This window comes from Mobula birostris, chromosome 8 (genome assembly GCF_030028105.1).
Source record: "Mobula birostris isolate sMobBir1 chromosome 8, sMobBir1.hap1, whole genome shotgun sequence".
NCBI classification, from domain to species: Eukaryota; Metazoa; Chordata; class Chondrichthyes; order Myliobatiformes; family Myliobatidae; genus Mobula; species Mobula birostris.
In genome coordinates, this window is record NC_092377.1 from 143,395,238 (window position 1) to 143,539,416 (window position 144,179).

The 144,179-nt window shown below is 42.2% G+C and overlaps 1 protein-coding gene across 1 annotated transcript; it reads left to right on the top strand.

Moving 5' to 3' along the window:
• Positions 1–7,646: 7,646 nt before the first annotated feature.
• LOC140202084 (scavenger receptor cysteine-rich type 1 protein M130-like) lies at positions 7,647–91,877 on the top strand. Its single transcript, XM_072266946.1, has 16 exons — positions 7,647–7,674; positions 48,262–48,294; positions 48,921–49,235; positions 60,398–60,703; positions 65,929–66,243; positions 67,614–67,928; positions 77,406–77,720; positions 79,352–79,669; positions 79,757–79,831; positions 79,920–80,231; positions 80,359–80,394; positions 83,303–83,395; positions 83,819–83,926; positions 90,158–90,265; positions 90,701–90,831; positions 91,406–91,877. Exons 1-15 carry the CDS (start codon positions 7,647–7,649, stop codon positions 90,793–90,795), a joined length of 2,772 nt encoding a protein of 923 aa, XP_072123047.1. The 3' UTR covers positions 90,796–90,831; positions 91,406–91,877.
• Positions 91,878–144,179: the final 52,302 nt, after the last annotated feature.

A 144,179-nucleotide genomic window follows, 5' to 3' on the forward strand; every position in this document is an offset into this window, starting at 1 on the left:
TCCGGCCCCAACTTCTACCTCCTGCGCAGGGAAGTTTGGTGGAGAATGCTCAAGTTGGCATTCGAAAGGGAGGTCCGTGCGCACAATGGCACAGAGCGATTCGGGTGACTTCTGCGCTTAGATCTTGAGTATAATTATCTATCTTCCCGAAAGAATGGCCGCGATCACCATGACTTTGAGCAAAATGGTGGTGAGCTACCTCCTTACTGAGGTCCGTCGAACTGAAGAGACAAGGCATTTGTTTATTGATTCTTCAACCCTGGACGGTAGGGCTGGAAAAATTGAAATGGTTCAAGAAAGTATAACACCTGAACTGTCCGGAATTTTAGCCTCCTGAATATAAGCTGGGTTCCTGTGCCCGGAACATACCATAGAAGGGGTCTTGGCCGTCTTAAACCAGTGATGCCATTCCTCCAAAGTGAACTTCACCGTAAGCAGCTCACTATTTTCGATGACGTAGTTCACCTTGACGGGTATAGTCGCCTGAAAGATAATACACAGGGGTGTAGTTTGTGTTCGAACGTGTCCGTTGAGACATCACTGCACACAGTCCGATGTCCGAGACATCCACGTCCACAAGGAAGGGAGGACTGGTTTAGGTGAAACAAAAATGGGAGCTGTAGTGAACCGCTCTTCGAGCTCTGCAATATCAGTCTCTGCTTCAATAATACAAACAAAATCGCCCGTGGATCTCTTCGTTAGTAATGCCAGTGGATCTGTCCATGAGTTAGAGTTCCCAATAAATTTCTTGGAAAAGTCGGCATATCCCAAGAATCGTCGGACTTGTTTCATGTTGGATGATCGTACCCAATCTCTTATTGTCGTTTTCTTAATAGGGTCCAGCGAGAGATTGTCATTAGAAAAGAAGATCAAAAAAATGAAATGTTGGTTGCGTAACAATTGGATTATTCAGGCATGACTTAAGTCCATCGTCTGCAAGCCTCTGAGATAACCCGAACTGAGCGCCGTGCTGCTCCGTGGACCGAGAAGTATATAGGATATCGTTTGGAAAACTGCTAGAGCATTCGCAAGGCTGACGAGCATGACCAGATCCTCTATGAACCCTGTCAGTGTGTTGAATACAGTTTTCCACACGTCACGCTCCTTTATGTGAACCACATTTTACGCAAGCCTAGCTCTAGGGATACTACTGCCCTTGAAGTAACTCGAAGGCGGTGTTAATGCTTGGAACGAATACTAGCCCTTATGCAAATTAGCCTTCTACAATCAATGCACGGCCGCAGGCTCCCACCCTTTATCTGTACGAGATTGCACAGGTTGTTAAGGCAGAGGACCGAATCAATCCCATGGTAAGAGCTTCCTTGATACACTCATCCACAGAACTTCTCTCTGGGCCCGGGCACACGTTATTTATCCCTACGGAGGAGAAGTCCCAGTATAGCACAGTCATAGTGTCGGTGTGGAGGAAGAATTGAGACATTTCCCTTATTAAAGCCATCTTCCAAATCTTCGTGGATGGAAACAATGTCGACTGGCTTGGGTGTTGCAACTACACCCGACCTTCCGCTGAGGATGACTCCTTGGGCTCCTCCCGTCGTTGGGGTGTTTCGGCACACCTCGGAGTCAGAACCCTATTGGTTCAGACGAGTCTTTAATTGAAACATAAGGCTAAATCGACTCTAAATCTCAGCCGTCACATCAAATATCGGATTCGGTTTGTCTTCCCTTGGAGCTGGCTTTCATTTTTCGAAGGCTTTGAGTTACACACGAACTAACAAGCTGTCTCCCCTTTGGCTGCTGGTCTCGGGAAAGTCTGGGGTTGGAGCATCAAGTTGCAAACATCGCCTCTTGCGAAGAGTTGAACTTGCAATGATCCTCCCTTCCTTCTAGTTCACAGAGAGGTAATGCTGGGTCAGCCAAGTGTGCCCTAGGATCAGAGGCATGTGAGGAGATTTGATGATTCTGAAACAAAGGTCCTCTGCAGATTCTCAATCTTAATTCACAAAACTGATTTCTGCTGCAGAATCTGCCCGACGAGGCAGAGTTGTTGCGGTCAAGGACTCAATTCTTCTGAGGTATGTTAAGTCGCCAGGCAGTTCCCATGTCCAGAAAATTCCCTACTGCCTCGAAGTACAGATGAGCATTCACCTCTCGTCAGTTCTAACTCGAGGAAATCTTCGCCTTCAGCGTGACACCAGAATTCACAGTGTTGGGAGTAGCGGCAGCTACGGCCACCGTCCTCTCGACTCTCGACTGCCTTTGTGGTTTCCCGACGACTGCAGCTTCGGATAATAGACATTTCCACACTATATACTGAAGTAAACTACTTATCATTGCCCGCACTCACATTCACCGCATCAAATGCAACTATCCCGTCTTCATCGAACGGCCCTACCCCTCTGCAGTTATGCTCTTGCTCTCATGGATAGAAAACCTTGGGATTCACCTTAAACCAACTTGTCAATGACTTTTCGAGGCCCTTAGGCAAGTTAAAATCCCAGATAATAACAACCCTATTATATTTACACATTTCCTGAAACTGGTTACCCACAGTGTCTATAAAAGTATTCACTCCCCCTCCCCCACCACCACCAACACCAAACCCTTGGAAGTCTTCATGTTTTTTTTTTTATTTTACAACATTGAATCGCAGTAGAATTAATTTGTCTTTTCTAACACTGGTCAACCAAAATAAAAATCCCTTTTGTATTAAAGTGAAACTAATCTCTACAAAGTGAATCCAAATTAAATACAAATATAATACACAACATAATTGATTTCAGAAGTATTCACCTCCCCCACCCCGCCCGCCCCAAACTTTAAATTGACACATCGATCAGTGAAACAGTCAATTGCTTTAAGAAGTCAAATAATTAGTTAAAGGGAGATCTGCTTTTGGAGATATGTGTGCAGTTAACGTGTTTTAATTGAGTGTCGTAAAAATGCACCTGTATCTGGAAAGCTAGATGCTGGTGAATCAGTATCCTGGCAAAAATTACACTATGGAAACAAAAAGATCATTCCAAGGAACTCAGTGAAAAGGTATTGAAAAGTGCAATCACGAGATGGATAGAAGTCCATTTCCAAGTCACTGAATCCCCCTTGGAGAACAATTAAGTCAATCCTCAAGTAATGGGAAGAATATGGCACAGCTGTAAACCAGCATAGAGCAGGCCATCCTGAAAACCTGAGTGACCGTGCAAGAAGCAGTCTAGTGAGGAAGGCCACCAAGAGACATACGACAACTCAGGATGAGTTACAAGTTTCAGTGGCTGCGCATTCAACAACTATTGCACGTGTTCTTAACTAGTGGGGAGATTTTATGGGGAGACCGTTAAAGAGAAAGCCAATGTTAGAAAAAATGGCTAGTGTCTGCCAGAAGTTTGAAGTTAGCGGGAAGAAAGTGCTATGGTCTGTGTCAAGAGAACTGTGACTCCGGAGAGGATTTGTTTTCCAGCAAGATAATGACCCGAAGCATAAAGCCAAAGCTACACAGCAATGGTTTAAAAACAACAAAGTTAATGTCGTACAGTGGCCAAGCCAAAGTCCAGACCTCAATCCAATTGAGAATTTGCCTCTGGACTTGAAATGGGCTATTCACTCACAGTCTCCATAAATTCTGACAACTTGAGCAGTTTTGGAAAGAATGAAAGCGAAAATGCAATATCCAGATATGCAAAGCTGATCGAGACCCATCCACACAGATTCAAGGCTATAATTGTTCTCAACAGTGTTTCTACTAAATACTGACTTGACAGGAGTGAATACTTCTTCAAGCAATTATGTTGTGTTTTCTATTTGTAACTATTATAGATCATTTTGTAGAGATATGTTTTCACATTGACACGAAAGAGACTTTTCTTATTGATCCACGTCAAAAAAGCCAAATTAAGTCCATTATGAATCAATGTTGTAAAACTACAAGACCTGAAAACTTTCGGGGGGGTGGGGGGAATGAATACTTTTTATTGATACTGTATACCCTACTTTGTAGGGACACCGCCCCTTCCCTTTTCAGTCCCGACGAAGAGTCTCAGCCCGAAACGTTGACTGTTCGTATCCGAGGATGCTGCCAGACCTGCTGAGTTCCTCTTGCGTGTTGTGCGTGTTTCAATTGTCCAAACTCCGAGTAGTACCACGTTGGAGGACATGAATCCAGGCTTCCCGATACGTTCAGGCCGCGCAGCCGGGAGACGTTCTGCATCTCACCAGATCGGCTCTGCGCTTGGAGCGATCCAACCACACACCCGGGTTCAGTGTCCGGGTATCGAAACTCTCCCGGATCGACTCCTTTCCAAATCACTCACTGCATCACCGCATATTTCAAAGTGTACACATAATCTCACCCCCTTATTGCTTTTCTGCTAATTATTTTAATCTCCATCCGACACTAAATGATCTCCTGCAGTGGGAATAACGTCCCAGTTTCATTCCACGAATGATCTTGGAAGGCTAATTATACCCTGGATTATGGTACTCTAAACAGAACAGTTCCCATTCTGACATATCCATCCAGGGGGTCCTCTACTGTTGCAATGAGGTCACACTCAGGTTGGAGGTGCAACAGCTTATCTTCTGTCTGGGTAACCTCCAAACTGATAACAACAATACTGGTTTCTCGAACTTCCGCTCGTGTCCCTCTTTCACAATTTCCCATATCCCTTTCCTCTCTCACCCGATCTCCTTGCCTGCCCATCGCCTCCTCTGGTGCTCCTCCCCCTATTCTGTCTTCCTTCTTTCCTCTCATATTAGAATCCCCCTTCTCCAGCCATTTGCTCTTTCACCAAACAAATTCCCAACTCATTACTTCACGATTATACCCCGCTCCCGAATTCACAAATCATCTTGTGTTTCTTCCTCCCCTCTACCCACCTTCTAACCCTGACTCCTCATCTTTTGTCTTTAGTCCTGCTGAACTGCCAGAGCCCAAAGTGTCGACTGTACACTTTTCATAGATGCTGCCTGGTCTGCTGAGTTCCTCCAGCATTTTGTGTATGTTGCTTGGTTTTTCAGCATCTGCGGGTTTTCTCGTTTGTGTCATTCTGCTGAATCTTCTCTGCAGTATTTTCCATGTCTTCATATTGGAGCAGAAGGGTTTCAATGACACTTTATCTCATGTTCTCAGTACTTTTCCATTGTTACTTTACTATTGCAATTTAATTTTGTTCTCAGCTCAAGCTTGTGAAACCTGAAGTATGCGCATCGCCAAACACACTCATTTCCCAGCTTCTGGAAATCTTCAGACTATTGTAGTGGTGATTATTATTGCAGTTTTCTAAAACAAGTTCATAGACATTGTTGTGTAGCTCAAATGTTCAATGCTTTGACTTGAAATGTGGCCAGCTGTACTGTCAGAAAAATGTACAGCCTGTTCATGTTCCAAAGCCTTTCAATTTCTTTTTTTTTTTAATTCAGCATATTGGTGGTGTTTCTCACTTATTGATTTTGTAAGCTATGTGCATTTTGAATGGCTAAATCCATTAAGTAAGTTGTTCTTGTTTGCTTATCCCATGTTATTATCTCCGGATGTTTGTTTTATTTTGTAATATTTGTTATATTGGATTTGAGGAAATATAATCTGCGGTATTCTGACTCTAAAACTGGATCAGACTTGTATTTCTAGGACCAGATGATTTATTTTATGAGTTTGTATTTTGAAGCTAGATTTAGATGAATGGTATTTGCCAGTTGATTGTGCCCATGTAAGTAACCAGATTGTGTTAAACTGCAATCGCAGTATGCAGTAACTGCAATCTGTTGGATTGTTTATCATGTCCCTTGACATTTTCTATATTTATCATCTTGAATTTGTTGGAATTTTATTATGATTTTTGTTATTTTTGTGTTAACCTCCTGGTCCTGTATTGCCACAGGGAACCCTTCCATCTTTGGGAAGAAGTCTCCAACTCCGACCCAGGTGAACGACACTTCCATGTCATTATCTAGTCTGCTCAGATTGTGGGGATATCTTTCATGGAGGGCATACTCGTTTCTTTTGGTTAACTTTATTTTCTTTCTCTCTCCGCTTAAGCTGATAAAACCTGAGATACATGCATAACCAAGCAGACACGTTTGTCTATTGCTAGGAATTTTCGGATTATTCCAGTCGTTTTTAGTATTGTGGCTTTATGTAGGATTTACAAAGATATTAGTTTATAGCCCAGATTATTTAATGCAATTGTGTAGTGCCTTTGGGATGACAACAGTTGTAGTTATCACTACATAGACAATATATACGTTGTTCATGTTACAAAGTGCATCATTTTCCTCTTTTAATTCAGCATATTCCTGCTGTATTCTCGTTTATTGATTTCGGTAAGTTGTGTGTGTTTGGAATGGTGATATCTATTAAATAAATTGTCCATGTTTGGTTATCCTTTGTATTTCGAGTAAGGTGTGGTTCCATTTATGAATTTGTATTTTAAAGCAAGATTTTGTTGACTGATGTTTGCCACTTGATGGTGTCTGTGTAAGTACAGGTAATCACATTGTGTTAAACTGCTACAGGTTCCTGCAATGAGTTGGATTGCTTCTGGTTTCTCTCTTGTTGTTTTTTCTCAGTTCAGGCTGGTAAAACCTGAGTGACGGGTATAGCCAAGCACGCTCATTTGTCAATTGTGGGAACTTTTGAGTTTTCAATTGGTGTTTAGTATTGTAGCTTTCAGAACATTGACACGGATATCACTGTGTTGCCGTAATTATTTAATGCTGTTGTGGGGAGCCTTTGCTGTGGCACCAGTCGCAGATATTCCTATCAGGCCAACGTATACCTTGTTCATGTTCCAAAGTATATCAATTTCCTCTTTTAATTCAGCACATTTTTCGTGCTTTTCATTGATTTATATCTCGGTTATGTGCGTTTGGAATGGTTATATCTATTAACTAAGATGGTCTCGCTTGTTTATCCGGTATCATTGTATTCGGTCGGTCATTAAGAATTGTCCTACCTGTAATAACTGAACAGTCATAATATAATGTGATATTCTGACTCTAAAACTGTATCTGGCTTATATTTGTAGTAAGCTGTGATTTCCTTCATAAATTTGTATTTTAAAGCAAGGTTTGATGAATAATATTTGACACTTCATTGCGCCCGTGTAAATATCCTGAAATGAGTTGGTTTGTTTCTGTGTTTTTTCGGCATTTTCTTCCTCGTCTTCTGACACAATGGCGGCGAAACTCGTCGCAGCAGCTTCTACGGGGTCAAAAGAAGTGCTGCCGTAGTCGTTAAAAAAATACATGTAACGCTCGCAAGATCCTGCTGTACATGAAGAACACGAAGGACTGCAGGTCTCCACCATCAGCGAGTTGTTCGCTGCCGGAGATAATGAAGGAGCTGCGCAACGTGCTGCCTCTTCAGTCGATGGAGGCTCACTGTCGAACAGCGAGTGGCTGACTCGTTCGCTTTTCTTCTGATCGCAAGAACCATTTGAACATTGGTCATCTGGTCCGCCGCAAGTTGGATTCGCTGATTCATTGGATGCGAGCCGGGGCGGATGGAGGGGCCTTGTCCTCGGTCGAGGTAGGGATTAGGCCTGAAACCACGGTGTCGCCTGTTTACAGCCACCGGGAGTGAGGGGTGAAGCCGTTGCGGTCCTCGGGTTTCGCTTGGCAGAAGGCAATCCCCGTTGTGGCCAACTGCAGATATTTTAGAGACATTCAATCGACACGGGCCTCACGCTGCGATGTCGCGTGCTTTCAGCTACACCGAAGGTGAGGCGTCAGGGAGGGGTGAGACGCGGTTGAAGCGACTGAAGGTTTAAAATGGACTGAAGGGACTAGACTGTTGTCTGGTTGTGTTTTTACTAAAATTCTATATGTGTTTGTGTGTGCGTGGACTGGGCGTCAAAGCCACACATTAACCTGGCTGGCGTCGGGGCGTGGACTGGGCCTAAAAGCCACCGTGTCGCCTGGAGATCGTAAACACAAAATACTCAGCCGATGCTGGGTTCCTCTGCAACACGCTGGAGGAACTCAGCAGGTCGGACAGCATCCGTGGGAACGATGAGTCGACGTTTCGGGCCGGAACCTTTCGTCAGAACTGTAGAGGGAAGGGGCAGAGGCTCTATAAAGAAGGTGGGGGGAGGATGGGAAGGAGAAGGCTGGTAGGTTCCAGGTGAAAAACCAGTAATGGGAAAGATAAAGGGGTGGGGGAGGGGATAGGCAGGAAAGGTGAAGAAGGAATAGGGGAAAACACAATGGGTAGTAGAAGGAGGTGGAACCATGAGGGAGGTGATAGGAAGCTGGGGTAGGGGGCAGTGTGAAATAGGGATGGAGGAAGGGCGGGGGGGGGAGGGGGGAGGGAATTACCAGAAGTTGGAGAATTCTATATTCATACCAACGGGCTGGAGACAACCCAGATGGTATATGAAGTGTTGCTCCTCCAACCTGAGTTTATCCTCATCATGGCAGTAGAGGAGGCCATGTATGGACATGTCTGAATGGGAAGCAGAGTTGAAGTGGATGGCTATTGGGAGATCCTGTCTGTTGTGGCGGACAGAGCGGAGGTGTTCAACGAAGCGGTCCCCAAATCTGCGTTGGGTTTCACCGATGTAGAGGAGGCCACAACGGGAGCACCGGATGCAGTCGATGATCCCAAGAGACTCACAAGTCAAGCGTTGCCTCACCTGGAGCAATTGTTTGGGGCCCTGAATGGTGGCAAGACAGCAGGTGCAGGGACAGGTGTAGCACTTACGCTTACAGGGATAAGTGTGGGGTGGGAGATCCGTGGGGAGGGACGTGTGGATCAGGGAGTCACGGAGGGACCAATCCCTGCGGAAAGCGGAGAGGGGTGGAGAGGGAAAGTGGTGGGGTCCTGTTGAAGGTGGTGGAATTTGCGGAGGATAACGTGCTGGATCCGGAGGCTGGTGAGGTGGTAGGTGAGGACAAGGGGAATTCTGTCCCTGTTGTGGTGGTGTGGGGATGGGGTGAGGGCCAAAGTGCGGGAAATGGAGGAGATGCGGGAGATGGCATCATTGATGACGGCAGAAGGGGAAACCACGATCCTTAAAGAAAGAGAACACTTGAGACGTCCTGGAACGGAAAACCTCATCCTGGGAGCAGATGCTGCGGAGACTTAGGAACTGGGAATAGGGAATGGCATTTTTGCATGTAGCGGGGTGGGAAGATGTATAGTGGAGGTAGTTATGAGAGTCAGCGGGCTTGCGGAAGATGTCAGTGAACAGTCTGTCTCCGGAGATGGAGACCGAGAGATCGAGAAAGGGGAGAGAAGAGTCCGAGATAGACCAAGTGAATTTGAGGGCTGGGTGGAAGTTTGAAGTAAAGTCGATGAAATTGACGAGCTCAGTATGGGTGCAGAAGGCAGCACCAATGTAGTCGTCAATGTACCAAAGGAAAAGTTGGTGAGCAGTACGAGAATAGGTTTGGAGCACAGATTGTACCACATAAACAATAAAGAGGCAGGCATAGCTGGGGCTCATGCGAGTTCCCATAGCTACACCCTTAGTCTGAAGAAAGTGGGAAGAGGCAAAAGAGAAGTTATTAAGTGTGAGAACCAGTTCCGCCAACTGGCTATCGTCGTCCTGGCTATCCCTCGAGGTCGAGGATGATGGTTTTTATTCTGAAGAAGTGGCCCACAGAGTGAAGACGCCTGTGTATGTATTTGTTTAACATGTACTTGATTTTGCACTACAAGAAGCACACGATACTTCACAAATCAACCAACTGATTCCAGTAGCATGGAAACCACGATGATTGGAGCTAATGGATTTGTTGCAGCCTTCATCTGCCGTCACAGCCATTGAGTTTGGAGTAACTTCGTCCGCCTCTTCCACAGTTAAGATCTTGTTTGGATTGTACTTTGTCAGGGACCTCATCCTGGACCTTACCGCCACGGGTGACCCTCCCAGGAGCATAGCTCCAGCCTGCATTGTTCTCGGGATCGTAGGACCACAAAAGCTTCTCCACCATGACAAGGTGACAATCCACAGAGATGATACATTAACATAATTACAGTGAAAGTGTTTATTGCCTTTGCTGTAATTTTATTGTAGAGCTCTGCTTGGCAGATTTTCTTACCTTGAAGTGAATTCTGTCAAAAGATTTTCCTTTATCACACTATGCTATGATCTATTTTCTTCTTGATATCCCAGATACTTACGTTTCATATTCATGCATCAGTTCCATTGTATCATGCTGTTCTGTTTTACTTTAATTCTATTAGCTTTATTGCATCTTTCTTTATGTTGAATGTTCTGTATTTATCCTGTACAAAGTTCATCCTTCTCTTTCGAAAGTAGTTCTAGCATTTGAATTAATTGCTTTAACTTAACTGATGGAGCATATGAATTCAAATCATCCAAACTGGATCAGCAAATTTGCTGATGATACAAAGATTGTAGGTGTAGTAGACAGTGAGGAATGTTTTCAAAGCTTGCAGAGGGATTTGGACCAGTTGGGAAAATAGGCTAAGAAATGGCAGATGGAATTCAATACAGACAAGTGTGAGGTATTGCACTTTGGAAGGACAAACCAATGTAGAACATAGAAGGTAAATGGTAGGGCACTGATGAGTGCAGTAGAACAGAGGGACTGGGAATACAGATACAAAATTCCCTAAAAGTGGCATCACAGGTAGATAGGGTTGTAAAGAGAGTTTTTGATACATTAGCCTTCAGAAATCGAAGTATTGAGTATAAGAGTTGGAATGATATGATGAGGTTGTATAAAACATTGGTGAGGCCGAATTTGGGGTATTGTGTGTGGTTTTAGTCAACAAATTAGAGGAAGGATATTAATAAGGTTTAAAGAGCGCAGAGAAAGTTCACAACGATGTTGCCAGGACTTGAGAAACTGGGTTACAGAGAAAGGTTGAATAGGTTAGGAGTTTATTCGCTGGAGCTTAGGAGAATGAGGGGAAATTTGATAGAAGTATATAAAACTATGATGGGTATAGATAGAGTGAATGCAAGCAGGCTTTTTCCACTGAGGCTGGGGGAGAAAAAAAACAGAGGACATGGATAAAGGGTGAAGGGGGGAAAGTTTAAGGGAATGTTCACACAGAGAGTGGTGGGAGTGTGGAATTAGCTGCCAGAAGAAGTGGTGAATGCGGGCTCACTTTTAACATTTAAGAAAAATTTAGACAGGTGCACCAATTGAATTTAAGGACAGGATTGAAGTTGGAGATAAAGTTGTTAAATTGACAAGCTCAGCATGGGTGCATGAGGCTGTGCGAATGCAGTCGTCAATGTAGTGGAGGGAAAAGGAAAATGATATAATGAGATAAACAGCCTTAAAGTGAGATCTTTGGTTGTAGGGACATCGCAGTAATGGGGCAAGTGAGTGTAGTATCCCCCTTTAGTTTAAGAGCCTGATGGTTGACGGGTAGAAACGGTTGTTGAAACTGAGGTAGGTACCCCTTCTACGTGATTGCAGCAGTGACAACAGACCATGATATGAGTTCTGGGGATCTCGGATGTTAGATGCTGCATTCTTCTGACAGCATTTCATGTACATGTGCAAATGGATGGATGATTTTTACCCATGATGTACTGGGCTGAATCCATTACATCTTGTGGTGTTTTACATTCAAAGGCAATTGTGTTTCCATACCAGGCAAAGGTACCATCAGACAATAATCTCCCCATTACACTACATACTTCAAAAAGGGTTCTAAGAGTAAACCTAGCAATTATCGGCCTGTGAGTTTGATGTCACTGGTGGGTAAATTGATGTAAAGTATTTTTTTAGGTGTGATATATGATTATCTGTATAGACAGGGTGTGATTAGGAACAGTCAACATGAATTTGTGCATGGAAGGTCATGTTTGACAAATGTTAATTGAATTTTTTGATGAGGTTACTGGGAAAGTTGACAAGGGTAAAGTGGTGGATGTTGTCTTTATGGACTTCAGTAAGGCCTTTGACAAGGTTCCACATGGAAGGTTAATTTGGAAGGTTCAATCATAAGGTATTAATATCGAAGTAGTAAAATGGATTCAGCAGTGGCTGGATAGGAGATGCCAGAGAGTAGTGGTGGATAACTGTGTGTCAGATTAGAGGACAGTGCCTAGTGGTGTGCCTCAGGGATCTGTACTGGGTCCAATGTTGTTGGTCATATATATTAATGATCTCAATGATGGATGGTAAATTGGATAGTAAGTATGCAGATGATACTAAGATAGGTGGAGTTGTGGATAATGACGTAGGTTTTCAAAGCTTGCAGAGAGATTTAGACCACTGAGCAGAGTGGGCTGAAAGATAGCAGAGGGAGATTAATGCTGATAAATGTGAGGTGCTACATTTTGGTCGGACTAATCAAAATAGGAAATACATGGTAAGTCGTAGGGCATTGTAGAATGCAGTAGAACAGAGGGAACTAGGAATAATGGTGCACAGTTCCCTGCAGGTAGAATCTCATGTGGATAGGGTGGTGAAGAAAGCTTTTGGTATGCTGGCCTTTATTCATCAGAGCAATCCAGAGTACGTGGATTTTCAGAAGGCCTCTGTACTGGGAACAAACTGCCGCTTGAAGAATAGATGGAGAAGTGAGTCAGTTTATGAAGATCAAGAGAGGCATTAGACAAGGGTGTGTTTCCTCCCCTGATTTATTTTGTGTGTACAGTGAAAAAATATTACAAAAAATAAGAGAAATCTTGGGAATCAAAGTTGGCGGTGAACACATACATAATTTCAGATATGCAAATGACATTGTGTTAATTGCAAGTATGCAGTAAGAACTACAAAACTTAATTGATATAATTGTTGAAGAAAATGTAAAAATTAGTTTATCTATCAATTGCAAAAAGTCAGAATGTATGATGATGTCCAAAAAAAAAGGAGAATCCTATCTACAGGCTGAGAATAAACGGGGAAGATACAAAACAAGTACAGAACTTTTGCTACTTAAGAAGTTGGATGACATCAGATGGCAGGTGCAACATGGACATCAAAAGAAGAACAGGGAAAGCAAGAGACATCTTTACGAAAATGAAGAGTTTTCTGACCAATACTAAACTAGGCATGATAACCTGCCTCAGAGTACTGAAATTTTATGTTTATCCAGTTATGTTATATGACTTAGATTGTTGGACAATAATAAGTAACACGGGGAAACAAATTGCAGCAGCAGAGATGTAGTTTTTGAGGATGAAGCAAAGAATATCATGGACAAAACAAATATCTAACGAGGATGTCATGAACAGAGCAAACACAGAAAGAGAAATAATGTATGCGATCAGGAAAATGCAAAGTAACTTCATTAGACATGTGATTTGGAAAGAGGAGTTAGAATGCACGGTAATTATGGGAAAGATTGAAGGGAAAAACAAGCAAGAGGAAGAAAGACAAATGATGATGGAGACAGCAGCCAGAGAACTGGATATGAATACTAATGAATTGATCCACTTGACGCAAACAGGAATGTGTGGGCCATGGCAGTCAAAGCTCAAACTGGGCATGGCACCTGATGATGATGATGATTTGACAAGGTGCCACACATGAGGCTGCTTAGCAAGATAAGAGCCCATGGAATTGCAGGGAAGTTACTTGCTTGGGTGGAGCATTGGCTGGTTGGCAGAAAACAGATAGTGGGAATAATGGGATCCTATTCTGCCTGATTGATGGTTACCAGTGTATTTTATATGGGTTGGAGTTGGGACTGCTGCTTTTCACGATGTATGTCAAAGATTTGGACTACGGTATTAACGGTTTTATGGCTAAAATTGCCGATGATATAAAGATAGGTGGAGGAGTGGGTAGTGTTGAGGAAACGCAGAGCCTGCAGAGAAAGTAAGATAGCTTAGGGGAATGAGCAAAGAATTGTCAAATGAAATACCATGTGGGAAAATGTGTGGTCATGCACTTAGGTGGAAGAAATAAACAGACAGACTATTATTTAGATGGGGAGGAAATTCGAAATGCAGAGATGCAAAGGCGCTTAGGAGTCCTTGTGCAAGACACCCGAAATGTTAACCTCCAGCTTGAGTTGGTTGTGAAGAAGGTGAATGCAATGTTGGCATTCATTTCTAGAGGTATAGAATATAAGAGCAGGGATGTGATTTTGAGGCTGTAAAGGCACTCGTGAGAACACCCTTGGAGTATTTTTTGCAATTTTAGGCTTCTTATGTAAGGAAGGATATACTGACACTGGAGAGGTTTCAGAGAAGTTTCGTGAGATTGAGCCCAGGAATGAAAAGCTTACCATATGAAGAACGTCTGGCAGCTCTTGGGCTGCATTCCCTGGATTTCAGGAGAATAGGGGTGGGGTGGGGATATCATAGAAACATTTGGAATGTTAAAGGCCTGAACAAATGTGATATGGCAAAGTTATTTACGATGTCAGGAGATCCTAAGACAAAAGACCAGGACTTCAGGCTTGAAGGACATCCTTTTCAAACTGGATGTGGAGAAATTACTTTAGTCAGAAGGTAGTACATCTGTGGAATTTATCGCTAAGAGCAGCTGTGGAGGCCAAGTCATTGGATGAATTTAAGGCAGAGTTAGATAGGTTCTTGATTAGCCGGGGCATCATAGGGTATGGAGTGAAAGCATGGGAGTGAGGATGACTGGAAGAACTGGATCAGCCCTTGATTGAATCGTGAAGCAGTCTTGATGGGCCGAATGGCCTACTTCTGCACTTATATCTTACTGTCTTATGGACTAATGCATGGCAGCCTTTCTCCTAGTAGGCTCAATTGCAAGCTGGTCTGAAAAGCCCTCTTGAAGGCATTCAATGAATTCCCTCTCTTGTGATCCAACACCAACCGGATTTTTCCAATACCCTTCGATATTGAAGTCGGAATTATAATTGTGACATTACCCTTATTAAATGCCTTTTCCAGATTCCTTTGCAATCTCAACTGCACACCTTGGCCAATATATGTTTCCACAATGTTTTTTTTTAACGCTTGCAATTTCGCAACTCCACCCACAATGATTCAACATTCTTTGACCCTTTGTCATCTCTTTATGGAAAATGTAATTGGGTTAGATTATGAAGACACGCAGTCCTCTTTTATTGTCATTTAGTAATGCATGCATTAAGAAATGATACAATATTTCCTCCGGTGTGATATCACAAAACACAGGACAGACCAAGACTGAAAAAATCTGTCAAAACCACATAATTATAACATATAGTTACAACAGTGCAACAATACCATAACTTGATGAAGAAGTCCATGAGCACAGTAAAAAGTTCAAAGTCTCTCAAATGTCCCACATCTCACGCAGACGGGAGAAGGAAGAAAAGCTCTCCCTGCTATGTCCGACCACAATCCATCTCTGAGTCATCCGAATACTTCGAGCCTCTGAATCAGCTTTCCGACACCGAGTACCGATCGCCATCTCTGTCCGAATGATTGGACCTCAATCTTGTTCGCTAACAGCAGGCAAAGCCGGGGATTTTGAGGCCTTCCCTCCGGAAGATTCCTGACCGCGTAGTAACGACAGCAGCGAATGAGTGTTTCAGAAATTTCTCCCGATGTTCCTCTGTGCTTTCACGTCCGTCTCCATCAAATCAGAATTGTCCACGGCCCCTATTTAACGGATACGATATCATTTTTCTCTGGAGGGCTGCGCACGCGCGGCGTGCTGCTCTCTCTCCTCCCGCCTTTCATCTCTTACTGACAGAGCCACGCCACCGCCAACGTCTTTCTGCCTTTCCTTTTCAAACAAAGTATATCCTTTGAAGTTAATGCTCCAAACTATGTCCTTCTTTCAGCCCACAACATCATACTGACCAATCCCTAATTGCACCACGCGTTTCTCCAACTTATTCTGAATGCTGTGTGCATTTAAATACAGCACCTTCAATCCTGCATTCTTCGTCCTTTTGAACATTGTCTCTGTGGTACAATTTACCTCTTTGCTCTGTCTACATTTGTACTGAATCACTGGCTTGTCATGAACTATTTTAGTGTCATCTGCAGATTTACGAAAGATGCCTTGCACATTCTCATCCAAATATTTGATATTGATGACAAATAGCAATAAACTCAGCAGCAAGCCCCAGTGAATAACGGTTTACATGGAGCTCCAGTCCAAAGTGCAAACTTCCACAAGCAACCTTGCTTCCTACCATCAAGTGAATTCTCTATCCGATTAGTTAGCTCTTCCTGATTCCATGCGGTCTAAATTTCAATAGCAGTCTACCATGTGGAATCCTATCTACTGTCCTGCCTTGTGCCATTTTGTTCACTGCTACTTCAAGAAAAAACTCAGTCAAAATCATGAGACATGATCCTCCACAAAAACAAAGCCTTGCTGCTTATCTGTAATCAACTTCTCTGTTGTGAAATGCTTGCATATCTTTTACCCAAGAGTCGTTCTAGTAACCTATCTGCCAAGCATAATAGGCATTTTCATGTATAGTGCTCAAGGTTTTCTTTTCTAAGTGTGTGGTAGAAATGGTTAAAACTAGTGTATGATGGGATAGTTAACCATACTGGAACAGCTGGGCTTATGATAGCTGATGTGTGTCAAAAATAACCTTGACTGATAAGGGGAGTACCAGGAACTCCAATAAATAAGACACTTGGCCACAGGAACCAGGAGGGTGGATGCGTCTGGTGTTAAATTATGAGTCCTGATAACAGGAAACAGGAAGAACTGTTAGACTCGTGCTGAGGGAGATTGTGCTGTTTTTTAAACAATTGATCGTCTCCTGACCATGGGATGCCAAACAAAGTTATGTGAAGTTGTATAAATATGAGCTCGGTATAACCTAAAAATCAAATTCTGGCGGCGGTGGAGACTGCTGCATTCTGTCCATGATATCATGTTAATAAACTCTTAAAACGAAACTCGAAGCCACTCTCGGTGTTCTTGGTTAGTGTTCCCATGAAAACATGTTTTAAATGAAGACACAGCATTAGCCAGAATGCAGACTTCCAGAATTTCAGCCATCATAATGATGAGTTATATCGATGAGCCTGAACTCCTTCAATTTTTCTCCAGCTTCCCAAAATGTTTTTGAATTCAGATGAGTTATCTACCTTTGTATACTTTAAGGCATTTAATACCTCCTGTCCCTTAATATGGACAATCTGCAAAACCACCCCGGTAACTTTCTCTGGATTGGATGTGTTCTTGTCTTTCTTTTTGGTAAAATCAAAGGAGGAAGATGCACTGAGGATGTTGCCCATCTCTGTGAGTCTGCACGAGTATATACACTTTGGTCTCTGAGTGGCAATACACTCTCCCTTATTGCTATTTTTAACATTGAAATAGTTCTAAAATCTCTCCTAATTATGCAAAATCTTCTCTGCCAAAGATACCTCATGCATTCTTTTTTGCCTATCCAATTTTCTTCCTGGGTACACTCCTGCAAGCCCATTATTCAGAGGTTGATAGATTCTTGATTAGAAGGAGAGTCAAAGGTTATGGGGAAAGGCAGGAGAATGGGGATGACAGGGATAATAAATTAACCATGAAGGAATGATGGAACAGAACTGAATTGCCAAATGGCCTAACTCTGTTCTGATGTCTTATGATCCGATATATTTCTTAGACACCTTTTGCCCGCTTCTCCTTGTTGTCCCTGAAAAGAGTCTCAATCCCTCTCATCATTCAATGTTTCGTACATTCACTATCGTTGATTTCACTCTAGCAGGACACCTTGATGCGGAACCCTTGATATATTATTCTTAAAATCTTCCAATTTGCCAGATGTCCTGTTGCCTGCAAACAGCATATCCCAACCAGGCTTTCTACTTTTCACTCTTGTGCTGTCTAAATTTGCTTTGCCGCAGCTTAGAATTTCCGAGTGTGGACCAGTTCTTTCAATATCCAGAACTAATTTAGAAGTAAGAGAACCCAAAGGGTTCCTCCATGGAAACGGTGGTCTCTTGTCCTCTTATAAGTAACGGCATAGTTGGCAATCTGGGTAAAATGGGAAGTTGTGTTTTAAATCATTGAGCATTCTGTTGTTGCGCTTTGAAGATGACATGATGGAGTTTGTATTACATTGTGAATGTTTCATTTTAGGATATACAACATGTGCAGAAATATCTGTGACATTTGTGATGTAGATGAATTCAAGGGATAAGCAACGTGTCCAAGGTAGTTTCATTAAATTAAAAAAAAAAGTTATCAATTTATGAAATACAACAGCTGTCATTTTATTTATTTGTTATTATGGGTAGGCCTTTGACAGAATGCAGAGCAGATTCAACAAAATACTACAGGAATAATGAGAGACAAGACATGTTGTTCTGGTAAGAGTGCAGGAAGCAAGGAGGAGATTACTACCTGTTATATTTCATGGGATAACTAAAAGCAATGATCTCCACTGCAACAGAGTGAGTAACCAGAAGACAACAACTAAAGATTAGTGTCTGCAGATCTAAAACAGATTGAAAAACATATCTCCCTTGAGATTTCATGTAACTGGGCATGTCTTTTAAGAACTATTAACCAATCAAATTATAAAGTCATTTCAGCTCCACAATTCAATACTACTGTAGTTCCTGAAAATGTTCTGATTCATCGTCAATGCAATCCACTTGAAGAAAATCAGGAGAAATGATTTACTCACATTCTACAACTCAGAAAAATTTCTTGGCGTGACAAATTGAGACATCTCAATGGTTGTAAACAGTGCTACTCATTTTACTTTTTTTCATTTGTACAGGCGTTAAGAAGTTCATTCAAATCACTATCCCAATTTGCTCATTTGGAAAATTGATAGTAATTTCTTGAAAACCAGACCTTTGGGAATCCAACTGCTATTCCAATGCTGACAACTGGAGGGCAGATGTGAGCTGTGAGTACAGTGCTGATAACATGGACTGAAGCAAAGAGTGATTCTTCCAGAAGCGGTTATATTAAACTAAAATATGTGCTGTGATGGCACAGCCTCCCCAGCCCCACATTGTACTAGTTCAATACATACGTTCCAGATGATACAACTGTTCCTCAGGACTTATCACATTGATCGTACGTTCCATGGTTGCAGACTCTTAGCAGAATTTGCAGAAGCTCCGGTTGCCATATTTAGAAGATCTCATCAATAAGACTCATATTAATGACAATTCCGTCATGTTCGCTCTGACACTGCTGTGCTGCAAGGAAGATAAGTACTGCCTGTATACCCTCTGTTACAACAGAAATACTCCAACCCATGTAACATCATGGCGAGGCTCATCTTCATCCCCTCCAGTGCATTTATATTCTTCCCACTGTGTGGTACCAGACTGTAAACAAACTTCCAGCTCTACTGCGAATTTCAAGACATTGTAAATTCAAAACAAGATCCCTTTGTTCCTCCATACTTCCCATTGCCTGACAATTAATGTGTTTCAATGTCATTGAACGTCACAAAATGTATCAGTTAGTCTGAACAATTCTTATGCCAGTATTACCAGGTAACTCATACCTTTCTGTTAACAAAGATTAGACTTTCAATTTCAACAACACCAAGAATTTCAGAATATTGTTGAAACATTAACAATGTATCTTTCCTCTTAGACAAGCTGCATGTACATGATTCACTGTAGGGTGAGAGGAAATGGAGACAAGTGGGACTAACTTTCTGCTATGTACCTATTAAATACTGCCATGGAATTTCTGACACGGCTTGAATGCTGTCACTTCCGACAAAGTGAAACCAAGCGACATACTGTAGGTGACAGCAAGGCTGCGCTCCTAGATGAACTTAATGCCTTCTATGCTTGCTTTGTCCGTCAGAAAATGGAGGCACTTTCATGAACTTACAGAGCCCTGAATGACTCAGTGGATTGAGTCTCTGGGGCTGACATTAGAGCATCCCTCAGGAGGATGAATCCACAGAAATCACCAGGCCTGGATGTTGTACTTGGCAGACTGCTGAAGACTTGCGCTGATAAACTGGCGGGTGTTTTCATCAATATCTTTAACCTCTTGCTTTGGCCTGCTTCAAGCAGGCTTCAATTATACGGGTGCCTAAGAAGAATGTAGTAATCTGCCTCAACGAATATCGTCCAGTCTGTCTATTATCCACTGTGTTGAAGTGGTTTGTGAGGCTGGAGATGAATCACACAGTATCACATCCTTCCTGAGAACTGACTTGGATCTACTTCGATTTGCCTGTCAACACATCAGATCAGCAGAAGATTCCATTTAACTGGCTCTTCACACAATCCTCGAACATCTGGGCAGCGAAGATACATACATCATGATGCTCTTCATTTTCTGCAGCTCAACATACTATGATCCTCTCAAACTAATCAATAAGGTTCAAGTCCTCGGCATCTATGTCTCCTTCAGCAAATGGACTCTTGATTTCTTGCAAAAGCGCCATCCCTTTCTCGGAATTTCTCCGTCTCCGCCGCATCTGCTCTCAGGATGAGGCTTTTCATTCTAGGACGAGGGAGATGTCCTCCTTTTTTAAAGAAAGGGGCTTCCCTTCCTCCACCATCAACTCTGCTCTCAAACGCATCACCCCCATTTCACGCACATCTGCTCTCACTCCATCCTCCTGCCACCCCACTAGGAATAGGGTTCTCTTGGTCCTCACCTACCACCCCACCAGCCTCCGGGTCCAACATGTTATCCTCCGTGACTTCCGCCACCTCCAACGGGATCCCACCGCTGGGCACATCTTTCTCTCCCCCCGTCTCTGCTTTCCGCAGGGATCGCTCCCTACGCGACTCCCTTGTCCATTCGCCCCCCCCATCCCTCCCCACTGATCTCCCTCCAGGCACTTATCCGTGTAAGCGGAACAAGTGCTACACATGCCCTTACACTTCCTCCCTTACCATCATTCAGGGCTCCAAACAGTCCTTCCAGGTGAGGCGACACTTCACCTGTGGGTCAGCTGGGGTGATGCACTGCGTCCGCTGCTCCCGATGTAGCCTCTTATATATTGGCGAGACCCGACGTAGACTGGGAGACCGCTTTGCTGGGCGCCTGCGCTCTGTCCGCCAGAGGGGGCGGGATCTCCCAGTGGCCACACATTTTGGTTCCGCATCCCATTCCCATTTTGACGTGTCTGTCCACGGCCTCCTCTACGGTGAAGATGAAGCCACACTCAGGTTGGAGGAACAACACCTTATATTCCGTCTGGGTAGCGTCCAACCTGATGGCATGAACATCGACTTCTCTAACTTCCGCTAATGCCCCACCTCCCCCTCGTACCCCATCTGTTACTTATTTTTATACACACATTTTTTCTCTCACTCTCCTTTTTCTCCCTCTGTCCCTCTTAAAATACCCCTTGCCCATCCTCTAGGTTCCACCCCCCCACCCGTCTTTCTCCCGGACCTCCTGTCCCATGATCCTCTCCTATCCCTTTTGCCAATCACCTGTCCAGCTCTTGGCTCCATCCCGCCCCCTCCTGTCTTCTCCTATCATTTTGGATCTCCCCCTCCCCCTCCCACTTTCGGATCTCTTGCTCGCTCTTCCTTGGTGGTCCTGGCGGGGGTCTCGGCCTGGTGCGTCGGCTGCGCCTCTTCCTGGGGGTGCTGCCTGGCCTGCTGCATTCACCAGCGAGCGCAGCGGGCCGGGCAGCGTCTCGGGGGGGGGGGGGGCGTGCGGTCGGCGTTTCGGGCGGGGGCCCTTCGTCGGGGCTGGCTGGGGGGGTGGGAGTTGGTGGGAGGTTGGAGGGTGGGAGGGGGAGGGGGAGATCCAAAATGATCTGCTCCGTCTAGCGGAATTAGTCCTTACTATTAATAATTTCTCTTTTGGCTCCTCCCACTTCCTCCAAACTAATGGTGTAGCTATGGGCACCTGTATGGGTTCTAGCTATGCCTGCCTTTTTGTTGGCTTTCTGGAACCATCCAACGTTCTGAACCTATTCTGGTATCTGTCCCCCACTTTCCCTTCGCTACATCGACGACTGCATTGGCGTTGCTTCCTGCACGCATGCTGAGCTCGTTGACTTTATTAACTTTGCCTCCAACTTTCACCCTGCCCTCAAGTTTACCTGGTCCATTTCTGACACCTCCCCCCCCCCTTTCTAGATCTTTTTGTCTCTCTCTCTGGAGACAGCTTATCCACTGATGTCTAATATAAGCCTACTGACTCTCACAGCTATCTGGACTATTCCTCTTCTCACCCTGTCTCTTGCAAAAATGCCATCCCCTTCTCGCAATTCCTCCATCTCCGCTGCATTTGCTCTCAGGATGAGGCTTTTAATTCCAGGACGAGAGAGATATCCTCCTTTTTTAAAGAAAGGGGCTTCCCTTCCTCCACCATCAACTCTGCTCCCAAACGCATCTCCCCCATTTCACGCACATCTGCCCTCATTCCATCCTCCTGCCATCCCACTAGGAATAGGGTTCCCCTGGTCCTCACCTACCACCCCACCAGCCTCCGGATCCAATATGTTATTCTCCCTGACTTCCGCCACCTCCAACGGGATCCCACCACTGGGCACATCTTTCTCTCCCCCTCTCACTCTGCTTTCCGCAGGGATTGCTCCCTACGCAACTCCCTTGTCCATTCGTCCCCCCCATCCCTCCCCACTGATCTCCCTCCTGGCACTTATCCTTGTAAGTGGAACAGGTGCTGCACATTCCCTTACACTTCCTCCCTTACCATCATTCAGGGCCCCAAACAGTCCTTCCAGGTGAGGCGACACTTCAACTGTGGGTCACCTGGGGTGATGTACTGCGTCCGCTGCTCCCGATGTGGCCTCTTATATATTGGCGAGACCCGACGCAGACTGAGAGACCGCTTTGCTGGGTGCCTGCGCTCTGTCCGCCAGAGGGGGCAGGATCTCCCAGTGGCCACACATTTTGGTTCCGCGTCCCATTCCTGTTCTGACGTGTCTATCCACGGCCTCCTCTATGAAGATGAAGCCACACTCAGGTTGGAGGAACAACACCTTATATTCCGTCTGGGTAGCCTCCAACCTGATGGCGTGAACATTGACTTCTCTAACTTCCGCTGATGCCCCACCTCCCCCTCGTACCCCATCTGTTACTTATTTTTATACACACATTTTTTCTCTCACTCTCCTTTTTCTCCCTCTGTCCCTCTGACAAAACCCCTTGCCCATCCTCTGGGTTCACCTTGCCCCCTTTTCCTTCTCCCTGGACCTCCTGTCCCATGATCCTCTCATATCCCCTTTGCCAATCACCTGTCCAGCTCTTGGCTCCATCCCTCCCCCTCCTGTCTTCTCCTATCATTTTGGATTTCCCCCTCCCCCTCCCACTTTTTAATCTCTTACTAACTCTTCCTTCAGTTAGTCCTGATGAAGGGTCTTGGCCTGAAACGTCGACTGCACCTCTTTCTAGAAATGCTGCCTTTGATGGGTGTTGCTTAAATTTACAGTATCTGCAGAATTCCTGTTGTTTACACACTTGATTTCTTCATTTGCAGGCACCAGGCAGTCAGAATGGCAACAATGTTTCCTCCACAATCTCCCTCAACACAGGTGAACCACGAGGCTGCGTGCTTAGATCCTGTCCTGGTTGCTGTATGCTTTTGACGATGAGGCTAACTACAGCTCCGATGTCGTAGTTAAGTTTGCCTATGACTCTACTCTTATTGGCCGAATCAAAAGTGGAGACGAATTGCTATATAGGAGGGAGATTGTAAATGTGACTGCGAGGCACCACGGCAACAACTTATTGTGAGCAAGATTGAGGTGGAGAGGGTCAATAACTTTAAATTCTTCAGTGTTATCATTTCAGAGATCTCTCGTGGGTCTAGCACATAAGTGCAATTGCCAAGGAAGCAAGGCAGTGCCTCTACTTTCTTCGTAGTTTATGAAAGTTTGGCATGTCAGCTAAAACTTTGATGAACTTCCACAGATGTGTGCTGGAGAGTATACTGACTGGTAACATCATGGTCTGGTATGGAAACATCAATGCACGTATTGAAAAACCTATGAAATTTAGTCGGTATGGCCCTTTCCATCAAGGGTAAAGCCCTCATCACCATTCAACATATCTGTATGTATCACCATCGCAGGAAAGCAGCATCCATCATCAAGGACTGCCACCATCTAGGCCCTGCAGCCTTCACACTGATGCCACCAGGAAGAAGGTACCAGAGCCTCAGAACCTGAAAGACCAGGTTCAGGAAAAGTTATTACCCCTCAACCATAAGGCTCTTGAACCTGAGGGGATAACTTCATTCAAGTTCACTCACCAAATCACTGAATAGTTTTCAAAACCTGTGGAGTTACATTTGGTGTCTCTTCATCTATTCATCTCATGTTCTCAATATGTATTGCTAAATTATTTATTTACATATTTATTTTTATTTATTTTTCATTTTGTTTACTTTCTGCTCAAGCTGGTAAAACCTAAGGTACGGGCAGAGTGAAAAGCACTAATTTCCCAATTGTGAGGAGCTTCTGGTCTATTGTAGTGGTGTTTAGTTTTGTGGCTTTCTACAGGTTTATGTAAATATTGCTTTATAGCCTTAATTGTTTACTGCTATTGTGCAGTGCCTTTGCGATGATGCCAGTTCTATATAATACTATCGGGACAATGTTTACCCTGTTCATGTTCCAAAGTCCTTCAATTTTATCTTATAATTCAGCTTATTTCTGGTGTTTTTCACCTGTTGGTTTTTATACATTGTAAATTTGGAATGGCTATATCTATTAAGTAAGTTGCTTTTACTTGTTTATCTTGTGACAGTTTATCTGGATGGTTATTATTTAATCTGTAATAATGGATTGTTCGTAATATAATTTGTAGGACTCTGTCTCTAAAACTGGGTCAGGTTTGTATTTATAGTAAGGTAGGTTGTCGTTTCCTGAGTTTGTATTTATTGTAAGGTAGGGTGCCTTTTCTGAGTTAGTATTTTAAAGCAAGATTCTGGTAAATGATTTTTACCTCTTGATTGTCCCCATGTAACTGTTGCAGGATCCTGTAATGTGTTGAATTGTTCCTGTTTTCTCTTGGTATTTTCTGCATTTATCATCTTGAATTTGTTGTTCTTTTAGTATGTATTTTTGATATTTTTTTGTGTTAACTACCTGGTCCTGTGTTGTCACACTGAACTACTCTTGTTTTGGGAGGAAGTATCCAACAGGTGTTCAGTGCTTCCCTGTTGATATCTGATATTATTTACAACTATTATTGTTATATATTTTTCTCAACTTAATCTGATAAAAACCTGAATTGCAGAGATAACCAATCACACTCATTTTTTTTTTTTTTAATTGCAGGTACATCTTGCAGTATTCTATTGGTGTTTAGGATTGTGGTTTCTGAAGATTACAGAGAATTCCCGTGTAACCCTATTTGCTTAATACTGTTGTGTAGTGGTTTTGGGAAGATAGCAGTTGTAGTATTACATTTTTGACAATGCATACCCTGCTCATGTTCCAAAGGCTTTTGAATTCATCTTTTACTTCAGCATATTTCTCGTGTTTTTCACTTACTGATTTTTATAAGTAATGTATGCTTGTAGTGACTATATCAATTAAGTAAGTTGTTTTTGCTAGTTTATCCTGATTTATTATTTCCAGACGTTTTTTTTATGATTTGTCCTATCTGTAATAATCAATCAGGCATAAGGCAATTTTCTACATTGATCGTCGTTAATTTGTTGGTCTTTATTCTGCATTTTTGAATTTTTTGTGCTAACTGGTCCTGTAGTACCACAAGGAACCTTCTGTCCCTGGGAAGAGGTCTCCAACTCTGAGCCAGGCATTCTATGCTTCCTTGTCAACATCTAGTCTGCTCAAATTGTGGGGATGTCTTCGTAGAGTGTCATGCTCTTCCATTGCTGAATGTTTCCTTCAGTAATGATAGTTTCTTAATTTTTTTGGGTAGCGTTCTCATTTAACTTTTGAACTGTACACTTATCAGAATTGCATTTGCTCACATGGAGTGCTGAATCCAATTTCTGTTGATTAAAATAGCCTTAGAAGTTTAATATGACTGTTGTGTAGATTTTTAATTTCTACTATTCCTCTTTCTCTCCAAGGTAGTGTTAATCTATGAGCATTCGAGTGTACATAATGTTTCCTGAAATTCATCATTTCAGTTCTTATTTTTCTTTGCAAATGTTCCAAATCAGTTTCAGACCAAGATATTATACGCAAAGAATATGTTAATATAGAGTAGGTATAGGGAAAGTATTTATTGTCTTTGTAATATCATTACTGTTGAGCTCTGCTTAGATTTAATTAAGTCTTGAAATAAATTCTGTCAAAGTCTTTTCCTTTATCTCACTCTGATTTATTTTCATCGCTTCTTGATATCGCAGATATCATATGTTTCAAATTCATCTCTCGGTTGTACTGTATTTTGCTGCTCTGCATTGTGTTCTATTCGCTCTATTGCTCCTAAATAACTGTTAATATTCGGCATTTATCCAGACCAAAGATCACGTTTAAGTCTTTTGAAAATTGTTCCACTATTTGAATTTATTACTTTAGCTTTACTGATGAAGTGGCTTCAATTGACTGTGGTGATCTGAAATATTTAAGCATTTATATCTCCCATGACAAAAACAATATCTTGAGATTTGCATCCATTCTTTGCTTGTTCAAGCTCTTCATAGAATATATCTATATCCTCATTTGTTCCACCTGTTGCTGGTGCATATATCTGTATAATTGCTAAATCAAATAGTTGTCCTCTGAATCTAACAAGGAGCACTCTTTCTGATATTGCCCAATGTCCTAAAACACTTTTTGCCATGTTTCCATCCATAAGAATTCCTGCTCCATTAGTATAGGATGTTCCACAAGAATAAATTAGTGTTTTGTTTCTATTCTGACATGTTCAAGCACCTATCCAATGAATTTTGCTAATTCCCATGATGTTAATCTTTAGTCTTTCCATTTCATTTATCACATTGTCCAATCTTCCTGCTTGATACAGGGTTCTTGCATTCCACGTGGCAATAATTTTCTTTTGTGTTACTTGAATTTTATGAGGAGTAGCTTGATGATGGTCAGGGATCCCCTGCTGGCCAGAATCAACCCTACTGAGCGAAGCATCATCAGAATTGTCTTGAAGCATTTGATAAAGTGAAGCACAATAAGTTATTTGAAATATTACAGAAAACTCTAGATCTAGATTCGAAGGACCTCTGCCTAATCAGAAATCTGTACTGGGAACAAACTGCCGCTGTAAGAATAGATGGAGAAGCGAGTCAGTTTATGAACATCAGGAGAGGTGTTAGACAAGGATGTGTTTTCTCCCCTGATTTATTTAATGTGTGCAGTGAAACAGTATTACAAAAAAAATAAGAGACATCTTGGGAATTAATGGTGGCGGTGAAAACATCAATAATTTCAGATATGTGGATGACACTGTGTTAATTGCAAGTACGGAGGAAGAACTACAAAACTTACTTGATATAGTTGTTGAAGAAAGTGCAAAAGTGGGTCTATCTATCAATTGCAAAAGGACAGAATGCATGGTGATATCCGAAAGGAAGGAGAATCCTATCTGCAGGCTGAGAATAAACAGGGAAGACATAAAGCAAGTACAGAAATTTTGCTACTTAGGAAGCTGGGTAACATCAGATGGCAGGTGCGACATGGACATCAAAAGAAGAATAGGGATGGCAAAACACACATTTATGAGAATGGAGAGTGTGCTGACCAATTCTAAACTAGGCATGACAACTCGCCTCAGAGTACTGAAACGTTACGTTTATCCTGTTATGTTATATGGCTCAGAATGTTGGACAATATCTGGTATCAGGAGGAAACAAATTGAGGCAGCAGAGATGAGGAGGATGCAAAGAATATCATGGATGAAACGAATATCTATTGAGGATGTCATGAACAGGGCAAACACAAAAAGAAATATGTATGAGATCATGAAAAGGCAACGTAACTTCATTGGACGTGTGATCAGGAAAGAGGAGTTAGAATGCACGGTAATTATGGGAAAGATTGAAGGGATGAAAGCAAGTGAAAGACATAGACCAATGATGATGGAGACAGCAGCCGGAAAACTGGAAATGAATACCAATGAATTGATCCAGTTGACCCAAAACAGGAGTGTGTGGGCAATGGCAGTCATAGCTCAAACTGGGCAAGGCGCCTGATGAAGATGATGATGATGATCGTAAATACACTCAACCTTTAGATTAAAAAAAAAACAACACATGGAAGGCACCAAGATTTTCCTGGCTGTTATCCGTACAGTTAAACTGTTCTAGTGTACCCAGAGAATGAATGCTGTGCTCTCTCATATATTTCAGTTACGGGGCTCCGAACAGGCCACAAATCTCTGCATCTGTGACGCAACGAGTAGTGTACATCAACATAAATGGAGCAAATATCATCTTGCACTCCACTGAAATGTCACCAGGTGCAGACATGGCCCAAGTGTGAGTGAAAGACTGAAGCGCATCGATATTTCACAGACTTGAATGCAAACAGTTTCAAAGGGAAAAGCAAACAATAAACTTTAGGCCAAACAGGACCGCTACCTAAAACTCTCAAATGGTGAGCGAAGCCTAAACTGTGCTGAAAGGAACAACTTAGAATAAAACGAATACCACTCGCCTTCAGAGTCAGTTGACCTGACTATCCAGTCTCTCAGGCAATGCAGAATGCAGGCATCAAAGTGTTGCTGTGTCCTCATCCAAGTCTCAACAGAATATGACAAAATGAACCGAGTTAACTGATATCAGAATTAAATAATTATTCGTTGACACGTGCATATTCACGAGCGCAATAGCCGTATCTGCTGTGCTGCCGAATCCGTTGTTATGACAACAACCCCCTCCCAGCCCCTGAGGGGCCACAGATCTGTGTCCTCTGGAAGTCCCGAATGAGACACTTATCCAAGATGGCCTTCAATGGTGCATTGCCAATATTGGAGCCAAAAACTTCCATATAGAGACAATAGCATAGACAGAGGTAGCTCGACCAAGTGACACCATGAGACAGATCATTCTGAAAATGAGGATCCTCTGATTGGAGCTAATCTGGCATCTCCTTCGATGAGAAAACTGACACAGAATCTGAATTAATCAAAGTAACCTTAAACTCACACAGAAAGCACCAGGAAACCACTTTACAAAGAGCGAGTCGCTCAAGAACAAGAAACTCGAAAACCATTAATATCTATTAATCAAAAATTAGCCATTTCAGGTGGTCTAAAAATCTCATCTCAGAGCCCAAAAGCTCTCTGATGCCCTGCACAGCCCTGAAGAAGTCACGCTGGAGCATCCCTCTCTGACACTAGACGGCCCTGGAAGACCTGAAATCTCGAGATCCAGGGAAGAATTGAGACACATACGGAACTTGAGAGTGAGGGAAGGGCAACTCCAGAGGAAGGGAGACTTGGGAACCAGAGAGGCTGAGACCTGTGAACCCCAGCACTGATATCAAGAAACCTCAGACAGGGCCAAGATGGAGGCTTGGGAGTTCGAGATGGGGAGGAATTGAAGAACCCTGAATAAATTGAATAAGCCTGGGAAACAATCAGTAAAATAAATACCCTGGGACATATAGAAGAGTCCTTGGGAAACATTGAAACTTGAAACCTAGAGAAGGAACCATTTCAAATCTTATTCAGTGTTTTATCTTTCAGAATTTTTCCAGAGACAGTGAGGATATACTCTGAATTCCACAGATCAAGACAGCGTAGCCAGTTTTCTTTCATCACTAAGCTGGGTGGTTCTCTGTAGATCTGTTTAATTTGCAACATGAAAGTTCTATTTTTCCATTCTGTACCTTGACTTTCATCAAGGGGTTAAAATACTCTTGATGTGTTACTTCACTTATGTATTTGGACACCGCAGCCAGGGACCAACTTTTGGAGTAGGGCTCTTCCAGAATTTACACTTGACTTGAATGTTTTCAATCAATTGAAAAGCTTATCTGAAGCGCTCGTTTGTTATGTAGGTCCAAGTTATGAGACCACATTGTTGGGAACCTGGGTAATTGTGTCCTGTAAAGGTTGGAATGGATACTGGAGAAACTCAATGTAGACGATGAAACTCGGTATGTAGACGCAGGTCTCCCGAAATGTAAACAACAGGAATTCTGCAGATGCTGGAAATTCAAGCAACATACATCAAAGTTGCTGGTGAACGCAGCAGGCCAAGCAGCATCTGTAGGAAGAGGTGCAGTCGACGTTTCAGGCCGAGACCCTTCGTCAGAAAATGTAAGTCAGGACATGCACTGAGAATAGAAGGCACACTCTCCTCAGGCCACCAGTGTCAAAACGTCATTGTTCAAACCTTGCTGAGTAGAGTCCATGGCAGGATCCTTCATGCTGGAGACAGAAAAAGAGTTCATACATAGAAATTCCAACGGAACATTGTAGCCTTGATGAATCGTTCTGGCCAATGAATCTCATGGCCAAGGTTAGCTACAATGTCTGCATGGTCGAGGTTTTCTGTCACTAGGTTCAGATATGACCCAAGGGCGGAGTGGGAGACTGAAATGGGTGGATATTTCACAGACTTTAATGTGAACAGTTTTAAAGGGAAAAGAAGACAAGAAACTCTAGACCAAACAGGACCGTTAGCTAAAACTTCTAAATGGTGAAGGAAGCTTACACTGCGGCTGAAAAGAACAGCTAAGAATAAAACGAATACCACTATTCTTCAGAGTCAGTTGACCTGACTTTCCAACTTCTCAGGCAAGGCGGGATGCAGGCTGCGAAGCATTGCTGTTCTGTGTCCAAGTCTCGACACGATACGACGGAATGAATATCACAGTGTTATCACAATGATAGAATAATTAGCTGACACGTGCATATTCATGAGCACAATTGCCGTATCTGCTGCGTTGCTGAATCCGTGGTTGTGACAGAACCAATTAATATATATTTGCATCTCAGTTTAGTTAATGCTGCCAGGCCTGCTGAGTTCATCCAGCATTTTGTGTGCATTGCCTAATGATTGATGTGGTTCTTTCCATTGCAGTTAAATTAATGTTAATTATGATCCTGTGTTGGGAAAAGTGTGATGATTAAACAATTTCCACTACTTTTCTGACGTGGCTGATCTACTAGGAATGATCAAATGCTGAGGTCGGCACTTATTGGACATTGTGAATGAATGTACTCCACATGGTTTTCCAATATGCATCATAACCTATTAGATGCAAACACAAAATTTTCTCCTTTTTCAAAGTAAGGTGTTTCACTTCCTCCACCAACAAACTGTCCTCAACCGAATCTCTTCCATTTCACACATGTTTGCTCCTACCCCATCCTTCCAACTTACCAGGGATAGGGATTTTCTTGGGCTCACTTACCACCCCACCAGCCTCCACACCCAGCAGATAATTCTCTGAAACTTCTACCACTGTCAATGGGATCCCACCATCAAGCATGTCTTTTCAGCGCCCCCATTTTCTGCTGTTTGCAGTGATCGCTCCCTACACGACACCGTTGTCCATCATCACTCCCACTGACCTACCTCCTGACACTTATCATTGCAAGTGGAAGAAGTGCTACACCTGCCCCTACACATCCTCCTTCACCACCATCCAGAGCCCTAAAGACTCCGTCCTGGTGAGGTGACCCTTCATCTGTGATTCTTTTGGGGTCACTTACTGTGTTCGGTGCTCCCGGTGTGGTCTCCTCTTCATTGGTGAGGCGTGATGTTGATTCGGAGCCGGCTTTGCCTAGCATCCCACAACAAGTGAGATCTCCCAGTGACCACCCATTTTAATCCCACTTCCCATTCCTGTTCTGGTATGTCCATTCATCTCCTCGTCCATTGTTGTGATGAGGTCACAGTTAGGTTGGAGGAACAATACAGTATATTTCGTTTGGGTGGCCTCCAACGTGATGTCATGAAAAATATTTCTCAAACTTCTGGTAATGCCCCCCACTACAACCCCACCCCAATACACCATCTCCTATCCCCTTTTCCCTCTCTCATCTCATTCCCTTGCCAGCCTTTTGTCTCCCTCTGGAGCTCCTTCTCCCTTTTTCTTTCTTCCATTGCCTTTTGTCTCTTTCACCAATCTGCTTTCCAGGTGTTTACTCCATCCTTCCTATCCAGGTTTCATCTATCACCCGGTGGTACTCCTACCCCTCTCCCGCCTCTTAAATCCACTCTTCAGCTATTCTTCTCCGGTCCTGACGAAGGGTTTTGGCCCCAAATGTTGACTGTACTTTTTTCACTGATACTGCCACGTTTGCTGAATTCCTCCAGTATATTGTGCGTGTTGCTTGGATTTCCAATATCTGCAGATTTTCTCTTTTTGGTGTTTCTAACTTGTTCGGAATTGTTTTCAATTTAAGTAGCTGTATTGGTGTTTGTTGTCAGATATGTAAAGTTGTAAAATTCACAGGGAAAACAATAGTTAGACCTCAAACAAAAGTAACTGTGCTGTCTTTCCTTCAAGTACATGAATGGCATTTTATGCTGACGAGTGGTAATATGTTTCAGAACATTCTATTCCTTCCTTCTATGAGGGAGTTAGCCATCAATTCACTGGCATTAAAAACAATTCAACTTTGCATTTCTTTCCAGCAGCAGTAGTTCCATTGATTGTAATAGTTATGCTCAATGGTTTATCTCTTGGACTTAAAAGTGGCAATACACGTGGATTTCTTGACAATATGTGAGTAAGTTGGTGATCAAGGAAAACGACATGCTTTCCTACAACAGACGGAACACTGAGTATAACAATTGGGAATTCATATTGTGGCTGTATATGTCAGTATGCCACATGTGGAGTACTCTGTGTGTTTATGCTTGATGGATTACAAGATGTATATGGAGGCACTGAACGGGGTGTCAGAAGAGGTACACCAGGTTATTGCCTGTACTGTGCAGAATATCTTCTGATGAAAAGTAGGGGAAAAATAAATTGTTTTCATTGCAGCCTGTGAGGACGAGGGGTGACCTGGTGGAACATCATGAGGGACTTGAACAGAGTAGATGCTCACAGGTTCAAACACTGGAAAGTTCAAAGTTCAAAGTAAAAATTATTATCAGTATGCATACATACCACCACATATAAACCTTCTTTTGCACAAGATGCTTGAAAACACCCAATATGATTGTATTATGTTGATCAAGTTTCAGCTTTAGTCTGGACAGCTGAGTAACTATTCTTTTCTAATATGACATCACATGGGGGTGGGGAGAAGGGGTTACATCATTATTAAAGAATGCAGAGCTGGGATGGGGAGATCTCTCAGTTCAGCCTTTGAAGCTTGTCACAATTTACATTCCACCATTCTTTTCACACCCAACTTAACATTCCAACATTGGCTTTTTGGATTTTGTGTCTGGCTTAGAAATTAGACCCATAAATTCCTTAGTCAGAACACAGCCAGCTGCGAAGTATAGAGTTAGCATATCAATACAGGAGAGGAAATGATAAAATGGATGATATTTTTCAGCATACGCCATGATAGCAGGTGTTTCCTGCCAGCTCAACAGATAAACAATTTTTGCAGAGACCTTCTTGTGTCAATGCAGAATGTGGCAAGAGATTTTCATATACAAGGAATGAAATAGTAAAAGCATTTAATGGTCACTGTCTCAAAATCTCCTTTCTAACTGTTTGTAAGTAAAACAAGACACAGCTCACATGTTGGGTGTGAGTTTATGTTCTCTGAATTTTGTGGCAAGTTGCCATGAATACTCAAAAAGAACACGTTTGGTTTGTTGCTCTGTAACAGTTCAAAGTATTGACAACTGGGCAAAATCAATTGCAATGGCAAATTGTATAATTCATACAATGTTGGCAAACGCCAGAGCACACTGCACTCAAAGGTTCAAAGGTCTCAAGGTGAAATTTATTGTTAGAGAAATGTAAACAATATACACCCTGAAATGCTTTTTCTCGCAAACACCCACGAAAACAGAGAAGTGCCCCAAAGAAAGAGCGACAGTTAAACATGAGGACCCAAAGTACCCCCTGCTCCACCTCCCATGCATAGTCGGGTATAAAATCGGACCATAAACAAAGAGCTCCCTCCAAATGAATAATTGCAGCTCAACTGTCTAAATTGTTATATTTCATTAACAGAAAAAAAACTTGTTTCATCTTGAATATCATTAATACCATGAAAGCTTGTAGCATTATTTGAATTTTGAGCAACACACACAAAATGCTCGAGGTAATAAATAGAAATTTGATGTTTGGTGCTGATATTCTTGTCGACTGTTGCTGTATGAAATATATCCAGGGGTTTAATTTATGTGCAAATTAACGAGTGTATCGTGTAGAAAAGAAAAGCTATGATATCTGGAAATTGTAAATATAATTAATACCAGGTGTTTCAGAAATGGAGTGGTGTGGTAATTTTCATTGTGAACAGTGGTGATGTGGAAAGTGTGTATAAGAGGCATGCTGAAATCTGGGACAGGAGATGGGGAAGTCTCCAAAAAAAAAAAAAGATCTCTTTTGTGAAATGGGTAGAAGTTATCCGGACCTTTGACAAATGCTGTGTGCCTATAATTCTCTATTGATTTTTATAATATGGTCCAATCAAGGACACTTGCATGTCAGTAGACTTAATTTGCATCGATATGATTCTGTTGATGAATGGAGAATTATGGCAGAATCATTTTGAAGAACCCTGGTGTAGAAAAATCTTAGGATGTTGCCATAAATTCGCCTTCCATTCTGGCCACATTACCCCCTCATTTTCTCGATTTACAGCATTTTACTTTTCCCAAAAGGATAATACTTCACTTCAGAACATACAATTTCCAAACACTTTTGCATCACATATCCAAGCTCCTTTCATTGAAAATATCTCTGGAAACTTCAGGATCAGCGCCTGATCTATTTGTTCGGCTCATTGTAGTTTAATATGTAAATCAGAATCAAATTTACAAATATCAGTTTGTAAATGCAGCTCAACTTTTCAGGTGAAAGATGGTTATTAATTCTATAGGTTCTGATCTGTCTTTCTTTACACATTCCTGAACTTATATTTACTCTTACCTTTTCATTTTCCATTTTCTTTGTGTTGGCACTTATTTAGAACCTTTTCACATTGATCACTTTTTTATGGTGTAAACAGAAAGTCATCGGACAAATGCAACATTAGTTCTGAGACAACAACTGCTATATGACCTATTGAGTGTTTCTTGTACTTGTCACGTGATGCGGTTTCCTTTTACATTGGAATGACTTTCAGTTAGGCTCCACACATCTCTCTTTTCAATTTTTGGACTTGACTATGCTGCTAGCAGTGTGACTCTATATTACGCAATTCTAATTTCCAGATAAATGGTAATGTCTATAATATTGTTTTTTACTCCATCCCTGAAGAGGAATTAACAAGATGAAGAGTCCTTCAAGTGAGATCATTGGTTGTGAGAACACCAGAAACAGAATGTTTTGTTCAAGAACATGGTGGAGCGAGTCCTGAGACACGTATACCTGCTACCTGATGGCAGCAGTGAGAAAAGACCCTGGCCTGGTTGGTAAGGATCTTTGATGATCCCAGTGCCTGAGAAGAATAATGTGGGCAACCTTAATGACTGTTGCCTGGTGGCACTCACATCGACAGTGATGAAATGCTTTGAGACGTTGGTCATGACGAGACTGAACCCCTGCCTCAGCAAGGACCTGGACCCATTGCAACTTGCCTATCGCCACAATAAGTCAATGTCAGATACAATCTCAATGACTCTCCACGTGGCTTTACACCACCTAGACAACGCAAACACTTACGTCAGGATGCTGTTCATCGATTATAGCTCAGCATTTAATACCATCATTCGCACAATCTTGATTGAGAAGTTGCAGAACCTGGCCCTCTGTACCTCCCTCTGCAATTGGATCCTCAACTTCCCAACAGGAAGTCGACAATCTGTGCAGTTTGGTGATAATATGTCCTCCTTGCTGACGATCAACACTGTCGCACCTCAGGGGTGTATGCTTAGCCCACTGCTCTACTCTCTTTATACACATGACTGTGTGGCTAGGCATAGCTCAAATACCATGTGTAAATTTGCTGACAATACAACCATTGTTGGGAGAATCTCAGGTGGTGACTCGAGGGCTTACAGGAGTGAGATATGCCAACTATTGAAGGGAAAGACGAAAGAACACATCCCAATCCTCACAGAGAGATCAGAAGTGAAAAGAGTGAGCAGTTTCAAGTTCCTTGGTGTCTAGATCTCTGAGGATCTAACCTGCTCCCAACATATCGATGTAGTTATAAAGAAGGCAAGACAGCGGTTCTACTTTATTAGGTGTTTGAAGGGATTTGTCATGTCAACAAATACACTCAAAAACTTCTACAGTTGTACCGTGGCGAGCATTCTGATCGGCTGCATCACTGTTTGGTATGGAGGGGCTACTGTACAGGACCGAAAGAAGCTGCAGAAGGTTGTAAATCTAGTCAGCTCCATTTTGGATACTTGCGTAAAAAGTACCCAGGACATCTTCAGGGAGCGGTGTCTCAGAAAGTCAGCGTCCATTATCAAGGATCTCCAGCACCCAAGGCATGACATTTTCTCACTTTTCTCATTTCCTCATCAGATAGGAGGTACAGAAGCTTGAAGGCACACACTCAGCGATTCAGGAACAGCTTCATCCCCTCTGCCATCCGATTCCTGAATGGATATTGACTCTGCGGACCCTGCCTCACTTTATTACATATACAGTATTTCTGTTTTTGCACGTTTTTTAAAAATCTATTCAATATACGTATACTGTAATTGATTTTCTTATTTTTTAATTTTTTTTTCTCTCTCTGCTAGTTTATGTATTGCATTGACCTGCTGCTGCTACGTTAACAAATTCCACGTCACATGCTGGTGATAATAAACCGATTCTGATTTTCATGTCAATGTGCTCAATGGTTGGAAGGTATTTGCCCGTGATGTACTTGCTGAATCTATTACCTTTTTGTAGGATTTTCAACGCAAATGCTTTGGTATTCTCATACAGGCCATATTGAAGCCAGTTAGTACACTTCCCACCACAATCTACATAAGTTTTCCAGAGATTTGATGACATGTCGAATCTCCGCAGGCTCCTGAGAAGGGAGTTACTGCCATGCTTTCTTTACAATTATATTTACATGATTTGTCCAGGAGAGGTCCTCTGAAGTAGTGGTCTTATTGACATTCAGCAAGAACTTGTTGCTATTAAACCACTCAGCCAAAGTTTCACTCTCCACCCTGTATGCCGATTCATCTCAATTTCTCTACGGCCCACTACAGTGGTGTCATCAGCAAACTTGTATAAAGTGTTAGAGCTGTAGTAGTCACAGAGTCATTGGTATAAAGTGAATAGAGCAGGGGCCTAAACACACGTCCCTGTGAAGCTTCTGTGCTGACGGAGATTGGGCAGTGGATGTTTTTGCCAATCTGAACTGACTGGGATCTGCAAGTGTGGAAGTCTAAGATCCAATTGCATCAGTGGGCATTGAGGCTGAGGTGTTGGAATTTACTGATTAATTTTCAGTGGATGATGGTATTACATGCTTGATGAAGATATGTGTGCACCTTTGCTGTCCAGATGTTTCTGGGTTGTGCAAACAGCCACATGGCAGCTGTGGTTGCTTCGGTCCGCAAATTGGAGCGGATCCAAGTCGCCACTCAGACAGGAACTGAGATGCTTCAACACCAGCATCTCAAACAACTTCATCGCTGTGGATGTGTGTATAGAATGTGTGACCAATGTGTCATACAGCATGTAGTGTTGCACCTCATTTAAAAAAAAATACCTCTACAAATAAAGGTAGATAATGCTTATCTTTATGGCTAAATGAGTAAATATATCACCCGAGAGGACTGAGATATTTTCACAGGAAGCGTCTCATCTTGGCTTGGCACCACCGAGACGGTTATGAGCCCACGTGTTCATAACACCACAAGACGATAAGATACAGGAGCAGAATTAGGCTATTGGGCCCATCGAGTGTGCTCCGCCATTTCCTGGCATAAGCACCGCTACTATCTCTGTCAGCGCATCCCAGGCACCTAACACTCTATGTGTCAACAACCTGCCCAGTAAATTGCCTTTATACATTCCCTCACTTCATCTTCAACTACAATTTCTAGTATTTGACATTTATAACATAGAATAAATATTCTGGGTGCTGACCTCATCTATGCCTCGTACACTTGTATATATTCTGATCAGGTCTCCCTGCAGCCTCTGACACACCAACCAGAATAATTCTCATGTATCTAACCTCCCTTTAGAGCTAATGCGATCTAACACAGACAGTAAACTGGTAAAACTATTCTGCCCCCTGCTTAAAACACCCACATCTTCATAATGGAACCTAGTGCTCCAGATACCAAGCAAATGTTTTGTACAACTGCATCATTAATTATGAATCATGAAAGGCACGGGTGCGAAGCGCTATCCTTTGATGTTCTTCTCCATTCTTCATGCTTCCTCAGTATCTGTGACATGAACAAACTAACAAGAAAACCCATTTGTTATGTCACATATAACTGAGCTCTCAGCACCAATCACTGTGGAACACCACAAAATACTCTCTTCAGGCGCGACTATTATCGTTCAATCACAACTCTCTGTCATTTAAGGGCAAGTCAATTCTGAATCCAATCCTGACCAACCCACCAGAGGGTTCCTGAAGTCCGTGTGGACAACATCCACTGTTCTACTGTCATCAACAGCTTTGGTCACATTCTGAAAAGCTATGTGTCGTTGGTGAAAGATAACTTGTCCTGCAGAAAACCATGTAGTCTGTTCCTCTTACCATATTATTTTGATTTTTAATTCCATCATAGTAATCCTATCCCTTCAAAAGTGAAAAAAAAAATCTCTACCACAACAGCCTCAAGTTTCTTGGATTAACCTATTTGCTTATTTGTGGGTAGACAGGATCTTCATCAAAGTCCCAACAATCTTCACCTTTGCCTCTCTCCCTAAACTGGGATAAATCACATCAATCTCTGGAGATGCATTCATATGGATGCTCTTGAAAAATACTCAACATTATCTACTTCTTGAACTAAAAATGTCCATGTGTATTGGAGTAGCTCATACTTATCCTATGTTCCTCTATGAATTCCTCATTTGTGACAAGAGATGCAAAATACCAGTTCTGTCCTCAGTCACACTCTGGATCTGATTTGATGATTCTGACCCAGATAAGGATCCTCCCTTACTGATTGCCTGTCAATATTGGTTCATTAAAGGCATCCACTATAGCAATATTGGATCATATAGATCTTCCCATCTTCTGCCATCATATCTGTTCAGAGGTCCCAGTGATTATTGGGAGGCCAATTATACAATCCTCTAGAGTGACTGCAGATTTTGTCATTCTTCAATCTACCCATATTACCTCAGTGGATAAGCCCTCCACTATGGCCCCCTGTGATGTCAGCTCTGGCATTCTCCCTCATTAGTAATGCAAGTCCTCCACCTTTTTTACTCCTTTTTCTATCACTTTTGCAATATTAAAATCCCCGAAAGTTGAGCTGTTAGTCCAGTCCCTCTCACAGCCATGTTTCTATCATGGAGACAACATCATAGATAATTAATTGATCCAGGCTCTAAATTCACCAGCTTTACATTTAATACGCCTTTTTTTGGAATGGACACACTTCAGTCTGTCTGTAACAGAATATTCCTTAACCCCTCTTTGTGTCTTTTCTTTCAGATATAAATTTTATAAACTTTACTTTCCCTTCAACCTCCACAACTTCTGATATCAGATTTGGATCCATACTACTGTCACTATGATCTCTAGAGATTCACCCTGCCTATCCTAATGTTACGTGACCAGCCAGAGCCTTTGTTGACCTTGACATCATGGAACCAGCTTATCATGCCAGATTTAATTTTGAGCCACAAAATTACCTCTCTGTATCTCTGATTTTAGGATCCCATATCATTTTCACTCAACTGAAATATATATATTCTCTCAGCAGTTGTTGCAGTGTTCCGGCAAGCTCTGCCATTTATCCCCTGGAGAGGAACCCACATCTCAAACACGCAAAGTTGTATTTTTGACAGGTGCATAGGCACTGGAGTTTGGTGCGACCTGAAAGTACTATTTAAAGCCATCTCAGCCTTCTGTCTGCACGTCAGCGGTGCAACTGCTGGTTCAACTGAATCATGATGTCTGAGATGAGGTGAAACAGGAACAACCTCACCAAACATAGTCTGCAGGGACTCCTGACCCCTGATCTCCTACATCTGATGGCAGGTGCATATCACTCCATTACAGCCATTACTACCCGTCCAATGAAACAAATGGAGTAGAGTTAAGGAAAAGCAAACTTAGCTTGTGCTTACATTGCTGTTGGTAGTTTTTACTGAAGCCTTGCAGTCAAAAAGGAACCAGCAGTACACGGGAACTTTCACCATAATATCAATACCTTTTGTTCTCTCCAAACAGGTACTTACCTGCAAACTTTCAAATGTGTCCGGCTCCTCGTCTCAGCTGCAGATTGTTCTGTCACTTATCGTTCTACATTGCTTTGGAGAATCTGACTCCTTACAGCTGGATTTCTATCCATGAACATTAATATATTTTGTAAAGAAAACTTTATTGTTGTAGAATTTTGTCACGCACGTAAAAGCAATAAGAAGGAAGGTCTTTGTGAAATGGGGCATATCAGAATCTTTAACGCAGGGTATGCGAGAGTGTGAGGGAGAAATGGTAGGGTGAAAGAAATACATTACGCAGTATAGGAGATGATGATCCCAGCAAAATATATGGAGGGATGCTGAAAGCTCGAAATAATAGACTTAAAGTACATTTTAAGGCACATTAAAATGATCATGGGTGCGGGAGAATATTATTCCCTTCTAGGGAATTGAGACATTTCTGCAAAGTGACTTTTATGCCCGGGAAAATGACATCATTTTTTTTCTTTAGTCATTTCGTGTGGAAACAACATAGAATATTTGTGTGACATCGAGAGACGGAGGTGAATAAAGATGATGATAAGATATAATATATTTGTTCTTTGGTTTCATGAATATTGGTCACACAGGAAAAGTAATTAAAGGGCATTCAGCACGGAGAGGCGTTTTGAAGCACTTGCTGATAGTGTGCGTCGGGACGGGATCTCGGAATCATTTGTTAAAGTGGTAAACTGTGCCGTGGGTAGGTGACAAATGAGAAACATGATCACAGACAGCGACCACTTACACTAAAACACAGTCTTTGCAATGGGCTCAAAAATCCTCTCGGGCGGTAAATGTATATGACCAAATGCATTTAGAGTGGAAATATCGGGTCAATGGCTTTACTCAGTTCATTGTTTCTTAGGAGGAGGTGAAAATGAACCCGAGAAGTCCATGAAAGGACATGTCCTTTCTCATTGGCGCATTTCAGTAAACTGTCGTTCATGCCTACATGTTGTGAAAATCTATTGCTAGATTTTTTTTTTTACCATAAAAAGTGGCTGTCAAAGAGTTAGCTTTCAGATCAGTCGCAATGTTAGAACGTTTTAGAAGAGTTAAACTCAAGAGCCACCGCTATCACTGACTACTACGAGAATGCTGTGGTCGTTGTCGGCACTGCTTATGTTGCAGATCTGGAAATGTGAGTTTATTGAGATTTTTCTGTTACTGGCGTGTTGTTTGTTATTAATGTCTACAGTACTTTCGTGTAATATTATCGCTCTGTAACCAATAGATGTGGCGTGTGGAATACAAAAAACAAATGTGATTCTCTCTCAAGTTTGACATTGTGATAAAAAAAATGTGGATATGTTTAAACAGTGGAAAATGTCTTTCTCCTGTCAATTGCTGAACTATCCAAATCAAATCTTAATGTGATTTAATTATAAGAGACAAATGGCAAAAGAGACCGGTCTGATTTATTTCTGATTTGAGATGATAGAAATGGAGCACTGAAATTTTGTATTAACGTTGGAGTTAAATTGAATACGTATTTTGGAAGTTTTCCCCCTCTCTTTCTCTTTTGTTAGTATGTTTTTTGGCCCATTATAAGTGTTTCCATTAAATCATAGACTTCAGATTTTGAAGTTATCATTGAGATTTCTGTCAAACAGTAAACAGTGAAATTGTACCTAAACAATGTCGTTGTGTATCTTAATGTTACAAACACTTACTAAAGCCCATCAGACCTTCTGAGGCATAGGCCGCCGACATGCTCGAGTAGCTCGCTGGACCCCTGAGCCAGAAATAAGGTTTTTAGAACTTCTGTTGTTGTTTCTGTTGCACTGGAATCCTTTGGCATTGGGTTGCTAGCCCCGTGGCCAACTTCTCCTCTTTTCGCTGCTGGCTTGGGACCGTCCATGGGGATGTTTCTCATAAACACCACATCCGCAGCATCTGTGAATTATCATGCTAAATTGGTTACTAATTTGAGTTTATCAGACATGGTGAGCAAGAACTGTTGGGACACACTGCACCAGAAATTGGTGTATATAACTGACTGAGCTTGAACAGACGCTGAAACTGTAGCCGTTAGAGCCTCAACGCTCGCACACATTCTTATCACTGGAAATTATGAATTACACCACCATCTCTTAACATGTGAACCCGTGAAGTGAGCATTTTTTGAAATGCAGTTATTTCAGATTTTGAAAAGGCTTTTCACATTTATCCTGGTATACAGCGAACACTGTTAAACTTAACACTGCTGGTATTATTCTTAAATACAACATTTGAAAGCTGGTAGCTGTGGAACTTCCAAAGAGTGCTGCAGATTAATTATTCTTCAAATTTCGTATCTTTAAATATACGATATTACTTAATTCTGCATTTTAATTCAGCACTTTTGTACGCCCCCGGAGAAAACAAACACATGCTTTTCTTAGTGTATTTTCCCGAGTTCTAATCTATAGATGTGAATAATCGCAGATGTTATGAGTTTGAACTTTCTTCCACTTTCGTGGTCCCTCTGTCCGAGTTAAAGTTACCGTGCAGAATTTTGTGAAAATGGCGACTGTATTCTTTATCTCCTTTCAGTACAGTGTTTGTTCATCTCATAAAATCCCCATCCACAAACTAACGAGTAATCTGAATCGATGTTACAACCGGAATACTCATCGGAGTTTTTCAGAACTGAAGAGTAGTCACTGTTGCGAAACAGCACAGCGGAGTGTAGTGTGTATAACTCAGTGAACGTGAGCAGCAGCCAACGCTGGAGTTGTTCATGGCTGAACGCTCGCACCCGTTCCTATCACTGGTAATTATCAGTTACCGCTCTTTCTACCACCGCGCGGAACAGTGAAGCAAACGAGCTTGAACAATGTATTTTAGATCAGGTTTTAGACACGTTTTTCATTAATAAAATCATTCTGTTATGTTGAGAACACTTAATATTGAGAACAAGAGAAAACCTGCAATTGCTGGAAATTAAAGCAATATACACAAAAATGTCCTGATGAGGGGACTCGGCCCGAAACGTCGACTGTTTACTTTTTACAACAGATGCTGCCAGTTCTGCATGTTCCTGCAGCATTTTGTGAGGACGCAGAATATTATTTTTGTTATTTTTCTTAAATTATTCCAAGGATGCTAACACTGAAACTTTCATACAGATGATAATGTGTTGGAATTCAATGAGTTATCAAATATCTTGATTTATGTGTGATTATATATCAAACTGATTTTAAAAGATAAATGTTGTACGTTTATGCGTCCTGAGAAAAGCAACCAATCTTTTTGACAATGCACTTTCCCATGTTCCATTATATGCACGCGTAGAAAATCGCATTTCCTGAGCTGTTGAACTTTATTCCATATTCCGTTTTCCTCTGTCCAAGTTAAACGATGGGCAGATTTTAGTAAAATAAACACGCGACTATATTCTTTATTTCCTTCCGAATATTTTATTCAAAATGTTTATTGCTTGACTGTCAAATAGTGGGAACCTTGTAGAAGACAGCACCATCAAATAAATGAGAAATTGAGTTAACATCAAGTTGTCTGCTTAACATTTATGGAAAGAAAAAGGAATAAAATATTTCCCTCTTATTCGGCTGATACAAACTAATTTGTCGAGTGTTACTATGTATATTGTTTACTTTTAGCTTGTTTGTTGCATTTTTCTGTGGTTGGCTACTCCTGTTAAAATAGAATATGACATCTGTAAACTTTTAATCGCAGATGTATTTCGGAAATGTTTCACTCCAAGGAATAGGTGTGCACAAATTATAAAGTTTTTGACTATGAATGCTTCTTCCTCGGGATTGTGATATCCGAGGGAATACTAGTTCTCTGTATTTAAGGATAGCTTAAGCTGGTCAGAATACAAAAACATGGCTATTTCATCCATAAGACATCCGTAGGAATTGGACCCTGACAGGCACTATTTCACGCTGCAATTATTGTTGAGAACTTCTCATTAAGGGAACATCTAAGAAACTTCAAAGTTAATTTGTAATATACGTCAGCATACGTACACCTGCAGAACTTTAAATAGCAGAATTTTGTTTCGTTATATTTGCCGTTGCAAGTAAAGGTAACTTAAATTCACCGTCCGAAAACAGTTATATCGTCATGCAAACAAGCAGCATGCAAAGATCCGCGTCCACTCACCGAGTCTGCGCTGATCAGCAACAATCCCTTTATAAGTTATGCCTTTTTCAATTTCCTTCTTTCTCAATCTGCTGGCGTGATTGTACCATCCACGCACATAAAAGAGATAATTTACAGTGGTGATTCAACGTATCATGAAGCCCGTCCGTGCGTATATTTAAGGCGGAAGGTGATCGTTTATTTATTGGTCAGGGTATCAAAAGATATGGCAAGAAGACAGGTGCATGGAGTTCAGTGTGAAACAGGAGAAAATCTGCAGATGGTGTAAATCCAAGCAAAATGCAGAGAATGCTGGAGGAAGACAGCAGGCAAGGCAGCATCTATCGACAAGTGTACTGCAGACGTCCTGCAGAATGGTCGCTGCCCGAAACCTCGAGTGTTCCCTTTCCATAGATGCTGACCAGCCTGCTGAGTTCCTCCAGCATTTCGTGTGTGTTTATGGGGTTGAGTAGGATCCGTGAACAGTAACGATGCAAAGGCGGAGCAGACTTCTTGGGCTGAATGGCCTTATCCTGCCCCTATGTCTTATGATCCAGAACTGCACACAATTTTCCAATTTGAGCCTCACTAATGTTTTATAGAATTTCAAGATAACAGCCCAGCTCCTGTACTCAATATATTGTTTTTTGAAGTTTTTCTTTACGACCCTATCGACCTGTGACGCCACTTGAAACCAGCTTAAACACGGAACGATGGATCTTTATTACTAGAGTCCTCCTGTCTGCAGCACTACTTTGTGCGCTATCGCTCACCTAACCAATCGCTGTGGCATGCCACAAGTCACAGGTCTCCAGTATGAGAGGAAATCATATACAACCTCACTCTGGATCCTTCTGAAAAACCAATGTCTAATCCAATTTACTACTACTTCTTGAATGCCAAGCGACTGAACCAAGTTTTCATGCGGGACTTTGTCAAAGATCTTGCAACCTCAATGTGGACAGCATCCACTGCTTTGCCTTCATCGCCTTTCCACGGAACATAATTGAAAAGTTCTGTAATATTGGTTAGATACGACGTTCCACGGGCAAGCTCATGTTGACTATCCCTAATCGATCGCTGTCTAGCCAAATACCTTTGTACACGGTGTCCTAGTATATTTTGCAATAGCCTTCCACTTCTGATGTCAGCCTCACCAGCCTACGATTTTCTGGCGTGTCCCTACAGCTTCTCTTGAACAACAGAACAACAACACCTATCCTCATATCTTGTGGTATCTCATGCGTGGATAAAAGTCTTTTAAACATCTCTACCAGGTCCCTGGAGTCTCTGCATTAGCCTCGTTCAGGTTTCGAGAGAATACCTTGTCAGGACCCGGGGATTTATCCAATCTAATTTGCCCCAAGAGAACAAACGCTGCCTGCTCTGTACATTGTATGGGTTCCAAGAACTCGCTGCTGCATTGGTTCAAATCTATAAAATCTTTAACTGCCCCGAGGAAATACAGATGCAAAAAAAAAATCGTTTAAGATCACTGCCGATCTCTAATTGCTCCTCGCATAGATTAGTACAATGATTTACCGAGGACAAATTTTGTCCATTGCTATCCATTTGCTCTTAACGTATCTTTAGAAGCTCTTAAGATTCTCCCTCACCTTCTCTGCAACAAAATAAAACTCAAGCCTTGCTTTAGCATTCCTGATTTCCTTGTCTTGCATTCCTCGTACTGGTCAAGTACCTCATTTGTTCCAGTCTGCCTGTACCTGCTGTATAGGCAGACTGGAACAAATGCTCCTTGTTTTCCTTAACCAGGGGCTCAATACCTCTCAAAAACTAAAGTATATTAAACCTGTTAATCTTGCCTTTTACTCAGGCAGAAACATACAACCTGTATTTTCAAATTTTCACTTTTGTGGTCGTCATGGACACAGGAGGTCTCTCCGCATTTCCACATCCGGCAAGGGGAATATTTCAGTGTCAAATCTGGTACCGCACTGCTCCAGATATGCAATAAGAGAAATAATACATTAAAACACAGTATTTCCTCGTGGAATCCTCAATGAGCCAAGCCTCAACTCTTCACTCCAACACTAGCACAGTCACAAAAGGGCGACTTAAACTAAACTTATTTTTGTTGGTCCTTGCTAAGTGCAATCATTGTCTTCTCTGGAACTGTCCAGAGCAAAATGTGCCGACTTTTACTTCTACTTCTTTTAAACTCTTCCACCGCCCATCATCTTAACCCAATCCGATAGATCCTCAGGACCGTCCACAGTCCCCAGTAAGAGGAACTGTTTACCATTGGATGAAACTCAATATTGTTGATAGTCTTCCTAGAACTGTTACCCTGCAAAGGTCACACCAAGAGCACAACGTGTAATGCTGAAGGAGGTGAAAAAGAACCTAAAGGTAACAGCAAAATAGCTGCAATAATCTCTGTGCATATATCCACCATGGAGGAAACCGCTGCTTTCCAAAAAAAAACTTTTCTGCAATTCTCAACTTTGCAAAAGACCACCTCGATGTTCTCCAACACTCCTGGGACAGCGTTCTGTGCACAGATGAGAAAAAAGTTAAATTTTTTGGCAGAAATGCACATTGCTATGTTTGGTGAAAAAGGGACACTGCTGACCAACACCAAAACCTCATCCAAACTGTGAAGCATGATGGAGGGAACGTCATGGTTTGGGGCTGATCTGCTGCCTCAGGGCCTGGATAGTTTGCTGTCATGGAGGGAATATGAATTAGAAATTGTATCAAGACATTTTACAGGAGAATGTCAGGGTGACAGTCCGAAACCTGAAGCTTGAGAGAAGTTGAATAATGCAACAAGGCAACAAGCCGAAAGACAAGAGTAAATCAACACCAAAGTGGTTCAAAAAGATGTTATTTCGAGTTTGGAATGGTCGAGTCAAAATCCCGCACTTAATCCTATAGAAATATTGTGGAAGCACATGAAGCAAGCAGTTCATTCGGGAAAGCTCACCAACATCCCAGTTATTGCTGTACAACGTGGTCATACCAGTTACGGAAAACAAAGGTTCACATACTTTTTTCCAAGAAATACATGTAATATTGGATTTTTTCTTAATAAAGAAATGGACAACTATTCTGTTTTTGTGTTACTTATTTAATTGGGTTCTCTTTATCTAGCTTTAGCACATGCAAAGGTCTGATCACATTTTCTTCAGGGTTCACAAACTTTATTGCACCACTGCTAAGGATGTTGCCAGGACTGGCAGATTTGAGTTACAGAAGAGGGTTGAACAGATTTGCAGTTTATTCCCTGGATCGTATTTGAATACATGCAGGACCTTTCCCTCAACTTTGGTGATGGGCTTGGGTAAAAGATGAAATATTTACTGGGAATCAGAAGGGGACTTCTACACTCAGAAGTTGGCGCGAGCGTAAAGAATCCTGAATTCTGTTGGTGGATGCGGTGTCAGTTGCAACACTTAAAGACGTTTGAATAGTTACATAGGTCGGAGGGCTTCGGAGGGCTACGAAGGGCTATGCCTTGGGTGCTGGTAGATGGAACTGGGAAAAATACTAGGTACTCACAGAATAATGGGCTGAATGGTCTGTTTCTGTGCAGTAGTGCTCTATGACTGTTTTATTTCGCTAAAGCCAGTTAATTTGGGCAAATTTGAGATGTCACGAGTGGGGTAGGGTAATTACCAGGGTCCTAAAAAAACTACTTTTCTGTGTCTCACTTGCCTTACACTCGTAGAGGCGGACAAATTCTCGGCCATCCACAGGAGTTGTAGAGGAGAACTAAACAGATGTGATCTCTAACCTCACAATGTGAGGATGTGTCCGGATGTCAGCACACCGAAAGTAATTTTCAATGCAAAAACACGATGTGAAATAACAGCTGTCGACTTGTGATAATGGTGTCATTAAAACAAATATATGAGAAAGTGAAACCACTCTTCTATAACAGTTCGGTAGACACCGCCTCACATCATTAAGACATTTCTCGCTGATGGATTTATAAATTTGATAACCTGCCTCCCATGAAACCTCCGCTTCTACGTCCCAACGCGACAGCTCCACAACTAAATCTAATCATGTTTTTTTTCTTGTTTTAGGGCGTCCGGGGGATTGTCAGCCTGACCGATCAGGTAATCTTTCTTAATTATCATTACGCGTAGGACTGGGTCTGATTTTCACTGAAAATCAAGCTGAGAGGTGACAGCTGAAATCCCATTTAGTGATTCGGCAGAGAAATGACTCTGCTGACATTGTCCAAAAGCTTAAAGGTGTTCACAGTTTATTTTTGAGTGTTGAGGCTGAAATCACGTTAAGGCTCATTTTAAACCTTTCTCCTTTGGGCCCCAGTTAGAGGAATGTCTCCTCCCGTCCAAACAAGCTTGGGTTCTATCACTGAATTGATGAGGGCTGAGTGCAGCGGGACACTGAACCGAGCAGTCTAACAGCTGTTCCCCGAAAAGAGAAAACGATCCCTCAGCTCAGCCTTTTTTTTCATCTGCGAAACGCTTTGTTCTCCGGAACAACCGGATGACTCCCGGTTCACCGGATGATCACGAGCTTATTCTCTGTTTTTGTCACGTTTATCAGTTCGTGCGTTGTCTGCCGCAGCCTGATAGTTCGTTTGATCATAACATAGCACCTGCGGAGTTTAAATGCTTGGGGTGGGTGGGCAGAGGGAGCGGTTTACAGAGCATCGAGTAGCCGCAATCTTAAACTAACGTTAAAGATTGATCTTTCATTAATTGATATTTTTCAGAAAGCGTGAAGTTGAGGTTGATGAACGGAGGCAGTCGATGTGCCGGGAGACTGGAGGTTCACTACTGGGGAATCTGGGGGACTGTGCACAGTTATACTTGGGACCAACAAGACGCGACTGTGGTGTGCCGGGAGCTGGGTTGCGGCAAAGCGGTGGGTGCCCCGGGGTGGGGTCACTTTGGAGCAGGTTCCGGACCCGTTGTGACCCAAAAAGTTCAGTGCAACGGAAACGAAGCAACCCTGCGGGAGTGTAAATCTGACACTTGGAGTCATTATGGGTGGTCTCACTCCAATGATGCTGGTGTCATCTGTTCAGGTAAAAATCAGAATTTTGTCCCTTCCATCCCGCTGGATTGATGACTCCACGATGTCCCAGCTGTAAAATAGCGCGGGCTGATAGCCCGACCCCACTGAAGTGAAACCCTATTGAATTATGTCGAAATTATTCCCGTCATGTTGTGATTGCAATTTGTGTTACTGAGCCAATTTTTGTCTGCCTTTGCGGGGAAGCTTTGTGTATTCCCCTCTTGATTTACACATCTCAATAAAGAGTGAAGTCCTCGTTTCTCCACAATTATAGTGCAGCCAGACAGATAGCATCTGTGAATATAGAATAACAACTTCCCAAAGGTCCAGGTGCTGGAAATGTGAAATAACCTCAAAAGATGTTGCAATCAGTGCAATCCCGTGTAACAACTGTGGTGCCGAAATTAGAGTTAACACACTTTGTATCTCCGTCTTTGCAAAATATTTTCCTTCCGTGTGTCCATGCAGTTCCTGCTAAAAAATAAGGTCTCGGATAAAAAGAAACAACATAGTAACTCCTACTCCCTTCCTACAAATGCTGCCCGACCTGATATATAAGACAAAACAAAGGAGCAGAAGTCGGCCATTAGGCCCATCGAGTCTGCTCCGCCATTTTATCATGAGCTGATCCATTCTCCCATTTAGTCCCACTTCCCCGCCTTCTCACCATAACCTTTGATGCCCAGTCTACTCAGACACCTATGAATCTCTGCCTTAAATACACCCAATGACTTGGCCTCCACTGCTGCCCGTGGCAACAAATTCCATATATTCACCACCCTCTGACTAAAAAAAAAAATCTTTGCATTTCTGTTCTGAATGGACGCCCATCAATCCTTAAGTCATGCCCTCTCGTACTAGACTCCCCCACCATGGGAAACAACTTTGCCACATGCACTCTGTCCATGCCTTTCAACATTCGAAATGTTTCTATGAGGTCTCCCCTCATTCTTGTAAACTCCAAGGAATACAGTCCAAGAGCGGACAAACGTTCCTCATATGTTAACCCTCTCGTTCCCGGAATCATTTAGTGAATCTTCTCTGTACCCTCTCCAACGTCAGCACATCCTTTCTTAACTGAGGAGACCAAAACTGTCCACAGTACTCCAAGTGAGGTCTCACCAGTGCCTTATGTTGCCTCAACATCACTTCCTTGCTCCTATACTCTATTCCTCTAGAAGTGAATGCCAACATTGTATTCGCCTTCTTCACTACCGACTCATCCTGGAGGTTAACCTTAAGAGTATCCTGTACGAGGACTCCCAAATCCCGTTGCATCTCGGAACTTTGAATTCTTTCCCCATTTAAATAATTGTCTGCCCATTTATTTCTTCTTACAAAGTGCATAACCATACACTTTCCAACATTATATTTGATTTGCCACTTCTTTGCCCATTCTTCCAATCTATCCAAGTTTCTCTGCCAACTGTCCGTTTCTTCAACACTACCGGCCCCTCCACCTATCTTGGTATCGTCAGCAACCTTAAACACAGTGCCATCTATTGCATAATCCAAATCGTTGATGTACAATGCAAAAAGAAGCGGCCCCAACACGGACCCCTGTGGACCACCACTGGTAACTGGCAGCCAACCAGAACAGGATCCCTTTATTCCCACTCTCTGCGTTCTGCCAATCAGCCAACACTTTATCCACATTTGTAACTTTCCCGTAATTCCATGGGCTCTTATCTTGTTAAGTAGCCTCATGCGTGGCACCTTGTCAAAGGCCTTCTGAAAATCCAAATATACAACATCCACTGCATCTTCCTTGTCTAGCCTACTGGTAATTTCCTCAAAAAATTGTAATAGGTTTGTCAGGCAGTATTTTCCTTTGAGGAATCCATGCTGAGTTCTGCCTATCTTGTCATATGCCTCCAGGTACTCTGTAACCTCATCCTTGACAATCGAATCAAACAACTTCCCAACCACCGATGTCAAGTTAACAGATCTATAATTTCCTTTTTGCTTTTGGGGGCCTATGAAGAACTGCCATCACGGTCCTTTTACCCCTGCGATTTCTTAGCTCAACCCATAAAGATTCTGCACCTTCCGATCCTATATCACCTCTTTCTAATGATTTAATATCATTTCTTACCAATAAAGCCACGCCTACCTTCTGCCTACCTTCCTATCCTTCCGATACACCGTGTATCCTTGGACGTTCAGCTCCCAGAGACATGCATCCTTTAGCCACGTCTCAGTGATGTCCACAATATCATACCTGCAAATCTTTAGCTGTACGACAAGATCACCCACCTTATTCCAGAGTTTTTGGTTTAAGATCAGATTTATTGCATTTGTGTTTATTTTATGTCGACACGACACTGGTCACGACATTGAATACTAACATGACACTGCGTGAGTGGCAGGGTAGTGTGAGACTCAATGGCAGATCTGCGCGTCCCGTGAGCCAGTTCCCTCGTGGTACTTTCATTTGTGATGTTACCTTCAGTAACATGGAAATTAAGTGCAATGCACTTGGTCGAGACTGAATACTGTTGTGTGTCGGTAATGGAGAAAATGAGTGCCCATCGTGGTAGAAAGGATGGTTAAGACGTTGGAAATGGACTCAGATGAGTTACTTTGTTCTGAATGATCTCAAATATCTTGAGCATTATGGGAGTCGATCCATGTTAGTATTGCCTGACATTCCTGAATTTTGACTCATCAATAATAACATGATATTGGGGAAAATCAAAAGAGACATTTGCAGCCTGATATTTAAAGGTTCCATAAGTGTTGTCGCCGTTGCCTTAGTGCGTCCCACCTGGTTCAGGTTCTGTTAATGTTTGACTGATAAGTTACAGATGATGTGATGTACAATCTCAGAATGTCGAGGAGAGATGATGTGAGCTTCACTTGTATTCCTGACACTTGGCCATTATGAACGCAGTACATCACGTATAAGCTCATACTTGATTAATATTTAGGCTTTGCACTACCTGATTTGGAAATGAGGGCAAATGTTAAAAAGCATCAGAGAAATGCATCTGCTTTCAAGATATAGAGAAAATGCTACGTAGGCTGGTGCCCACAATGAAGCTAACTCAGTCCAAAAGTTTTTGCATCTTCTTTAAATCCTGTGCGGTAGCCCTCCCACCCGGATCCCCACACACCCCATACCAGAATGCGATGCTGCCAGTTATAATGCTCTGCACGGTACAACTGTAAAAAATTGCGAGTGTTTTTGGTGTCATACCAAATCTCTTCAAGCTCGAATAAAATGCATTCGCCATCTTGCCTTATTTGTAACTTCATCGATAAATTGGACCCAAGATATAGTCTAGGAAATGTTGTCACCCAGGAATTTGAAAGTGCTAACTCATTCCACTTCTGATTCCCCTATGTGGACAGGTATCTGTACCTTCTTCTTCACCTTTCTGAAGTTCACAATCAATTATTTGGTTCAGTGAAGGTTGTTGCTGCAATACCACACAATTGCTTTATATATCCCGTTCTGTACGACTGTCATTACTATCTAAAATTCTGCCAACAATTATTGTGTCACCAGCGAATTTGCAGATGGGATTTGAACTGTGCCTAAACACACAGTCATAGGTGGAGAGAGCGTGAAGCAGTAGGCGAAGCACACATCCTTGAGGTGTTCCAGTGTTGATAATCAGCGAGGTGGAGATGCTTTTTCCGATCATCGTAGACATTGCTTTTCTGCTTAGGAAATCAAGGATCCAGTTGCACAGGATGGTACAAAAGACCCAGGTCTCGAACATTCGGTCAGAATGGTTGGAATGTTTGTTTTAAGCACTGAACTCTGGTCAATAAACAGCATCAATAAATTATGGTAGTTTCCAAATCCTCCAAGGTAGCATGAAGAGCCAATAAGTGGGATAGCCATCCGTAAATCCAACCTGGTATTTTTGTCTTTTAAATGCCACTAATCTAGCTATCAGTTGTCTACGAACCTTCTGGCTTTTGATTCGGGTATGTACAGTATGTTCTCGTTGGCCCATAGTCGTCCACAAGAAGTAGAAGATATGAAACATCGGGTAGGCAGAACAATATTATTTTAAGCTGCGGCCGTATAGAAATCAAATTGAACAATGCTTGGAATATCGGCACATTTATCTCGATAAATATGAGGGAATGCGGCTTAGTTAGCAATCGAGGACTTGAGATACAGTAAGGAGGAACAGAAGACGGAATGTTGAAGAAGTTTAATAAATAGAAAGATCTTGCTGTTCATAGCTTCATAGATCGATTTAAAGTGGCAACAAAGGACGGAAGGCTTCAGAGATCTTATAACATCTTTTTCTCTCAGAGGTCAAAATAAAGCATAAAAGAGTTAGGTCATCGTAACAAAACTTTATAAAACACTATTTAAGTTGCACTTGGAAAACTAACTGCAGCTCAGCAGCCATTTTATAAGAAACTTTGGGAATGATTTTACTTGATGAGTCGCAGAAGAGATGAACAAGGATTTTTCTTGAAAGAGGATTTTATTTATGGAGAAAAGACTGGAAAGACTGAATTCATTTTCTACAAAAGAACAAGGCCGACATGCGACCTGATAGATTTGTGTAGAAATGTGAGGAAAAGATGGTTAGATTTTCAGAAATCAATCAAGAACATAAAAGCAAGCAAGTGAGTTAAAGTGGATATAGGTTTAAAGTTGTAATTGTGACCTATAAGACGCGACTGTGTTGTGCCTGGAGCTGGGTTGCAGCAAAGCGGTGGATGCCCCGGGGTGGGCTCACATTGGAGCAGGTTCCGGACCTGTTGAGGTCCAAAATATTCAGTGCAACGGAAACGAAACAACTCTGCGGCAATGTACATCTTACTCTTGGGGTCATTATGCGCCGTCTCACTCCAGTGATGCTGGGGTTATCTGCTCATGTAAAAATCAGAATTTATTCCCTTCCATCCCGCCGGATTGATGACTCTATGATGTCCCGTCTGTAAAATAATGCGGGCTAACAACCCGCCGCCAGTGATGTGAAACTAAATCTGGGCTGTGTCGAAATTATTCCCGTCATGTTGTGATCGCTATTTGTGTTACTGAAAATTTAACCGATATTAATTAAACACGTACATTTAGTACACAGTACTGGACACGATACAGCATTTGAAAGGGCTCAGCAGTCAAGTAGCATCTATGGAGCAAGATAAAATACTGTCAGTGCTGATACTGATCCGGAAATGAACTACTGAGAAATTTTATACCAGAGATAATGCACATTGCGCTGAGTTCCTCTATAGTATGTTTTTAGTTGTTCCATTTTCCAGCATTTGCATCGACCGAGTCATGGAGTTGTCTGCCCTCGGGGGAAAGCTTTGTGTATTCCCCTCATAATTTACGCACATCAATAAAGATTTAAATCCTCGTTTCTCCACGATTATAGTGCACCCAGACAGATAGCATCTGTGAATATAAGAATAACAATTTCCCAAAAGCCACGTGCTGGAAATGTGAAATAACGTAAATGTAAAAATGTTGAAATTACTGCAATCTCGTATAACAACTGTGGAGCAGAAAGCAGAGTTAACACCTTCTTTGTATCACCATCTTTGCAAAGTATTTTCCTTCCGTATGTCCATGTAGATCCTGCTGCAAAATAAAGTTATAAAGAAACAACATAATAACTCCTGCGCCCTCCATACAAATGCTGCCTGACCTGAGATATAATTCGAGAGTTTTTGGTTTAAGATCAGATTTATTGCATTTGCGTTTATTTTATGTTGACACGACACTGAATACTAACATGACGCTGCGTGAGTTTCAGGGTACTATGAGAATCAATGGCAGATCTGTGCGTCCCATGAACCAAATCCCTCGTGGTACCTTCATTTGGAATGGTACCTTCAATAACATGGAAATTAAGTGCAATGCACTTGGTCGAGACGGAATACTGTTGTGTGCCAGTAATGGAGAAAATGAGTGCCCATCGTGGTAGAAAGGATGGTTAAGGTGTTGGAAATGGACTCAGATGAGTTACTTTGTTCTGAATGAGCGTTGTGGGAGCTGATCCATGTTAGCATTCCCTGACATTCTTGAATTTTGACTCATCAACAATAATATCAGATTGGGGAAAATCAGAAGAGACACTTGCTCCCTGACAATTAAAGATTGCATATGTGTTGTCGCTGTAGCATTTGTGCATTCCGTCTGGTTCAAGTTCTGTTCACGTTTGACTGCTAAGTTACAGGTGATGTGATGTACAATCTCAGAATGTCAAGGAGAGATGATGTGAACCTCAATTGTATTCCTGACACTTGGTCAGTATGAACGCATTACATCACGTATGAGCTCATACTTGATTAGTATTTAGGCTTTGCACGTCCTGCTCTGCAAATGAGGGAAAATGTTAAAAAAGCATCAGAGAAATTCATCTGCTTGCAAGATATAGAGAAAATGGTATGTAGGCTGGTGCTCAAGATGAAGCAGACTCAGTCCACAACTTTCTGTAGCTTCTTCAAAATCCTGCGCGGTAGCCCTCCCACTGCCATCCCCACACACCCCATACCAGAATGCGATGCTGCCGGTTATAATGCTCTCCACAGTACAAATGTAAAACATTGCGATTGCCTTTGGTGTCGTATCAAATCTTTTCAAACTCGAATAAAATACATTCGCCGTCGTGCATTATTTGTAACTTCATCGATATATTGGACGCAAGATATAGTCTAGGAAATGTTGTCACCCAGGAATTTGAAATTGCTAACTCATTCCACTTCTGATCCCCGTATGTGGACTGGTGCATGTGCTCTCTTCTGAACCTTTCTCCAGTTCACAATCGGTTCTTTGGTTCAGAGAAAGTTGTTGCTGCGATACCACACAAATGCTTTATATATGTACATGTATATGGATTTCAGCAAGGCATTTGATAAAAGTCATAGTCATACTTTATTGATCCCGGGAGAGTACGACTAATTAATATTAATCAATATTAATCAAGTATGAGCTCATAGGTGATGTAATGCGTTCATACAGACCAAGTGTCAAGAGTACAAGTGAAGTTCACATTATCTCTCCTCGACATAAAGTACCCAATGCGAGGCTTATGGAGAAAGTAGGGAGGCATGGGATCCAGGGGACATTGCCTTGTGGATCCAGAACTGGCTTGCCCACAGAAGGCAAAGAGTGGTTGTAGACAAGTCATATTCTGCATAGAGTTTGGTCACCAGTGGAGTGCATCAGGGATCTGTTCTGGGACCCTTACTCTTCGTCATGTTCATAAATGACCTGAATGAGGAGTGGAGGGATGGGTTAGTAAGTTTGCTGATGACACAAAGGTTGGAGCTGTTGTGGATAATGCGGAGCGCTGTCAGAGGTTACAGCGGGATATTAATAGGATAGAAAACTGGGCTGAGAAGCGGCAGATGGAGTTCAACCCAGATAAGTGTGAAGTGGTTCATTTTGGTAGGTCAAATATGATGGCAGTATTAATGGTAAGACTCTTGGCAGTGTGGAGGATCAGAGGGATCTTGGGGTGCAAGTTAAGAAGGCGTACGGTGCATTGGCCTTCATCAGTCGTGGTACTGAATTTAGGAGCCGTGAGGTAATATTGCAGCTATAAAGGCCTCTGGTTAGACCCTACTTGGAGTACTGTGCTCAGGTCTGGTCGCCTCACTACAGGAATGATGTGGAAGCCATAGAACGTGTGCAGAAGAGATTTACATGGATGTTGCCTGGATTGGGGAGCATGCCTTATGAGAATAGGTTGAGTGAACTCGGCCTTTACTCCTCGTAGTGACAGAGGATGAGAGGTTACCTGATAGAGGTGTATGAGATGATGAGAAGTATTGATCGTGTGGATAGACAGAGGCTTTTTCCCAGGGCTGAAATGGTTGCCACAAGAGGACACAGATTTAAGGTGCTGGGAGTAGGTACAGAGGAGATGTCAGGGGTAAGTTTATTTTTACTCAGAGAGTGCTGAGTGCGTGGAATGAGCTACCAGCAACGGTGGTGCAGGCGGATACGATATGGTCTTTTAAGAGACTTTTGGATAGAAAAAAAGTTGCTTACAAAAAAATAGAGGGCTATAGGTAAGCCTAGCAATTTCTAAGGTAGGGACATGTTCGGCACAACTTTGTGGGCTGAAGGACCTGTCTTGTGCTGTAGGTCTTGTATGTTTCCTTGCCTCTATGCTTCTATATCTCGTGCTGTGCGCCTTTTCATTCCCATCTAAAATTTTGCCAACAATAATTATGTCGTCAGCGAATTTACAGATGGGGTTTGAACTGTGCCTAAACACACAATCATGGGTTTAGAAAGGGTAAAACAGTGGGCGAAGCACACATCCTTGAGGTGAACCAGTGTTGATAATCAGCGCGGTGGAGATGCCTTTTTCCGATCAGCGCAGGCTGTGATTTTCCGGTGAGGAAATCAAGGATCCAGTTGCAGAGGATGGTACAAAAAGCCCAGGTATGGAACGTTCGATCAGAACAGTTGGAACGTTTGTTTTAAGCACTGAACCATGGTCAATTAACAGCATTCTGATATAACTGTTGGTATTTTCCAAGTGCACCGAGGTAACATCAAGAGCCAATAAGTGAGATAGCCCTCTCTAAATCAAACCTGGTCTTTCTTGTCTTTTAAATGCCAGTAATCTAGCTATCAGTTGCCTACAAACCTCCTGGCTTTTGATTCGGGTATGTACAGTATGTTCTCGATGGCACATGGTTGTCCACACAGGTTTTGAAGAAGTAGAAGGTACGAAACATAGGGATAGGCACATGGATATTATCTTAAGCTGCGGCCATACATAGATCATATTGAATAATGTGTGGAATATTGGCAAATTTATCTCGATAAGTATGAGGGAATGCAGCTTACTGTAGCAAGCGAGGACATGGGATACAGTAAGGAGGAAGGGAAGAAAGAATGTTGAAAAGTTTTGATAAATAGAAAGATCTTGCGGTTCATAGCTTCATAGATCAAAAAAAAAAGTGGCGACAGAGGATATCGGAGATCATATACTTTATAAGCATCCATTAGTCTCGTGATGCCATGGATTTGTGCCTTGGAAGGTTTCCAGGGCGCAGGCCTGGGCAAGGTTTTATGGAAGACCAGCAGTTTCCCATCCTGCAAGTCTCCCTTCTCCATGTCTCCGATGTTGTCCAAGGGAAGAACAGTAGGACCCAAACAACTTAGTATCGGTGTTGTCGCAGAGCAATGTGTGGTTAAGTGCCTTGCTCAAGGACACAGCAGGCTGCGTCAGCCAAGGCCCGAACTAGCGACCTTCAGATCACTAGAGGAACGCCTTATCCACTTGGCCAAGCGGTATTAGTATTGATGATTCTGTCTCCAGTGAAATGTACGTTTCTAAGAAAGTATTCTGAGACGATAACGCTCTGCATTTGGAATAACCAGACTGACTTTGTCTAGGGGGAAACTGTGTACCATGAATTTGCTCAAGCTTTTTTTCCTTCTTGAAAAGCTAATCAAGCCGATTGATGAGTGGAAGGCAGAAAATATTTTCCCCATAGATATAACTTAAGTCTTTGACGAGGACCCGCATGGCAGGTTGGACCAAGAGGTTAAAGAGTGAAGCAGTTATTTGTATATAAACTCTTATTTCTGATAGGACAGAGAGGGTGGTGATGGAGGGTTGTTCATTCAGTTTTGAGAACGGAGAACAGTATTTTATTATTACAGTATATTAAATACTTGTATAACAATCCAGGTGGAATGACACAGAAGTTTGTGGATGGCATCAAAATTGCTGGCACGGTGCAGTGTTAAGAAATTTGTCCTTCGGTACATCACGATCTGGATCAGATGGAAAGGTGTGCGCAGGACTGGTAGTTCAGTTTTAACTCAGATATGCACGAAATGATATATTTTTTTAGAATTTAAACCTTCGTAAGACATGCATTGTGAATTAGTAGATCTTGAGAGGTGTTAATGAATAGAGAAAACAAGCAATTGATTCTGTGAAAGTGACAACTCAAATGGGGTTGTGGGGCAGCCATCTGGCATACTTTCCATTATCGGCCGGGGATGTGAGCACTTTGCGGGCCGTCAGATTACTGATGTGTGCGATGTCGGTCCGAATGCACGTTTATTGCTGTGTACAGTTCTGATCTCTACGCTACTGGAAAGACGGTCTTATGCTGGAGAGGGTGCAGAGAAGAATCAGAGGGATTTTTGATAGGACTAGACAGTTCGAGTTATAAGAAATATGGACAAGATGGGACTTTTTTAGCGAAGATTATGGAGATGTTATGTTATGATGGTTAAAAAATAATAGCTGCAGAAATAGGATATTAACAAGTTCAGCAAGACAGGAAACATTTTCTTCATATTACAGAAAAGGGTTAATCGTGGGAAACGGCTTCATTGAACGTTAATGAAGTACATTCATATTCATTCTTGCAGGGACTCCAGTCGTGGGATAGCAGAGGATCTGATGTAAAGCAAGGGAACTGGTTTATTTAAGGATCATTATCTGTCCGCAATTAATTTGGAAAAAAGAAAATTGAGGCTGCTGATGGTATGCTGTTATCCTGATGTAAAAGTCGGTAAAGTTGACAAGTGGGCAAACCGGCTGAATGCACTTATGACAGAAAGATTGTTCAACTCGGAAACTAGAATAATTCCTCTCATGACTGCAGCGATTGATTTGCTGAGACACAGCATCAGCTTGTGAAATATGAGTAAAATCTGATCGGTATGGTGCCGAAATTAATCTACCAGTACCAAATAATTGCGGCGCAGAAGGGAGGAAGGAAAGCATGTCATCTGTATGAGATGAAACTTGAATTCCTATGAATTCAGAATCTGAAATAATCTGAACTCAATTGGATTTGACTGCACGGTGATATAATTGTCATTATTATGACTGTCCTATGATGCTTTCTGAGAAGTACTGATATCCTGATCTGAAAATCAGTGAAGTGTTGACAGGACAAACCGACGGCATGCTCTTGTGATACAGAGATCGTTTAAATCGTAGTGCAGAATATTCTCAATCCGGACTGCAGAGAGTGCGTTGAGCACATGCAGCATTAACTTGCAATATGTGAGGGAAAACTGTTCGGTCTGGTGCCAAAATGATTCCACCAGCATTCAGTAGGTAGGGTGCACGAGGGAGGAGGGAAAACGTGCTAACTGTCTGTGACGAAATTTGAATCCCGACGATTTCGGAATGTAAAATTATCTGAAATCAAATAGTCATTATGATAACTGCGCTTTACATCTTATTTTTTTTCTAGATCACAGAGCTCCAAGATTGTTGTCCGGATCTGACGAATGTTCGGGAAGACTGGAGGTGCTGTTTGGTAAAACCTGGGAGAGGGCGTGTGTCCCGCACTGGGATATGGAAGATGCCAATGTTGTGTGCAGTCAGCTTCAATGCGGAGTTGCTGTTTCTGTGTTGAGTGGAGCCCGTATTGAAGAGGGAAATGAACATTCACGGAGCGTTGAATGTCAGGGCAATGAATTGACCCTTTCGGACTGTCCAGTTTCTTCAACTAGGCATAAATGCAACCACATGAATGATGTCATTCTGATCTGTTCCGGTGAGTACTAGGATTCAGAGTAAATCAATGGTAAACTTTGAAGGCACTTGGAAATCAATAGTCAGTTCTCAACAGTTCTTCCTGTTAAGGGCTTAATAGTGCAGCAGTATTAACCCACATTTTGGGGGTGAGGAGCCTTAAGAATTTCGTATTGGTCAGCATCAATGATTGATTTTAATGTGGGGGACTGAAGGAGGATTTGAAAAATGCCTCTATTTGGAAACTTCGATGGGCTAAAACAAGAATCATTCATCTAAACCTGATGAATATGCTCTTAAATTCGACAGACAGTAAATATATAGATAGATACTTTACTGATCCCAAAGGAAATTACTGTATCACTGTCGCATAACAAGTGCACAGATGTACAAGTATTATAAGGGAAGTAAGAAAGAAAGAACATTAAGCTCCTCAAACAGTCGAACAGGAGGATCAATAAGAGTTGGTACATTAACATATGTGTTCGGCCTCGAAAGACAGAGTTTCCTGAACCATATAACCACATAACCATATCACAATTACAACACGGAAACAGGCCATCTCGACCCTTCTAGTCCATGCCGAACTCTTACTCTCACCTAATCACACCGACCTGCACTCAGCCCATAACCCGCCATTTTTTCCTGTCCATGTATCTATCGAATTTAAATTTAAATGACAACATCGAACTTGCCTCAACCACTTCTGCTGAAAGCTTGTTCCACACAGCTACCACTCTGAGTAAAGAAGTTCCCCCTCATGTTACCCCCAAACTTTTGCCCTTTAACTCTCAACTCATGTCCTCTTGTTTGGTTCTCCCCCACTGACAATGGAAAAAGCCTATTCACGTCAACTCTATCTATCCCACTCATAATTTTAAACTCCGCTATCAAGTTCCCCCTCACATTCTACGCTCCAAAGAATAAAGGCCCAACTTGTTCAACCTTTCTCTGCAACTTAGGAGATGAAACCCAGGCAACATTCTAGTAAATCTCCTCTGTACTCTCTCAGTTTTATTGACACCTATCCTATAATTCGATGACCAGAACTGTACACAATACTCCAAATTTGGCCTTACCAATGCCTTGTACAACGTCAACATTACATCCCAACTCCTGTACTCAATGCTATGATTTATAAAGGCCAGCATACCAAAATCTTTGTTCACCGCCCTATCCACATGCGATTCCCCCTTCAGGGAACTATGCACCATTATTCCTAGATCCCTCTGTTCTACAGCATTCTTCAATGCCCTACCATTTACCATGAATCACAGGAGATTGGGCTGCTAAAAAAAAGAAGCATGGTTGGACGACTGAAGTGATAAGGCCAACCAATTCAAATCAGCTACTATTATCTTCAGGCTAGATGGTGTACGATATTACTGTACGGAAATGTATAGAAATGGATACAAGTAAAATACATGATGTTAAATACGCAAAAGTCTGCTGTGATTCGATTGATTTGTGGGAAAAGAATGTTAATCCTGCAGCACTAATATAAATGACAGAAAAAAACCACAACTGGAACACAAAATCAGAAAATTAGAAATATGTTGAAACATTGCTTTGCTTTGGAAATTGTAGCAGGAAACAGAAACCAAATATCTTCAAAGAACATTATTGAAATGAACTCAAGTAATAATGACAAAATAAAATAACTAAATAATAGTTGGAAGAAAACTGCTGACCCAAAAGTCTGATAAATCGCCATCAACAGACAGAAACCAGAAGACTTTGTGACACTTTTGAGTGAAAGCGATTTAATAGGAAAATCCGTTGCCTTTTATCAGTGCTGCGGCAGGGAATGCAATTAAATTTATTTCAGATTCTAATTCGTTCTAAGATTGATAATCATTGTCATGCGGAGTACTGCAGTAGTCAATTCCTGAGAACCACCTTCACTGTCACCGACCACAATCATGGTTGCAGAGACGGAAGTTAAGAGGACTATTAAAGGCTTGGAGATTACATGAACCTGAACGTTCAAAGTTCAAAGCTCTCATTCATTTTATTACCAAAACACATATTTGACACCATTACGACCCAGTGATACGGACAGTACGATATGACACATTCCAATTAACACTACTCAGGATAGAAGGAGGAAGACGAACATTAGACATAAAAATACACAACAGTCAGATAAAGTTTCTAAAGATATATTTTCATCAATGTAAACAAGATTCAGTACTCTATGCGAGCATATGCAATTGCGATAAGAAGCACACACAACTAAACTGAAATGCAAGTACATCCCAGAAAAATGAAAGAAAATTATCACTGCAGAAGCTACAGTTATCGAATAGAAGAACATACCCTCCATGGGATACACTCCCGGGATACTGTCAGCATGGTAGCGTAAAGGGTAGCATAATTATTTACAGTACAGGTGACTATTGTTCAATTCCCGCCGCAACCGGAAAGGAGTATGTAAGTGCTCTCCCTGACCGCATGGGTTTCCTCCGGGTGCTCTCGTTTCCTCCCACAGCCTAAACATACATCTGTTTGTCGGTTCATTGATCATCGTGAATTGGTCAATGATTAGGCCAGGAACAGATTGCGAATAAGAGAAAATCTGCAGATGCTGGAAATCCAGGGTAACAAACACATTGGTTGGTGCACATCGAGGGGCCGAAAAGGCCCAGTCCGCGCAGTATCACAATATCTCTGAGGAGGCTAACATCGACAAAGAAGTGTTGAACCTGATCTGAGTTGAGAAGAGCTCTCCGAGTTGGAGATCTCTTCCTAGAAATAGATGGTTTCACTGTGGCAACAGAGGACCAGGTAGTTAGAAGAGAAAGTGGAAAGACTATGGAACATGACCAAGGTATACATTGTCCCAGTAATAATATCTACGACTGTTACTATCCCAAAGTCATTACACAATAACATTAAACAATTCGACCTACACAACAATATCTAAGCAAACCGTCAGATGGTTAAATTATGAAACAACAACAGAATAATCCAAAAGATCCCAGCTATGCCCACAACTCAAGTTTTACCATGTTAGCTGAGAAAAAATGAAAGTGATAATATGCATATTTCTACATGGACGATTTGAAATTATATGCTAAATAGGCTATACGCTCTTTCATGAGTAAAGCTAAAACAATTCATTCAAAAGTAGGTCTATTTTCTGAAGAGATTAACATGAACTTTGGGTGATATAGGCACAGAACATTGAACGCAAAGAAAGGTGCGATAGAGCTAGTAAAACAGATCACAGTTTCATAAAAGTGAGAACGATCGATATAATTTAGTTCAAAGCTTAAGAAAATCTTCAAAACAGAGCTCAGCAGTAAATATATATCAAAGGCAATAAACACTTTTGCTACACCTATATATATGTGTTCTTTTAGCATAGTATCTTGGTACAAAACTGTTCTGGAAAATTTACAATGAAAAATAAGGACGAAGATGTCGAATATTGGAAAAACAAACCTATGCAGACTCAAGCGCATGGAGATTAACACAACCTGGAATAAAATGTAGAAGAGGAATAACAGACATTAAAAAATACACAGCATTCAGATAAAACTTCTGCGGATAAATTTTCATCGACGAAAACAGGATTCAAGCGTCCACTCGAGCACATGAAATTCGGAGACTCTGTATACAGCACTAAACTTAAATAAAAACACAACCAGAAATATGAATAAATTATCACTATTGAAGAGAAAGTTAACCAGTGGAAGCATATAACCCTCCATTGGATATATCCACGCGATTTGAGTAGACTATATGTTTGCAAGGAACTGTCGAATTCCTCACTAGGAGTTGGAGATCTCTTTCCGAAAAAAGGACGGTTCCTTGTGGAGATACAAGACAGAAAACACAACAACAAATGAAAATACATAATAAAAGAACAATAAATTCAAGATGATAAATGCAGAACATTTCCAGAGAAACCAGAAATAATCCAGATATTGCAGGATGCAGCAGCAGTTTAAGTCAGCCCGATTACTTACACAGGCACAATGAAATAGCAAATATCATTTACAAAAAATCTTGCTATAAACTGCATACTTTATCATAAATAAAGGTTTTATCCAGTTTTAGAGGCAGGGATTGAAAATATTATATTGCGAACTATACTTTATTGCAGATATTACATTCCATAATCGTCAGAATATAACATTACAAGGTAAACATGCAAGAACAAATTAATGAATAGATACAGCCATTCCAAACACATCAGATCCAGAAGCCATTAAGCGGAAAACAGCAGAAATATGCTTAATTAAAAGAGGAAATCGAAATACGATGGAACATGGACAGAATATACATTGTCTCAACAGTAATATCAAAAATTGTTATCATCCCAAGTTCACCACACAATAGCATTAAGCAAATAGACCTATATAGCAATATTTATGTACATTTCCAGAAAGAGACAACATTAAGCACGACTCGAATAGTCCTAAAATTCCTAGCAATTGTAAAATGAGTGTGCTTGTCTCAGGTTTCAACAGCATTAGCTGAGAAAAATAATAATAAGTAAGCAAAACATATCGAGAACATGAGAGGAAGAGTCATTGAAAGTGAATCCATATGTTGTGGGAACAGTTCGGTATTTGGGTGAGTGAAGTAAAGTGACGTGATCCCCTTTGTTTCAAAAGCCCTATGATTCAGAAGTAAAAACTGTACCTGAACCTGTAGGTCTTGATTCTGTGTCTCCTCTGCATCTCCTTGCTGATGGCTGCTGCTTTCCTGCGGCAGTGTCCATGTAGGTGTGCTCAGTGGCGGGGAGTGCTTTAACCATGTTGGACTGGGATGTATCCACTACCTTTTGTAGTGTGGCAATGTGAACGGAATGGGTATGCAAAGATCATGAAATTAGGGACCAATACTTAGTTGAAGAGTACGTATAAAAATGTAAATTAAGAGCTGTTCTTCTCACCTGCATGGCCTAAAGTTTATCACGTGTGTGGCCTCATGCTTGAAGCAGTGGTCGTCTTCAAAAGCTTCAAGTGGGCCAGAGTCCAGATGGGTTTAAAGTACACTTTAGGAACAATAAGAATCATGAATTGGAAACAGATGATCGCGATTGAAACAGTTAAAGAGCAAGGCTGCAGTGTACTATAGACTGTATTACTTTTCGTGAACTCATGCTTCACAGACACAATTGGAAAGCTGTTCAATCGCGTAAAAGGTGAAAATTAAAGCCATTTCGCCGTTTTATTAGCTTCTCCTGTTTTGTTATTGAGTATAATTATGTGTTATTGATTATAACTAATGCAGGGAAACATGGACCACGACTAGTTGATGGGGAGAACAGGTGCTCTGGTCGTGTGGAAGTCCTGCACGGAGACAAGTGGGGGACGATTTGTGATGAATACTTCAGCCTGGAAGATGCAGCCGTGGTCTGCGAGCAGCTACAGTGCGGTGCAGTCAATGCATCTAGCAAAACTTCTTACTTTGGCGAAGGAAACGGGCCGATGTGGAAGGATAATTACGATTGTCTGGGGAACGAGTCTAAAATAGCTGATTGTCCAGTCTCAGCCTGGGGTCAGGTTAGCTGTTCACGTGGGAATGAAGCCGGTCTCATCTGCACTGGTGAGTCACAAAAAATGTAGGGTTGAAACAAGCTGCTCTTTGGTCGTAGTATAATAATAACTGTGACGTTTTAAACAATTGATCGAATCAGCAGTTTAGTGGCGCCCATGCACTACTGCGATTTCGAAGAAGATAGTGTCGTTCCTCCCTTTCCCAGCGATAGGGCATGATACAATTTCCGTGACGTTAATGATAGATCGAACTTGAGCATGGAGTAAATAAATCGGAATTTTGGAGTATAATGCTATGCAAGGACAGAGGATGATGTCAATTGATGTTGCTGGATAGTAGCTTTTGGCACGATGTAAAGGTCCGCAAACATGCAGATATAATATTTACGCAGAGAGTACTGGCATTATAGGGTTTATTGACAGGTTGCTGAGAATCAATATGAAATGAATTCCATTAAGTGCAATTCAGTATTGTTACACAGAATTTAAACATTTGAAGACATCACGCTCCCTTCGGTCCACGATGTTTAGATCATATGAGCCTAAGACATCGGAGCAGAATTAGGCTTTTCAGACCATTGAGTCTGCTCCGCCATTCCGTCATGGCTGATGCCGGATCCCATTAAACCCCATACGCCTGCCTTCTCGATAAAACCAACGACCAATCTTTGTGCCGACATTCTAACCTATTCTGAGATGAATCTAATTTTTTTACCTACTACTTAATCCTACATCTTTTTCTATCATCCATGTGCCTTTTTAAAAGTTTCTTAAATGGCCCTATTGTATCGGCCTCTATCAGATCTAGCAGCAGGTCGTCCCACGCTCACTTCACTCTCTGTGTAAAGACCGTAAATTTGATACGCGCACCCCCCACACTTTCCTTCTAACAGCTGAATATTATGCCTGTTCTTTTAGACCCTTGGGAAAAGTCTTTATCTATCCAATGTATATAACAGTCTTATCACCTTATATACCTCTATCAAATCACAACTTATTCTGCTTCTCTCCAAACAGAAATCCCGAGAATTTTTTTTTCCTTTCTGTGTGTGTATTTTTTCCATCCTCACGTACGTGGGGAGGAGTTGCAAAGCGTTTTTCCGATGGTTATTAAGGTACAAAATAAAGACATTTCCAGAAGACCCGTTACTCAGGTATCAAAATACGCCATACCTTCTGTAGTTAGCAGTACATTCAACGGGTAACCTCTCTGACTTACGTTTCCAGTCCAATTTTCTGAGATGAAGTACACAAACAGTTTTTATTGCTCTTAAGTGGACCGATGAAGTTTACTGATATTTTTCCCTTCCTGTGTAACACGTGGAAAATTAGCGTGTAAAGAAAACCTTGCATTTATTAGCTGAAAATACATGGAACACTTTGACTTGGTATGTGTTTTACCCTTTTTTGATGTTGTAGATGAACTGTGGTCTTTGAGACTGAACGATGGGGGAAACCGCTGCGATGGCCGAGTGGAGGTGTATGACGATGGTGTCTGGCGCAGAGTGCAGGTTAAATATTGGAGCATCAATGAAGCTAACGTTGTCTGTAGACAACTGCGTTGCGGGTCTGCGACATCCGCCTACAAATCTTCACGGTACCCAGAGAATGAACGGCCCGTGTGGGTGACCGAAGTTCAATGTAAAGGAAGTGAGTCGCATCTCGGCAGTTGCAGAACAACCATGTTGAATCGGTCTTCCTCTGACATTACGGGCGTCGGTGTCCTTTGTTCAGGTGAATATTATGACATTTCTGGCAATGGGAGTTTATAAACAGCTGTGACCATTAATAATACATTGAGAAATTCAGAGCAATTGACACATGCAGAGAAGTATCTGGGCACCTGACAATGTCGGCGCAGACAGTCAACTCCCCTGTTGAAAGAAGTCCATATTATACTGCACCCCTTCCCCCAAGAGACACACAAAACTCTGTCCGCGGCCCTGCCCGATAGCGTCTACAACTTCTCTGGAGAATACAGGGAATTTACAAAGGGCAATTAACCTACCAGCCTGCACAACAAGGGCAGTTGAATGAAAATCGTAATACAGAGGAAAGCCACGTCTTTCCGGCCAGATAATGCAAAGTTTAAGCAGTTTGTATGTATTTAACCTGCTTCACTGGAGACGTCAGATTTAGACGCTGCGTCTACGATTTTACGCATTCGTTCACATTGGGTTGTGTGCCAAACGAGGGTGACTGCAGTGCGACGAAATGTGGGATTTTTTTTTTTATGCGTTCCCTGGACCCTAATCAGGCTTTGCAATAGAATTTATACTAATTTCACACGACTAAAATCACTGCATATATACTTCTGAGAAGTTTTGCCTGTCGCATAGCTTTCATGCAGCGTCTTCTTATATGAAGCCAAGAATGATAGGAAGGGCACATTAAAATTGAAGGAGGAAGTCGACATTTGAGCAAGCGAGACATTCTGTGAGGGGGAGATTGCAAGGAGTTGATTGGAGGAATAAAATATTGTCAACTTTGGAGTACTACTGATGATTTATCTTCAGCTGCAAATTAACACTGCTGAGCTATCCGAGTCAGGACAATCCACGTTGAAGTTCATTGGAACATGTCAACATGTGGCTAACATTTTAAATACTGAAACACGGCAAATCTCTGATAGCTTTGCTGTCCTAGGAAGTGTTCCCTATTCCAGACTGAAGAAAGGGGGATGTTTAATGAGAAATTTGCATAATATGAGGGAAGAATTTTTAGATACTGAAATCAGGCTAAATAAAAGAAGGGCGTTTCTAATCCGATGACCCGAACAAAGAGCAAACATATGCGGTGGTACTGTGAGGCAGAAGTTAGTTGTGGTTTGAAGTATTGGGAATTAGATGATCAAATAAAGAGTCAAACGCGACGCCAAACATGACCACTGTTTATTGAATAGTTGTCAATGGATCAGCCTGCTTATTGCTCAGGTGAGGTTTGATCATTTGTGTCTGTGTGCACAAAAGAAAATGGCATGCACTATTTCATTTTTGCGTCCGTATGTATCAGTGGTAGTGTTGTGGTGCAGTCATATTAATCCTGAAACAAATTGATTTAAGCGATTAATTTTGAAGGTGTTTATGAAAGTCCAGTTTCGATGTAGTCCACGGATTGTGATTGGAGGCTCCATTATAGATGAATGCAGCGTTATTATTTCAATGAAAATGAAGTTAACTTGGATACCATAAGACATTAAGACCATAAGATATAGGAGCAGATTTAGGCCACTTGGCCTTTCGAGTCTGCTCCGCAATTTCATCATGGCTGATCCAATTTTCCTCTCAGCCCCTATCTCCTGCCTTCTCCCCGTATCCTTTCATGGCTTGACCCATCAAGAATCTATCAACTTGCACCGGAAATATACATAAATATATATACCTAATCTCCATGCACTGCTGGCTGTGGCAATCAAATCCATAGGTTCACCACTCTGTAGTCAAATCAACCCCTCCTCACCTCCGTTCTAAAACGACACCAATCTATCCTGAGGCTGTACCCTCGGGTCTCAGCCTTTCCGACCATAGGAAACATCCTCTCTCATCAAACTCTCTAAAGGTCTTTCACCATTCGATGTTTCAATGAGGTATCCATTCAGTGTTCTGAATTCTGGTGAATAGAGGCCCAGAGCTATCAAACTTGTTTCTTATGACAAGCCATTCGATCCTGGAATAATTTTAATCTAAGTCCTTGTACCTCTGCAGTTTCCTCACTTCCTTTCTAAGACAAGGGCCCAATTCTGCTCACAATGCTCCAAGTGCGGTCTCACCAGTGTTTTCGAAATATTATAAATTACTTCTTTGCTTTGATATTCTTGTTCTCTTCAAATGAATGCTAACACTGCATTTCCTTTTCTCATCACGAACTCAACCTGTAGATTAACCTTCAGAGAATCGTTCATGTACTCCCAAGTCCCTTTACACCTCAGTTCTTTGTATATTCTCTCCACTTAGAAAATCGTCAACCCTATCATTTCTTCTACCAAAAAGCATGACCATACACTTCCCGACGTAAATGTGCTGAATCAAAAAAATGTATTTACAGATATGCGATCTATGAACGAATGTTAATTTGGCAGGAAAAATCAGCTGCCAAATCCAGTCCTTTTTCTTGAACACCTACCAAAAGTTATACAGCGCATCCTCGCAAGAGCAGTTTTATTTCCGTGCAGTAGACTGGACGTGGGAGGTGACGAAGGAACAACCCGAAATATATATTAAAAAAAAACATTAACAGCGTTATAATTCGTTAGTTGGCGTTTAACTGGTTTTTTATGTTAATGCAGACTTATTGCTGAATGCAACTTTGTTATTGATACTTGTCTTGCCTAGAGATACAGTATTTTACCAATTAATGACGTAGAAAGGAAACTAATTTTTAGATTATTAGAACACTCAGTGCTCTTTTATTGTCATTTAGAAATGATACAATGTTTCTCCGGGGTAATATCACAGAAAACAGATCAAACCAAAGATTAACACTGACAGAACCACATAATTATAACATATAGTTACAGCAGTGCAAAGCAATACGAGAATTTGATGCGGAACAAACCATGGGCACGGTAAATAAAGTCTCAAAAGTCCCCGAGCCGATCGACTTCCGAGTCCCCGATAGCGGCGGCAAAAGTGAGAAACTCCATGCCATAAACCTCCAGGCACCGTCAATTTGCCGATGCTTTGGAAGCAGCCGACCACTGCCGAAACTGAGTCCATCCGTCCGAAAACTTCGAGCTTCCGACCAGCCTCTCCGATACAGCCTCCCTAGCGACATCCTCTGCCGAGCGCCTTCGACCTCACCCCGGCCGCTGAAACACGCAAAGCCGAGGATTTCGAGGCCTTCTGCTCCGGAGATTCCGGTTACCACACAGTAGCAGCGGCAGCGAAGCAGGCATTTCAGAAATTTTCCAGATGTTCCTCCGTACTCTCACGTCTGACTCCATCAAATCAGGATTGTGCACGATCCCCTACTTGGCAGATAACAGACATCACCAGCGAAGTGGCCGTGAACGCCAAATGAACAATAGCATTGAAAATGCTAACTATACGCAACTGGACTGAAGGCATGACGTTAGTCAATAATATCCAGTGTTGATCCGTTGTTTAAGGGAGGCTATGATAAGGAATCGGCAAATTATACGCTGTTGAGGCTGATTTAAGTCGTGTGTACATTACTAGAATGCCTTACAAGGAACCCAATATATAAATATTTGAATAAGCAGGGTCAGATGAGAGAGAGGCAACATCGCTTCGTGCAAATCACATTGGTCTTTCCTCATCTCCTGTCTGACAGGTTCCGTCGCTGCCCATGTGTCAGGATGCATATCGAGATCGTGCCCGGCCTCACCGACCTGCTGCTGGTTTACGACATGGGAGTGACGGGTCATATGCCCGCTGACCTTATACAGTTGGCCATTCAGTAATTCACCCACCTGAAGGAGAAGGAGAAGTAGGACAAGGATGTATGCCCGTCGATGCCGATGCAATTCCATGCAGAGCAAGTCCAAGAGCAATAACGACAACACCGAAACCGGGGCTGAGTTGGATTTTGAAGAAACAGTTGTTAAGATATTAAGGAAAAGAGTTTCAGCTTGTGTGGCAGCATAAAGTATTTACACGTGGTTAGCAGGAATGTTGATGAAGGAAAGACAGAGAACCTTGTCTACATGGACTTTAGCAAGGCTTTTGGCAAAATCGTCGTGAGAGTTCGTCAAGACAGTTGATGGCTTCACATTTACAATGAGGTCGCAAACTGGATTTGACGGTGGTTTCTCGAGAGAAGCTGAAGTGTGACAGTAGCTGTTGCCTCTCCATCTGAAGGCCTGTGATTAGTGCAGTGCCGCAGGGATCAGTGCTGGATCCGATGTTGTTTGTCTTCTATATCAAAGACCTGGATGATAATCTAGCAGCTCAGTCTGCAAAATTACTCATTGTAAATTAGTGGAAGCGAGAGAAGCTATCAGAACTTGCTGCGGAATCTCGAGTAACTGGAAAAAAATGGGCTGAAATGGCAGTTGGAATTTATTTCAGACTCCTGTGAGGTGTTGCAATTTTGGAGGACAAACCATGATAGGACTTACACAGTGAACGGCAGGGCAAGGAGGAGTGCAGGAAAGCAGAGTGATTTGGGAAAACGGATCTGTAATTTCGTGAAAGTTGTGTTGGAGGTAACTAGGGTCTTCAAGAGAGATTTGGATCCATCGGGTTTCCTAAATCGAAGTAGTGAGCACAGGAGTTGTGATGTAATTTTGAAGTTCGATAAATATTTCTGAAGATTGAAAGTGCACTTATTGTCAAATTGTGCATAGAGAAAACAAATCAGAGATTCGTCTTCCCGCAGGAATCACGGTATCTGAAAACAGGCTAATATAATTGCAGACCTTGTAATATAGATCGTTCATCACTGAGTTTAGATAAACCATCCTGGGATTCATATCATTCTCATACTCGACGTCGTTATTAAATGCTTCTGTACAAACTCGAATGCTTCTGCTTAGTATCTGAAAAAGTAATTATTCAAAGTCCGACTGAGTCTGAGGTCCAGTTTCGCCATTATTGCCGTTGGACTTGATCTTCAGTGAATCTCATTGACAACGGCGTGCCGCCGATCCTCGGCCGGCTCCTCCTTCTCCTTCAGTCGGAGGAAGTAATGGACGGTGAACTGGAACATACCTGCGGGCCTCTATAAATAGATACTTTTTTTCATTAATTGAATACACCAAACAAATGCTTTCTAAATGGTTGCCTATGACATTATCATTGATAGGTCAAATTAATGCTATTAAAATGATAGTTTTACCGAAACCATAGAAACCATAGAAACGACAGCACAGAAACAGGCTTTTTGGTCCTTCTTGGCTGTGCCGAACCATTTTCTGCCTAGTCCCACTGACCTGCACACAGACCATATCCCTCCATACACCTCCCATTCACGTATCTGTTCAATTTATTCTTAAATGTTAAAAAAGAACTCGCATTTACCACCTCGTCTGGCAGGTCATTCAATACTCCCACCACTCTCTGTGTGAAGAAGCCCCTCCTAATGTTCCCTTTAAACTTTTCCCCCGTCACCCTTAACCCATGTCCTCTGTTTTTTTTTTCTCCCCTTGCCTCAGTGGAAAAAGCCTGCTTGCATTCACTCTATCTATACCCATCATAATTTTATATACCTCTATCAAATCTCCCCTCATTCTCCTCAGCTCCAGGGAATAAAGTCCTAACCTATTCAACCTTTCTCTGTAACTGAGTTTCTCAAGTCCCGGCAACATCCTTGTAAACCTTCTCTGCACTCTTTCAACCTTATTTATATCCTTCCTGTAATTTGGTGACCAAAACTGAACACAATACTCCAGATTCGGCCTCACCAATGGCTTATACAGACTCATCATAACATTCCAGCTCTTATATATATTTCAGGCGGTTCCTTCCTTTGTTCCTAAAACGTTTTTTTGACAGAATAGATTCTATATAGGCATCTTTTAGTCTCATGAGACCATGGATTTGCGCTTTGGAAGGTTTCCAGGGCGCAGGCCTGGGCAAGGTTTTATGGAAGACCGGCAGTTGCCCATGCTGCAAGTCTCCCCTCTCCACACCACCGATGTTGTCCAAGAGCAGGGCACTAGGGCCGATACAGCTTGGCCCCAGTGTCGTCGCAGAGCAATGTGTGGTTAAGTGCCTTGCTCAAGGACACAACACACTGTCTCCGCCAAAGCTCAAACTTGCGACCTTCAGATCACTAGACGAACGCCTTAACCACTTGGCCATGCGCCAACACCCTAATCATATTATACCTATTATATTAGCAGACATTTTTCCCAATATTAATCCTATTTATGACAGATGTAATATTGAGGTGGCCACTTTAACGCATATGTTTTGGTCTTGTATAAAGCTAGACGACTTTTGCAGAGATGTTTTTAAAATACTATCAAAAGTCTTGGATCTGGTTTTACAACCTAATTTACTTACGACAATTTTTGGGATTATCCCATTGGAAGCAAGAAAAATTCCTGTTTCCGCTCAACGTATGATAACCTTTTCGACTTCATTGGCTAGGAGAGCTACTTTATTGAAGTGGAAGATTCTAATCCACCTACTGTCTTTTTTTTGGCTTTCCTCCATTATGTCCTGTTTAAGTTTAGAGAAAATAGGATGTCGGACATTTGATACATCCTTTAAATTTGAGCAGATATGGCGACCTTTTATTCTGTATTTTCATTTGATCTGATTTATAACTCTTCCAATGATTTTTTTTCAAAGTTTTAGATTTGATCAGAAAGTCTTTCCCTTCTTGGCTGTATCCTCCGAATGGACTGCCCTGTCCCCCCCCCCCTCTTTCTTTTCTTTTTTCCTAGTGCTGTGTTTTTTCCCTTTTCATTTTAAATTCAGTTTTTCCCTCTCTTTATGTATTGATAAGAGAATTAGTTGTCCTTTTTTATTATATATTGCATATTTGCTTAGTACTATGTATAATTATGATAATATTTATTTCATCTTTTGTTTATATTGTTGCTGATATATATATTTGAGATAATTCTCCCCTTGTCTGTATATATGTTTTCTCTAAATCAATAAAAAGATTAGTAAAGAAAGAAAGGAACATATCTGCGGGAACCTGCCTCAGCACCTCCACGGCGTAATCCAGCAACAGGACGGTGAAGCCTGGCCGGATTTCAATACTCATCAGGGCTCGTGGGCATCGACGGGCTCTGGCAGACAGGCGATGAGATAAGACATTGATGATACCTGATTTGCAGTATTATGCCCAGATGTGGTCACCTACTTACAGGAAATACATTAACAAGGCTTGAAAAGTGCACGGAAAATTTAAAGTAACTTTGCCTTGACTTGAGGTGTTTTCGGATAAAGTTGAAAGGATTAGGATGTCAGTCTCTGGCGCATACGAGAATCAGGAGAGATGTTACAGAGGAAAACGATTATAAGGGGGAAAGATAGAGTAAATACAAGCACTTCCATCCCTCCTATCCCGCCCCCCCCCCAATGAAGTCATAGGTTGAAGTTAAAAGACCAAGTATTTAATCGGACTCTGAGGGGTATTATCTTCATTCAAAAGGTGCTGGGCGTGTTGAAAAAATAATGTAGTGAAATTTGGATACATACCTGGATGGGAGGAGTATGGCGGGCTATGATCCGAATGCAGATAGATGTCACTGTGGAGAATAATACTTAGGCAAGAAAAGCCTCTATCTGTGCTGTGTAATGACTCTTCGACTGTATTATTGATTGGGCAGAGTATGCAAATCATGTCAGATTACTGAGGGCGCCGACATGTTCGTTTCTCGAGGAGCAACAACAACAGCGATAAATAAAGCTACCCTTTTGTGTAATGTTGATTCTGTAAAGTTTGACTATTTGAACCAGTGACTGAAATTGCAATTGTGTAAAACTTACACTTCAACTTGCTCCTCGTAACAGTGGACTAATTCTGCACAGTATCCCTTCTCGCGATTAGTTCAATAAGAATCTGTACTTACTGTCCGGAAAGTCTGAAACTTTCCTAGAGCAGTTCGATCAGACTTCATATATCTTCTGAGCGAATATTATTGCTATCCAGGGATGAGTGCTTTGGAGCTTCTCTTGTTGTATCTGTAACAATGATTTTTTTTTTTTTGTGGGATGGGGTTGTCAACCATCCTACATTCGGTTCAGGGGTTGGGTCTTCCCATGGCAGGGTAACATGTGCTCGACTAGAGCGAAAGTATGCTACCCACCGAGAGCCCAGTCGGCAAGCTGCAAATTAAATACTGAAATTGAAACCGTTACTAATGTTCATCGGAAACGAACCAACGGGCAGGCAATGCACACGGTGACATAATCCGTACGAACACAGACGTTATTGTTATTTGGTTACGTCATAACAAAAATAACAAAAGCAACAACAAGATCATTAAATGTTTTGTTAACTTTTGACATTTCCCAGTCGAAATATGAACTGAACTGACGACAAAACAGATGGAGAGTAAGCTTTACGCTTAAAACAGATATTCACAACACTTTCCACAAAGATTAATTCTGCACAGTGTTTCCAACACCAGCTTGGTGAAGTTTCAATGTAACAGCCTGGAACGTTTGAGATTTTCATAGAAGGTGAACACAATTGTGTGCACGAGTAGTTGGGAAAGAAAATTATAGTTAAACGTAGTTCCCATTGCAAATAAATAATGAATCAGAGGAAGTGACAGACGAAGTAGTTGTATTTTATCTATTCATCAAGGAGCGGCATTCACTTCCCAGTCCTTTTCTCCAGAAGTGTATGCCACAAGTTGGCTTATGACAATCGTACATGCATCTTGGAACATCCAGTATCCACATGTAGCTGTTGATCTGCTGTTTGATGTGAATTCCGTTTATTGACAATGTCACCAAATTGTTTTCGTATATTAGTAGATTTTAAACCAAAATATTATCTGTACGATCAACGAAAGGCTCAATTATCTTCGCCGGTATAAACATACAGAAGAGAATGGCACATCAGGATCTACAAAAGAATATCGTTCCATTTTCAAACTGCTTTAGACGAAACTTGTTATGACTGTGAATTTGAAATATATAGTGAGGTGCAAGTGCATGTAGATCAGTTTCTTAGTAATTGCTGGCAAAAAAGCCAAGTGGATCACAAGTTGGCCTGCAAGTTATTGTAATGCGACAGCTGGAGGCTTTCATCTTGAGAGACAGTGGGTAGATACTCACTTCTCTACGATCTGGTCCACTTAACTTACCACTGCCGTAGGAGGTGATCACATCCTGCAGACTGCAGGGATCACTTCGAGGAGACATCTAGGCTACAAACAGTGGACATCTCCTGGTAAAGTTGTGCAATTCCCGCAGACCAGCGCGGTCAATGCTTGACACCGTGATTGATGTATGGTCTTGAATACAATGTCTTGGCCAAAGAAAACCGTACCTAGCAAATCCCATGCCCGTCTGTTTCTGGAATGTGGTGTGCGAGAACCCGTGTCCAGCATAAACAAATGACGGAGCTTCCACCTTTGCATAAAACTCAAAAACACGCTGTATGAGATACCGAAGTTTTCGGGCTTATTATGTGTTCTTCTTAGATTTCATTCTTTCGGTGATATCATTGCACAATTATTTTCAAAATTGTATTTCAGAAGAACTTGCAGAAATGCGAACGAGTTGACTTGTTCAATTTTTAATGGAATGAATAATCTCATATATTTCTGTTCAACAGGGCACTTGCAACTAAGGCTGTCCGGAAGTGAAGATGCATGTGCTGGAAGACTGGAATTTTATTACAACGGATCCTGGGGAACAGTCTGTGATGACTCCTGGGATCTAGTTGATGCTAATGTTGTCTGTAGGCAACTGGGCTGTGGATATGCTTTGGAAGAAAAATATCTTGATTACTGTGGACAAAGCACTGGTGAGGTTTGGTTGGATGAAGTGAGATGTTCAGGTAATGAATCACATCTCTGGAAATGTCCTTCAGCTCCGTGGGGCCAGCATGACTGCAGCCATAAAGAAGATGTGACAGTAAGGTGTTCCGGTAAGGGTACTTCTATTGTGCTGATCCTCCGTATTACGGTATATAAATCTTCCGTTCTGAGATGTCGGAATCGTTTTATGGTACCCAGTAGAATTACTGGCAATGGATTGTTTGTGTAATATTTTCACTCTGCATTTTGGATCTAAAATAATGAGCATTTTGGATGTGAGTACCTTCGTCACGACTGCAAAAGATGAAAGACAATCAAAAATCAAATGCAACAGAAGCTTGAGAAACAATTCTTTAATCTTCTTCTAAATCTCATTTATTTTTCAAGTTTTGAGAGATAAGAAGATAGAGGGGTGAATGTGTAGAACAATGAAAACCTTACTGACAGCATGAAAACATATTAATCAATGTGATAGTTAGAGCGGCCAGATCGACTTATGACATGTTCTATTACCTGATGTATTCCTTATAGTAAGAATTTGGGCTAATTACTTTCAGCCAGTGTATTTTATGATGTAGAGTGCTGTATTATACTTTTGAGGCCCAACAAAGTAAGTGACCACTTAGCCTCCAAAGTACGTCCTGGAATGTGGAAAGAGACTGGCGCAGCCTGTGGAAACCAAGTGTTCACGAGGAGAAATTAAGAACTCCTTACTGGTAGCGACAGTATTGACCCCGGATGTCTGTCCATAAAATAGCGTCACCGTAACGGCTGCGCTACTGAAAGAAAAACGAAGAAAAAATGACAAACAGAAAAATCTTTTTCTTTTGCAGATAAATAGCTAAGACATCATACGATATCGATTCTTGAAGTATAAATGAGATTTAGAAGAAGACAAAGCATTATTTCTCAAGCTTCTGTTGCATTTGACTTTTTCAATGAGAGGACGGGACGGGAAGGAAGAAACGAATAGGAACTGATCAGGAATATTACTTAATAAGGAACCAAAAGCTCATCTGAGTAACAGTTTTGCGAATTGAACGCAGATGCTGATTAGAGCAATCAAGCCGCTAATGGGACTAAATTATAAACACGGACAATAATATTTGCAAGATAGATAGAATCGAAGAAGTGCAGGAGAATTTTGCTAAGACTTTGAAGACCGAGTTCTGTACACAGGGAAGAATATAGACCCATCTAAAGCAGTTGCATCAAGAAGCGACTTGGAATTTGACTGGTGGGCTCTGAATAATGGACAGTTGATACACGGAGGGACATATTCCTTCGAAAAGCTGAAAGATTGGTCGTTACTTATAAAATTTTGAAGAGACTTTTATCCCTTATTTCCGTCAATTTACTTCCTTCAGCTCTCCACACTGTCCTCATCATACTCAGACAAAAATAAAACAAAATGTTGTTTTTCATCTTCCACCAAAACAATGCCCAGATTCAGTGCATGATCCTTCGCAATTCCCGTGAAATCCAATACAATTCAGCCAAAAGGACGACATTTCCCGTGCACTACATTCCGCAAATCGGTAGAATACCTCTTTATTTTATTTCTAATTTGATTATCCTTCCACACGTTACCCTCCCTGATGTATTTCGAGTGATTTATATTTTTATGTATTGCAGATATCTATCACTTGCGTTTTTTTTTTTCTGTTTTACAAAAACAACTTAAGTCTGTTGCTGTATGAAAACATTGTGACGACCTTTGCATTAACTGCTTTGTTTTCAGAACACAAAGAAATGTGCCTGATGAGCGGAGGTGGGCGATGTGAAGGCTGGGTGGAAGTGCGGTACAATGGGACGCGGGGAACAGTTTGTTCCAGGACACTGGATGAAAAGGCTGGGAACGTGATTTGTAAACAAATGAAATGCGGACCCATGATATCTGTTAAATATAACTACCAGACAGAAAGAAAGGGATTAGGTCCAATATTGCTGGATGAGATAAAATGTTCTTCGTACGAGTCGACCCTTTGGCAGTGTCATGCTGACCCGTGGGGGAAACACAGCTGTGACGATTGGGAGTATGCAGGGATTGAATGTAAAGGTAACAGAAGATATCCATTACGTGACGATTTGTATTTTAAGCATAGATGTTAAAAATAAATAGGCATTATTTTTCTCTTCTGACCAGAAGCCAAATTACCGGAGGGTTCCTGCGGAATGGTCTGTGATTCACGGAATATACCTGATTCTCCCCGGTTAGCAGGTGAACTGTGCTACAAATTACAATATCAGTTTAAATGAGTTCTGAAGTTGTGATTAACACAATGTAAATGTTTTCCGATTCCTTTCAGAATTACGTTTGCGACTTTTTGGCGGCAACAACAATTGCTCAGGAAGGTTGGAGATTCGGTTCAATAATACCTGGGGCACTGTATGTGATGATTCCTGGAACATGGCAGATGCCGATGTCGTCTGCAGGCAATTGGGCTGTGGCTCTGCTCTTTGGACTACGGTGGTGGAAGAAAATAATCAGGGCGTCGGTGATATCTGGATGGATGAAGTTAAATGCAAAGGAACTGAATCTTTTCTGTCCAGTTGTTCTTCCTCTCCACCAGGTCAACATGACTGCGATCACAAGGAAGATGTCTTTGTCTTTTGTTCCGGTAGGTGTCTTTGTGCAAATGTTTATGTTATGTTCGACTGATTTGTTGAATTAGGAGCTAGGAACAACTGGAAAAAAATCCAACAAACACGAAGTTGCTAAAACTTGTCCAATAAATGTCTTTACAGAAATGTCCAGTGGTCCAGCTGGTTCCACCCATTCAGGTAATTGATATTAAAGCATTATTGATTATTCGAGTTCTAAACAAGGTTTGTAACACTGATATCCCTTTGTTACTGGTTATTAATTACAATGGTCGCCCCTGAGTGTTTAAAATAATTACTGTAATCCTTATTGCTTAATCAAGAATTTGAACCCGAATGTGGCAAAATTCTTATAAATAATATATCCAACTCCAGTCAAATGTTTTGATGAGATGACAGGATTTCGTCACTGGGGTCATCTTCTCATTATTAACCATCCACAAAGGGCCTTGCAAAGGTGTTCTTATTGAAACCTTGGAGAATTTTCATACACTTTTGATGAAGGAATGCTGATCCTTGGCTGAGTATTAATAAGTTATTCTTAACATGCGCTGCAACCAATATTATCTCTGACTTGGAGAAAAAAGTGCAAGTTTTTAGTTCATTGATATGTCAATGCGGAAGCAATTGCTGTTTTAGTAGTATTGAAGTCATATGGATCTGTTACATATCATGTATTTTGTTCATCATTATGGTAAGTCCAAGCAAGCCCACTACCATATTTCAGACCCTATGGGACAATCCCTCCCTCTGCTACTAGATCCGTGACTTCCCAATCAACAGACTGTAATCTAACCACCGATGTTCCACAACGTTATGCCCTCTGACACCATCCTCCTCCCTGAACATTCAAGGTCTGCCTGACTAGATTCTGCTCTAAATCCATCCACACGTCTGTAGATGATATCATCTTAGCAGGCCATACCAGAGTAACGAGAAGTTAGACTACAGGATGGATAAAGCAAGCTACGTAACATGGTGTATTTTAAAATATCCTTTCCATCAGTGAGCATCTTCCTCTTCACATTAACATTATTGAGAATGTGGAGTGAGAGCTTCAGGTTCCTAGGAGTGAGCATCGCCAGTCGTGTATCTTGGTCCTACTATGTGGACGCCATGGCCAAGAAAGATCAGCAAGGCCTCTATTTCCTCAGGAACCTAATTATATTTGCATGCCCGTCGAGCCTTACCAATTTTCACCGAAGTACTACAGGAAGTACCCCATCTCGATGCATGTTCTTGGTCTGACAGGTGCTCTACCATGGACTGCAAGAAACTGTAGACGTGTGGTCACAGCTCATCAAATAAGCAAAACCAGCCTCACCTATGTGGATTCAGTCATACCTTCTCACTACTATATATAGTAGGCAGTATAATCAAAGACCTTTCCAACCCAGGCATTCTCTCATCTGTCCGCTCCATCAGACTGAAGATACCAAAGACTGAAAACACGGACAACCAGGCTGTATCTACCTTGCATAAGACAATTAATAAAATCCCCGGTACAACGCTGTGGACGTTTGACGCTACATTGTACTTCGTTATGATCTTGTTCTCTACAGTTTATTGTACTGCATTTTATCTGTAGCTGTTACATTTTATTCTGCATTCCATTATTGTATTATTGTGTTCTCCCACACCGTCCAATGATTTGCACTGTATGGAAAATATGTAAGGCACACATTTCAATGTACAGTTTCTTGGTAAATGTGGCAATAATGAACCAATTCCAATATGAATTCCAAAATTTTCATTCTTTGCCAGTGTGTGCTGGCGCTGGAAGAATTGAACATTTGACAGATGCCCTTCCACTTCCTATGAGTTACTCTAATTTCATGTTCATGGCAAGTATGGTATGTGTCTGTCCGTGGTGTACTCATATTACCCACATGCGCAGTTTTGTGCTGCTTCTGGTCAGGTGTCATTTGTGGTGAATCTAGAGCTTACAGGTGTCTTCTGTTTTCACCCGATTCCACACAGCACGGTGAAAAATGTCGTCTTCTTCACAAAGTACCTTATCCTACATAACTGCAGTGCAGCAGTTATGAGTTATCGGGACACAGAGAAAAAGCACGAGTTAGAAATTAAACATGAGTGCTATTCCGGGTATCTTTTTCCTCCTGATAACATCAGCCCTCTTATATATTTGTGCTTCAAACCTAGCGTCGCTTTCACGAGCGGGTTGCTGGTGATCATTAAAGTCACCAAGTCTGTTTGCAAAGCTTGCTGGCCTCGGGATGTTTTGAAGTACTTGTGAAGAAAGAAGAGTTATAAATCCAGGGTTGTGCAAGAAAGTTTTTTTGAGTTTTCTTGAAGCATGTTTTTCCTGATAGACCATGGTTTCATTTGGCCTGGAGAGAATGCAAACACCTTTGAAAGATAAATATGAAATTGGATGACCGATTTTACTCTTTACTGTAATTGGGAGACAAAAAATATGCGGCGTGTTAACGCAGGTAGGGAAAGCTAGTACCACCTTAAATCAACGTTCAACACAGTTTAGCAGCTCAACCTGCCATAACCTCATGATTGCAAACAGCATATTATCAATCCCATGAGCTGAAAAACACGATTAAGTGAGCAAAAAGTGGAAACTCTTCTGGTTCCAATGGCATGCTTTACATTGTAGTTTAATATTGCAATTCCATTACTTTGATGTCTACATTTTGAGTATATCTCTAGCTGCCACACCGTGTGTGGAGGCGGATTGGAATAGGTATGCATAGTAGAAAATCACAAGCAAACTTGGATCAGTGGTCATTTGTTTTCAGGATAAATACCTCTTTTGCAAAAATAATGTGTGTTCCCTCAAGATATTCCCAGGACGTTTTGTGTGCGTATTATTTCTTATTACAGTCAATATTTGCAGCCACTTGTGTTTTTCTCCAATGTCATAATAACCCATATTATTTACCTCTGCTTCTTTCAACTAAGTAGTCGTTATCTTTCTGCAAATCTTATTTTGCGAGTAATTAGGGATTATGCAGATTTACCTCAGTACTTACATTTAAATACTATTCTTTGTAAATGTCTGAAACTTAAAATTGTAGTGCCTGTTTTAAATTTATCTAACAAATCTGCGTTTAAGTATTCGTTGTTGTCTGTGTTACTCTTGGAATCGTCCTCGTGGCCGAGCTATTCACTTTGCAGACGCTAATAAGAAGGCAGGCAGCAAGAATAGGTAAGATTCAAAAATTGCACTTTATTATTTTTCAGAATAATATTTTATTTATTGGTAAGAGCAACAAATCTTTTTCCCAGAAGTCCGTGTTCTTTTTATCGGTTACCATAGAGATGGTGTCCACATCTATGCAGTCATAAGAACCTCGTTGTTATTTGCAACGTAATGTATCAATGCAGTACATCAAAAATGAACAATTATTTTTATATAATCTGGATATGTTTTATATTGAATCTTTCCGATTAAACTGTAATTTGCCCATATTTCGAGATCAAAATAGTGCTGAAGGAATCTTACAAGTTCATTTTTTACCAACAGTAGTATATATATTTATCTCCTGTTGTTAATTTTAGTAGAGAAGAGTTAATTCTTCTATTAGGAACTTGTAAGTAAACATGATATTCCCAACTCTGACTTCAACAGGCGCCTTGTTACGAGGGGGATACTCACCTGATATATTTTACCAAGCAATTTATGAAGAGATTGAGGATACTCCCCGCATCAAGAAGTTGGATTATACAGGAGATTCAGGTGAGTTTTGTAAATTGTCGTTTACTTTTCAGGCGATAAACACTTCTTCCATTCATAAGGTATCAGAGATCAACAAATACCAGAAAAAGATAACAAAACATACTTCAAGGTTGAAATTAAAATCCTGAGATCGCTAGTTATTGGAAGTCCTATGATAACATGTGTGAGTGGGCCAACGTTATAGGAAGAAATTCAACTTTACCTCATACACTTTTCAGCGAAGAGAGACGGAGTGTGTACGCAGATCTTTTTCGATTAAAATTTCTTTCTGTCTTTCTTATTGCACAGTTAGAGCAGTGGGGAGGCCAGGTAAAGATAGTGCAAGGCTCATTTTGCAGGGTGTAGCAAGGTGGAGAGACAACCAGTATCCCCGATGACTCCACCTGCAAGAGGTACAGTTTCCTTCAGACAGTGTTTGCAGTCCGAGCTGGAAATGGGTGATTATTCGGAAGGCTAACTGGTTGATCGACAGTACTTATAAAGAGGTTTTTACACCCAAGGTGCAGGAAACAATTGTCAGTCTGACTGTCAGGAGTGGACAGTGCAGAGTACCACTATCGCTATTCTCATTAACGACACCTGTACCACTTCGGAGACGGCTTGGGGGTATATCCATGCAGAGGACAGGCACAATGGTAAGGCCTGTTTCACTGACTTCGGCTCTGTGACCCGGAAAGGCCAGGAAGAGAAGTTGAGAGCTGTAATGATAGGAGCTGTAATCATAGTGTGTCGATGAGAACGGAATTCCCCAATAGCACATTGGATCCCGGGTACCAAGAGTCCAAAGCATTTTTAAGTGGGAGGCTGAGCAGCCAGGCGTCATGGTTCTCGTCAGTACCAATGATATTGGCAGGAAGGGTGATGAGGTCCAGCGAAGTGAGTTTCAGGTGTTACATGCTAAGTTGAAGAATATGGCCCCATTGATCGTGATCGCAGGGCTGCTGCCCGTGGCATGTTCTATTGAGATCAGAAACAAGAAGATTATACAGGTTGACACGTGGTTCAGGAGACAGTGCAGGAGAGAGGACTTCAGATTTTTGGATCATTGGACTCTCGTCCAGATAAGTTGGGACTTCCACAGAGGAGAAGGATTGCAAATGAACTAATATGTGAATAATACCTTTGTTGGAAGGTTGACTGGTGATGCACGCTGTGGAGGGGCAGCCGGTGGTGTCTGTGATTTTAAACTAATGTCGCAGGGAAATGGGAACAAGGGTTAAAAGCAGATCGTGGAGCGTTTGTGGCATCAGTGTTGTTATGCCAACATAAAAAGTCAGGAATGGAAAGTCGGAGCAGGGTGTGACTATTATTCTGAGTTGTATATACTTAATTGCAAGAATCATTGTAGGAAAGGCGTATGAGCTTCGGTCATCGATGAGCACGTGGGATGATTACATTATATCCATCAGTGAGACGTGGTTACAACAGTCAGTGATAGAAAAATACAGCATAGAATATGTCCATTCGGCCCATTGATGTCATGCCGAACTATTTAAACTGTCTAGTCCTATCGACCTGCACCGGATTATAGCTCTCCATACCCATACATTCCATGTTCAAAAGCAAACTTCTATTAAACATTGAACTCGAACGCACATGCACCACTTGCCCTGACAGCTCATTCCATGCTCTCACGATCCTCTGATTGAAGACGTTTCCCCTCATATTCCCCTTACATATTTCACATTTCACCCTTAAGCCATGACCACTAGTTGTCGTCCCACCCAACCAACGTGGAAAACTGCCTACATTTACCCTCTCTATGCCCCTCATAATATTCTATTGGTCTGTCTAATGTCCCCTCAATATTTAACGTCCTAATCTATTCAATCTTTCCTGATAACTCAGGCTTCCGGCCTCGGCAATACCCTTCTAAATATTCTTTGCATCCTTTCAATCTTGATTCCTTCTTTCCTATTGATAGGTGACCACAACTGCACACAATACTCCAATTTATGCCTCAGCAAAGTCTTATGCAACTTCAACATATCAATCCACTTACTGTACTCAATACTTGGGTTTATGACGGTCAATGTGCCAAATGATATCTTTACGAACGTGCCTACCCGTGACGCCACTTTCAGTGAATTATGACCTTGTATTCTCTGATCTCTTTATTCTAACAAAGTTCAACACCTCGCACGTCTGCAGTAAATTCCACCTGCCATTCTTCAGTCCATTTGTCAATTTGGTCCAGATCTCGCTGCAATTTGTGATAGGATTTCTTGCCGTTCAGTACACCTGTAAATTTGGTGTTAGCTGCAATTTTGCTGATCCATTTTCATCGGGGTCATTGATATAGATGACAATCAAGACTAGGCCCACCACCGATCTCATCCGCCCATAAGACCATAAGACCTGGGAGCAGAAATAGGTCATTTAGCCCTTCCAGTCTGCTCCGTCATTTAATCATGGCTGATATATTTTTCTGTCCTGCTCAACTCCACTGCCTGACCTTCTTCCTGTAATCTTTGATGCTGTGGCCAGTCAATAACCTATCAGTCTCCGCCTTTAATACGCTCAACAATCTGGCCTCCACAGCTGACTGTGGTAACAAAATTCACAAATTTATTGTTCTCTGGCTAAAGAAATTTATCTGTATCTCTGATTTAATTGGGTGCCCCTCTATCCTGAGCCTGTACCCTCTTGTCCTATAATGTCACATCATTGGAAACGTCCGTTCTACATCAATTCTGTCCGGGCCTTTCAACATCCCAAAGGATTCAATGCGAACAATCCTCATCCTTCTGAATTCAAGCGACTACAGGCCCAGAGCCATCAAACGTTCCTCATGCGATAACGCTGACATTGCCGGAATCGTCACCGTGAATCTCCTCTGAACCCTCTACTTGTCACAGACGTTCAGTTAGACAGACAACCATCTACATCCACTCTGTTTTTTCCTGGAACCAAATGTTTAATCCAATTTTATACCTTATCTTGAATACCTTGCGACTGAACAAACCTTAACCTCCAATGCAGGACCTTGCCAAAGGCCTTTCCAAAGTCCATGCAGACGAGATACACTGCCTTGCATTCATTGATTTTACTGGTAACTTCTTCGAAAATCTCTATCGGTAGATTAGACTTGTCTTACCACGCACGAAGCCATGCTGACTATCCCTTATCTGTCTGTACAAGTATTGATATATCCTGTTGCTTAGAATACCTTCCAATTTTTCCCCACGACTGATGTCATGCTCACTGGCCTTCAGTTTCCCAGTTTTCTCCCCCAGAGCCTTTCTTCAACAGCGGAACAACATTAGCTATCCTCCAATCCGGTACATCACCTGTCGACTTATATATTAGTGCTAGTGTTCCTGCCATATCTGTACTTGCCCCCACCCTAATTTGGCTCAAGGCAGCAAACAAACCCTCCCCTCTAATGTGTATATAGTTCCTGAAGTCGATGAAGCTTTTCCTCACATCTATAGACTCTGTGTCAGTCTCCCATGCAAACCCAGATTGAAAAAAGAAGCTTAATGTACAATCACCCACATCACTTTTGGCTCTACGCATGGATTACCAATCTTATATTCCAAAGGATAATTTTGTCCGTTGCAATACTTTTGTTCTCAACAAAACTGTTCAAACTCTTAGGATGCTGTTTCACTTTGTCGGTTTGGGCAAACTCATGCCTTCTTTTAGCCATTCTGCTTTCTTTCTGAAGTGCTTTCTTGCATTTTATATACGCCATAGGTACTTAGTTTGTTCGTATCTGCGTACACCTGCGATACACCATTTTTTTTTTCCTTAACCTGGGCCTCAATATCTCTGGAAAACGTAGTTTCCCTCATTCTTTTATTCTGATATGCACACACACGCTTTCTAATCTCAAAATTTCACTTTTGAAAGTCTTCCACTTCCAAAATACACGTTTGCCAGATAACAGCGTTTCACAATCCATACTTGCTAGGTCCTTTTTGATACACGAGCCTGTTTCAACTGCCCTGTTTGTTCCTCTATTAACATATCGAGGGTCGCACATTCTATCGCTGGGATTGAAAAAATAAACTTTTCTGAACACAATTGGCAAATTCTATCTCCTCTTGTTCTTTTACAGTATGGGAATCCTAGTCAATCAGTGGAGAGTTAAAATTACCTACTCTAGCTAAACTTAGATTTCTTGCAGCACTCTGCGATGTCTCTACCAACTTGTTCCTCTTCGTCCTGTAGACTTTCGAGTAGTCTGGAATATAATCACATTAACGTGGTCATGACTTTATTATTTCCCAGTTCCACCAATAATGCCTCACTAGACCAGTTGTCCAATCTGTCATGACTCAGTACTACCGTGGCATTTTCCCTGACAAGTAGCTCCACCCCACACCCCCGTTCTGACACGTCTGAAATAATGGAACCACAGCCCTGCTCCATGCAACCAAGTCTCACCATTGGCTACAATAGCATAATACCATGTGTTGATCCATGCCGTGAGCTCATCTGCCTCTCATACGATACTTTTTGCATTGAAGTACATGCAACTGAGGGCATTAGCCACCCCATGCTCAACCTTCTTTCCTGTCTTTGTCGACTATCATAACAATATCTGTCTCCAGAAGCTCTGTGTTTTGGTACTCTGGTTCCCATCCACGTGCAACACTGGCTTAACTCCCATTCCCATCCCCCCACCCCAACGTGCATCAAAAGCAAACCTTCCCACTAGGTTACTAGTCCCTCTCCAGTTAAGCGGCAAGCAGACTTGTCCGGACATTCACACCGTTCCTAGACAACAGTCCAATAATCCAAAATTCTGACCACCTCACTCCTACGTCAACTCCTTAGCCACGTGTTAATCTGTGTGATACTCCTATTTCTACTAGCATGTGGCACGAGTAGCAATCCAATGATTACAAACCTGGATGTCCCGGCCTTTAAAGTAACACCTACTACCCTGAGCTCACCTTGGCGAACCTCGACCCTCTACCAATCTACGTCTTTGTTACTTACACAGATCACGACCTCTGTCTGTTCACCCTCTCACTTAAAAATACCGAGGACTCACTCTGAAATCCGAGAGGCAAGATTACATCTGGCAATCTCGTTCTCATCCTCAGACTCTCCTGCTCTTATCACAACAGCTCGCCTTTTCTCCATCATTCCCTTCTGAGTGACAGAGCAAGACTCAATGCCAGAGACCTGGCCACTGTCAGTTTCCTCTTCTAGACCATCTCCCGTAACAGCAACCCACATGGCAAACCTGCTGTTGAGGGGGATGTCCACAGAGGTGGTCTGCACTGGCTGTTTAACCACTTTCCACTTCCGGACTGACACCATTTCCTGTGCCCTGCACCTTGGGTGTAACTATCCCTCTATATATCCCATTTATCAGATCATCATTGTACCGAATAATACAAAGTTCATACAGATCCAGCTCGAAAGACTGAACGCGGTGCGTTAGAAGATGCAGCTGGATGCATTTCTCACTGGTGTAGTTGTGAGGGATACTGGACTATCCATCGTTTTCTAACTGAGCAAAAATAAAGTTGGAAAAAGAATACACAGGCTGTAGGGACAAGAAAATCTACTTACAGCTTGTCTCTTTCTCTCACTCAATCCTCTCCTTGCTGATGCCTTAAAAAACTGAAGCATCAAAATCCACACTGTATCACTGCTCTCTACAACGATGGCCGCTCCGCTTACCCCTGGTGTACTGGACAGTGAGGTTCTTTGTCAAAGCTTGTAGCAGTTCCTGAGCAGATGAAAAAATTGGCGGTAAATGGAGTACGGAATTTTTTTACAGACATGTGTGAGGCGTTGCACATGGTAGGACTTACACCATGAGCAGTGGATTACCGAACAGTGCTGTAGAGCAAAGGAATCTCGGAAACCAGATACATTATTCCCTGATAGATGCGTCAATAGTAGATAGGATCATAAAGAAACCTTCTGGCACGTTGGGATTCATAAGTCAATGCACTAAGTACAGGAGTTGGAATGTTGTGTTGAAGCTGTGGAAGACGTTGTTGAGGACTAACTTGAGTATTATGTGCAACTTTCGTCACTTACCATCGAGAAAGATACCCAAAAGGTTGAGGGAGTGCAGAAAGCTTATCCGGATTTTGCAGAACTTGGGGTACAGGGAAAGGCTGCACCTCCACAGCACTCTATGACATGATATCAGCGTAGCATATGTGACAATGCTGTCACTGAGATGATGAAGGGTTTATGAATTTTGTTCCAAAGGTAAAATTAAACTTTCTATCAACTATCCTTTTCATTGACTTCCAGACTCTGGTTCCATTAATTCCATGAATCAAATCGACTATTACACCAGTGACCCGTTTACCGGCACCGTTCATGGGCCAGAATGTACTGAAGGAAACCCCTGTGTCTGTGGTTGGTGCATGTTTTGTGTTGTGATTCTGTTTTTATTTTCGACTTATAACTCATGCTGGCCGCGAATATACACTAAATAAGGAAGGTGTACACGCATGTACGACGTACACTGATCGGAGATTTCAGACTTATGTGACTGATTTGCGTTAATTCATTCATGCGATAATATATTGTATACAAGTGAGGTGCGTAATTGAACGAAATGCCATTTCTTTTTTCATTGCGTTTTGCTCATTTCGTCGTGGGGGCTTTGAAAGATAATTAGTGCGCGGTGTTCGTGCAGAATAAGCTGTTCATAATCAGGGCACAGATAAACATCGGTCTTCCATTGAAATGCCTATCACACAAAGAACAAGTAGTATATCTCTCATTCAGCAGAGTGCACTGTACAACGTATGCTTACAGGATAACGATTTGATTTATACTTTCTCCTAGATGTGGCTTCAAGCGAATATGGCGGTGCTGGAAGTGAGCTCATTGATTCACTTAATGCTCCAGTCCTGATAACCGGCAGTGTCGACAATCTGTGATGTTCACAGTTGCTCACGATGACCACAAAAGTGAAGGTGAATGCAGACTCCCTCATATCCGTAGTAACCGACACTGGGGCTAGCAATTCATTAAGCGGGTTATGATTTCGTAGAACACAATCTTTAATTTGTATTTCTTAAAGATAGGTGTCCTGGGAAAGTAGTTTACAAGGAGTTCTTTTATCAGAGAGACAAAGTTGTCATCCCGGAATCCTGTCCGAATCACGTGACTCTAAGATATTGCATATTCCACGTCTGTTTCTCTTTATATATTGCATTTCGATCAATTAAAATTATTTCCAACCATCTCTCCCCAGCAACCCAACCTTCGATACAGATGAGATGCATGAAATCCGCACTGCTGATTAAATTATTGCCGTTGATATTCAATAGTTAATCCTCGCCATACGGTTCTCTCACTCGCGTATTGAATTTGGTATTTTTCGTTTCAAATGCCACATAATCGTGCTGGGTTGAGGAGACTAATACTTTCAGTGAGAATAAACAATGGCTTATAATTTCGTCAATGAAATAAAAAGGCAGTGTAATATTTCAAATGTTACTTAATTTCAGTCCACACTTAACCGACATAATGTGTCTTACTTTGTAGATTATCAGAAAGTCCATGGTCCCATCTTCCAATGCGAGCCTTGAAGAGAATGGAAGAAATGTTCTGACTCACATGGAGGAGCTCTTCATTCATTGGTCAAGAAGGATGAGCATACATTTCTTCAAATTGTGTCTTCTCGCGAAAATACCAATAGTAGAAACATTGACTTATTTTGAGCATATGTTCTTTGACTCTTGTACGATAATTTTCAAGAAAACATTTTTATCCAGTTGAATGTAAACAATTCTAGTAAATGAGGAAATATCAGAATATCACTGAAGAATCACGGCCATTTCTAATGCTAAATTATTGCTTATAGGAATTTGGTTTTATTGGACTTTCCAGAATTCCGTACAGTTGTTAACAATATCCTTGGGGGTTCTGATGAAGGACTTACGGCTTTATCGCGTTTTGTTTTTGTTATGATCGCTGGCAGTCGCTGATTCATTGTAACGTTCTTCGAGCAACTTAAATAAACATATAATTTCATTAATTAGTTCATATTTTGTCCGAAGCACGGACACTGTCACTTGGGGGGGGCGCTGGGAACGGACCCAAATACGAGACGCAGACAATGAAGTACAAGGAACAGGACTTGAGTAGAGTAGGGATATGACAGGATACAGACAAGGAGCAGGGAAAAGAACGCAGACTTGGGCTTGGACCCCGAGCCCGAGACTGGACAAGGACCCAGAACCTGGGTCTTGCCTCGGACTCGGACCCCAGAACCAGGCATGGATATGACATAACTGCAGGACTGGAGGCAAGGGTCTAGAGGCTTGAAGGCAGGCTTGGAGGCAGGCTTGGGGTCTTCGGTCCTGGGTCTCGAGGCTGCAGGCTGGGGTCTTGGGTCTCGAGGCTGCAGGCTGGGGTCTTGGGTCTCGAGGCTGCAGGCTGGGGTCTTGGGTCTCGAGGCTGCAGGCTGGGGTCTTGGGTCTCGAGGCTGCAGGCTGGGGTCTTGGGTCTCGAGGCTGCAGGCTGGGGTCTTGGGTCTCGAGGCTGCAGGCTGGGGTCTTGGGTCTCGAGGCTGCAGGCTGGGGTCTTGGGTCTCGAGGCTGCAGGCTGGGGTCTTGGGTCTCGAGGCTGCAGGCTGGGGTCTTGGGTCTCGAGGCTGCAGGCTGGGGTCTTGGGTCTCGAGGCTGCAGGCTGGGGTCTTGGGTCTCGAGGCTGCAGGCTGGGGTCTTGGGTCTCGAGGCTGCAGGCTGGGGTCTTGGGTCTCGAGGCTGCAGGCTGGGGTCTTGGGTCTCGAGGCTGCAGGCTGGGGTCTTGGGTCTCGAGGCTGCAGGCTGGGGTCTTGGGTCTCGAGGCTGCAGGCTGGGGTCTTGGGTCTCGAGGCTGCAGGCTGGGGTCTTGGGTCTCGAGGCTGCAGGCTGGGGTCTTGGGTCTCGAGGCTGCAGGCTGGGGTCTTGGGTCTCGAGGCTGCAGGCTGGGGTCTTGGGTCTCGAGGCTGCAGGCTGGGGTCTTGGGTCTCGAGGCTGCGGAGGCTAATAACTCAGAGGATGGAGCTGAGAGATAAATTGGGAGCTGTACATCAACATCGAGCCGGGACTTATCCTTCGAAAAGCCGGCACTCATTTTTAACACAACACCAACATGAGACAGGGCAGTACATAGACAAAGAGCTGGGACTCATCCATAGACAAGCCGGCACACAACTTTATCTCCATACCAAGGTGGGACAGATCCACCTGTTGGGTAACGGCTGAAATGCCTTACTTACCCAACACAGGCAAAGACAAGACAAGACAAGACAAGACAGGAGCCCCCGAAGGGCAACGGCAAACGGCCTGACTTACCTCACGGAGGTCAGGACAAGAAGAGACAAACACCAAAGATCGACAGACCGTTCCACCTCTGCTTCAGGGTTGCTTCGAGTCGCAGTTACAGCCAGCAACCTCAGCTGGCTACAGAAACAGCCGGATCCCTATCTAGCTCGGAGTGCCTGACAGCTACTCAGCTGGCCCAGGAAACAGCTTAAACCATACCGCAACGACAGCTCTGACTACTGACAGCAAGGCTCCATGAAGTGATGGTTCTCCAACACGGCCTAAAGATGGCAAGTGGCCACACTAGCCTTCAATCAGCAGGCTGCTCACAGGGGATCTTGACAAGACAAACCAGCCACCCACACTCAATCCCAAGGCTACTTATATTCCAAGCCACAAAATGGGAATCAGGTGCCTATGATTAACTCAATCAAAACAAGGGACAGCTGGAAGACTCGGAGTCCTGAGTCCATAGACCGGACCGTGAACCGGAATGCAGACTTCACAGACTGGATCATGACAGACACTGAAGGAGGGACAGAAGGTGGAGGAGGATGGAGAGAGAAAGGGAGAGGTGGAATGAAATGAAAATAAATGATTGAATTGAGAAATTGGTAATAAATGTATGTCTTGCCAATGATGCCGAGACCTGTTGAAGTCATGAATGAAAGAAGAAAGGAAGAAAATAAAGCAACACACATAAAAGTTGCTGGTGAACGTAACAGGCCAGGCAGCATCTCTAGGAAGAGGTGCAGTCGACCTTTCAGGCCGAGACCCTTCGTCAGGACTAACTGAAGGAAGAGTGAGTAAGGGATCCTTCAGTTAGTCCTGACGAAAGGTCTCGGCCTGAAACGTCGACTGCACCTCTTCCTAGAGATACTGCCTGGCCTGCTGCGTTCACCAGCAACTTTTATGTGTGTTGCTTGAATTTCCAGCATCTGCAGAATTCCTGTTGTTTGAGGAAGAAAATAAATGTAAGTTTCACTCGCATTAATCCTCATCTACATTCTAAATGGACGTCCCTATTTTTTGAGGTTGCGTTATCCGTTCCTCGACTCCCCAAGGAAATGAAACATCTTCGAAAGATAGACTCTGTCGAGGGTTTTCAACATTCAATGTATTTTCAATGAGATTCCACCCCTCCCCCGCCATTCTTCTGAATCCCAGTGAGCACAGGCCCAAAGCCATCAGACGAGTCTCGTACGATAAGCCTTGCAATCCTGAAATCAAGCGTGTTAACCTTCTATGAAACGTCTCCAATGTCAACACATCCTTTCTGTGATAGGGTGCCCAAAATTGCTCAACGGTATTCTAAGTGAGAACGTGCCAACGCGTTCTGAAGCGTTAACATTGTAGCCTTGTTATTATATCCTAGTCCTCTGTAAATGTATGCTAACATTGCATTTGCCTTTATCATTATAGACACCTTGCATATTAACCTTTCGGGAATCCTGCACGAGGACTCCGAAGTCCATTTGCACCGCAGAACTTCGACTTTTCTTTACATTTAGAAACTCTTCTAAACTTTTATTCTCCAGCCTCTCGACATCCGCAACTCTACCTTCACTTCTACCCATTGTCGTCTCGTCCGAAATGTTGGCAAAAAAACAATTAGTTCCATTATGCAAATGTCCCTTTAGTCCAACACTTTACCTCCTGCCATTCAGCCAATGCTCTGTCAATGCTAGCATCCTTCCTGAATAACCATGAGCACTTAACATTGAGAGGATACCTCACGTGTGACACATTGTTTAAGGTGTTCTTAAAGTCTCAGTACATAACGTTCATATATTCTCCATTGTCTATCTTGCTTGTTGTTTCTTCAAGAATTCCAAGAGATTTATGAGGCATGGTTTCCCCTTAAGGAAACCAAGCTAACTTTGGCCTATTTTACCTCTAAGTACCCGAAACGACATTGTTAACAATGGATTGCAACATCTTCCCAAACTCTGAGGTCTGACTAACTGGCCTAGATTTTCGTTTCTTCGGCCTCTCTTCCTTCCTGAGGAGTGGAGTGACATTTGCAACTTTCCAGCCCTCAGTAGCCATAGCAAAATCCATTGATTCTTGAAAGATCATTGCTAATGCGTCCGCTACCTCTTGAGCCACCATTTTTAACACCCTGGTGTTTAGACCATCTGGTATAGGTGACCTAAAGCTTCAGACCTTTCAGCTTCGCGATCACCTTCTCCCGCTTAAATGCAACTTCACGCACATCTGCTCCCTCAAACTTTCGAACTTCTGGCTTACTGCTAAAGCCCTCCACAGTAAGGACTAATGAAAAACACGTACTCAGTTCGTCAGCAATATTCCTATTGCCCATTCCTACCTCTCCAACATTATTTTTCAACTGTCATGTATCTAATCTTGCCTCTCTGCTGCACTTTATATATGTGAACAAACACTTGCTATCGTCTTTAACATTATGGGCTGGTCTACCTTCGTATTGCGCCGTTTCCCGCCATGAATTGTTAATTGCATTCTGTTGGTTTATCAAAGCTGTCCACCATACAACTTACAACTAATTTTGTTCCATTATATGATCTCTCTTTAGACCCGTTTTTTGGGTTTCACTCTCTTTTCAGCCCTCTTTTCAGTAACCTGCCTTTAGAATATCTCTCCTTCTTTGGGATGTATCTGTACTTCAACTTCCGAATGCTCCCAGAAGGTCCAGCAATTGCTGCTCCGCCGTCATTTATGCTATTGCCTCCTTGCAATAAATACTGGCCAGCTCCTAACTCCTGATACGGATTCAACTGAATTTAACATCTCGTTCTCCAACTTTAGTGTGAAATCTGCCACATATGATTACACCCTCCTTATGGTTCTTTTACCTTAAGCTCTGTAATCTTCTCCATTTCGTTGCAGAGCACCTTAACCATAAAAGTGACCCCTCGTGGGCTCATACACGGGCGGCTTCACATTTCCGCCCTCGGGATCCAGTACCAACCTGGTTTTCTCATACTATCTGTATATTTTAATCCCCCTTGACTGTTGGGGCATTGCCTTTTCGATGCACTTTCTATCTTACCTCATCATTTCTATACCACAGATTTGCTAAGGTGGATAACACGCATCATTTTCTTTTTAAACTTGCAGTTTCTTGGATCGACCCACAATGGCTCTACACCTTATGCCAACTGTTTCTAATGATTATTATTTTTTTTTTTTTAGCTACTGAGCCACCTGACCTCATCTATCTACTTACCTTTCCTACGATACCTCATATTCGTGGAAGTTTAGCTCTCAGCGATATTCTTCTTTCTGCCACAATTCAATGAATCAACTTCGTACATGCCAACCTATAACTGTGCGACAAGTTTATTTACTTTATTCTGTTACTTGCCTGCATTCAAATATTGCTACTTCTGTTCTGTATTCTTCGTCCTTTTCGATTTTTTCTGTACCTTTGGCATTACAACTCCTCCAGCTGACTGCCGTTTACTATCCACTACACACGGCGTCGGTTTGGAAAACAGCAACACCATTCTTAGCCCTATCACTTTGGCCCAAATTTCCCTGAAAGTTTATTTCAAATCCTTCCGAAAAGCTCCAGTAACCCTGCCCACAAGGTTACTGGAACACTCCGGTTCAAATGTTACGTGTTCTTTTGCACAGGCCATACCAGGAGATATCAGAATTATCCAGAAATCTGAACTTCTGCCCCCTTCGTCCCCTCGCCAGTACTAGTTCCTCAGTCACGGATTCATCTGCCAAGTAATAATATTCTCATCCTGACTGGCGCGTATGCATCACTCCTGTTTGTTCGGCCCCCTCCCTCAAAGGTATCCAAATTGAAATACTGATTATAGAGGAGAACGGGCAGAGCGATACTCTACTTAATGCGCTTTTCCGTTCCTTCTCCTGCAGTCACCCAGTTACCTACCTCCTGTAACCTAAAGGTGACTACCTTCCCTGTAGCTTTGTTCTGGCAGTTCCTCACGACCTGTATGAACCAAACGTCATCGAGCTGTAGTTCCTTTTACTCAACACGTTCTTTTAGGAGCTTCCGATCAGTGCGTTTAGCGTACCTGTATTTCCCAGAAGACTAGAGCTCTCCCAGAATTTCCAAAACTCCCACACAAAACAAAACACTGTCCCTGAAGTGATACTTATTGGACTAGTGGTGCCTCAACAAATGAGGAATGCCGAATAAAGAAAAGGAAAATACTTACCAGATACTTACCTCGCCAATTCGAGAACTCAGCAGAACCAGATGAGCCAAACTGATTCCGACACTGCCCAAATCACACAATGACCGCTCCAACAATTGCTGCTTCGCTTACCCATACATTGCTTTTGTTCGTATCTTCTAATGTATCCCATTAATTGATTGGCTGAAGCCTAACTCCGAAAAGCTACTGCAAAGTTCTGCCATATTAAATCTACAACCGTGATCCAAAGTGAAATCGTTGACGTTTTCTATTCTCACGCTCATTAACTTGGCGCAGGCCATATCCTTATATACGTGTCCTCTGCTTACTGCCGTCCTACTGGAGACAGATCCTCCTTATCCATGCAAATATTCCTGATATTTTCAACATTTTCTCGCAGAGGGTTCGCATTCAGTAAGCCCTCCAATAAGATAAGTTTTCAGTTCAGTGTTTCGGATGTTTTGAACGCTGATATCAATAGCCAGCAAAACCGTGGGGATTCCGCCAATTCAGAAAAGCATACCTGAACATACAGCGATTCGCTGCATGTCTGCAGCTTTCTCTATGACGGATGCCGTATCTCCATAACAGATTGGACTATTTCAATTACTTCCTAGGGAGTGGGTATTTGAACAAAGTGGATGGTTTACAACTGAACTGGAGTGGGACCAATAACTTTACTGTAAGATTGGCTAGCGATGCCCTGGAGGTTTCAAACTACAGCTGCAGTGTGCTGAGAGAGACAGCTTCAGAACAGCCGGTGCAGTTCTTGTAGAGAAAGTAGATGTTAGGACTGGACACAAAAACAGCAAATGTTGGACGTGATCTACGTTGATTTTACTTCTATGAAAGGGGTATTTTATATAAGGCAGCTGCCCTTAGAGTAGACACCAGAAGGCGAAATTATGATATTGTAGCCGTAGCTGAAACTGGGATGCATGAAAGACAGGCCTGGCAGCTCAATAGTCTGTGGTTCTGTGGTGTTAGGTATGACAGAAGGAGAGGTATTAAAGTGGGAGGTTTAGCTTCATTCGTCCGGAAAAATATCATGGTAGCGCCCAGATAGCAGTGCTGAGAGAGTCGTCAACTGAGCCGATACTTGAGGAACTGAGAAATAAAACAGAGGTGACTACATTAGTTCTATTATTGTTTAGACTGTCCAGTAGTCAGAGGGATTTAGACGGTCTAATTTATAGAGAGGTAGAGGCCAGCTGCGAGAAGAACAGTTGAATGGTAGATTATTTTAGCTTCCTCACGTCAACTGAGAATCGCATACTGAAAAATGCCAGGCTGGGATAAAACAGTCAACTGTTAAGAGAAACTTCCGAACAACGTATGAAAGCTTCAATGAGAGAATGTGCCCGAGATCTCCGGTTAGGGAACGAGTCACGACGAGTGTCGTAAGTACTTTTGTATATAAAGGAGAGAGAATTGGGCCTAGCGATCGCAATTCGTCTAATTTCGAACTAATGATGCAGAAAAATAGAAATGGTCTTCTCTTCGAGATTATAAATTTCAGGAGTACGTTTTTTTTTTTTTTTTGGCGTTAGAAATGACCGTGGAAATGTGGATTGGCAATGGTGATTTAGTGGCAAAGTGATGCTTGGTAGCAAATTGAATGGATCTCCAGATGTATTCAAAACATTTGGCCGGTGTAAATTATTGGAAGGCATTCAAAGAGACAGAATATTCAAGAATTCTGATAGACAGGGTCTGAACAGGGATAGTCAGTATGACTTTGTGCGTGGTAAGTCGTGTCTAAACAGTCCTATAGTGGTTTTCAAGATGATTACCAGGAAAGGTGATGAAGGAAAGACGGTGGACCTTGCCCACATTTAGCTTTACAAGGCCTTTGACAGAATCCAGCATGGGAGGCTGACGCAGAAGCATCTGTCGTTTGGAATTCACGTTGAAGGAGTTAATGTGATTCAACCCTAGCTTCGCAGAATTAGCCAACTGATGGTCGTAGAAATGTGCTCTCTGATTGGCTGCCTGTCTTTAGGGGTGTACCGCAATGTCCGCTACTGGGTCCGTTGTTGAATGTCATCTACATTAGGATTTGGGTGAAATTGTGCGAACGTTAATCAGCAGGTTTGAGCATGGGTCAGTGTTCAGCGAGGAATGTGATCAAAGCTTCCAGCGTTGTCCTGGACTGCAGTAAAAAGGGACTAAAATATGTCAGATGGATTTGAATCTGGACGTCGGTAGTGAGTTGCACCTTGGGGTGACAAACTACACTTACATTGTGAACGGCAGGACGTTGGAAAGTGCGGTAGAGCAGAGGGCTCTGGAATATGGTGTCGAAGGCAGACAAGTTGGTAAAAGGAGTTTTTTTTGGCACATTGACCTTTATTTATTCGAGTATTATATATAGGAGCTGGGATGTTATGCGAAAGTTGCAGAAGACGTAGATGAGTCCAACTTTGGAGTACTGTACTGTAGGCATTACTCTTTATCTACCTGCATTGCAGCGGTCGATATGATTAGAGGAGAATAGGGACAATTAGCCAGGATATTTTCGGAAAATGAATACAGGAGTTATAGGGTCAGATTAAGTAGGCTATGACTTTATCCCTTGGAGTGTCGGAGAATGTCTGGGGATCTAATACAGGTAGAAAATTAGGAGAAATAGAAATAGAGATTCCAGGACGAAGGGTTTCGGCCCGAAACGTCGACTATACCTCTTCCTAGAGATGCTGCCTGGCCTGCTGCGTTCACCAGCAACTTTGATGTGTGTTGCTTGAATTTCCAGTATCTGCAGAATTCCTCGTGTGGCAACAGATGTAGTGAAGAAACTGAGAAAAGGGTATATGATTTTTACTGTATATATGGTAGGAAAAGGTATAGTCAGGATAACCATGGGAATCAGTAGCTTTATAAAAGATATCCTGTCATTTTTTTTTTGTGTCCAGAGATGAGGATAGTGGAGTGCAAAAAGGAGAAACAGTGGGTAGGAGATGCACCAAATCAATTTACGAGCAGGATTGAAGTTAGAGGCAAAGTTGATGCAATTGACCAGCGCAGCATTGATGCATGAAGCAGTGACAATTCAGTCGTCAATGCAGCGGAGGAAGTGTTGGGGAATATAAACAGGGAAGGTTGTAAAGATGGACTATTCTACATAGCCAGCAAAGAGGCAGGCATAGATGGGGTCCGTGCGAATGCTTGTGGCTAGCCCACAACTTTAGGGGATTTTTAAGGATTGAAGTAATTTTTTTTATTAACCAGTACATATATGTCACCTAATTCGACGCTGGGATTAATTTTCCTGCGGCATACTCATCAAATCCATAGAACAGTAACTGTAACAGAATTAATGAAAGATCAACTGGAGTGTAGCAGAAAACAGGCTGTACAAATAAAGGTATACATAGCTTGTAATAAATAAGATGGACATGATAAAATGAAATAAAGAGCCTTATAGTGCTATCATTGGTTGTAGAAACACTTCAGTGATGGGGCATGTGAATGTAGTTATCTGTTTAGTTTAACAGCTTGATGGCTGAGAGGTAGAAACTGTTCTTGAACCTGGTAGTGCAAGTCCTGAGGCGTTTATACCTTCTATATTATTGCAGCAGTGAGAACAGACCATGATATTATGGTTGGGGATCTCTGATTACAAATAACACGTTCCTACGACAGCATTTTGTGTACATGTGCAAATAGATGGATGTGTTTTACTCATGATGTTCTGGGCGGAATCCAATGCCTTTTGGAGGATTTTCCGTTCAAAGGCATAGGTGTTTCCATGCCAGTCGAAGGTGCAGCCAGACAACACTCTCTCCACTACACATCTATAGATGTTTATTGAAGTTTTAGATGTCATGCCGAATCTCTGCACAATCCCAAGATAGTAGAATTGCTTCCCGACTTCCTTCGCAATTCCACTAACATGCTGTGTCTAGGAGAGATCCTCTGAAATAGCAACACACAAGAGCTTAAAGATGCTAACCCTCTCCACGTCTGATCCTCTGATGAGGTCAGGCTTATGGGTATCTGGTTTCTCAGTCTGAAGCCTGCTATTTGTTCCTCAGTCTTCCTGACACTGAGTGAGAGGTTATTGTTATAACATCACTCTGAATAATTCTTAAATAACCTCCTGTATGCTGATTCATCACCACTCGTGATTCGGCCCATAATAATGTTCTCATCAGCAAAAGAGCATTTGGTATTGGGCCTGTGTTTAGTCATGTAGTCACAGGTATAAAGAAAGTAGAACAGAGGATTCAGCACACAGGCCTTTGGTGCACCTGTGCTGATGGACATCATGGAGGAGATGTTGTTGCCAATCAGAACTGACTGGGGTCTGCAAAAGAGGAAATCCAGGATGCAATTGCACAAGTTGGAATTAAGGCCAGTTCATGGAGCTTATACATTAGCTTTGGGGTTTAATTGCACGAAATGCTGAGGTGTAATCGATAAAAGTTCCAGGACTGAATGAAGAACCAGTGAGATGGCATCTGTTGTGTACGTACTGCTCTGGTAGGCAAAGTAGAGCAGAACCAAATCACCTCTCGATCAGGAGCTTATATATTTAATCACCAGCCTCGCAAAACACTTCATCACTGTGGATGTAATTGCCGCTGGGGGATAGTCATTGACACAGAACACCATGCCCTTCTTAAGCATGATTATAATTGAAGCTGCTTGAAGCAAGTGGGTATCACACAGTGCCGAAGCGAGAGGTTAAAGATTTCAGTGAATACAGCAACTAGTGGGTCAGCACGGGGATTTAGTAGATAGCCAGGTGCCCCGTCCGGTGTTGATGGTTTCCATGGATTTACCCCCCAGAAAGCAGTACACACATCAGGTGATCAAGGGATCATCGGGAAATGTGGAGTTATGTGATGATTCCTCCATGTTCTGATGGTCAAAGCGAGCATAGAAGCAATTGAGCTCATCTGACAGTGAAAGACTGCTGTCTCCATGTCGTTTGACTTAATTTGTAGGAGGTGCTATCATTCAAGGCCAACCACAGCTGCCGAACATCCCTCACTGACAGTTTGGTCCGGAGTCTCCACTTGGCTTGCGAGATGGCTTTCTGGGGGTCATACCTTCAAATTTTGCTGCTTCCTTGGTCCCTAGAATTGAATGCCTCTGATCTGGCCCTGAGCAAATATCGGATCTCACGTTTCATCCAGGGTGTCCGAATCGGAACACTCTAAATGCGTAAGCGGGGACTCTTCCATTTACAGCTGTTTTAATGAAGTCTATTGCAACAATGGTATATTCAATCATATCTCTAGAAGAGTGGTTGATCATGACCCAGCCCACTGACGCAAAGCCTTCTACGACCGCCCGTTAGTCATCCTGCTCCCTGGAGCTTTGCTTTTTATGCTCTGCCTCTATGCACGTCAAAGGAGGAGAGCCACGCGATCTGATTTACCAAAATATGATCTGGGAAAGGAACTGCCGGCATTCCTTACCTTAGTGTAGCAGATGTCTATTATGTTGGAACCTCTGGTAATACTGGTTTTATTCCGTTGATAATCAGGCGGGTTTGCTTCAAACGAGCCTCTTTGAAGTCTCCGACTATAATTTGAAATGCGTCTGGATGGAGTTTTTCTTGTCGGGAGACAGCATCATGCAGCGTCATGAGTACTTGCTGTTAGTCAGCCGCTGGTGAACTCCTGAGTCAAACAGTCTTTTGACTGTTAGGTGTTCCAAGTCGAGGAACTCAAGTTCGACCTACCTGTCACATAGGAGCACTAACGAGAGGTAACCAGAAAACATACGCCTTTTCCCTTCGCCTTACCTGAATCCGCAGTTTGCACCATTCTGTAAATCGTAAATCCCTCTGGTCTGACTAAAGACTAGATAGCATTTACCGACAACTCCAAAAGCTGGTGATGACGGATTCTCTTGGACAACTGAAAAGCCACAGAGCTTTTGGTACGTCATGACTACACTGAACTATAAACACCCATATATGCATATCATACCTCACAACCACTTTGAGACACAGGGAAATTGAAATAGAGCACCCAGAGGAACTCTATGCAGTCACTGGGAGAGTGTATAAACTTTGCACAGACAGCATCAGACATCGGTATTGAAATCAGATCTCAGGTGCTATGAGCCATTCGTTCTGTTAGCTATGTCAAAGTTGCATGTGGTCTTCTGGTGACGGTGCTCTCAACACTGTTGCAAATAGGGGAAACATCAGAATTTTGCTAAGCAACATTGAAGACTCAGATAACTAATAGAAGAGTTGGAAAAATAGGACAAAATGTCCAATCTAACTCAGTCCAATGACAGCTTTTAATATGATCATGTCTGATCTGCCCCATGCCCGATTTCCTCTTTGTGTCACTTCCAAACAACTCTGAATTCCCTGATTGTTCAACAAGTTACCAGCTTCCTCTTTCAGTGCTCTGAAAGACCGAGCCCCTACAGTTCGCACGCAGAGCTTCAGCGATCCATCGCTCTGTGCAATGATATATCAATAATGAGTACAACTTGGACAATTACTTAAATCTAGTATTGCCAGTCTTGACCTGAAATGCCAACTGTAATTTTCACTTCCCAGATGCTGTCTGAACCTTGTTTTTTCTTTGTTGCAAATGCTAGTTTCTTTGAAAGTTAGTCTTTATGAAGTCGCCTGGAGTTAATTCAGTAGTCATGATGTACAGTAATTGCTGTAATATGGGAGTCAGCTTGCTTTCGGTAAGTCCACAATGAGGGTAGCCAATGAATAATCAAGCTTTCTTTTCTAGTGGAGTTATTAGTTTAAATTATAATAAAATTGTCTGCCTTCATGAACTACTATTAGATAGATTGACACCAGGAAACTTTCCTATCATTTTCTACTCGATCAGCGCCTTGAGACCATTAACCTGAAAATATCCTCGCTGTATCCGTCCCACCAAGCACCGAGTAGGTATTTTCAGTGTTTCAATGAAAAAAAAAAACATTTTATTCTTCTACAACAAAATGTTCACAGGAATCAATCTCGTGAATCATTACATTCCATCAATCACGAGTGTATCCTTCCCTACATAGGGAGACCAGATCTCTGCACAATAATCTGCCTGTGTTCTCAGCAGACCCTTATAATTGGAGCAAAACATCCTAATTCTGGTACGCAACTGGTCCGGCAATGATGGTCTAAATGTTTGCTGTACCCACATGTTAACCTGTCGTGATTTGTGTCCAGAGATAACCAAATCTTCACAAACGTCATCAACATTTATCTGCCATCGATAAAATAGAGACTTCACTTCTCAATCTACCTTGTCTCAATCTTGCACATTTTTATCCACCTGCATTGCACTTTCTCTGCAGCTGTTGAACTTTATTCTGCATTCTATTATTGTTTTAACACGCAGTACCTCAATACACTATGATAAATTGACCTGGATGAAGAGTATACAAGACAAGATGTACGTTAATACATTGTTATCAATATCACCGGCATGTGTCATGAAATTTGTTCTTATGTGGCAGCAGTATTTGCAATACATCATAATAAAAGCAGTGAATTACAGTAAGAAATATGTATATGCATACATTTTACTGCAATTGTATATATTGTACATGTCAAATTTAATGCGTACTGCAAAACAAAGTAGTGAAGTACAGTTTATGGGTTCACTGTCCATTCAGAAATCTGATTTGAGAGGGGAAACTGTTCCTAAATCACTGAGTAAGTGCCTTCTCGCTCATGTAACTCCTCCCTGGATGTTGGGGAGACTCTTGCCCAAGATGGAGCTGACTGAGGTTACAAATCTCTGCAGCTTATTTGGCTCCTGTGTGTACCCGCTGTCCCTCGCCCACCAGCTGGTGATGCAGAATGCTGTCCATAGTACCATCTGTAGAAATTTGGGAGTGTGTTGGGTGACATTCCAAATTTCCACAAACTTCAAATGGAATGTAGCTGCTGTCGTGTGTTATTTGTAACTGCATTGATTTGTTGGGGCCAGATTAGTTCCTCAGAGATGTTGACACAGGAAATTGAAATCCATTTGTGGTCCCTCTATACAACGCACACAAAGTGCTGGAGAAACTCAGCAGACCAGGCAGCATCTATGTAAAAGTGTGCAGTCAACGTTTTGGGCCGACAACATTAGGCAGGACTCAAGTCTGCTGACTTTGGCAGACCCTGAGGACTACTGAAAGGTCTTATCTCGAAACATCGACTGTACTCTTTTCCATAGATGCTGCCTGGCCTACTGAATTCCTCCAGCATTTTATACATGTCGCTTCCAGCAGAATTTCTCCTGTTTGTGATCCCTCCATCGGTGTTCTCTCGACTTACCCTTTTCGAAGTTCACAATCACTTCTTTGGTCTTACTGCCTGTGAGTTGAATGTTGTTGTGGCGAAACTACTCAACTACCCGATATATCTCACTCATCTATAACTTCTTGTCACCATGTGATATGTTGCCAACAATAGTTGTGCCGTTATAATATTTATGTTGGCTCGTGACCAAGTGGTTAAGGCATTTGTCTGTGGGATCTGAAGGTCGCTAGTTCCAGCCTTGGCCATGATAGCGTGTTGTGTCACTTAACGACACATTGCTCTGCGACGACACTGGCGCCAAGCTGTATAGGTCCTAATGTCCTTCCCATGGACAACGTCGATGGCGTGGAGAGGGGAGACTTGCAGCATGGACAACTGCTGCTCTTCCATACAACCTTGCCCAGGCCTGCGCCCTGGAAACATTCCAGACGCAAATCCATGGTCTCACGAGACTAACGGATGCCTACTATCATATTTATGAATGGCATATGAGCTGTGACTTGACACACAGTCATTGGTTTAGAAAATATAGAGCAGTGGGCTAAGCACACATTCTTGAGGTACGCCAGTGTTGATTATCAGTAAGCTGGAGATTTTATTTCCGATCCATACAGAGTGTGGTCTTCCCGTAAGAAGGCAAATAGAAGTAATAACAATCATAATTTTAAATACTTCACCTATGAGATTTTCCACAAAGTAAAGCTACATATCAAATCACAGCTGACATGATCTATATGAAGTATAGGAATTCTCTCTTGGTGACCTGGCTAGCATTCAACCACTGAAACTGATCATGCATCATATTGCGTACAGAGATTTGTCATGTGCAAATACTCTGCTGGCCGTTTGCTCACATTGAGTGCACTTAAAAAACACATTTAAAAACATTGTGAGAAAAATATTTCAGAGCTATCTGCATATGACAGAAAAAATATTATTGCTCTCATACTAAAGGAGCGCACTGCTAGATATAAAATGTCTCTCCTGTCCCGGATTCACTTCTTACCCACAATTTCATGTTCCTCCGCCTCCCCACATTCATTTCTTCTGGCTGTAGCTCTCTTTCTTCCAGTCCCAATGTAGGTCTTCACCTGAAACGACTGCTTTTCATTTCACTCCATATTGATGCTGCCTGACCTGTGAGTTTTTCCAGCTGTATTTTTCTTGTGTATTTATCCATAAAATTCCATGCAAATATCACTAGATATACGACCATGATATTTTCTGTATTAGTTTAACTTGTGGAACATAGTATTAGAAATTGTACGAGGTGGCAATGTGGTGGATTGTCTGAGAGTGCAAATGACTCTGAAACATTGTTGTGTGCTGGTCTATTTATACAAATGATATAATTTCCTTGATCTTCTTACATCTGCAATCTCCAGTCTGCTTCCTCTAATGGGATTCATTTCAACAGAGGACTTCAAAAAATAACTAGTATTTGCAACATTACTCCACAAGTGAAGGCTTGTTTCAGTGCCACTTATCTGGTGCTGGTCACTTCCACGTCCACACTTCTGACTACAACCTCAAGAGAATGATTGATTAATTTGGCTCAGTAATGAAAGATAGAGGTTCTGTTTCTGAAGTATCAGCAAGAATTCTCAACAGCTGCTGGTGAGACACTGAAATTCCATCATGGAAACAGTGGAATTTGAACATAAAGATAAACCTCTTATCTCAGTAAGAATAATAATGACTTTTGAGTTACAGTAAAATGCAGTCGGTTCTACAATGCAATCTGGGTCAAATATATTGTTGTATTTGCCCTATCTGTGGCTGCAGATCCAATAACAAACTTCATTCTCAGCTGCTTCTTCATTTCAGATGCAAATAGGGATAGGTAAGAAATACAAGCAGTACCATTGATATCTAGATACTGTCATGAGATAAATTTAGAAAAATCAATAGAAGAAAAAAATTTAAGAAGGAAAAATAAATAACAGTTTGCCAGACATTAGCTGAATAGAAATGGCATGATAAATGCAGATGAAATACACGTTTAATATTTGCTTTTGTATCAGTACATTTTGGAATCATTGGTATCATTCAATTCCCCTTTAAGATTCATTGTTAAATCCCCATCCACAGTCCCTTCAGCTCGTAATTTCCCGAATAGAATATTCATATTGTGTGAAAATAAAAACGCTCATCTCTCCTTTGCTCGTTTTGGCAATAACCTTAAATCTGTGTCCTCTGTTCATAAGTCTCTCACTGAGAGCAATTCATCCTGGTCTTTAAAAACACCAGATTCTTCAACACCGTATTTAGGGAGTGGTTCAATATGAGGAAATACCTTCATCACACAGGTCACTGAAGGACCTCGTGCGCCATCTATTGGCTGTGCCTTATGGAGAGTATTTTCAAACTGTTGGTCCATTTTCAGTTTTTGCGTATGCAGGTGTCATGGCAAGTTATTTTAGATACAGGACAGTATTACTTCTGACAAATAGAGATAACAATGCAATAGAATATGTCCTTTTTTGAAATTCTTTCTATAAGTTTTCATTCAAAAGAACAGAGAAGAATTTAACACAAATCCTGGAAGAACTCAACAGGTCAGTTTTGTCATTAGTCTCCAAGTACTTGTAAACCTGCTCTTAACAATATATTCCAACACTTTTCCAGCCACTGAGGTTAGGCTATCTGGCCTTAAAGAGTGGAGAGACATTTGCAATCTTACAGGCCTCTGAGATCTTGCCATAATCAAATGATTCCTGAAAGATTATGACTAATGCATCCATCATCTCTTCAGCAACCTTAATCAGGACTCTGGGATCTGGTTCATCTGGTCCAGATGACTTGTCCACTTTAAGACCTTTGGGTTTGCCGAGCACTTTTTTCTTTCTACTGGCAATGGCACTCGCTCCTGCTCCGTCGCACACACGGGCCACTGGTGGACTGTCTGTGTCTTCCACAGTTAAGACTCATGCAAAATACCCGTTAAACCCACCTGCCAAATCTTTACACCCCCATTACTACCTCACCAGCATCATTTTCCAGTGTTCCAATAACAACATGTAATTTTCTGTTTTACAAAAGCAATTTAAGTTTGTTGCTGTATGGAAACAATGTGATGAACTTTGCATTAATTGTCCTGTTCTCAGAACACAAAGAAATATGCCTGATGAATGGAGAGCCGCGATGTGAAGGCAGAGTGGAAGTGCAGTACAATGGGACGTGGGGAACAGTTTGTTCGAGACACTGGATACAAATACTGCGAATTTGATCTGTAAAAAAATGAAATGCGGACCCCTGATATCTATTAAACATGACTCCAGTACATATGGAAAGGGATCTGGTCTAATATGGCTGGATGAGTTAAAATATTCTTCATACGAGTCCTCCTTTTGGCAGTGTCGTGCTGATCCATGGGGGAAACACAACTGTGACCACAGGGAGGATGCAGGAGTTGTATGTGAGGTAACAGAAGAAATCCATTACCTGATAATTTGCATTTTAAACGCAGATGTTAAAAATAAACAGGCATTATTTTCTATCTCGCATCAGAAGCAAGAATACCAGAGAGTTGCAGTGTAAAGTCCTGCGATTCAAGAAATGTACCTGGTTCTCAAGCTTAGCAGCTGTTCCATGCTACAAGTTACATTATCAGAGTAAAGTTAGTCTCAAAGTTGTGATTGATACATTATAATTCTTCTCTTATTTCACTCAGAATTGCAGTTGCGTCTTCTTGGCAGCAATGCCAATTGTTCAGGAAGGTTGGAGATATTTTTCAATAATACCTGGGGCACTGTATGTGATGATTCCTGGGATCTGGCCGATGCCAGTGTTGTCTGCAGGAATTTGGGCTGTGGTTCTGCCCTTTGGAGGCAAGCGCCGGATGAAATTATTCAGAGCATCGGTGATATCTGGCTGGATGAAGTGAAATGCAAAGGGGGTCAATGTCTTTTCTCCAGTTGTCTTTCCTCTCCACTCAGTCAACATGACTGTGATCACAAGGAAGATGTCTTTGTTGTTTGTTCTGGTAGGTATTATTGTGCAAATTTTATCTTCTAGTCAACTGATTTGTTGAATTCGGAATTAGAAACCACTGAAAAATAAAATCCTAAAATATTGTCTAATAATTGTCTTCACAGCAATGCCCAGACGTCCCGCTACTTCCACTGATTCAGGTATTTGATATTAAAGCATTTTTTTTTATTATTCCAGTTCTAATTTAGTATGATAGCAGTGATATTCCTATGTTACAATTTGTCAAATACAAAGTTCGCCCTGAGTGTTTACTATATTGGCTGCAATTCTTATTGCTTCATCAATTATTTGAAGAAGAATGCTGCAAAATGCTTAAAAATAATATATTCAATTCTAGTCAAATGTTTTCATGAGATTAACGGATGTGGACATTGGGGTCATTGTCCCATTATTAATCATTCAGAAAGGACTGTGAAAAGGTGTTAGTATTGAAACTTTGAAGAATCACCATTACACATTTCATGGAGGGTTGCTGATTAATGACCGAGTAGTAATAATTAATTCATATGATGTGCTGCAAACTAATATTATCTCTGATTTGAAGAAAAAATGCAAGCTGTCAGTTAATTGATATGTCAATGCAGAAATACTTTCAGCTTTGGAAGTTAATATCGATGTCATATAGAGGAGTCACATCTAGTTTATTTTGTGTATCAGTATTGTAATTCCATGCAAACCCATCACCATATTCTGGAGACAATTGGATAATCGCTCCGTCTGCGGCTTGATCTGTGACCTGCCTATCAACAGACTGCAATCTAACCACTGATACTCCACAAGATTGGGTCCTCTGCCCCTATACTTTTATTCAAAAAATTCAAGGTCTGTGTGACCAGATTCTGCACAAGGCTGTGGATGATATCATCTTAGCAGGCCATATCATGATAACAGTGAGCCAATATACAGGAAGGAGAAAAGGACATTAGGTGGCATCGTGTACATGCAGCAAACTTTTCCACCATTGCGCACATTCCTGTTTACATCATCAATACTGAGTATGAGCCGGTGAAAGCTTTAAGTTCCAAGGAGCAAACATCAACAGCAGTGTACTATGGTCCAATCATGTGGACACCACATCTCAGAAAGGGTAAAAATGCCTCTATTTCGTCATGAAATTGTAGAACACTATTTGAAAAAGATCCCCAAAACAACACGATGTACTCTTGACCCTACATTTTACTTCGTTATGACTTTGCCCTGTATTGTTTATTACTCGCATTTTCTCTGTAGCTGTTACAGTTTATTCTGCATTCTATTATTTTATTTGTTTGTTGCCTTCGCCATCTAATGACGTGAGCTGTATGCGCAATGTGCAAAGCACAATTTTCAGTGTACTGCATGTCGGTACATGTGACAACAATAAAACAATCAGAATTCGAGTTCCATAATGTTCACTTTTTCGTCAGCCTGCGCCCGTGCAGGAGGAACTGAATATTTGTTTTATATCTTTCCATCTTCTAATACTTACTCTGATTTAATTTTTGTGGCAAATATAGTGTGCTGTCTGACTGTGTTGCAAGCATATTACCCAAAATTGCTGTTTTTTCTGCTTTTTGTCGGTTGACATTGGTGGTGAATCTAGATCTTACAGGTATCTTCTGCTTTCTCCCCATTCCATACAACATGGTGAAGAATGTCATTGTTTTCACAATGTACCTTTGCCCACAAAACTGCAGTGCACTACTTATGGGGAAACAGCAAACATAAGAACATACGAAATAGGGGCAGGAATAAGTCATCTGGCCCATGGACCCTGCTCCGCCGTTTAATAAGATCATGGCTGACTTGGCCACGGACTCATCTCCACCTACCTGCATTTTCACCAAACCCTTAATTCCCCTGCTATGCTAAATGCTATGAAACCTTGTTTTAAATATATTTACTGTGGTAGCCTCCACTGCTTCATTCGGCAGATAATTCCACAGATTCACCACTCTCTGGTTGCAGCATAACCTCTATATTCTTAAATTGAATCCCACTAGCGATGAAGCCTCACATTCCATTTGCCCTTTTGACAGTCTCTCACACCTGCACACAAATTTATATTGATCCATGCACAAGCACTGCCAAGTCCCTCTGCACAGTAGCATTCTGCATTTATTCAACTTATAATAATCTGCTCTTTCATTTTTTTCTTTCCAACGTGGATGGCCTTGCAACTTACCAACATTGTATTCCATCTGCCAGAACCTTGCCCACTCGCTTAACCTATCTATATCTCTCTGCAGACTCACCGCATCATCTGCACAATTTGCTTGTTAACTCAATTTAGTCTCAACAGCCAATATAGATACACTACACTCAGTCCCCTCTTCCAGTTCGTAATGTATATCGTGAAAATTCGTGGGCCAATCACCGATCCCTGCAACACGCCTTTCATTACTGTTTGCCATTCACAGTAACACACGTCTCCTAATTGTCTGCATTCTATTTGTTAACTAATCCTCTATCCATACAAGACAATCACCCCCAACTCTAGGCACCTTATCGAACGCCTTCTGGAAATCCAACTAAATAGCATCCATGTATTCCCGTCCATCCACAGCTGCCATTATATCCTCAGAGAACTACAGTAAGTTTGCCAAACAGGACGTGCCTCTGATGAAACCATTCTGTTTCTGCCTGATGGATCCATTTCTTTCCAGATGCCTTGTTGTTTCTTCTGTAATGATTGCTTCAAGCATTTTCCAAACTACAGCTGTTCAACTAACTGGCCTATAATTACCTGCCTTTAGCCTACATCCCTTATTGAACAGTGGCGTTACGTTTGCCGTCTTACAATCCGCCAGGACCTGCTGGGAATCCAGATAATTTTGGTAAATTATCACCAAAACTTCAACTGTAACTTCTGCCATTTCCAGGATGCATTCCATCAGGACAAGCGGTCTTATCTATCTTCGGGATCACAAGTCTTCTCAGCACTACCTCCTTAGTGATAGCTATTATGTCGAGGACCTCACCTCCAAACACATCCGTAACTTCTCTCTTTGGCATGTGAGATATGTCCTCCATCGTGAAGACCGACAAAAATTAGTCATTCTCAGCGTCAGCCATTTCCTCATTACCCAATATCAATTTCCCCTTCTCGTCCTCCAAGGGACCTGCGTTGAGTTTAGCCACGTTTTTCCGCTTTTTATAATTATAAATTATTTTACTATCCGTTTTTATATTTTGTGGTGGTTTATTTTCATAACCTCGCTTCCCTTTCTTCATTGCGAGATCAGTGGATCCCAATCTTCCAGTTTCCAGTTTCCCACTTGGCTACATTATATGTACAAGCTTTCAATTTGATGCCTTCTTTTTTTTTTTCATTATCTAAGGCAGGCTCTCCCTACCCTACCTCTCCTTGCTTTTAAATGGAATATACTTTGTTAAGCACCGTGATAAACCCAGCAACATAATTTAAGTATGAATGTTATTCCGAGCAATATGCCATTTGTATATTTTTCTCTTGAATAACTGGAAATCTTTCACATACTGTATGTGTACTTCAGACACAGTGGCGCATTGGCGAGAGGTTGCTGTTGATCCTTGAAGTCATCGAGACTTTTTGCAATACTTGCTTGTCTCAGAGATATTTTGAAGAGTTGAAATCCAGGATTACACAGCAATGCATCGTGGAATTCACCTTGAGTTTGCTTCCAGCATGTTTACCCTGATGGGCTGTGATTTACATTTGCCAGGATAGAATGCACATGGCTTTAGGAGATAATTATGAAATTAGGCAACTGATCAAGGACATCTTTTTGCCACTTACTCTAATTAGGAGACAAATAAGATGCGCCCTTATAACACAGATGGGGATAGCTGGAACGACTTTAGACCAGCTTTCAACATAGTTTGGAAGCTCAAGTTGCCATAACCACATGCTTGCAAACAGCACACCAACCGTCCCATAACTTGCAGGAGGAGCACACGACAGTCGATCAGATGAGGGAAAAGTGGAAATTCTTCTGGCCCATATGGTGTGTTATCCGTTGAAGCTTACTTTTGCAAGTCCATTATGTTGTTTTCGGTACTTTCAGTACATGTCCAGTTGCAACAAAGGATTGTGGGTGGAGGGAGATTGAGATAGTTATGAAAAATAGAAAGTCATGGGCAAACTTGGATCGGTGCGTATTCTTTCAGGAATAACTTCCTCTTTTACAAAAATAAAGTATTTTTCTCTCAAAACAGCCTTGGACGTTTTGTGTGCGTTTATTTCTTATTACAATAGAAATGTCACAACCACGGAGTCAGAATTGCACAGATTCGGCAACTGCGCTCGTGAATATGCACGTGCCAGCTAATTATTTCATTATGATAGTATTTATATCCATTGTTCCGTCGTAGTTTTTGTCAAGCCTAGAACCTAGAACATAGCTGTGCTTCATTATCTACATTCCCCCAGCCTGAGAAATTGGACTGTCGAGTCAGATGTCTCCGAAGACTCGCGGTGTTCGTTTTATTCTTAGTTGTTCTTTTCAGCCGCAGTGTAGGCCTCATTTTCCATTTGAGTGTTTAGTTGTCGGCCCTGTTTGGCCTGGCATTTATTGTTTTATTTTCCCTTCAAACATTGTTTGCATTAAAATTTGGGAATGATCGACCTGCTTCAGCGTCTCTCATGCCACACTTGCGGCATATCCGCACCGGATGACAGGAAAATGCAGCCACTTGTGTTTTCTCCAACGTCATAACAACCCATATTATTATTCACCTCTGGAGCTTTCTACAAAACATTTATCATCTGTCTGCACTTCATAGTCTACAGTTTATTTGGCATTATCTCAGAGCTTAAATTTAACTATTACACTTTGTAAATGTCAGTACCTAAAAAAATGTAGGTCCAGTTTTAAACTTATCTACTAAATTTGCATTTAAGTGTTCGTTACTGTCTGTATTACCCTTGGGATCATCCTGGTGGCTGAGGTTTTTGCCCTGAAGCTGATAATAAAGATACAGTCAGCAAGAAGAGGTGAGAATCAATCCTTGTTCTTTATTATGTTTCAGAATAAAGTTTCATATCTTGGTATGAGCAGTGACTGCTCTTTTTCCCAAGTCCGCGTTATTATTGGTTACCATACAGATGATATCCACAGCTATCTCGGAATGATAAACCAGTCATCCGTTCAATTGTAATAATAACTGCAGTGGAATGACAATCAGGAATTATTTCTATATATGCAGATGTACCCTGTATTCAATCTTTCTGATTTTACTATAATCTGCCCATGTTTGCAGATATGAACAATATCAAGGGATCGCCTAAGCTCTCGTTCACTAATAGTAGTATATAATTTATTTCCCATTTTTAATTTAAATGGCAAAGTGTTTATTCTTCAATTAGAAACTTGTAAGCGAACTTGATATTCTGAACGTGCAATTCAACAGGTGCAGTGTTAAAAGGCGGAGACTCACCCGATATCTTTTACCAAGCAATTTATGAAGAGATTGAGACTATTTCACACATCAAAAAGTTGGATAATACAGGAGATTCAGGTGTGTTTTACAAATTGTCATTGACTTCTCAAGCGATATACTGTACACTTCCTCCATCCATCCATCGCAAGTTCATGGAACGTTTGCTTTTCCTGCACGGAGGGACGGGAACAGCTGTTGGTGGTTGCGGTTTAAACCACAGTGACAGGGGAATAGGAACAAGGGCACACATGTAGATCGTGGAGTGGTTGCAGGTAGAAGTTGTGAAGCCAACGTGCAAAGTCAGCAAATCGGAAATTTGAGCATGGTGCGACTGATATTCTCAGACGCATACACTTAAATGCAAGAATCATTGCAGGGAAGGCGTAAGAGCTTTGATCATGGGTGAGCATCTGGGATGGCGACATTGTAGCCGTCAGTGAGATGTGGATGCAGCAGTCATTGTCATAGAAATGCACAGCAGAGAATCAGCCCCTCAGCCCATCTAGTTCATGCCGAACCGTTTAATCTGTATTTTCCCACCTATCTGCACTGAGACGTAACCCTCCATAACCTTACCATCCACATACATATTCAGTCTTATCTTAAACGCTGAAATCCTGCATGTGTTCATCACTTGCCCTGACAGATCATTTCACACATTCAGGATCCTCTGAGTGAAGACAGTTCCTTCATATTCCCCTTAAAAATTTTACCTTTCAAACTTAACCCAGGCCCTCTGGTTGAAGTCCCAAACTATGTGGAACGGCCTGTTTACATTTACCCTCTCTATGCCCTCACCATACTGTATACGTCTATTAAAAGTCCACTGAATATTTCACATTCCAAGCCAGAACGTCCTAACCTATCCAAGTTTGCCTTACAACGCAGGGCCTCGGGTCCCGCCAATATCCTTGAAAATTTCTCTGTACCCATTCAATCTTATTTACATATTTCCTGTAGTAGGTGACCACAACTGCACACCATACTTCAGTTTAGGTCTCATCAAAGTCTTATGCACCTTCTACATATCTGTCCATGTACTGTACACAATACTTCGATTTATGATGGCCAATGTGCCAAAAGCTATCTGTCCAACCGTGTCCACCTGTGACGCCACTTTCAATGAATTTTGTACCTGTATTCCCAGATGCCTTTGTTCTACAGCACTCCTTTATGCTCTACCGTTCACTGTGTAAGATATGCTCTGGTTCTTCCTACCGAAGTTCAACACCTCGCACATCTGCATTTGAATTCAATCTGCCATTTGGCATCCCATTTTTCCAGCTGGGCCAGATCCTGCTGAAGTTTGTGATAGCCTTCCTCGCTGCTGCTGCACCCCAATCTTGTCAACTGCAAATTTCCTGATGCAGTTAATCACATTTTTATACAGATCACTGAGAGAGATTACAAATAAGAACAGGTCCAGCACTGATCCCTGAGGCACTTTACCCATAACAGACCTCCAGTCTGTCAGCGAACCACCTTCAGCCACTCTGGCTTCTCCCACAAAGCTAATTTACCACCTTCTCTTGAATGTCGTGCTACTGAACCATCTTGACCAAACTCCTCTGTGGGGCCTTTCCAAGTGACTTCCTAATTCATTCACTTCATTGAGTTTCCTGTTAACTTCTTCGAAAATCTCTTTAAGGTAGGTTAGACTGGTCTTACCATTCACAAAGCCATGAAGACTATCCCTAATCTGCCCATGCCTATGCTCATATATCAGGTCCCTTAGAATACCTTCCAATAACTTTCACTACTGACGTGAAGCTCGCTGGCCGATAATTTCTGGTTTATCTTTCGAGCTTTTCTTAGCAGAGGATCAACAGTAGCTATCTTCTAACCCGGTACCTCACCTGTCTATTTAAATATCTCTGCTGGGCTCTTGCAATTTCTTAAGACCATAAGACCATAAGACAAAGGAGCAGAAGTCGGCCATTCGGCCCATCGAGTCTGCTCCACCATTTTTTCATGAGCTGATCCATTCTCAATTTAGTCCCACTCCCCTGCCTTCTCACCATAACCTTTGATGCCCTGGCTACTCAGATACCTATCAATCTCTGCCTTAAATACACTCAATGACTTGGCCTCCACTGCTGCCCGTGGCAACAAATTCCATAGATTCACCACCCTCTAAAAAAATTTCTTCGCATTTCTGTTCTGAATAGGCGCCCTTCAATGCTTAAGTCATGCCCTCTCGGTACTAGACTCCCCCATCGTGGGAATCAGCTTTGCCGCATCCACTCTCTCTACGCCTTTCAACATTCAAAATGTTTCTGTGAGACCTCCCCTCATTCTTCTAAACTCCGAGGAATACAGTTCAAGAGCAGACAAACTTTCCTCATATGTTAACCCTCTCATTCCCGGAATCATTCTAGTGAATCTTCTCTGGACCCTCTCCAACGTCAGCACATCCTTTCTTAAATAAGGAGACCAAAACTGCCCACAGTACTCCAAGTGAGGTCTCACCAGCACCTTATAGAGCCTCAGCATCACATCCCTGCTCCTATACTCTATTCCTCCAGAAATGAATGCCATCATTGCATTCGCCTTCTTCACCACCGACTCAACCTGGAGGTTAACCTTAATGGTATCCTGTACGAGGACTCGCAAGTCCCGCTGCATCTCAGAACTTTGATTTTTTTCCCCATTTAAATAATTGTCTGCCCGTTTATTTCTTCTGCCAAAGTGCATAAACATACACTTTCCAACACTGTATTTCATTTGCCACTTCTTTGCCCATTCTTCCAATCTATCCAAGTCTCTCTGCAGACTCTTTGTTTCCTCAGCACTACTGGCCCCTCCACCTATCTTCGTATCGTCAGCAAACTTAGCCACAAAGCCGTCTATTCTATAATCCAAATCGGTGATGTACAATGTAAAAAGAAGCGGCCCCAACAAGGACCCCTGTGGAACACCAATTGTAACCAGCAGCCAACCAGAATAGGATCCCTTTATTCCCAATCTCTGTATCCTGCCAATCAATCAACGCTCTATCCACGTATGTAACTTTCCCGTAATTCCATGGGCTCTTATCTTGTTAAGTAGCCTCATGTGTGGTACCTTGTCAAAGGCTTTCTGAAAATCCAAATATACAACATCCACTGTATCTCCCTTGTCTAGCCTGCTTGTAATTTCCTCAAAAAGTTGTAATAGGTTTGTCAGGCAGGATTTTCCTTTAAGGAATCCATGCTGAGTTCTGCCTATCTTGTCTTATGCCTTCAGGTACTCTGTCACCTCATCCTTGACAATTGACTCCAACAGCTTCCCAGCCACCAATGTCAAGCTAACAGGTCTATAATTTCCTTCTTGCTTCCTTGCCCCCTTCTTAAAAAGCGGAGTGACATTTGCAATCTTCCGGTCCTCCGGAATCATGCCAGAATCTATCGACTTTTGAAAGATCATCGCAAATGCCTTCGCAATCTCCACAGCTGCTTCCTTCGGAACACGAGGGTGCATTCTGACTGGTCCGGGAGATTATCTACCTTTAGACTATTTAGCTTCTTGAGTACTTTCTCTGTCGTAGTTGTGACTGCGCACACTTCTCTTCCCTGCCACCCTTGAGTGTCCGGTATACTGCTGATGTCTTCCTTGGTGAAGACTGATGCAAAATACTCGTTCAGTTCCTCCGCCATCTCCTTATCTCCCATTACAATTTCTCCTGCATCATTTTCTATCGGTCCTATATCTACTCTCACCTGTCTTTTACTCTTTATGTACTTGAAAAAGCTTTTAGTATCCTTTTTGATGTTATTTGCTCGCTTCCTTTCATAGTTAATCGTTTCCCTCTTAATGACCTTCTTAGTTTCTTTTGTAAACTTTTAAAGACATCCCAGTCCTCTGTCTTACCACTAATTTTTGCTTCCTTGTATGCCCTCTCCTTTGACTTAACTTTAGCTTTGACTTCTCCTGTCAACCACGGTTGCATCCTTTTTCCATTCAAAAATTTCCTGTTTTTTGGAATATTGCACCTTCCTCACTTGCACCTTCCTCACTTCTCACATAAACTCCAGCTACTGCTACTCTGCCGTCTTTCCCACCAGTGTCCCTTTCCAGTCAACTCTGGCCAGTTTCTCTTTGATACCACTGTAATTTCCTTTACTCCACTGAAATACCGACACATCAGATTTCGGGTTCTCTTTTTCAAATTTCACAGTGAACTCAATCATGTTATGATCACTGCCTCCTAAGGGTTCCTTCACCTCAATTTGCCTCCCATAAGGTCTGAGGGAACATCTTGTTAGGCTCAAGGGTGAATTCATGCTAATTTGTCTCAAGGTATCAAATAACCCAACGTAAGCTAGCTAGGAATATAAAGGAGCATGTGAAGAAAAGGAAGCTAGTTAAGAACAATATTGGGCCCTTGAAGAATGAATTGGGAGCAATTGTTATGGGAAACAGAGAAATGGCAGACGAGTTTAATAAGTACTTTGGATCTGTCTTCACTACGGAAGACACAAGCAATCTCCCAGATGTATGGATGGGCCAAGGACATTGGGTAACATAGGAACTGAAACAGATTGACATTGGAAGGAAACGGTGATGAGTAGACTGATGGGACTGAAGGCTAACAAATCCCCAGGTCCAGATGGTCTGCATCCTAGCGTACTAAAGGAGGTGGCTCTGGAAATTGCGGATGCATTGGTGATCATTTTCCAATGTTCCTTAGATTCAGGATCAGTTTCTGAGGATTGGCGAATGGTTAATATTATCCCACTTTTTAAGAAAGGAGGGAGGGAGAAAACAGAGAACTATCGCTCTGTTAGCCTAACATCAGTAGTGGGGAAGATGCTAGAGTCCATTATCAAAGATGAAATAGTGGCATATCTTGATAGCAGTGACAAGATTGGCCCAAGCCAGCATGGATTTACCAAGGGCAAATCATACTTGACTAATCTATTGGAGTTTTTCAAGGATGTAACCAGGAAGACAGACGTGGGAGATCCAGTGGATGTGGTGTACCCTGAATTTCAGAAGGCATTTGATAAGGTACCACATAGGAGATTGGTGGGTAAAATCAGAGCTCATGGCATTGAGGGGAGGATATTGACATGGATAGAAAACTGTTTGGCAGATAGAAAGCAAAGGGTAGCAGTGAATAGGTGTTTCTCGGAATGGCAGGTGGTGACTGGTGGGGTGCCACAGGGCTCAGTATTGGGACCACAGCTGTTTACAATTTACATCAATGATTTAGAGGAAGGCATTGTGAATAGCATCAGCAAGATACTAAGCTGGGTGGCAGTGTGACATGTGATGAGGATGTTAGGAGAATTCAAGGTGACTTGGATAGGCTGGGTGAGTGGGCAGAAACTTGGCAGATGGTATTTAATGTGAATAAGTGTGAAGTTATTCACTTTGGGAGCAAGAACAGGAAGGCAGATTATTATCTGAACGGTGTGGAGTTAGGTAAGGGAGAAATACAAAGAGATCTAGGAGTACTTGTTCATCAGTCTCTGAAGGTGAATGAGCAAGTGCAGCAGGCAGCGAAGAAGGCTAATGGAATGTTGGCCTCTATTACAAAGGGAATTGAGTACAAGAGCAAGGAAATCCTTTTGCATTTGTACAGAGCCCTGGTGAGACCACACTTGGAGTACTGTGTGCAGTTTTGGTCTCCAGGGTTAAGGAAGGACATCCTGGCTGTGGAGGAGGTGCAGCGCAGGTTCACTAGGTTAATTCCTGGGAGTCCGGATTGTCTTACACAGTTAGGTTAGAGAATGGGCTTGTACACGATGGAATTAAGGAGATTGAGGGGGTTTTAGATTGAGACATATAAGATTATTAAGGGATTGGACAAGGTAGAAGCAGGAAATATGTTCCAGATGCTGGGAGAGTCCAGTACCAGAGGGCATGGTTTAAGAATAAGCGGTAAGTCATTTAGGACTGAGTTGAGGAGGAACTTCTTCTCCAGAGAGTTGTGGAGGTGTGGAACGCGCTGCTTCAGAAGGCAGTGGAGGCTAATTCTCTGGATGCTTTCAAGAAGGAGCTAGATAGGTATCTTTTGGATAGGGGAATCAAGGGTTATGGGGACAAGGTAGGAACCAGGTATTGATAGTAGATGATCAGCCATGATCTCAGAATGGTGGTGCAGGCTTGAAGGGCCGAATGGTCTACTTCTGCACCTATTGTCTATTGTCTATTGTCTATAACCCCTCCTTTGTAATCTGTATATCTTCCACAAAATCGATGCTGCTTTCCTCACTTCTATAGACTCTGTGTTACGCATGGATTAACAATCTTATCTTCCAGAGGGCCAGTTTTGTCACTTGCAATCTTTTTTTTTCTTAATATATCTGTTAAATTCCTGAGGATGATCTTTTACCTTGTCTGCTTGGGCAACTTCATGCCTTCTTTCAGCATGTCTTTAGTTTTCATTATTCAGTGTTCTATTGCATTTCTTACACACCATAAATACTTAATTTGTTGTTATCTCCAATTTCCTGTGAAGCACCTCTTTTTTTCTTAATATCCCTTAATAATGGCCTAAATATCCCTTGAAAGGGTCGGTTCCCTAGTTCCTTTATTCTGCCATGCACAGACAAACTTTGTACTCGCAAAATTTCATGTTTGACATCTTTCTAGTGACCAAGTACATCTTTGGCAGAAAACATCTTTTTGCAGTCCAGACTGTCCAGGTCCTTTCTGATACACAAACTTACGTGAGCTGCCATGTTCCTTTCTTTAACAAAAGATAATGTATCACACACTCTATCACTGGGACTTCGAAGTACTGATGAAGGAAATTTTCCTGAACGTAATTGACAATCTCTATCTCTTTTAGTCATTTTAAAGTATGGGAATCCTGGTTAATCTGTGGAGAGTTAGAATCACCTACTTTAACGACCTGATGTTTCATACATAGAAACATACATAGAAAATAGGTGCAGGAGTAGGCCATTCGGCCCTTCGAGCCTGCACCGCCATTTATTATGATCATGGCTGATCATCCAACTCAGAACACCGCCTCAGCCTTCCCTCCATACCCCCTGACCCCCGTAGCCACAAGGGCCATATCTAACTCCCTCTTAAATATAGCCAATGAACTGGCCTCAACTGTTTCCTGTGGCACAGAATTCCACAGATTCACCACTCTCTGTGTGAAGAAGTTTTTCCTAATCTCGGTCCTAAAAGGGTCCCCTCTATCCTCAAACTGTGGCCCCTCGTTCTGGACTTCCCCAACATCGGGAACAATCTTCCTGCATCTAGCCTGTCCAATCCCTTTAGGATCTTATACGTTTCAATCAGATCCCCCCTCAATCTTCTAAATTCCAACGAGTACAAGCCCAGTTCATCCAGTCTTTCTTCATATGAAAGTCCTGCCATCCCAGGAATCAATCTGGTGAACCTTCTTTGTACTCCCTCTATGGCAAGGATGTCTTTCCTCAGATTAGGGGAGCAAAACTGCACACAATACTCCAGGTGTGGTCTCACCAAGGCCTTGTACAACTGCAGTAGTACCTCCCTGCTCCCGTACTCGAATCCTCTTGCTATAAATGCCAGCATTTCCTGCGGCATTTTCCAATATCTGTACAATTTTGATCCTTTAAGTCCAGTCAGGTAGTCTATAACATAGTCATACATTTTCAACTTCTCAGTTCCATCAACAACACCTCACGAGACGGGTTCTCCAATCTGTCATGACAGCACGACCGTAATATTTTCGCTGACTAGTAAAGCCAGCTCTCCTCTTGTAATTGTTCCCGCTCCAACCCGTTTGACGCTATGGAACCACAGTCCTGCCCCCTTCAACTAAGTCTAACGAATGGCTACAATACCATCATAGCACGTTCCAATCCATTGCGTGAGCTAATCTGCCTTTCCTACGATACTTCTTGCATTGTAATATGCACAAGTCAGAGAAATAGTCAGACTATGCTCAGCCTTTTGTTTTCTGACATTGTCGAAGGCTAAAGCATATCTGCCTTATTTTAATTATGTGGGCCGATCAATCCCAACCGCTTTTCGAAAGATAGAACTGCAGGACTCGACGCCTGAGGCCAACCTGAGTGAACTTTGTCTTCTCACGCATCCGATCTGCAATTTGTCATTGTTCTTTTAAAAAAAATGTAGGGACAGGACTGCCAGCTCAAGTTCCAGGTTTCCGTTGTCTTGAACGTAATTGAGCGTGAGCCATTACTCACAAGGACAATGTCGGACTGCAGAGGACATCTGCTGAGGTGTTATGTGTGGAACTGTGCAATAAGAAAGGAATGACGACTTGAAGTACAATTTTACAGACTACCCAATTGCAGGATTTAGAGGGGCACATTTCTAAATAAATCACAGGCTGTTGCATGCAACATAAGGAATGATGACAGGTGATTTATTCTTTCCACATATTGACTGAGATTGCCATACTGTGTGTTTATGAGAGCTTCCATATTCAGTACATTGAAGTCCAGGCCGGAAAGAGCACGATACTAAATCTCCTGTTACAGATTCAGAGGGGTAAGCGGCAGAATTGTGTGCCAGGGAAAACCTTGGGATTTTCAATCTAGTGCTCATTATGACACTAGTTTCAAGATAATTGTGGAGAAGGATAGAACTGGTCCTCCAGTTCAGATTCTAAATTGGAGAAGGACCAAATTTGATGGTATCAGAAAGAATCGGACAAGTGTGGACTAGGACAAGCTGTTTCCTGGCAGAGGTGCATTTGGTAAGTGGAAAGCCTTCAAAAGTGAAATGCCGAGGAGTATAGCGTTTGTACGTTGCTGCCAGAATAAAAGGCGGAAATAAAAACTTTAGGAAACTTTGTTTTCAGAGGAATTGAGGCCCTGGTTAAGAAGAAAGACATGCATGACAGTAATAATCAGGATGGAGCAAGTGAGGTACTCGAGATATATAAGACATATGACAGAGCACACACGAAGGAAATCAGGAGGGCTAACAGAAGGCACGAGGTTGCTCACGTAGAAAAATTGGAAGCGAATCCAAAGACTTCTACAGGTGTGCTAAGATCAAGGGTATAGTGAGGGACAAAATTTATCAGAGTGTTCACATGGAACCAAGGGAGATGGTGGATGTCCTTAGTGTTTTTTGTTTTTTTTTGTTTGCATCTTGCAGATATTAAACTAAGCAGAATTTAGGTCTTGCATTACATAGCAGCACGCGTTTGCTGCCTTCAGTCAACCCAGAGTCAATAAATTCCGTAGCTCTGACAGGCCCTTCCCTGAGACATCTTGACATTCAAGATGAGTCGTTTTTTTTTTTTGAATAACCATTGACTTCATGGGAAAAGCCATGAGCTGGTCAGAGATGATTACTTCTCTGACCCGTGGTGTGCCACATAGGTCGTTGTTGGGTGTGTTGCTGTTTGTCATCGATATTGACGATCTCGATGATAGTTTGGTCAAATGGATCAGCAAATCTTTGGATTACTGCAAGATTGGTGTGTAGTGAACTGCGAGGAACTCTTTCAAAGCTTATAGCAGTTCCTGGAGCAGATGGAAAAATGGGCTGTAAATGGTATATTGAATGATACAGACAAATGGAAGGAGATGGTCTTTGGTAGGACTTACACTGTGAGTGGTGGATCATCGAGCAGTGCATTATGGCAGCGGGATCCGGGAAAACAGATGCATTATTCTTTGAAATAGGCGTCACCAGTAGATTAGGTCGAAAAGAAAGTGTGTGCACACTGGACTTCATAAACCAAAGTACTAAGTACAGGAGATGGGATGATGTGTTGAATTTATGTATGCAGTTATTGAGTCCTAACTCGGCGTATCATGTGCAGGTTTCTTCACCAACCTCACGAAAGATGTGAAAGAGTGCAGAAATGAAATACAAAAATGTTTTTGGACTTGAGGTATAGGATAAGGTTAAACAAGTTAGCTCTTCATTTTCTGGAGTGTTTAAGAGTGAGGGAGATTTGACAGAGCTATGAAAGAATGGAGATATGTCTCCAACAAAGAACGTGTAAGGCATTCCGTCCCTCTGATTGCATAGAAGTCTCCCTTGGGAAAAGTGTAGCACCTACCTATCGGATTCTACCCTATCCCGCACCCCAACACCCCGATGTGGGTAACGAGAAGCCATGGGAGCAGGTGGTGGATGGTCGTATAAACAGCAGCTGCATATCACAAGCTCTGGTTATATTCTGCCACTGATGCCAGGCAGAAAATCCCTGAAGAGTATTGATAATGGCTCGGGTGAACCTTCTTATGAAGAGACAGTGCAGAAAAAGGCAAAGGAAAAAAGCATCAGAAAAAGAAAAATTGTCAAGAACAGTTGTGGGAATGAATAAGACCATCATCGCCCACGTCATTCGACACGGTAGAAAATGACGATAGTGATGATGAGGAAGTTGATGATACTAAATTGAGACCAGTGTATAGGGTAAATGAGATCAGGCTGTTTCCATTGAGGTTGTTTGAGACGAGAACTAAAGTTAATGTGTTAAGAGTAAAAGATGAACTACTTAAGGAGAAAGCGAAGATTTTTTTTTTTCACTCAGAATTTGCTGTGGGTGTGGTTTAAGCTGACAAGGAAAGTGTGCATTCGATTTCATCATCTAGCGGACATTTCCTGTTTCTATATTGAGGGTTATGATCCGGGCAAAGAAATGAGAGTGATGGACAGAAAACTGATGCTGGTTTTGCTACAATGGAGAACTGAAGTTGCTGGTAGCAGTGACCGCTCTGCTTTCAGACGTCCACCATACTCTATGGTTCGGTCAGTGAGAAGAGAAACAGTTTATGAATTCTGTTCCAAACGTAAAATACATCTTTCCATCAGCTATCCTTTTCATTGACTTCCAGGTTCTGGTTCAATTGATTCTATCACTCAAATCGACTATTACACCAGCGACCCGTTTCACAGCACCGTTCATGGACTAGAATGTAGTGAAGGAAATCCCTGTGTTCCCGGATGGTACATGTTTAGTTTCTGTTTTTATTTTCTACCTCTACCTCTACCTCATGCTGTTGGCGAATATAAACTTACCAAGGAAGTTATACAGGCATGCGGGGCGTTAATTGATCTGAGATCTGGTACTTCTGTGAGAGATTTGCGTTAACTGATGTGTGTAACAAAAAAAAAACACTCTTCTGTAGCCAGGTGTGTAATTGAACGAAACGTTATTTCATTGTTCCTTGCGTTTTGCTAATTTCCATGTGAAGGTTTTGAGGAATAATAAGAGCGTGGTGTTCGTGCGCAATACGTTGTTCATAGCCAGAGCACAGATAAGCATCCATTCTTCATTGAAATGCCCATCATACACAGAACAAAAAGAATATCTCTCATTTAGCAGGGTGCACTGTTCAGCATGTGGTTTCAGAGATATAGATTTCATTTATTTTTCCTTCTAGATCTGGTTCCCGGCGCTGAAAGTAATACGATTGATTCTCCTAATGCTCTGGTCCGGATGGCCGGCGGTACCGACAATCTGATGATGCTCACAGTTTCCCAAGATGTCCACGAAAATGAAGGTAAATTCAGTCTCCTTCATATCCATAGTAACCAAAACTTTAAGTCAACAAATTATTCACCGGCTTATGATTTTGACAAACACAATCTTTATTTGTATTTCTTAAAAATACACGTCCTGGGAAAGTGGTTCACGAGCAATTTTGTTCTCACGCAGACAAATTTGCCATCCCGGAGTCTTATCTGAAACACGTGACTCTACGATTTTGTATCGTCCACGCCTGTTTCTCTGCATACAATGTATTTCCAGGGATTGAAACTGTTTCCGTTCATCTCTCCCCAGCAACTGTCCTCCTATACAGATGAGATGCATTAAATCAGTGCTGCTGTTTAAATCACTGCCGTTGATCCTCAGTAGTTTGTCCTCGCCATGCGAATTTCTCACTTGCTCATTTCATTTGGTGGCTTTCATTTTAAATATTACGTGTGGTTAGTTTGTGAAGACTAATCCTTTCACGGAGAGTAGGCAATACTTTACATTTTCGTCAATTGAATAGAAAAGGCCAAGTAATAAGGAGGTCCTGGAGAGTGAGTATAGAGAGCTTGGTAGGAAGTTGAAAAGCAGGATCTGAAGGGTGGTAATCTCAGGATTGCTACCTGTGCTACGTGCCAGTGAGGGTAAGAATAGGATGCTCTGGAGGATGAACAAGTGGCTGAGGAACTGTTGCAGGGGGCAGGGTTTCAGATTTCAGGATCATTGGGTCCTCTTCTGGGGCAGGTGTGACCTGTACAGGAGAGATGGGTTACACTTGAACTATAGGGGGACCAATATCCTTTCAGGGAGGTTTGTTAGTGCTATTGGGGAGGCTTTAAACTACATTTGCAGGGGGATGGGAACCAGAGTGCTAGAGCTGACAGTGTGGCTGGGATGAAAATAAATGATGTTAAAAGTTCAAGCAAAACCGCTAGTAGAAAGCTTGTGAGTGGTGGTAAAAATCTTCCGAGGTGTATATATTTGAATGCTAGGTGTATTGCGGGGAAGGCGGATGAGTTGAGGGCGTGGATTGACACGTGGAATTATGACGTTATGGCAATTAGTGAAACTTGGCTACAGGAGGGGCAGGATTGGCAGCTTAATATTCCAGGGTTCCGATGTTTCAGATGTGAACGAGGCAGAGGAATGAAAAGTGGGGGAGTAGCATTGCTTGTAGGGAAATATTACAGCAGTGCTCAGGCAGGACAGATTAGAGGGCTTGTCAACTGAGTCCTTATGGATGGAACTGAGAAATAGGAAAGCTATGGCCACATTAGTGGGATTGTATTACAGACCACCCAACAGTCAACGAGAATTGGAAGAGCAAATCTGCTGAGAGATAGCAGGCAACTGCAGGAAACATGAAGTTATGGTGGTAGGGGATTTTAATTTTCCATATATTGATTGGGACTTCCATTCTATTAGGGGTCTAGATGGTTTAGAGTTTGTAAAATGTGTTCAGGGAAGTTTTCTAAATCAATATATAAAGGTACCAACTAGAGGGGGTGCAGTATTGGATCTCCTGTTCGGAAACAATTTAGGACAAGTGAAGGAAGTGTGTGTAGGGGAGCACTTTGGTTCCAGTGATCATAACACCATGAGTTTCAACTTGATCATGGGCAAGAATAGATCTGGTCCTAGGGTTGAGGTTCTGAACTAGAACAAGGCCAAATTTGAAGAAATGAGAAAGGATCTAAAATGCGTGGATTTGGACTGGTTGTTCTCTGGCAAAGATGTGATCCGTAGGTGGGAAGCCTTCAAAGGAGAAATTTTGAGAGTGCAGAGTTTGTATGTTCCTGTCAGGATTAAAGGCAAAGTGAATAGGAATACGGAACCTGGGTTCTCAAGGGATATTGCAACTCTGATAAAGAAGAGGATGGAGATGTATGACATGTATAGGAAACAGGGAGTAAATAAGTTGCTTGAGGAGTATAAGAAGTGCAAGAAAATACTTAAGAAAGAAATCAGGAGGGCTAAAAGAAGACATGAGGTTGCCTTCGCAGTCAAAGTGTAGGATAATCCAAAGAGCTTTTACAGGTATATTAAGAGCAAAACGATTATAAGGAATAAAATTGGTCCTCTTGAAGATCAGAGTGGTCGGCTATGTGCGGAACCAAAGGAAATGGGGGAGATCTTAAACAGTTTTTTTTTTTTTTGCGTCTGTATTTACTAAGGAAACTGGCATGAAGTCTATGGAGTTAAAGGAAACAAGTAGTGAGATCATGGAAACTGTACAGATTGAAAAGGAGGAGGTGCTTGCTGTCTTGAGGAAAATTAAAGTGGATAAATCCCCAGGACCTGACAGAGTGTTCCCTCGGACCTTGAAGGAGACGAGGGTTGAAATTGCAGGGGCCCTGGCAGAAATATTTAAAATGTCGCTGTCTACAGGTGAGGTGCCGGAGGATTAGAGAGTGGCTCAAGTTTTTCCGTTGTTTAAAAAAGGATCGAAAAGTAATCCAGGGAATTATAGGCCGGCAAGTTTAACGTCGGTAGTAGGTAAGTTATTGGAGGGAGTACTAAGAGACGGAATCTACAAGCATTTGGATAGACAGGGACTTATTAGGGAGAGTCAACATGGCTTTGTGCGTGGTAGGTCATGTTTGACAAATCTATTGCAGTTTTTCGAGGAGGTTACCAGGAAGGCAGATGAAGGGAAGGCAGTGGATATTGTCTACATGGACTTCAGTGAGGCCTTGACAAGGTCCCGCATGGGAAGTTAGTTAGGAAAATTCAGTCGCGAGGTATGCATGGAGAGGTGGTAAACTGGATTAGACATTGGCTCAATGGAAGAAGCCAAAGAGTGGTAGTAGAGAATTGCTTCTCCGAGTGGAGGCCTGTGAGTAGTGGTATGCCACAGGGATCAGTGTTGGGTCCATTTTTATTTGTCATCTATATCAATGATCTGGATGATAATGTGGTAAATTGGATCAGCAAATTTGCTGATGATACAAAGTTTGGAGGTGTAGTAGACGGTGAGGAAGGTTTTCAGAGCCTACAGAGGGACTTGGACCAGCTGGAAAAATGGCAGATGGAGTTTAATACAGACAAGTGTGAGGTATTGCACGTTGGAAGGACAAACCAAGGTACAATATACAGGGTTAATGGTAAGGCACTGAGGAATGCAGTAGAACAGAGGGATCTGGGAATACAGATACAAAATTCCCTAAAAGTGTCGTCACAGGTAGATAGTGTCGTAAAGAGAGCTTTTGGTACATTGGCTTTTATTAATCAAAGTATTGAGTATAAGAGCTGGAATGTCATGATGAGGTTGTATAGTGCATTGGTGAAGACGAATCTGGAGTATTGTGTTCAGTTTTGGTCACCAAATTACAGGACGGATATAAATAAGGTTGAAAGAGTTCAGAGAAGGTTTACAAGGATGTTGTCGGGACTTGAGAAACTTAGTTACAGAGAAAGGTTGCATAAGTTAGGACTTTATTCCCTGGAGCGTAGAAGAATGAGGGGAGATTTGATAGAGGTATATAAAATTATGATGGGTATAAACAGAGTAAATGCAAGCAGGCTTTTTCCACTGACGCAAGGGGACAAAAAAAAAAAACAGAGGACATGGTTTTAGGGTGAGGGGGGGGAAGTTTAAAAGGAACGTTAGCGGGGGCTTCTTCACACAGAGAGTGGTGGGAGTATGAAATGAGCTGCCAGACGAGGTGGTAAATGTGGGTTCTTTTTTAACATTTAAGAATAAATTGGACAGATACATGGCTGGGAGGTGTATGGAGGGCTATGATCCGTGTGCAGATCAGTGGGACTAGGCAGAAAATGGTTCGGCACAGCCAAGAAGGGCCAAAAGGCCTGTTTCTGTGCTGTCGTTTTTCTATAGTTTCTTTCTTCTATATTTCAAATGTTATTTATTTCCAGTCGACTCTCAGCATGCATAATATGTCACCTTTGTTTTCATTCGCAGGTAGATTAGCATAAACTCCATGATGCCATATGCTAATACGAGTCTTGAAGAGAATGGAAGTATTCTGACTTGTATCGATTAGCTATCCTTTCACCTGTCAAGGAAGATGAACATGCAGGTATTCATATTGTTGTCTTCTCTTGTAAAATTACCAATTGAAGTAATATTGACTTATTTTGAGTATAATTGGCTTGACTCTTGTTTTATTACTTGGAAGAAAACATCTTTGTTTAATTGAATGCATATACATCTGAAGAAATGGGGAAAAATGTCAGAATATCCCTCGAGAAGAAAGATCATGACCATTTTTATCAATTATTATTAAAAACAATATCCCTGTGTTAGCCTTTCCAGTATCCCTAACGGTTGTTAAAGATTTCTCAGGTGTTCAGATGAATGGATTTATGGCTTTATCGAGCTTTATTTTGTTATGGTTGTTGACAGTCGGTGTTTTATTTTTGCATTATTCTGTGAAGTTTCAAACAAATTAAATACATATATCATCTTATTAATGTGTTCACTTTTTGTCCGAAATGCAAGCCAAATCAGGGACATTGAAAGAACACCACACTGTTTCCTCGAGAATTCCAATATGAACAAGAGATACATACTACTATCATACACCACATTATGCTTCGCCAAAAGTTCCGGCAAGTTGCCATCTGGCACAGTAGAGTGAAAGTTAAAAATAAAGCTGCTATCAGCAGGTTAAGGGAAAAATAAGTGAAATCAACAAGTCTGCGAACACTCGTCATTGGCATGTAAGAGAGAGAGGGGTTAAGAAGAGAAGGGAGGGGTCAGAGAGAGACGGGAGAGAGTGAGGACGGGGGGGGAGAGAGTGAGAGAGAAGGAGAGGGAGGAAGGAGAGAGAGACAGGAAAGGCCAATGAGCACAGGCCGTCAAACACTCCCCATAAGATGAGTCTTTCCATCCCAGAATGAATTTTGTAAATCACCTTTGAAACCCCTCTAATGTCAGTACGTCCTTTCTCAGAAAGAGCGCCCAAGCATGTGAACGATATTCTAAATGAGGCCTTACCAGTGCCTTCTAAAGCCTGAATATCAGTCCCTGTTTTTATATTCCAGCCCTTTGTCAATGAATGATAACATTGTATTTGTCGTTATCATCACCGACACGCCCTGTGAATTGACCTTTCAGGAATCCTGCATGAGGACTCAGAATTTACTGTGTACCTCAGATTTTTGTTTTCTTTCCATTTAGCAAATATTCTTTGCGCTTTTTTCCCTCGATCAAAGTGTATGACCATACTTTTTCTGACACTGTATTCCATCGGCCATTAATTTGCCCATTCTCCTGGTCTGTTTAAATCCTTCTGTAGAGTCTCTGTATCCTCAACTCTACCTCCGCTTCACCCATCTTCATATCGTACGAAATGTTGGCAGCAGAACCATCAATTTCTTCTTGCAATTGACGTATAATGTAAAAAAAAAAAAACAGTGGTCCCATATAGACCCCTGTGGAACGCCTGTAGTCACTGGCAGCCAACCAGAAAAGGTGCTCTTTAGACTTCTAATTTACATCCTGTCAATTAGCCAATTCTCTGTCCATGCTAGTATCTTTCTTGAAATACCATGGGCATATAACTTTTCAAACTGTGCAGGAATTCTATCATATGTGGTCAAAGTATCTTTCGGGTTTTTGTACCTAATCCTCTCTAATCATCTCCAGTTTGGTGTTAAACACCCAATCCAAAATAACTGACCAGCCCACCCCCCCGCAATGGACTCATCCACGGACGGTCCTAAAAGGCCACCTAAAAGGCATTCTGCATGTTTTTCCCTCTTGGGATTTTGCCAAACTACCTGCATTTTGTAATACCTCATTGCAGTCATAACATTGCTCTTTTGAAATGCTTTGCATCTCCCATTGTAATTCTATGCTACCTTTCCCAGTTTTCGGAGGTCTGCATACTTCTCCCATCAGCGTCTTCTTGCACGTGCAGTTTCTTAGCTCAATCCATAATGACTCTACAACTTGTGATACTATGCCACCTCTTTGAAATGATTTAGTTTCATGTTTTTTTACCAACGGACTCACCCGACCTCATCAGTCTACTTGCCTGTCCTTTAATACATTGAGGTGACTTTAAACTAGAATGGTTGGGGGGTGGGAATCAAATTAAAGAGGCTAGGCTTGAGGAGGTTAGTTCACTACAGGGGGATGGGAACCAGTGCAGAGAGGCAGAGGGGTGTAAAGTGAGGGTAGAAACAAAAAGTACTATGGAGAAAAGTAAAAGTGGCAGGCCGACAAATCCAGGGCAAGCATTAAAAAGGGCCACTTTTCAGCATAATTGTATAAGGGCTAAGAGAGTTGTAAAAGAGCGCCTGAAGGTTTTGTGTGTCAATGCAAGGAGCATTCGTAATAAGGTGGATGAATTGAAAGTGCAGATTGTTATTAATGATTATGATATAGTTGGGATCACAGAGACATGGCTCCAGGGTGACCAGGGATGGGAGCTCAACGTTCAGGGATATTCAATATTCAGGAGGGATAGACATGAAGGAAGGGGAAGTGGAGTGGCGTTGCTGGTTAAAGAAGAGATTAACGCAATAGAAAGGAAGGACATAAGCCGGGAAGATGTGGAATCGATATGGGTAGAGCTGCGTAACACTAAGGGGCAGAAGACGCTGGTGGGAGTTGTGTACAGGCCACCTAACAGTAGTAGTGAGGTCGGAGATGGTATTAAACAGGAAATTAGAAATGTGTGCGATAAAGGAACAACAGTTATAATGGGTGACTTCAATCTACATGTAGATTGGGTGAACCAAATTGGTAAAGGTGCTGCGGAAGAGGATTTCTTGGAATGTATGCGGGATGGTTTTTTGAACCAACATGTCGAGGAACCGACTAGAGAGCGGGCTATTCTGGACTGGGTTTTGAGCAATGAGGAAGGGTTAATTAGCAATCTTGTCGTGAGAGGCCCCTTGGGTAAGAGTGACCATAATATGGTGGAATTCTTCATTAAGATGGAGAGTGACATAGTTAATTCAGAAACAAAGGTACTGAACTTAAAGAGGGGTAACTTTGAAGGTATGAGACGTGAATTAGCTAAGATAGACTGGCAAATGACACTTAAAGGATTGACGGTGGATATGCAATGGCAAGCATTTAAAGGTTGCATGGATGAACTGCAACAAATGTTCATCCCTGTTTGGCAAAAGAATAAATCAAGGAAGGTAGTGCACCCGTGGCTGACAAGAGAAATTAGGGATAGTATCAATTCCAAAGAAGCAGCATACAAATTAGCCAGAGAAAGTGGCTCACCTGAGGACTGGGAGAAATTCAGAGTTCAGCAGAGGAGGACAAAGGGCTTAATTAGGAAGGGGAAAAAAGATTATGAGAGAAAACTGGCAGGCAACATAAAAACGGACTGTAAAAGCTTTTATAGATATGTAAAAAGGAAAAGACTGGTAAAGAGAAATGTAGGTCCCCTGCAGGCAGAAACAGGTGAGTTGATTATGGGGAGCAAGGACATGGCAAACCAATTGAAATAAATACTTTGGTTCTGTCTTCACTAAGGAGGACATAAATAATCTTAAAGAAATAGTAGGGGACAGAGGGTCCAGTGAGATGGAGGAACTGAGCGAAATACATGTTAGTAGGGAAGTGGTGTTAGGTAAATTGAAGGGATTGAAGGCAGATAAATCCCCAGGGCCAGATGGTCTGCATCCCAGGATGCTTAAGGAAGTAGCCCAAGAAATAGTGGATGCATTAGTGATAATTTTTCAAAACTCGTTAGATTCTGGACTAGTTCCTGAGGATTGGAGGGTGGCTAATGTAACTCCACTTTTTAAAAAAGGAGGGAGAGAGAAACCGGGGAATTATAGACCGGTTAGCCTAACGTCGGTGGCGGGGAAACTGCTGGAGTCAGTTATCAAGGATGTGATAACAGCACATTTGGAAAGTGGTGAAATGATCGGACAAAGTCAGCATGGATTTGTGAAAGGAAAATCATGTCTGACGAATCTCATAGAATTTTTTGAGGATGTAACTAGTAGAGTGGATAGGGAAGAACCAGTGGATGTGGTATATTTGGATTTTCAAAAGGCTTTTGACAAGGTCCCACACAGGAGATTAGTGTGCAAACTTAAAGCACACGGAATTGCGGGTAAGGTATTGGTGTGGGTGGAGAATTGGTTAGCAGACAGGAAGCAAAGAGTGGGAATAAACGGGACCTTTTCAGAATGGCAGGCGGTGACTAGTGGTGTACCGCAAGGCTCAGTACTGGGACCCCAGTTGGTTACAATATATATTAATGACTTGGATGAGGGAATTAAATGCAGCATCTCCAAGTTTGCGGATGACACGAAGCTGGGTGGCAGTGTTAGCTGTGAGGAGGATGCTAAGAGGATGCAGGGTGACTTGGATAGGTTGGGTGAGTGGGCAAATTCATGGCAGATGCAATTTAATGTGGATAAATGTGAAGTTATCCACTTTGGTGGCAAAAATAGGAAACCAGATTATTATCTGAATGGTGGCCGATTAGGAAAAGGGGAGGTGCAACGTGACCTGGGTGTCATTATACACCAGTCATTGAAAGTGAGCATGCAGGTACAGCAGGCGGTGAAAAAGGCGAATGGTATGCTGGCATTTATAGCGAGAGGATTCGAGTACAGGAGCAGGGAGGTACTACTGCAGTTGTACAAGGCCTTGGTGAGACCGCACCTGGAGTATTGTGTGCAGTTTTGTTCCCCTAATCTGAGGAAAGACATCCTTGCCATAGAGGGAGTACAGAGAAGGTTCACCAGATTGATTCCTGGGATGGCAGGACTTTCATATGAAGTAAGACTGGATGAACTGGGCTTGTACTCGTTCGAATTTAGAAGATTGAGGGGGGATCTGATTGAAACGTATAAGATCCTAAAGGGATTGGACAGGCTAGATGCAGGAAGATTGTTCCCGATGTTGGGGAAGTCCAGAACGAGGGGTCACAGTTTGAGGATAGAGGGGAAGCCTTTTTAGGACTGAGATTAGGAAAAACTTCTTCACACAGAGAGTGGTGAATCTGTGGAATTCTCTGCCACAGGAAACAGTTGAGGCCGGTTCATTGGCTATATTTAAGAGGGAGTTAGATATGGCCCTTGTGGCTACGGGGGTCAGGGGGTATGGAGGGAAGGCTGGGGCGGTGTTCTGAGTTGGATGATCAGCCATGATCATAATAATTGGCGGTGCAGGCTCGAAGGGCCGAATGGCCTACTCCTGCACCTATTTTCTATGTTTCTATGTATCCTTGGAAGTTAATCTCCCAGCATTATTCTTCTTTCAGCCACGATTCAGTGATCTCCCTAGCATCATACATCCCATTCCGTAACTGTACTATTAGCTGACTACCTTATTCTGTATATTACGTCCATTCAAGTACTGCACATTTGCCCTGTTCGATTTTGTCCCCTATCCACATTGCCACTCTCTAGTTGACTGCCGTTTGGTTCGATCATCAGCCTTGCGTCGCTTATGGATTTACTAGACTCGGCATCGGCTTGGAAAACAATGACTCAATCCTTACCCCTATCACTCAGGTCTCCATTCCCCCAATAAGTTATTTTCATCTGCCCAAACAGTTCGATAAATCCTGTCCGCAAGGTTATTAAATTGAGATTTTACTCGTTATGTCGTACAAGTCTTCCCTTCCACTGAAGTGATCCCAATTATCCAGAAATCTGAACTTATGCCTCCCCCACCCTCCCCCGTGCCAGTTCCTCATCCAGAGATTCGTTTCCAAAGTCATCATATTTTCAACCTCACTAGCACATTTCCCCCGAACTGTTTGTTCGCCCTTTCCCTCAAAGTTATCCAAACTGGTGTTGAGTGGAATGGCTGCAGAGGTACTCTGCATTTTATGCCCATTTCCCTTCTTTCTCCTGAAGTCACGCAGCTATCTACATCCTGCCAACTCGGGATGACTACCCTCCTGTAGCTTTGATCTCTCCATTGGTCAGTCTCCTGTATGAGCCGAGCTGCAGTTCCAGTTCCTTAAAATGTTCTGATTGCAGCTGTTGCCCAGTGCACCTGGTACAAATGTATGTTGTGGGAGATAAACACATCTCAAATCTCATGCACAGAACGAAGTCCTTCTCCTGGAAAGATTCTTGCTGAACTAAGTATAACCTATCAGACAAATAATGATGAAATAATAAGAAGAAGACATTTAGCAGATACTTACCTTGCCAAACCTGGATCGCATCAAAACCAGATGAGGTAAATCCACTGCAACAATGGTCCACTCAGACAATGGCCGCTCCAACAATTGCTGCTCCGCTTACACCTGCCTTGTTTTTATTTCCACATTCTATTGATTAGGTGCACCCAATTGAGAAATACAGCTGCAAAGTATTTAAATCTTCAGACGTAGCCCTAAATGAAATCGTAGGCTCTCATCATTCTTCCGCTCATTGACGCAGTCGAACTCATTATATACGAATCACATGTTTACTGCCTTCCAACTAGGGCTAGATTCATCTTATCTCTGCACACATCTGTTATGAACTGTAACGTTTTAGAAAAAAAAAAACAGCAGCAATAGAGTTCACACTGGCGTCTGGTTTTGATGTTAAACCCACTTTCTTTATTACTATCTACTTATAATATTGCAACTTAAGCAAGATAAACTAAAGTTAACAGTGTTATGTGTATGTGTGTGTAAATATAAAACCCAAACTATTGTGGTCGGGGGAACAAGGCTTAAAGTCTTGACATGGTAAAGTATAAAAGTTCAGTTCAACCACGGAATAAATGGTAAGAGAGGGAGATATTTGTAATCCAGGGTAATTGTGGAGAGAAAGAAATTATGTCGAATTTCACAGGTTCCGCGATAGTGATTAATAAATGTCAGTTGTCGAAGATCCTCTGTCGAGCCGGTCCAAATCCACATACGAATTACCACCAGAGTGATCTGTCACAGGGATATCGTCTTCAAGGGGTTACCACATGGCATAACCAAGCAAGAGTTAACCTCGAGAGGTCCCACAGGACATCCCTTAATCCACTCCTATGGATTATTTGATGTGCACTGGGTCGATAATCAACCCACCCATTTGGGTCCAGCAGAGTTCCAAATCCCCAGCTCCGACAATCTGGAGTTGCTACCCTTTTTCAGATTCGCTCCTCTCTCTCTCTCTCCTTCTTGTCTTCTGACTTCTGACTGTGACTGTCTGTGTCCTTGTTTTAAAGGTAAACAAGCTGAGAGTCAATCAGTGAACAACATCATAGTCCTGCCTCACTGAAGCGTTCTTTTAAAGTGACAGTCCACAGTAAACGAAACCTGCGGGTCTGTAACACATCACTGAGATTTTCAACGGTTTCCGCAGATGTTTCACATCCAATAATTCCTTCAATAACATATGCTACGTGTACAATGTCTCCAATGTTTATGAGATGACTAGCCGGGTGTCATTTCAGAAAAAAAGTACATATTCCAGAACCTAACAAATCGACTGTAAGTCTGGAAATTTCTGTGTGACTGACTCCCTCAGCCAGTCAAGCCCATTTCACTTTCTTCTAGGGGTGGTGGGATTTATGGAAACGGTACGGTTTGCAACTAAACTGGTGCGGGACCAATAATATTACAGAATTTTTTTGCTTGTGATGTCCCGGGAGATTCAAATTAGAAATGCAGTATGTTGGGCGAGACAGCGCTGGGACAGTTGGTGCTGTTGTTGTGGGAAAAGTAGATGTTAGGTATTCTGTTGTTCCGTTGTTTTAGATATGACGAAAGGAGAGGTTCGGCATCATTCGACTGGGAAAATACCATGGTAGCGCTCAGACAGCAGTGCTGGGAGGGCTCGTCAACGAAGGGTATATGTGTGCAACTCAGAAATAATTTAAAAAAGGTATGACTGGGTTAGTGTGATTATTTTCTGGATTTTCCAGATGTCACTGAGATTTAGAGCGGCGTATTTGTGGAGAAATAGCAGACAGTTGCAAGAAAAGCAAGGTGGTGATAGTAGGTAATTTTACCTTCCTCCTCTCGTCTAAGACTTGCAGACTGTAAAATGCCTGGATGGGATAAATCTGTCACAGGAGGAGCTCTGGAGACCAAATGGCGAAAGTTCCCCCAGCAGTTTTTTTGGAATGATCGATTGATTACTGAACGGAACTCGGTCAACAGCACTCTGACGCCTGAGGCACTGTTCTCCAGGTGGAACAGGTATCATTGCTGTCCTGAGTTGGGCGATATGTAAACTCGTAGACGTCCAATACAGTGAGAAGACAGGATTTCATACAGCTCGTGACCAGCTGCTTATAGCACTTCATTATTATTTAGTTCAGTGCAACTGGATGATAGTCGGTAAAACAGCTTACTGGCGGCATCTGGGATTATAGTTGGGCCTTTAAGTGTGCAGGTATAGTGGACTGTTTCAGAGAGATGTGAAAGCTGTAGTCAGGACATCTGCCAGCTGGACCGCACAGTCCTTCAGCATCCGATAAGGGACGTTGACAGGCCCGTCAGCTTTACCTGTGTTGACAATGACTAAGGTCTTTCTAACATCAGCTGTGGCCAAACAGAGTGTCTGTTTCGCGGTGGGGGTGGGGTGGGGGAGTGCGGCCTTCCTCGCTGGCACACCGTTCAACGCAGCAGACTGTATCAAGAAGACAGACGACGCTGTCAAGTGTTGCTGAATCCGTTCTGGACGTAGCAACATAAGCCTATGCCCCATTTTCAGATGCAGGTTAATCCAATAATTCTCAGTGATTATCCAAACGTTTCTTGCAGTAAATGATGATGCATGAAGATGACAATTCGATTCATAAAATTACTGTGCAATCAGCTTCCATCAGGCTGACAGACGACGTAATGAACTCCAGAACATATTAAGAACATATTTTTAGTTGTGCATGAATTAACAGTTACATAACCTTATCATATCAGGCGGACTGATGAACTTGAAAAGATATTTGTGATGAGAGATCGAGGCAAGGATGGTTAGGGCCTAAGTGCTGTAGTATCCGAGAAAGAATCGAGACGCGACACGAGACTGAAATGAAGACAAACCCCTAAACTAGATGCTACAAGAGAATGCAAAGATGTGCTGACGATTGAGCACCAACCCTCACTTCAGATGATCTGCAATCATTAAAATTCTGTCACCATATCATGGCCGCCAATTAGCAGTGTGGCGCTGAATCTTTAGAGGGGATGCGCCAGCGATCCATATTCAAGGAGTTAGAGCGTCTAAACCCCGGAGGCCAGCGCGGTCGACTGAGTGTCAACCGAGGATCCCCGTTCTTCCGCCCGACTCCTGACGGCTCTGGTTACACTGAGAGACGATGATGATAGTCATGGATGAGAGCCGGATTCAAGATGTCTCTTTCAGCAGCGTTACTTCGATTCCAATCCTTCCGAATGCACGAAGGACCACCGAACACCCCGAACAGTTGGTGAGAACAGAACTCTTTTAAAGGTGAACAGCTGTTCCCTATGAACAAAGCTTGGTGGCGACAAGACAGACGGTAGTGGGAGTAAAAGACTGGTGTTTTCAGGTTTTAATTCAGAAATTTGGAAGGTGGCGTTGATCTTGTGTGTCCTGGAGAGCTGTGAGGCGGTTCAATGGAATTGGCCGCCAACTTTCTAGATTCCGACCGGAGAGACAAAGTCCTGATTAAACAACCAACCTGGTGCGGAGGCTGCAATGCCGGTCCCTGCCTTCTCTTGCGACTAGGCTTTATTTAAGCCTTCCGGGTTGAGGCCAACAAAAACTCCCTGCCTTTAGTTCATTTCTCTTTGTAACGTTGAGCTAAACTTCCGGCCCCAACTTCTACCTCCTGGGCAGGGAAGTTTGGTGGAGAATGCCCAAATTGGCATTCGAAAGGGAGGTCCGGGCGTACAATGGCACAGAGCGATTCGGGTGACTTCTGCGCTTAGGGCTTGAGAATAATTATCTATCTTACCGAACGAAAGCCGCTATCACCATAACTTTGAGCAAAATGGTGGTAAGCTGCCTCCTTACTGAGGTTCGTCGAACTGAAGAGACAAGGCATTTGTTTTTTGATTCTTCAACCCTGGACGATAGGGCTGGAAAATTGAAATGGTTCAAGAAAGCATAACACCTGAACTGTCCGGAATTTTAGCCTCCTGAATATAAGCTGGGTTCTTGTGCCCGGAACGTACCATAAAAGGGGTCTTGGCCGTCTTAAACCAGTGATGCCATTCCTCCAAAGTGAACTTCACGGAAAGCAGCTCACTATTTTCGATGACGTAGTTCACCTTGACGGGTATAGTCGCCTGAAAGATAATACACAGGGGTGTAGTTTGTGTTCGAACGTGTCCGTTGAGACATCACTGCACACAGTCCAATGTCCGAGACATCCACGTCCACAAGGAAGGGAGGACTGGTTTAGGTGAAACAAAAATGGGATCTGTAGTGAACCGCTCTTCGAGCTCTGCAAAAGCAGTCTCTGCTTTAGTAATCCAAACAAAATCGCCCGTGGATCTCTTCGTTAATAATGTCAGTGGAGCCGTCCATGAGTTAAAGTTCCCAATAAGTTTCTTGGAAAAGTCGGCATATACCAAGAATTGTCGGACTTGTTTTATGTTAGATGGTCGTACCCAATCTCTTATTGCCTTTTTCTTAATAGGGTCCAGCAAGAGATTGTCATTAGAAAAGAAAATCAAAAAAATGAAATGTTGGTTGCGTAACAATTGGATATTTCAGGCATGACGTTAAGTCCATCGTCTGCAAGCCTCTGATATAACCCGAAGTGAGCGCCGTGCTGCTCCGTGGACCGAGAAATATATAGGATATCGTTTGGAAAACTGCTAGAGCATTCGCAAGGCTGACGAGCATGACCATATCCTCTATGAACCCTGTCAGTGTGTTGAATACGGTTTTCCACACGTCACGCTCCTTCATGTGAACCACATTTTACGCAAGCCTAGCTCTAGGAATACTCCTGCCCTTGAAGTAACTCGAAGGCGGTGTTAATGCGTGGAACGAATACTAGCCCTTATGCAAATTAGCCTTCTACAATCAATGCACGGCCTCAGGCTCCCACCCTTTATCTGTACGAGATTGCACCGGTTGTTAAGGTAGAGGACCGAATGAATCCCATGGTAAGAGTTTCCTTGATACACTCCCCCACAGAACTTCTCTATGGGCCCGGGCGCACGTTGTTTGACCCTGCGGAGGAGAAGTCCCAGTATAGCATAGTCACAGTGTCGGTGTGGAAGAAGAATTGAGACATTTACCTTAATAAAGCCATCTTCCAAATCTTCGTGGATGGAAAGAATTTCGACCGGCTTGGGTGTTGCAACTGGACCCGACCTTCCGCTGAGGATGACTCCTTGGGCTCCTTCCGTCATGGGGGTGTTTCGGCACACATAGGAGTCTCCCCTATTGGTTCAGACGAGTCTTTAATTGAAACAAGCGGGCAAATCGACTCTAAATCTTCAGCCGTCACATCAAATATCGGATTCGGCTTGTCTTCCCTTGGAGGCAGCTTTCATTTTTCGAAGGCTTTGAGTTACACACAAACTAACAAGCTGTCTCCCCGTTGGCTGCTGGTCTCGGGAAAGTCTGGGGTTGGAGCATCAAGTTGCAAACATCGCGTCTTGCAAAGAGCTGAACTTGCAATGATCCTCCCTTCCTTCTAGTTCACAGAGAGGTAGTGCTGGGTCAGCCAAGTGTGCTCTAGGATCAGAGGCATGTGAGGAGATTTGATAATTTTGAAACAAAGGTCCTCCGCAGATTCTCAATCTTAATTCACAAAACTGATGTCTGCTGCAGAATCTGCCCGACCATACAGAGCTGTTGCGGCAAGGGCTGGCTCAATTCTGCTGAGGTATGTTGAGTCGCTAGGTAGTTCCCATGTCCAGAAAATTCCCTACTGCCTCAAAGTACAGATGAGCATTCACCTCTCGTCATTTCTAACTCTATGAAATCTTCGCCTTCAGCGTGACACCAGAGTTCACAGTGTTGGGAGTAGTGGCAGCCCTGGCCACCGTCCTCTCGAATCTGGACTGTCTTTGTGGTTTCCCGACGACTGCAGCTTCGGATAATAGACATCTCCACACTAAATGCTGAAGTAAACTACTCATTATTGCCCACACTCACATTCACCACATCAAATGCAACTATCCCGTCTTCATCGAACTGCCCTACCCCTCTGCAGTTATGCTCCTGCTCTCATGGACAGAAAACCTTGGGATTCACCGTAAACCAACTTGCCAAAGACTTATCGAGGCACTTCGGCAAGTTAAGATCCCAGATACTAACAACTCTATTATACTTACACATTTCCTGAAACTGGTTAACCACAGTGCCTATAAAAGTATTCACTCCCCCTCCGCCACAACCACCACCACCAGACCCTTGGAAGTTTTCATGTTTTTTTTTGTTTTACAACATTGAATTACAGTAGAATTAATGTGTCTTTTCTAACACTGTTCAAAAATAAATCCCTTTTGTATCAGAGTGAAACCAATCTCTACAAAGTGAATCCAAATTAATTAGAAATATAATACACAAAATAATTGATTGCAAAAGTATTCATCATCACTCCCCTCCGCCCCAAACTTTAAACTGACACACCGATTAGTGAAGCAGTCAATTGCTTTAAGAAGTCAAATAATTAGTTAAAGGGAGATCTGCTTTTGGAGACATGTGTGCAGTTAACGTGTTTCAATTGAGTGTCGTAAAAATGCACCTGTATCTGGAAAGCCCAGATGCTGGTGAATCAGTATCCTGGCAAAAATTACACTATGGAAACAAAAGATCATTCCAAGGAACTCAGTGAAAAGGTATTGAAAAGCGCAATCACGAGATGGATACAAGTACATTTCTAAGGCACTGAAACTGCCTTGGAGAACAATTAAGTCAATCCTCAAGTAATGGAAGAATATGGCACAGCTGTAAAACAGCATAGAGCAGGCCATCCTGAACACCTGAGTGACCGTGCAAGAAGCAGTCTAGTGAGGGAGGGCACCAAGAGACCTACGACAACTCAGGATGAGTTGCAAGCTTCAGTGGCTGCGCATCCAATAAATATTGCACGCGTTCTTAACTAGTGGGGAGATTTTATGGGAAGACTGTTAAAGAGAAAGCCAGTGTTAAAAAAAGGCTGGTGTCTGCTAGAAGTTTGAAAGAACGTGCTGTAGTCTGTGTCAAAAGAACTGTGACTCCGGAGAGGCTTTTCTTCCAGCAAAATAATGACCCGAAGCATAAAGCCAAAGCTACCCAGCAATGGTACAACAAAGTTAATGTCGTACAGTGGCCAAGCCAAAGTCCAGACCTCAATCCAATTGAGAATTTGCCGCTGGACTTGAAAAGGGCTAGTCACTCACGGTCTCCATACAATCTGACAGCTTGAGCAGTTTTGGAAAGAAGAAAAGGGAAAATGCAATATCCAGATATGCAAAGCTGATCGAGACCCATATACACAGATTCAAGGCTGTAATTGTTGTCAAAAGTGTTTCTACTAAATACTGACTTGACAGGAGTGAATACTTCTTCAAGCAATTATTTTGTGTTTTCTATTTGTAACTATTATAGATCATTGTGTAGAGATACGTTTTCGGACTGACACGAAAGAGACTTTTGTTATTGATCCGCGTCAAAAAAAGCCAAATTAAGTTCATTATGATTCAATGTTGTAAAACTACAAGACCTGAAAACTTTCAAAGGGGGGTGAATACTTTTTATTGATACTGTATACCCTAATTTATAGGGACACTGCCCCTTCGCTCTTCAGTCCCGATGAAGAGTCTCAGCCCGAAACGTTGACTGTTCGTATCCACGGATGCTGCCCGACCTGCTGAGTTCCTCTTTCGTGTTGTGCGTGTTTCAATTGTCCAAACTCCGAGTAGTGCCACGATGGAGGACATGGATACCGGCTTCCCGGTACGATCAGGTCGCGCAACCGGGAGACGTTCCGCATCCCACC

Bases quoted from the DNA above. Each gene is read 5' to 3' on its own strand.
- LOC140202084 (XM_072266946.1), top strand. From the start codon at position 7,647: ATGTCGCGTGCTTTCAGCTACACCGAAG. The intron at 79,832-79,919 runs GTGAACTGTGCT...GATTCCTTTCAG, and splicing joins TGATTCTCCCCGGTTAGCAG to AATTACGTTTGCGACTTTTT. The intron at 90,266-90,700 runs GTTGGTGCATGT...ACTTTCTCCTAG, and splicing joins AGGAAACCCCTGTGTCTGTG to ATGTGGCTTCAAGCGAATAT.